Below are 144,179 nucleotides of genomic sequence, written 5' to 3'. Positions count from 1 at the left end.
GCTGCTCATATATGCTCTCTCCTGTTTCTTCTGCAGGCACTCAGAGCTATGAGTGTTCCTCTGAGCACAGCTTTCACTGTGTTCCATAAGTTTGGATATGTTGTACCTTCATTTTCATTAAATTCTAAGAAGTCTTTAATTTCTTTCTTTATTTCTTCCTTGACCAAGTTATTGAATAGAGCATTGTTTATCTTCCATGTATATGTGGGCATTCTTTCCTTATTGTTATTGAAGATCAGCTTTAGTCCGTGATGGCCAGATAGGACACACAGTATTATTTCTATCTTTCTGTATCTGTTGAGGCCTATTTTGTGCCAGATTACATGGTCAATTTGGAGAAAGTACCATGAAGTGGTGAGAAGAAGCTATATCCTTTTGTTTTAGGATAGAATGTTATGTAAATGTCTGTTAGGTCCATTTGGTTCATAACTTCTTTTAGTCTGTCTGTGCTCTGTTTAATTTCTGTTTCCATGATCTGTCCATTGATGAGAGGGGAGTGTTGAAATCTCTTACTATTATTGTGTGGGGTGCAATGTGTGCTTTGAGCTTTAGTAAGGTTTCTTCTATATATGTAGGTGCACTTGTATTTGGAGCATAGATATTTAGGATTGAGAGTTCATCTTGGTGGATTTTTCCTTTGAGGAATATGAAGTGTCCTTCCTTATCTTTTTTGATGACTTTTGGTTGAAAATCGATTTTATTCGATATTAGAATGGCTACTCCAGTTTGCTTCTTCAGACCATTTGCTTGGAAAGTTGTTTTCCAGCTTTTTCCTCTGAGGTAGTGTCTGTCTTTGTCTCTGAGGTGTGTTCCCTCAAAATGCTGGGTCCTCATTATATATCCAGTTTGTTAATCTGTATCTTTTTATTGGGGAATTGAGTCCATTGATGTTGAGAGAGATGTTAAGGAATAGTGACTGTTGCTTCCTGTTGTTATCTTCGTATTTTGAGGTGAGATCATGTTTGTGTGCTAGTCTTCTCTTTGTTTTGTTACAAAACAATTACTTTCTTGCTTTTTCTAGGGTGTAGCTTGCCTCTTTGTGTTAGGCTTTACCATTTATTATCCTTTGTAGAACTGGATTTGTAGAAATATATTTTGCAAATTTTGTTTTATTATGGAATATCTTGGTTTCTCCATCTATGTTAATTGAGAGTTTTGCTGGATACAGTAACCTCTGCTGGCATTTGTGTTCTCTTAGGGTCTGGAAGACATCTGTCCAGGATCTTCTGGGTTTCATAGTCTCTGGGGAGAAGTCTGGTGTAGTTCTGATAGGTCTGCCTTTATATGTTCTTTACCTTTTTCCCTTATTGCTTTTAACATTCTTTCTTTGTTTTGTGCATTTGGTGTTTTGATTATTATGTGATGGGAGGAGTTTGTTTTCTGGCCCAATCTATTTGGAGTTCTGTAGGCTTCTTTTATATTTCATGGGCATCTCTTTCTTTAGGTTAGGGAAGTTTTCTTTTATAATTTTGTTGAATACATTTACTGGCCCTTTAAGTTGGGAGTCTTCACTTTCTTCTATACCTATTATCCTTAGGTTTGATCTTCTCATTCTGTCCTGGATTTCCTGTATGTTTTGGGCCAGTATCTTTTTCTGTTTAACATTATCTTTGACAGTTGTGTTGATGATTTCTATGGAATCTTCTGTTCCGGAGATTCTCTCTTCTATCTCTTGTATTCTGTTTGTGATGCTTGTATCTATGGATTCTTGTCTCTTCCTTTGGTTTTCTATATCCAGGGTTGTCTCCCTTTTTGCTTTCTTTATTGTTTCTATTTCCATTTCAATTCCTTCATTTGTTTGATTTTGTATTCCTGTAATTCTTTCAGGGATTTTTGTGTTTCCTCTCTTAGGACTTCTGTTTGTTTACTTGTGTTTTCCTGCGTTTCTCTAGAAGAGTTTTTATGTCTTTCTTAAAGTCTTCCATCATTGAGATCAAATTTGATTTTTAAATCTAGATCTTGCTTTTCTGGTGTGTTTGGATATTCAGTGTTTGCTTTGGTGGGAGAGTTGGACTTTGATGATGCCATGTAGTCTTGGTTTCTGTTGCTTGGGTTCCTGGGCTTGCCTCTCACCATCAGGTTGTCTCTGGTGTTACCTTGTCCTGCTATTTCTGGCAGTGGCTTGACTGTCCTATAGATCTGTGTGTCAGGAGTGCTATAGACCTGTTTTCCTGTTTTCTTTTAGCCAATTTTGGGAACAGAGTGTTCTGCTTTTAGGCGTGTAGTTGTTCTTGTCCACTAGCTTTCAGCTGTTCTTATGGGCGTGTGTCCTCAGTCCACCAGGCAGGTCACTTGAAGCACAAAAGTTGGTCTTACCTCTGGTCCCAGGCCTGAAGTTGCTCCTTGGGGCTAGGTTTCAGCTCTCTTTGAGGGCAGCAACCAGAAGGGCCTGTGCCTACTTCTACTGGGTCCCTAGGCTCAGGGGGCTTTGATGGTGCTAGGTGTTTTCCTCTAGAGTCAGAAATGTGGGCAGAAGTATTCTCCTCTGATTTCCCAGGTATGTCTGCCCCTCTGAAGGTCTAGTTCTCCCTCCCATGAGATTTAGATGCAGGGAGCTGTTTGACCAGGTCCCTTCAGATCCAGGCACCGTCTGGACTGTAGGGCTTCTGCAGCTTGACTGCCCCTATCTTCCTGTTCCCAGAGGCCCTATACAGTTTCCTCTTGGGCCAGGGATGTGAGCAAAGGTGGGCATAAGTGTCAGTCTCTTCTGCCCTGCAGTCTCAGGATTGCCCTCATGTCTGGGAGATGAGCTCTCTCTCCCATGGGGTTTGGGATCAGGGAGCTGTGGGCCGGGATCAGCGAGGTACAGGCCCAGCTCAATTTTCTACTTCTTTAAAGATCGCTCTGTTCCCCTCTCAACATCACTTTTCTATTTTCATAACCTAAATACATACACATAAATAGACATGATACATATACAATAAACCATATATGTATAACTTTATGTATTCATCCATATATCATATACATATGCATACACATTTACACATACATATACCTACATACTCATATATTTATATACATGTACCTAACCTCTAAGATCTGCTTATAAAAGAAGATATATATTATTTGTCTTTGAGCATGATTTATTTCATTAAGCATGCTTCTTTGGTTCATCTATTTTCCTGCAAGCACCATGATTTTTTTCTTTTCATAAAATTCCATTGTGTACATGTACATTATCTGTACTAATTCATTTGTTGGTGGATGGCTAAATTGGTACTATTTTCTGCATAATGTGAATAATTCAGAATTTCTGCATTACAGATATGAGGCAGTTGAGAGCAACTGTTACTCATGGTTAAGATGGTGTACAATGCCTCATCACTTATTTTGGCTCCTGGGTATCCAGTCATCTTCACGTGGTTTTACCCCAGGCTGGTAATAGTAAAACTGTTATGATTAAGCATTTCTCATTGAAAACACTGTATTTTCGATTGTAATACTCTCTGAAACAGATAATAAAATTTAAAAACAAGTAAAACTTTATAATATACATGGAATTATAATTTACCCTGAAGGAATGAACTAGACCTGCATTATAAGACACATTATCACATGGACCATTCATAGTTGAAGGAAGAAAACATAGCTTGATAAATTAAGAATAATCATCCAAATATCTTCCAACACCCACAGTGAATAAAAATAATTGGAGATCATCAATATACATTGATAGAGTCATATTGGAATGTTGAGTTTAAAATGTTAATCAAAAAGGAATAGGCTTTTCATTCAAAACAGATAATTTATGACTCTCAATATCTTAAGAAAACTAAAATATTTTTCTTGTTCACAAGCCTTTGTAGACCAGAGAGGAATTTATTATATCTGGCCACATCAAAACTCAGGCTTAGATACAGGATCACCAATATAGTCAACCACTGGCCTCCATATCATGTAAGAGGACAATATGGAAAACCACAGCTCAGGTTTTACATTCTTTTAGTCAATACATGTATTTCATTCATCCAAGTAAAGTGAGCTGACCAGGAGTGAAATAAAATGAGTGAGAGAATCAAACATGACCATATGTGAGCACAGGACCAAACCAAATGATTATAAAGTTGTATACAATTAAAGTCCAACCAACCAATGCTTTTTACATCTAGCACTCACACCATTTATAGATTTATTTCACTAATAACAAGGATCATTCTATTGACTACTTACTAGTAATTTGACTATTTATTTAAGATCATTCATATTATTGATTCAAATTCTGTAGGAGGCATTAGAGCTAAACTGTTTCCATTCTTAGTTTTCCCAAACTTTTAGGTGAGCTCAAGGGTCTCTAGGAAAATACGACACACTCAACTCAACCTTGGAGGAAAGGTAATTTTGATGGGCATTCTTGTGCAATGAGTGTATACAGAATATGTAGGTGTTACATAGGCATCAGGAAAGGAAAATGACAGAAGTCTCTAGTTCAACTACATTTGCATTGTTCTGACAAAATACTTCAGGAAATCATCTTAAGAAAAAGAGAAGAACACTTTGCTGCATAGTTTCTGAAGTTTCAGTTTATGAGTAAGTTGAAAATGAAAGAGAGAGAGGAGAGAGAAGGAGAGAGAGAGAGAGAGAGAGAGAGAGAGAGAGAGAGAGAGAGAGAGAGAGAGAATTAGAGAAAGAATTGGATTGGAGAGCGAGAGAATTAATAGTTAATTTCAAACCTTAAGCCCCCCCACCCCCTTTAAGGTCTAACAACCTCACAATTTTGTCATAGGCTGCTGAACACAATTTTTAAGTGTAGCCTTTGAGGGATATTTGAGACCTGAATCATGACAATGTTCTATGTGTTTGCAGTAGGCTGAATCTTGGGATGTATTCATTAAAATTTCATGCTTTTGGTCTCAAGTAAAACTTGAAAAACATTGACAATTTGTAAAGCTGTATTTGCTGTTTTAAAGGTCAGAGATCTGGACTTGTTGTGAAGAGCAGAAGAGAACTACAGTTGGTAAACACTCACTGAGCTAGGGTCTGAAAGGGAAGTGGAGTCCTGCTGGGAGGTTTTGATGTGCAGCAAGATTCACTATGGGATGCAAATAAAATCCTGCTGGGGAATTCAGAGCTTGTCCTGAGGCCTGAAAAGAACTTTTTTCTATTTTCAGTATTTTCTGTTTTCCCTAGATTTGCTCTTAGAATGCTGAGAGCTCAGACTACACTTACAGAAAGAAGGACAGGTGCATCTAAGTATAAGGAAGGAAATTGTGCAAGAAAGTTTAATTTGATGTTTTTGCATTATGATTCTTTCTTGCAGAAATATATCTCTACTTCAAAAAAATGCACTCCTAAATGCAAACATGTTTTTCACTACCAAGGACACAACATGCTTAAGAAAAGAAAGAGTAGTCAAAGAAGCGTGACTTCCTGAGATAATCTAATCTTGAACCAAGGAAGCATGAGACATATTTATCTTCCCTGAATCTTTGTTTACTTGACCATACAGAGGACTTGGCAATGACTTCTGAAAGTTGTATATATTAAATTAGACTATTTGAAGTAAATTGCTTTACTTTGGTTACAGTTTCCTCTCCCCACATACTGTAAACCTTCTCTCTACCCTCCGAGGATAATGCTACCCATTCCCTTAATAATGCACATAATTGGAGCAAAAGTTACGCACTATAAGCTATAAATCAACAATTCAATGTATGTTGTCCCTCTGCCCTGAAAGGTTATGCTCAGTAGTCTACTATTAATTCTTACCATTTTGATGGTGTTGCTCTTGCTTACTTAATACAACTTCATGTGCCCGGTATAAAAATCCCCAAGAATTAAACAGTGACAAAATGAAAAGTATATTTCTATACAATATACACATTCGATATAGCTATATAAAACTATTAAATATGTATATAAATAAAAGAATTATTCTTGTGGAAATAATGTCATGTTAAACATATGATCATACCATATATTCATGATACAGATTGTACTAAGACATTACTCCTATATGTCTACTGTATGTTTGGATATAACTAACCTGGTATGCTAATAATATAAGCTGTATAGTTTATTTGTATCACGTGGGCATGTCACAGGAATTTTGACAATTTTATAATTGAACTGGACATAGGTTGTATATGAAGAAGTCTTCACATTCTCAGCACTGACACAAACAGGAGTAAATATTTACATGTAAGCCAATATTATCTAAATGAATAGAGGCTTTCTGGGGTGAATAGGACCAACACTCAGAGAGTTCTCATACTAGATAGCAGGTAATCTTGGTATTTTCTCCTACTGGGGCCTTTGCAGCTTTGGCTTCTATTAATGATAACCTAAGGTTCTGGTGATTCCTAGAATAATGCTTTCCCCTAAGTGTCTATGTTTTTATCCTGACCCCCTAGATATATTGCCCTATATGAGAAAGTATGTGATTAAGTATTTTGAGATGAGGATATCATCCTAGAATATCAGGATGAGTCATTTATAATCTCAGGTGTCCTAAAAAGTAAAAACTGGAGATCTGTGGCATAGAAGCCCAAGTCAGAGTGAATGAATGTGGACTAGTTTTCTACTAGAAGGTAGAAAACTCAAAGATCAGGTCTGTTCCAGAAAATCTAGATCATTCTTTTCCAGAGTAGCCTGCTGGCATCTGAATTTAACCCTGCCAGGCCCATTTCAGATGTCTAATCTTCCAAGCTGTGACTTCATCAATTTCTACTTTAAGAGACATGACAATTTGTGATACCAACAGGAATCATTTTAGCACTGCTTTCTGCCAGCATAAATGTTGTTTGAACAGAGTCTCAGGGTAACAAGAAAAGTATCTTTAGTATGCTTGAACAATATTCTAGTTTGTGCCAAATTATTTCAAACCATGCCTGGTCTTTTGTGCTATACAAAAGGCAGTGCTTTTTCCTATCAATATTTCAGGAATGGTGCATGCAAGCATCCCACTGTTTTCTTCTTATGCACTATCTCTGAGGATCCAGTAAGTCTGGATAATAGACTCCATATAGTTGACTTCTCCTCTCCCTTACCATCCAAGGTCGGATACTATGCCTGTTATATCCATCAGCTCTACAGCAATTTGTTCAAATTGAAACATTTACTCCAAGAAACGGAGGGAGACCAGTGAGATTCAGGAAGTAAACAACTCACTAGCATTAAAAAGTTTCTAAAACTAATAATACATACATGACCTTTCCCCAAAGTTATAGAAGCAGTAAATAACTCAGAAAAAGGAGACTTCAGAGAAACTAAGATGTCCAGAGAGCCTTTGACATGCGGAGCTGCTTGCAAGGAGAGAGCTTGCAGAGAGATGTGGGGTCACAGCCCTCATGAGTCATCATTAGTATTTGGAATGCTCTTTCTTCTGCTCCTCTTCCTACTCCTGTTCGCCCTCTTTCTTCCCCTCCTCATGTTTCTCCTGCTGCTATTGGTCCTTCTCCACATGTCCAAAGCTGTAAACATGTGCTATCTCCTTGCCTAGGTTGATATATCTCTTTACCATTCCCCAAATAAAAAACAAAAACACAAATATTTTCTTCCTCTTCCTCCACTCCTGCTCCTCTACCTCTCCTCCTGCTCCTTCCTTTCTCACCCTCTTCTTCCTCCTAAATATGTTCATGTCATTCAGAATCTCAAATGGAGGACGGTGGCCTACCTGTGGACCATAAAAGCTATGTTAAAATCTTAACCTCCAGCACCTGTGAGTGTGAACTTATATTCAATTAGTACTATACAGAAAAAACCACAAATGAGCTTAAATTGGTTGGAAGTAGGTCATAATCAAATAAGTGATGTCTTTATAAAAATGAGCACAGTGGAGAGGAGACTAAAAAAATGAATACATCTGTGTCTGGGCAGAGCAGGGAGGAATGGGAGCAATGCTACCACAAGCCAAAGTAGTATGACAAGTGAAGTTGGGGCTCACCAGAAGCAAGGACAAAACTATGGCCTGTAATCTCCTTCAGAGACTGCCGGAAGGGTCATACCTGCTCAATTTCAGATTTCTGACCTCTTGTTCTATAACATATCAAATTCTTTTGCATTAACTCCCATGCATGGTTGTATGTTGCCATGATGGCAGGATGTAAGTGCATATAGATAATCAAAGCCAGAAACTTGTTTTTTTTTTAAACTTAACTCTACCTCCTGTCACCTACACACATGCATCCATTCAAATGCACAAATCCACTCCAGGTTTTGATGATTTGGGATTGACAAAGATGAATCTATTTTTGCCACCCCAGCAGGAGGGGAACAGTGTGCATGCTTCCCTGCCTGTCAGAGGCCCCACTGGGCTAACCTGCATTATTGCCTCATCTGGTTCTAACGTGAGAGTTAATGCGTTAGCACAGCGGTATTCCTCTTAACTACTGATTTGTTTTCTCATTTGCGTAAATACAAACTGAACTATGTGAGAAGCCAAGGGAAGGAAGCCTCATCAGGGAGTTTTATAGGCCACATAAGCATTTCCGACACCTGGGACTCGTTGTAAGTACACAGTCCCATGTCTCATCTACTCGTTTTCTTTTGTAAATGAAAAGTCTAAAATTCTTAGCCCATGCTATTCATCACAGTCTCTAGGTACTATGCTTCACAAATAAAACCAAATGTCCCCACCTCAGAGAGAGGCCATGTGCGTGTGTGTGTGTGTGTGTGTGTGTGTGTGTGTGTGTGTGTATACATCATATATATATATATATATATATATATATATATATATATATCTTAGTCCTATGATGGAATGATAATGTACTGTGGTCACATGATCTAGGAAAGGGCAATACATCTAAATTGCTTCCAAGGCCCCAACAGATGGAATAACTACAACAATGTCCAATATTTTAGTTGGTGACAGTGAGTCTCTCTGTAAGCACAGGAGATAGTTTTCCCCATTTCTTTTTTCTTGCTTTTTTGGTTTTATACACTTATTGCATTTATTACTCTGTTACATAGAAACATTTTCACACATTTACACTATGTATTGAACAATTCTCTTATCCAAGTCCCTAACTCCCCTTACTTTACTACCTTTAGATAATGGCAAAATGACCAAGTAGCAGAAATTCTTTCTAAATAAGAGTAACTAGCCCTCAGAATACGCTTATGAAATTCAATCTCTTTCCAAAGGACACTCAAGATTTAGTAGCCAGTCTGTGGTATACTGTTGGAACCTTTGATGTATGTGCAAAATGTGCAAAGTGCTGGTAGAAAGAAGTTGAGGCTCCTGTGGACACACACTTGCTCCCTAGTTGGTAGTGCACTCTGTTGCAGGTATGGAACTATTTGGGCACAGACCATTGCTGTAGGAAGCCCATCATAATCGCTGGAGATTGATTTTTAAGAAGGTATAGCCAAAATACAATTCACAAACCATATAAAGGAAGAAAGAAGACCAAAATGTGACTGCTTCTTCAGTCCTTCTTAGAAGGGGGAACAAAATGCTCACAGGAGAAAATACAGGGACAAAGAGTGGATCAGAGACTGAAGGAAAGGCTATCCAGAGACTGCCCCACCTGTGGATTCGTCCCCATATACAGTCACCAAACCCAGTCACTATTGCTGATGCCAAGAAGTCCTTGCTGACAGGAGCCTGATATGGATGTCTTATGAAAGTATCTGCCAGAACCTTACCAATACAGATGAGGATGCTTTCAGCTAACCATCAAACTGGACATGGGGACCCCAGTGGAGGAGTTAAAGAAAGGACTAAAGGAGCTGAAAGGGTTTGCAACCCCATAGGTAGAACAACAATATCAACCAACCAGACCCTCCAGAGCTGCCAGGAACTAAATCACCAACCAAAGAGTAACATGGAGGAACCCATGGCCGCATATGGAGCACAGGACTGCATTGTCTGGCATTGATAGGAGGAGAAACCATGGTCCTATGAAGGCTCTATTCCCCAGTGTAGAGCAATGCCAGGGAATGGGTGGGAGGCAGGGACATCCTTATAGAAGCAAGGGAGAGGGGAGGGTGGGAGAGGAGGGAGAAACTGGAAAAAGGGGATAACATTTGAAATGTAAATACATAAAATATGCAGTAAAAATATAAATAAATAAGGTATATAGTCTTACACCACTGGAGTTCACACTTTCTTCTGTGTGCCATTGACAAATGGTCGCTGAGCTCCCTGCTTCTGCTGCTAGCTGCCGTGCCGGAATTGTAAGCTGAAAAAAAACTTGTTTTTTTCCTACAAGACATTTTAGGCCACAATATTTTATGACAGAAACAGAAAAGTAACTACTGAAGGGTAAGCCCTTTGTTCTTTACCATTGTTTCATGGGCATCATGAAGTTAAACATGGTTGTTCGGACGCATGTTTTTTCAATGAAATACTGGGATGGCACAAGTCCAATGACACAGTGCCACTGTGTCACTGAACTCTTTCAAGCCCTGAGCTAAAATACATCTTTTCTCTTTAAAATATAAATAGTTCGTGTATGTTATCACGATTAAAGATAGATGATGAACACAACACAAAGTTAAATCTATAGAAAGTGTGGAAGATAATATTTTGCTTGATTGAAACCAGTTTCTAAAAAAAAAAATAAATAAGGGAATCTTGGGAGGGGGGGCTGTGCTTGTGTTTGCAGGTACTAAAAGCCAACTTTGAATCTCATGAAATTGTTCATTCTGTCTCCCCCCCACCATGTAAGACAGAGATATTTTTAAGGTATTTGAGATGGAATTGCCTGAGACTTTTACAGGTGACACACATTCATTTCTAAAAACTCTAGAAGCTGGGAAGTTCAAAGTCAAGTTACAGGTAGAAGCAGTATGCAATGAGGATCTGCCTACCAGTTCATCTATGGCAACTTCCCCCTGAATTCACTGTTGAAGGGTGAGCTATTACTGTGAGGAAGTTTTATAAGAACTGGATTGCATAAAAGAGGATACACGACACAATTATTTCCTAAAGGCAGTTGTTCCAACAGCATTTACTTTAGGGGTACAGGCTTAAGCACACAGATTTTATCCTTATTCAAAAATTCGAGCCATTACAAAGACTGAGAGTATGGTCTATTTATTTTTATGTGTATTCCTGAGACAACATTTTCTTTCAGCATGATTGGTGTTAATTTCTGAAATAGTTTTTGGGCATCCTAATATAAAAATGGAGAAAAGTTCTGTTAATCAGATAAAGCCCATGAAGCTGTTCTGAAATTGAAATCATTTAGCAAATTTAATGTATGAACGCTATGAGTTTTGACAGAAAGTTTTTTTCCTTTCTTCCTTCTCTAAAGTATTGGGCAACGCTGAATTTTAAGTACTATAGAATTATTTTATATGACATTCTCTGTAGATTGGCTCTCCTTTGTGAATAGATACTTTTTGTACCACAATATAGGAAATGTAAAACTTGAAGAACTTCTGTATTAATGAGTAATTAATTATCCATATGCTATTAATAGGGATGAGAAAACATTCTCATCATAAACTACAAAGAAAGTCAATGGGAACAGGGGTTCAAAGATGGCTCAGTGGTTAAGAGAATTTGCTGTTCTCCTAATAAACCTGAGCTCAGTTTCCAGGATCCAACCCAGGCAGTGAAGTACTGCTTGTGATTCCAACTAAAAGGGATCTGAAACTTCCTTGTGCCTCTCTGCAGGCACCTGAAGATGCATAATACACACACACACACACACACACACACACACACACACACACGCACGCACATACACACACACACCACAGAACACAGAGAGAGAAAGAGAGAGAGACTTTTTAATCAAAAAATTAAAGAAATGATTATTATTGCATAACCCTATCCACAACTTTACATATATTAATTATATTATATATTATATTAATTATATTAAATGTATACATATATAATGATTAAGACTAGATTTGTATTGTCTGTGATGTTCTATTGTCCTGAAATCCATTTGTATTTACTTTTTACATTGATGGATATTAGAGAAATCTTTTTTTAGTTTGGTCTATGATGAATATGATGTTAGGAGTTTTGTTTGGGTGTATTATTGAAAAATGTATAAACCTGAAAAATCACTGTATATGATTGTAAATTTATGTTAGAAACTTTTGATCTCTTCTACCAAAGCCAAATGTAATCTTGTAGATGGTTGGGGCATGTTTTGCATACTGCATAATGAGATGTTAATATTTTTAAGAAAAATTAACCAGTAGATTCTATCAAAATTAATAAAAATCATATATGACTGAAAAGGACTCCCTGAAGATCTTGGATACAGACAAGAAAATGAAATTCAAGAAGACCAATGAAACAGGTACTTTGTAGTAGTGCTGATCCTTCTACATGGGAAGAGCACTGAGACTGTCAGAGACATGAAAATCTCTCCAGATGGGGTTGGGGATTTAGTTCAGCGGTAGAGCGCTTGCCTAGCGAGTGCAAGGCCCTGGGTTCGGTCCCCAGCTCCGGAAAAAAAAAAAGAAAAAAAGAAAAAAAAATCTCTCCAGCCAGGACTTCTGCTAAGTGTAGGCAAGAAATCTTGTTGGCTACACAATGTTCAGGATTTATCAAATAATCCTGCCAAAAGGCATATTACAAAATTTTATATTACAGTTTGGTCATACCATACACTAAGTAATAAAAAGAAAACAAAAAGAAGATGCCCTATATGCTCAAACACAGAGGAGAAAATCATATTTAGCTGGGGGCATCATCATCACTGACCTCAATTGTATTGTAGAGCAATAGTGATAAGAACTGTATAGTATTGGTACACAGACAGGCAGGTAGATCTATGAGATAGAATTACAGACTGGGAAATGAACACATATACTTACGATCACTTGATCTTTGAAAAAAGAGCAAAAACCATTCAGTGGGGGAAAAAAGACAGTATTTTCAACAAATAGTGCTGGTTCAACTGGAGGTCAGAATGTAGAAGAATGCAAATTGTTCAGTTCTAATTGCCTTGTACAAAGCTCAAGTCCAAGTGGATCAAGGACATCCACACAAAACCTGATACACTGAAACAATAGAATAGAAAATGGGAAAGAGCCTGGAACCCATGGTCACTGGGTAAAATTTCCTGAACAGAAAAGTAATGGCTTATGCCCTAAGATCAAAATTAAACAAATGTGACCTCATAAAATTGCAAAGATTCTGTAAGTTAAAGAACACTGTCAACAGGTCAAAACGACAACCAACACAACAGATTGGAAAAATCCTACGTTCTACATCTGATAGAGGGCTAATAGCCAATATATACAAAGAACTCAAGAAGTTAGACTCCAGAGAATCAAATAATCTTATTAAAAATGGGGTAGAGAACTAAACAAAGATTTCTCAACTGAAAAATACCAAATAGGCAAGAAACACCTAAAGAAATGTTCAACATCCTTAGTCATCAGCGAAATGCAAATCAAAACAACCCTGAGATTCCACCTCACACCAGTCAGAATGGCTGAGATAAAAAACTCAGGAAATGCTGGCAAGGATGTGGAGAAAGAGAAACATTTCTTCATTGTTTGTGGGAATGTAAGCTGGTACAACCACTCTGGAAATCCGTCTGGCGGGTCCTCAGAAAATTGGACATAGTACTACCTATGGACTCAGCTATATCACTCCTGGGCATATACCCAAAAGGTGCTCCAACATGTAATAATGATAAATGCTCCACTATGTTCATAGCAGCCTTATTTATAAAAGCCAGAAACTGGAAACAACCCAGAAGTTCCTCAACAAAGAATGGAAACAGAACATGTGGTACATTTACACGACTGAATACTACTCAACTATTAAAAACAACGACTTCATGAAATTTACAGGCACACAGATGGATCTAGAAAATAATCCTGAGTGAGAGAACACAGTCACAAAAGATGTACTCACAGTTAAGTGGATATTAGGCAAAGAGCTTGGAATACCCACGATACAACTCATAGACCACATAAAGCTCAAGAGGAAAGAAGGCCAAGGGGCAGATGCCTCAATCCTACTTAGAAGAGGGAACAAAATAATCAAGGGACGTAGAGGGAGAGAGGGACTTGGGAGGAAGAAAGGAGGTGGAGGAGAAAAAGAGGGGCAGAATCAGGTCGGGGAGGAGATGGAGATGTACTGAGGGTCAGGAAATTGAACAAAGGAGTATAGCAATGAGGGATGGGGAACTAGGGTAGCAACCAGAATGTCCCAGATGCCAGGAAAGCAAGAGCCTCCCAGTACCCCTCGGGGATAACATTAGCTTAAATACCCAACAGAGGGGAAGGAGAACCTGTGGAGACCATATCCACAGGTTAGGCATGGACCTCATTTGAGGGATGAGGCCACTCAACTATCTCCAAAATTCTAACCCAGAATGCTCCTGTCTAAAGGAAATACAGGGACAAAGTGTGGAGCAGAGACTGAAGGAAAGGCCATGCAGAGAATGCCCCACCTGGGGATGCATCCCACATGCAGACACCAAACCCAGATGCTATTGCTGATGCCAAAGAGTGCTTGCTGACAAGGAGCCTGATACAACTGTCTCCTGAGAGGCTGTGCCAGATCCTGACCAGTACAGGGACAGCTGGTAGCCAACCATTGGACTGAGCATGGAGATCCCAGTTAGGAGTTAGAGAAAGGACTGAAGGAACTGAAAGGGTTTACAACCCCATAGGGAGACCAACAATATCAACCAACCAGACACCCCAGAGCTCTCCTGGACTAAACCACCAACCAAAGAGTACACATGGAGCAACCCATGGCTGTATACGTAGCATAGGATGGCATTGCTGGGCATCAGTGGAGGAAAGGCCCTGTCAAGGCTCTATGCCCCAGTGTAGGGGAATGTCAGGGAGGGGAGGCGTGAAGGAGTGGGTGGGTGGATGAGGAAGCACCCTTATAAAGGTAGGGGGCGGGGGGATGGGATGGGGGTTTCCAGAGGGGAAACTGGGAAAGGGGATAACATTTGAAATGTAAATAAAAATATCCAATAAAAGAAAAGGAAAATAAACAAATCAAAATCTGGGATAATTTCAAAACAACCAGCTAGGTTGTCCTGCATCACAGACTGTTCCGGCCAGGTCTTTATTTAAGCCCCCACACTTTCATATCACAAAAAGTTTGGAAACAAATGTTAAAGCTAGCTTTCTTGCAACTAGCCAATGTTCCAAATTTCTTTGGGCCCACAAAATAAAACAATGTCCCCAGATATCAGGAAAAAATAAGGAAATAATACCCTATTTTTGTCATCCTTTAAGGGGAGTTGGTTACAAGTTGTTAATGGATTTTGTCAGGGAGAAAACAGAATAAGGGAAGTTAGATTCAGAGATTTCTTTTTCTCTATCTTTCTTTTCTCGATCCTTCTCTCCTATCTAATGGTAGCGGGGAGAAGGTATGATGAAAGGAAAAGGAGGGATTCTAGGAATGAGAAGATTAAAGGTATATTATTGGAGCTACTTTTAGATCAAAGAGCATTAATAAGTCAAATATTTTTACTTTTTATATTGACAAAAATTTAATGTTACATTTAGTTACAATATGTTGTGTATATATGTTTCAAATCCTGTTCAATGTACTGTACCTATTTCTTTAAGATGCAATCGATGTTCAATTCTAGTCCTTTTTAAAGCTGATATTACAAACGTTTTAGGATCAGTAGGAAATCAAGTTAATTGCTAGTCAATAAAACATAATCATTTTAGATAATATTTTAAAGACAGAAGTATGTTTAATAAGCTGAAAAAACAGCAAATAACTAAAAACAAAAATGTTTGCCTATTCAGATATATTATAGATAGATAGATGGTCTTCAAAAACCTGAGATATTTACAGAATTTGACATTTAAAGATTAATAAAAGACCTTTTTAACACTGAGACACAATTTTTCCTGGCAGGACCCCCCACAGCACTTCAGGGAGGATAATGAGTATCGAAGAGTCTCCTGATGGAATTTGATTCAAATGTGGCAATCTAGCCACTGGGCAAGAAACTGCCCTTGCTTCAGCTGCTAACAATATGTTGTCCAAACCGAAAAGCAAGATGCAGAAAAGTCTGCTGAGGATTGCATGAACAGAGTAGGCAAATCCTTCATAATTCCTACTTCACACACAAAAAAGTTTGTCAGATATTCAGTGCCAGAAAGTTGAAGATGTTGCTCTTGTAACTCAGAGAAATTGTGGGTGAGTGTCCAGATGCCTCAGTCATTTCAATAGTTTTGGGAGCGGCTTGCTCACACTTCCTGCATACTCAGTAACATTTATTCCTTCTCACTTCTCTGATGGGGGTGGAAGACTAGACAGGTAAAGAGTCACAATTAAGCTTTAGTTGTTTAGGATTTAAGAAAGTGTTTTTGGGTCTAAGTAGCTGTTTATTAGTTGGAAATAATAAAAAAAATGATTTGGTTACAGATCTCTTGTGCTCACTAAGATAGGATGGATAGTAGAATACTTTTTTTTAAAAGTTACCAAATACAAATAGGTTAGGCATTGTAAATAGCCCTTTAAATAAATCTTACTGTTCTGTGCAGTTTGTTAGTATAAAAGAAAGTTTACTCGGCTAAAAGGAGAAAATGTTGGGAATAGTTTTGCACACTGTACATTCAGATGCTGACTTCTATGCCCAGACATTTAGTTGCAGATAGATCATCACATGATTAAGCCAGTCTTAATGTTATGAAAAAATTATTTTCTAACATCTCTGATCAGTTAATACAATGCTTACGAGCAAATTAACAGGGTAGAATAGAATAGGGGAAGATTTTTGATCCAAATTAGGGATCCCAGAGAGAAGAGAGTAAGGAAGAACCATGAGAAAAGGAAGGGGTGGAGAGACTATGAGGAGTCACCCTGAGCACGTTACAGAGGGAGTCTCCATGGAGGACACAAATGAACCAGAGTGAGCCAAGGGAGACTCAGATTGAAAGCTAAGTTCTAAAGGTGACTGGTATATAAGCAGGTTTAAGGTGTTCGAACAGCTCAAAATCTGTTCAGCTTATGCTTGCAGCTTGTTAGTAAAAATATTGGGTCTCTGAGTCTTTATTTGGGAACAAAAATGGGCTACAACAGGTTTAGAAACATTCGATGATTATTTAAACACAAAGGGAGAACAGAGACCCCCCAACTCCAAGAATTAGGTTTATAGCATTTCTCTCAGTAATGTATGTTTTCAGTTTCTCTACCTCTTCACTAACCCCTGTCAGCATTTTGGCATTAGAGTGGCTCTGAAGTTGTATCTCACTGGTTTTTTCATATTTCTTTCATATAATTAAGCATCCTTTCATATAGTTAGTGGCTATTTGTAAGTGTATGTTAGCAAACAACTGAACATCATCTAACTATCTATCATTTTATTATAAGTTGTAAAAGATGTTATTTAATGTCTTCTCAGTGATAGTCAGATATATTACCTGTCTAAATTATTCTGGCAAATCCTTTTGCTTTACATTATGTAGTACCACACAGCCCTGCTTAGATAATTATACTGGCCAATTCTGTGTCAACTTAAGACAAGTTAAAGTCATCCTAGAGGAGGGAACCTTAATTAAGAAAATACTACCATAGATCTGGCTATATGGAGGCCTGCTGACATTTTCTTAATTAGTGATTAACAGGGACAGCTTAGCCCCTTGTGGGTGGTGCTATCACTGAACTGATAGTTTCTAAATGAAGGCAAGCTGAGCATGCCATGGGAAGCAAGTAAATGAGCAGAATCCCTCCATGACCTCTACATGAGCTCCTGCCTCCAGGTTCCTGTCTTATTTGAGTTCCTGTCTTGACTAATTTCAATGATTAAACAGTGTTAGTTTTGTAAATCACATAAACTCTTTCCTCCTAAATTTGCTTTGTGATCATGGTGTTTTTATCACCCCAATAGAAAATCTCAGGAAAACAACACTTTTCATATATATGTGTGGCGTGTGTGTGTGTGTGTGTGTGTGTGTGTGTGTGTGTGTGTGTGTGTGTTGTTCTGTATACCAAGTCATCATTAGTAGATTACGAGATCCACACTGGGGCTATGGGTTTCTTTTACGTCACTCAAAAACATTAAATATTTTCTTTTTGCCATTTACTTAGAATGTGTGAAGCCTCCCGTCTTCTATCATAGTTTAGGTTCAACATCGTTCATTACTGACATAATGAAGCAAGTACTTATCCATGATCTTCAAGGTTCCTAGGAATACAGACCATTCCAGGGTCAAAATAGTTTAAATTACTTGTTTTTTTTCCCTATGTTGACATTAGTCTTAGTGTATCTTGCTGATATCTTTGAGTTTGCCCACCATCTTGCAATGATTCTTCCCTGAGTCACTACAGCTTAACTCATGTAAATAAATCTCGGGAGTCCCAAGGTTGAAGCTAAGCTGAGAAAGCCCTAACTTAGTGATGTTCTTCCCTATCCACATTAACTTCTAGCTCATCTAGGATCCTAGACATGCAAGGAAAGCTAAGTATCATTTCTCAGGCAAACTTCTGAGAAACAGAAATATATGTTCTGTTCATAAACATATCTAGAAAATCCAAAAGAAACATCCTTAGCTCCAAATAATCGTATTTTTGAAAACAAAAGTATATATGCTGGGGGCAAAGGGTTGAAATGTAAGGTATTCTTTCCATGACACATCTTTAGTGATCAGAGATTGGACAGTGAAGGAAATAGGGAAAAGAATAGACAGGCTTGCAGAAGAACAAGTGAGATTTTTCACATGTGCTTGCTTTGCTTATGACTTAAGTGAATATAATCCTTTCAACGATGGTATTATAACTATATATATTGAGTATACACACTTATTGATAGATGTTAGACATATAACATCCATATCAATGTCTGAAACCTGTGCAATAGAACATAATGTGTCCCCCATTATATTATTGTGTGCTATTATCTGCATGTTGTTTGTTATTCTAATGTTTCTAGCTCTGAAAGCTTGCCCTATGGATTATCAGTATTGCGGAATTAGAAGAACCTTAAGAGACAGAGTTTAACAAAAGGACCCTGGGCAACTGAACTATTTTGGGTTAAAGTATTTTTTACGAGTCTACTGAAATCCTGTGAAATTTTTGAAAATCTCAGTCTAGTCACTGAGCCTCACTAGCATGTGCTGAACTGTGATCACTTACTTCTCTAACATACCTTTCACTTGTCCTTAGCCATGATTTAATAAATACAAAAGGGTCCTTGATGAAACCTGTATTATACATTGCATTTGCAACACTCAAAACTGAGAGCTGCATAAACACCATTTTCATTATTAGTAGACTACCTCCAGCGTTTCATTATAGCTTCTAAAACTTATTAATATACAGTATTTTTTGGGAAGCCACAGCTACTAAATAAGTTTCATATTTGCATTGCCCTATGCTTCCTTGACTGATATGTGAGATAATTTTCAAGTGATTAGAAGCAGATATCTCATACATTTAAAACTTCTTATCCATGTGGAATTATTAGTATACTCTCAGAAAGTTTCTATCCATAAGTAGTTTCCAAATAAAGTCTTTCAATTACATAGGTAAAGACAAATATACATGCCTTAGCGCTCATTCCATTATGCTTTTCTTCTTATCAAATGAGTTTCAAACACATCAGGCATTTTGGGGGTTCTACATGAAAATAAATAATTATTAGAGTTGCATCTATGTGAAAATTAGTTAGAGCCTGAGCTGGAAAGCTGAGTCAGTGATTAAGAGAACTTACTGCTCCTATAGAGGACCCGAGTTCAATTTTCAGCATGTTAGCTCACAACCGTGTGTAACTCCACTTTTAGGTAATCCGATATGATCTTTTGGCATGTGTTGGCATAAGTCATGAATGTACATAGCCATACATGTAAGACACTAAAACAAGTAAAATAAAAATAAATATTTGAAACAATTTAGCTAGCTAGAAAGATTTTGATATTGTGAACCTATTTGGCAACTAACAAATGTCCTTCAAGAATATTGATATTCAGGCTTAACGGCTCATATTTTAAATTCTGGCATTTGGGAGGTGGAGACAGAGGAACAGATCAAGGTCACCTTTAGGTACCTAAAGAAGACAGCGTGAACTGCATTTGAACTCATCACTAATAAACAGACAAGTTTTTTCACTGAAACGAGTAGACATTCTTCTGCCAACTCTCTGCCCACCTTCATTAGAACTGCAGATCCTGAAGCATTCATCTTAGATTCCCTTTCCCCAGCTATATTATCTGCTTGCTGAGTCCTCTGAAGCACCCCCTGGCTACTTCCCTGAGAAGTCTGCTATCCCCAGCAGACAGCCATACTCGCATTACCTCTCCAACCATCTTCATAAGACTGGCAGATCCCAGACCATGCAGACTTGCTGACACAGACTCCTACAGTCCAAGGATACCTATCAGAAGCCTGTAACACAAGGACAATTGAGGTTTAGCCCTCTTTAAATACCTACTACCACAGGAATATCCTGTGACCAAAGCATACAAATAGCTAAAGGACCTCAACAGAACACAGTCAACAAACCAAAGGAAATATGGTGCCTGCAGAACACAGCTACCTGATTTTAGCAAATCCTGGGTATCCTAACACAACTGAAGCACAAGGAAATGACTTTAAATCCAATGTTATAAACATGAGTGAATCTTAAAAGATTAAATAGGAAATGAACAAATCCCTTAAAGAAATGCAGGAAAATAAAATCAAACTAGTAGAGGTATTTAAAGAAGAAAGAAACAAATTCCTTAATAAAATACAGGAAATATAATTCAATGGCTGAAGGAAGCAAATAAAACTATTTAAGACCTGAAAATGGAAATAAAACAGTAAAGAAAACACAAACTGAGGAAATTCTGGATATAGAAAATCTAGGGAAGAGAGCAGGAACAACAGAATACAAGAGATGAAAGTCAGAATCTCAGAAAATACATTAGAAGAAATTGATATATTAATCAAAGAAAAAGTTAAATCTAAAAAAAATTTTAACACAGATCATTCAGGAAATTGGTGACACCATGAAAAGACCTATCCTAAGAATAATAGAAATTGAAAACAGTTAAGAATGCCAGCTTCAAGACTAGAAAATATTCTCAACAAAATCATACAAGAAATCTTTCCCAACCTAAGGAAAGAGATGCTGATAAATGTACAGGAAGATTACAGAATACCAATTTGATGTGACCAAAATAGAAAATCCACCTATCTTATAATAATCAATATATAAAATATACAAACAGAGAAAAATATTAAAACACACAATGAGAAAAGGCAAAGAATTGTACAATGACAGACCAATCAGAATTACATCCAATTTCTCAACAGATAGGCTAAAAGCTTGAAGGTACTGAATCAAAACCTTACAATCTCTAAGAAACCAGAGATGCCTACCTACACTACTATACCCAGCAAAACTCTCAACTACCATAGATGTAGAAAACAAAAAAATTTCAAGACAAATACAAATGTAAACAATATCTACCAAAAAAATCCAGCCCAGCAGAAAATACTAGAAGGAAAATTCCAACCTAAGGAGGATAACTACATCCAAGAAAACACAGGAAATAAGTAAATTCATATGAGCAAAAACAAAGGAAGCACACAAAATGCAAATAAGTATGTGAATGTACAAGCACACACACATCACTAACCTCAAAATAACAGGAACTAACAATCACTGGTAATTAATATCTCGCAACATCAATGGACTCAATTCCCCAATAAAGAAGACATGGGCTAACAGAAAGGACAGGAAAATAGGATCTATCATTCTGTTGCTTAGAAGAAACACACCTCAACATTAAAGACAGATATTATATAATAGTAAATCTCAGTTCTGAACATCTATGCCTCAAACAAAAGGGCAACCACATTTGTAAATGAAACATTGCTAAAACTTAAGTTGCACATGGAACCCCAACACGCATTAATAGTGGGAGATTTCAGCACCCCACTCTGACCAACTGACAGGATATCCAGTCAAAAATTAAACAGAAAAAATGAAACTGACAGACGATATGAATCAAATGGACCTAACAGACATCTACAGAGTATTTCACCCAAACACAGGGCATATACCTTCTTCTCAGCACCTCAGGGATCCTTCTCCAAAATTGACTACATAGTTGGTCACAAAGCAAGCCTCAGTGGATACAAGGAAATTGAAATAATACTTTGTTTCTTACCAGACCACCATAGAATTAAAGCTTGACTTCAACAACAACAGAAACACCAGAAAGCCTACACACTTATGCAAATGGAACAACTCTCTACTCTATGATCATTTGGTTAGGGAAGAAATAAAGAAATAAACACTTTCTAGAATTCAATGAAAATGAAGGTGCAAAATATCCAAATTTGTGGGAAATGGTGAAAACGGTGCTAATAGGAGAGTTTTAGCACTAAGTAACTTTATAAAAAAAATTAGAAAGTTTTTATACCAACAGTTAAAAAGTTCATCTGAAAGCTCTAGGAATAAAGAAGAAGGAAGAGGAGGAGAAAGAGGAGAAGGAGGAGGAGGAGGAGGAAGAGGAGGAAGAGGATGAGAAGGAGAAGAAGAAGGAGAAGGAAGCATACCAAAGAAGAGTAGAAGGCAGGAAATAATCAAAATCAAGGCAGAAATCAATCATTTAGGAAAACAATACAAAGAATTAATGAAACCAAGACCTGGTTCTTTGAGAAAATTAACAAGATAGCTAAACCCTCATCCAAACTAACCAAGAAACAGAGAAAAGTATTCAAATATACAAAATCAGAAATGAAAAGACATAATAACAGACACTGAAAAGATTCAAAGAATTATTAGATCTTACTTCAAATCCTGTAATTCACAAAATTGGAAAATCTAAAAAAAAAATTCGTGGATAATTTTCTAGTCAGATATCATTTACCTAAGTTAAATCAAGATCAGGTAAACTAATTAAAAGCCCTATAAATGTTAAGGAAATAGAAAAGGCCATTAAAATCTCCCAACCAAAAGAAGGCAGGGTCAGATGCTTTCATTGCAGAATTCAAGCAGACTTTGGAAAAAACCTAATAACAATATTCCTCAAACTATTCCAGAAAATAGAAACAACAGCAACACTGCCAAACACATTCTATGAGGCCATAGTCACATTGGTACCCAAACCACACAAAGACTCAACAAAGAAAGAGAACCTCTGACCAATTTCTCTTATGAACATTGATGGAAAAATATTCAATAAAGTATTTGCAAACTGAATCCAGAAACCCATCAAAAATGGTCAAGTAGGCTTCATCTGAGGGATGCAGAGATGATTCAATATATGAAAATCCATCAATATAATCCACCTTATGACCAAACTGAAAGAAGAAAATCACATGATCATCTCATTACATGAAGAAAAAGCCTTTGACAAAATTCAATACCCTTTCATATTAAACATCTTAGAGAGAACAGGGATAAAAAGTAAATGACTAAACATTATCAAAGCAAGCCAATATCCAACATCAAACTAAATGGAGAGAAACTTAAAGAAATTCTACTAAAATTAGGGACAAGACAAGGCTGCCCACTCTTTCCCTTTCTGTTCAATTAGTACTTAATGTTCTAGCCACAGCAATATAACAATGAAAGGAGATCAAGGTGATACCATCTGGGAAAGAAGAAAAGTATCTCTATTTGCAAATGACATGATAGTATATATAAATGACCCCAATTTTTTTAAGAAAGAACTCCAAAAGCTAATAAACATGGTCAGCAAAGTTCCTAGATGAAAATTAACTAAAAAAAAGAATCACTCTCCCTCCTTTATACACATGATAAAGGGGCCAAGAAAGAAATTAGGAAAGCAACACCTTTTATAATATTCATGAATAATATAAAATATCTAGACGTAACTCTAAACAAGCAACTGGAAGACCTACATGACAAGAACATCACGTCTTTGAAGAAATGAATTGAAAAAAATGTCAGAAAATGGAAAGATCTCCCACGAGTAACATAGTGAAAATGGCCATCTTACCAAAAGTAATCAGTAGATTCAATGTAATTCCCATCAAATTTCCAACACAAAACTTTACAGATACTGAAAGAGCAATTCTGAACTTTGTATAGAAAAAAAAACAAACAAACAAACAAAACACCACCGAAAGAACTTCTATAGGAATCACTACCCCTGACCTCAAGCTGTACTGCTGAGACAAAGCAGTGGAAAAAATCCAACCTGTATGATATTTTATGGGAACCGACAGGTTGATCAATGGTATAGAATAAAAACCCTGAAATAAACCCCTACACTTGAGTTTTGACAAGAAATGCAAAAACATAAAATAGAAAAAGATAACATCTTCAAACGATTCTGGTCTAACAGGATTTCTGCATATATAAGAATGCAAATACATCTGTATATATCACCCTGCACAAAATTCATTTCCAAATGGACCAACCACCTCAACATAAAACCAGATACACTAAATCTAATTAAACAGAAAAAGGAGAGTAGCCTTGAAAGCATTGGTATAGGAGACTATTTCTTAAACAGAATGCCAATGATTCAGGCTCTAAGATCAAAAACTGATAAACGGACCTTATGAAACTGAAAAGCTTCTGTATGGCAAATAACACTGTCAGTAGGAAAGAACAGCAGTGCAAAGATAGGGAAAGGATCTTCAGCAACCCTACATCTGACAGAGGACAAATATTCAAATTTTATAGAGAACTCAAGAAGTTAACACCAGCAATCCAAGTATTTCAATTTAGAAATGGGGTACAGAACTAAACAGAGAATGCTCAGCAGAGGACTCTTGAATGGCAGAGGAATACTTAAAGAAATGTTCAAAATTCTTAGTATCAAGGAGATGCACATCAAAACAAGGCCAAGATTCAACCTTATACCAGTCAGAATGGCTAAGATTATAAACTCAAGCAATAACACATGCTGGTAAGGATGCAGAGCAAGGAGAACACTCCTCAATTCCTGGCGGGAGTGCCAACTTGGACAAACACTTTGGAAATCATACCCAGACAGTCACAGTCCAAGGGGCCATTGGAGCTAACATTCATTTAACTCAGATTAGTATCTCTCCCGGTGGCTCTCTGCGTGGGAACCAGTTTTGCCAATTTTTTTTTATTAACTTGAGTATTTCTTATATACATTTCGAGTGTTATTCCCTTTCCCGGTTTCCGGGCAAACATCCCCCTCCCCCCTCCCCTTCCTTATGGGTATTCCCCTCCCAACCCTCCCCCCATTGCCGCCCTCCCCCCAACAGTCTAGTTCACTGGGGGTTCAGTCTTAGCAGGACCCAGAGCTTCCCCTTCCACTGGTGCTCTTACTAGGATATTCATTGCTACCTATGAGGTCAGAGTCCAGGGTCAGTCCATGTATAGTCTTTAGGTAGTGGCTTAGTCCCTGGAAGCTCTGGTTGCTTGGCATTGTTGTACATATGGGGTCTCGAGCCCCTTCAAGCTCTTCCAGTTCTTTCTCTGATTCCTTCAACGGGGGTCCTATTCTCAGTTCAGTGGTTTGCTGCTGGCATTCGCCTCTGTATTTGCTGTATTCTGGCTGTGTCTCTCAGGAGCGATCTACATCCGGCTCCTGTCGGTCTGCACTTCTTTGCTTCATCCACCTTGTCTAATTGGGTGGCTGTATATGTATGGGCCACATGAGCTCTGAATGGGTGTTCCTTCAGTCTCTGTTTTAATCTTTGCCTCTCTCTTCCCTGCCAAGGGTATTCTTGTTCCCCTTTTAAAGAAGGCGTGAAACATTCACATTTTGATCATCCATCTTGAGTTTCATTTGTTCTAGGCATCTAGGGTAATTCAAGCATTTGGGCTAATAGCCACTTATCAATGAGTGCATACCATGTATGTCTTTCTGTGATTGGGTTAGCTCACTCAGGATGATATTTTCCAGTTCCAACCATTTGCCTACGAATTTCATAAAGTCGTTGTTTTTTGATAGCTGAGTAATATTCCATTGTGTAGATGTACCACATTTTCTGTATCCATTCCTCTGTTGAAGGGCATCTGGATTCTTTCCAGCTTCTGGCTATTATAAATAAGGCTGCGATGAACATAGTGGAGCACATGTCTTTTTTATATGTTGGGGCATCTTTTGGGTATATGCCCAAGAGAGGTATAGCTGGATCCTCAGGCAGTTCAATGTCCAATTTTCTGAGGAACCTCCAGACTGATTTCCAGAATGGTTGTACCAGTCTGCAATCCCACCAACAATGGAGGAGTGTTCCTCTTTCTCCACATCCTCGCCAGCATCTGCTGTCACCTGAGTTTTTGATCTTAGCCATTCTCACTGGTGTGAGGTGAAATCTCAGGGTTGTTTTGATTTGCATTTCCCTTATGACTAAAGATGTTGAACATTTCTTTAGGTGTTTCTCAGCCATTCGGCATTCCTCAGCTGTGAATTCTTTGTTTAGCTCTGAACACCATTTTTTAATAGGGTTATTTGTCTCCCTGCGGTTTAACTTCTTGAGTTCTTTGTATATTTTGGATATAAGGCCTCTATCTGTTGTAGGATTGGTAAAGATCTTTTCCCAATCCGTTGTTTGCTGTTTTGTCCTAACCACAGTGTCCTTTGCGTTACAGAAGCTTTGCAGTTTTATGAGATCCCATTTGTCGATTCTTGATCTTAGAGCATAAGCCATTGGTGTTTTGTTCAGGAAATTTTTTCCAGTGCCCATGTGTTCCAGATGCTTCCCTAGTTTTTCTTCTATTAGTTTGAGTGTGTCTGGTTTGATGTGGAGGTCCTTGATCCACTTGGACTTAAGCTTTCTACAGGGTGATAAGGATGGATCGATCTGCATTCTTCTACATGTTGCCCTCCAGTTGAACCAGCACCATTTGCTGAAAATGCTATCTTTTTTCCATTGGATGGTTTTGGCTCCTTTGTCAAAAATCAAGTGACCATAGGTGTGTGGGTTCATTTCTGGGTCTTCAATTCTATTCCATTGGTCTATCTGTCTGTCTCTGTACTAATACCATGCAGTTTTTATCACTATTGCTCTGTAATACTGCTTGAGTTCAGGGATAGTGATTCCCCCTGAAGTCCTTTTATTGTTGAGGATAGTTTTAGCTATCCTGGGTTTTTTGTTATTCCAGATGAATTTGCAAATTGTTCTGTCTAACTCTTTGAAGAATTGGATTGGTATTTTGATGGGGATTGCATTGAATCTGTAGATTGCTTTTGGTAAAATGGCCATTTTTACTATATTAATCCTGCCAATCCATGAGCATGGGAGATCTTTCCATCTTCTGAGGTCTTCTTCAATTTCTTTCTTCAGTGTCTTGAAGTTCTTATTGTACAGATCGTTTACTTGCTTGGTTAAAGTCACACCGAGGTACTTTATATTATTTGGGTCTATTATGAAGGGTGTCGTTTCCCTAATTTCTTTCTCGGCTTGTTTCTCTTTTGTGTAGAGGAAGGCTACTGATTTATTTGAGTTAATTTTATACCCAGCCACTTTGCTGAAGTTGTTTATCAGCTTTAGTAGTTCTCTGGTGGAACTTTTGGGATCACTTAAATATACTATAATATCATCTGCAAATAGTGATATTTTGACTTCTTCTTTTCCGATCTGTATCCCTTTGATCTCCTTTTGTTGTCTGATTGCTCTGGCTAGAACTTCAAGAACTATATTGAATAAGTAGGGAGAGAGTGGGCAGCCTTGTCTAGTCCCTGATTTTAGTGGGATTGCTTCAAGTTTCTCTCCATTTAGTTTAATGTTAGCAACTGGTTTGCTGTATATGGCTTTTACTATGTTCAGGTATGGGCCTTGAATACCTATTCTTTCCAGGACTTTTATTATGAAGGGGTGTTGAATTTTGTCAAATGCTTTCTCTGCATCTAATGAAATGATCATGTGGTTCTGTTCTTTCAGTTTGTTTATATAATGGATCACGTTGATGGTTTTCCGTATATTAAACCATCCCTGCATGCCTGGGATGAAGCCTACTTGATCATGGTGGATGATTGTTTTGATGTTCTCTTGGATTCGGTTTGCCAGAATTTTATTGAGTATTTTTGCGTCGATATTCATAAGGGAAATTGGTCTGAAGTTCTCTTTCTTTGTTGTGTCTTTGTGTGGTTTAGGTATAAGAGTAATTGTGGCTTCATAGAAGAAATTCGGTAGTGATCCATCTGTTTCAATTTTGTGGAATAGTTTGGATAATATTGTTATGAGGTCTTCTATGAAGGTCTGATAGAATTCTGCACTAAACCCGTCTGGACCTGGGCTCTTTTTGGTTGGGAGACCTTTTTTTACTTTTATTGGCAAACCAATGTGTTAAGCAAAAATCCACTAAAAATTGAAGTTTTTCAACCTGAGAAAGCTTTATTTCCTAAGTGAAAGTGGCTGCACCATGTGATATCACATGATGACCCAAGTACCTTAAACAAAGGAACAGAGGGAGGAAGTTTGCTCCCAGACTCTAGGTCCCCTGCTGTGAAAAGTACAGCTGTTCAATGTCACAAAGCACTAAAAAATGGAAGCTGCCTGCTTCCTTAACAGAACTATAGAAGAAGGATATCATGCACTAATAAGTCTTACAGGATACTCAGATTCTTTCTAACATGGGCTCCACAGGAATTTGGGTTAAAATCCTGGTTTGATAAGTTGCCTGGTTCCTACTGACAGGTATTAATGGAAATGTGATGAAATTTGTTTTTGTAGTTAGAAGGAGAGAGTACAGAGTTTATCCGAATCACGTGGAGGTTTTCACCTGGGGTTCAGAACTTAGAAAGGGAAAATTAGTCACTGACTCCAAGCAGAGAGCAGAGATGAAAGTCTGATGCTCAGGGTAGAGAAGTATTTTGGGCTAAAATCTTAGTTTGACAAGTTGCTTACTTATTGGTATTGGTATTAATAAAAAGGTAATCAAATTGTTTTATGAACTACCCCGTGAAGGCCATATGGCTCGATGATGGTTGCTAGCAAGGGTCTGTGGTTATTTTGATATTTACCACAACAGGAAGCTCATGTTCTCTTAACATGAACTCCACAGGAATTTTGGGTTAATTTCCTAATATGACAGATTAGAAAAGCCTAAACAGTCTCATACACTATTGTTTAGCTTACTTTGTCTTTTAATAACTTTTATAACTGGCAAATATGTCACCAATCTCTACTTGGTTTGTTGTTGTTGTGTTGGGCTTGTTGTTGTTTTGTTTTGTTCTGTTTTTGTTTCTTGCTTGAACCACAATAAGTGAGCCAGGCTTGTGCCACCTAGAGCATGGACTACCTTTATAGTGCAAGAGATGCGCAAGAAATCTGGAACCAGAAGTCACCCATGAAAATTGTTCCAGTTACCATAAAGGTAAATTCATGAACAAATGATCCCATTTTCATTGGCGAGTTTTCAACACCCACTTTACCCTATGAAATATATATCCAACAGTACAGAATATATACATTAAAATACACATAACTTTGGAATATTTTTATAGGTTTAAAAAACATTTTACATATACATGTCATGAACTTGGAATATTTCTGAAAGCTATGAACTTTTCTAACAGATAATGAAACAAAGAAACTCGAAAGGAGTGCAGTCAAGTTCGACACATGTCCTCAGGGTGTATACAAGCAGTTCTTTGTGCGCTTAGCCCGATATATCTTTTTGTTCTTCCTATAGAAATTATAATACCATACTCAAAAAATAAATAACAGAATAATAGGAAACATGTCATGAAATTAGTTATTGAATAGTGTGTTCTTATCTAAGTCCGTTGAGGTTGCTATAACAAAAATAACATAAACGGTGTAATTGAAAACATCATAAAAGTATTTTCACCATTCTAGAGATGGGAGAGTATGAAGCCAACGTATTACCAGGCCTTATATCTGTTGAGGAGCTCCTTATTTCAATAGATTGGACCATCCCCATAAATATATATATATATATATATATATATATATATATATATATATATATATATATCCTCTTTTATGGTAGCACTAATTTAATTCCTGAAGCTGTTACACTTGGTAAGAATAGAGCAAGAAGAAAGCATCATGGGGACAATGGCAGTTTTTTCACAAACTCGAAAACACTCGTAGTGTTTGGAAACCTGCTCCAATGTAACGTGTGACTTTCTCTCCTTTTAACTAAATGCTTCTTTGTGTCTATTGTGTATTTATAATTTCTGAATTGTTCTTAAATAATTCTTGTTTTCTTTGTATTTCCTAGTCTCCTTAAACTCTGGCTCTCTTCCTTTATTGAGCTCCAAGCATCATGCACATTCTTTATTCTTATTCACAGCCAAATAAAAGCAGGGTCACAGAAAGATTGAGGGTAGACTAGAATAGTCCTTGACAAATATTTCCATGCTATGCAATTACCCAATGGATAGAGCAGAACTTCAGACTATGGATCTTATCTGGACTGATACTGGTTATACAGATTTTGAATGAGATTTACAGTATGCTTTTCTAGAAATTTCAAAGTGATGCTGCTACAACTGGGATAAGACACTCAGTGGCAATGATCTAGTGGAAGGAAAATTAATCTGTTAAAGCGTAGTCAGGGATGTAGGCAACAGGTGAGGAGTTTAAAGTTAATATTTATAGTAGAAGCATGAGCTGGCTCATTAGCAATAAAATAGTAAGATATGCCAAAACAGCAAATAACACAAGTACAAGTTTTTATTAATTGGCATGCAAGATAGAAGCCAAGATGTTTAAAAAAAAAGCACCACAATAAAAAGGGAGTTTAATTGAACTATGTAGAAGACTGTTATAATTTGCAGATAAAGAGGATGAGTTTAACGGGAAAGGGAATGAGATAGTTAACCAGGGTCTATACACCCCACAGCTAAATTCTGGGGAAAAGGATAGAGACTCTACAAGAGCAAGTGCCTCTGATATCCCATTCTATTTTGTGTTGCTATGTTACAAATCCACTCTGTAGCTTTACACATTCAGTAGAAATCACCCATGAGTGTATAATCAGTGTTGTGAAACAGAGACTGGAGGGACAGAGAATCTAGTAAGTGGAAATAAAATTTACAACTAAGTCTTGCCCTGCCATGATTGCTTAGGTGGAGATTATGGTTAAGAACGGTCTGAAATCTTGAAGTTTCAGTCATATCCAAGACCAGAGTTCATCATTGCTAAACCTATATAATTTGTTATTTCTGGAGGTACCCTGAAGAAATGAAAAGTTATTTTATTAGCAATTCTGCAAGGACAAAGCCTTGTAAACAAGGACTGTAATGGGTCCCTGGGTGAATTGCTGCTATTACCACAGTGGATTTGAATGCTTGAAAAATGAGGGTTTGTTACACATAGCATGCAGTTGATATAGGCAGATTTGAGGCACAAATCACTTATTTCCAAACTATTCCAGAATAAAAGTGACCATATTGGTTTCCTAGGTCCTCCTTGAATAATGAAGTTCTACCCATGTGGTTTAAGCACAAACAACCTCTCTTCTCATATCTTTATAAGCAAAACGTCTATCATCAATATCTCAAAAGGGTTATAATTCTCAGAGACATCTTTATTTATCTTTCAAATGGTAGTCTTTGTCCTGTACTCTCATGTGGCCTTTCCTCTATGGGTATCTTAGTCTGTTTCCCTTCCTGTTCTGGGAGATTAGCAGAAATTTGAGAATAGCACTTTCTCTCATGTTATGAAATAAATGTTTGTGACTGTCTAAAATTTGTAAATTTCTTGAGACAGGGTTGTATACACCTGCCTCTTTAGAGTGTTAGAATTAGAGGTATGAGCCAACATGCCTAGCTTATTCAGTGCTAAGGATAAAATCCTGGACTTCATGTATGTTAAGCCAGCACACTACCAGATGAAATATTTTACCCCTCAATATGGTAGTTCCTAGAGATACACAGCCAGAGATAAAATAACATGAAAAACAAGTCCAAAACAGCCTAGAAAGGGACAGTTCTTCACACCACTGACCAAAACTGCAAGCAATAAAGGATTCCTCATCTGATAATATATGACGGTGAAGGAAAAATGTCACAGCTAGAAGACTGTTACAGCTGCACTGACCCAGTGGTTAAGTACATTGCATTCCTATATATGTGATTGACTTTCCTTTATATATACTTTTTTTGGTTATTTTATTTACATTTCAAATGTTAACCCCTTCCCACTTCCCTCTTTGTAAATCCCCTATCCCATCTCCCATACTCTCTGCTTCTATGAGGGTGTTGCCCCACCCACCTACCCACTCTTGCCTCACCTCCCTAGGGGCCATCTAGTCTCCACAGGACTAAGGGCCACCCCTCCCATTGATGCCAGTTAAGGTAATCCTCTACTCCAAGTGTAGGTTGGTGGTTTAGTGCCTGCAAGGTCTAGGGGGGTCTGGTTTATTGATATTGTTGTTCTTCCTATGGGATTGCAAACCCCTTCATCTCCTTCAGTCCTAACTCCTCCATTAGGGTCCTGGTGATCAGTCTGATACTTGTCTTCAAGCATCCGCATCGGTATTGGACAGGTTCTGGCAGAACCTCTTAGGGTAGAGTCATACCAGGCTCCTGTCGGCAAACACTTTTTGGCATCAGCAATAGTGTCTGGGTTTGGTTTCAGCAGATGGAATTGATCCCCAGGTGGGGCAGTCTCTGGATGGCCTTTCCTTCAGTCTCTGCTCCACTCTTTGTCCTTGCATTTCCTTTAGAGAGGAACAATTCTGTGTCAATAGTTTTGAGATGGGTGGTGGTCCCATCCCTCAAACAGATATGGTATCTACAGGTTCTTTCTTCCATGTGTTGGGTATTTTGGGGCCTCTCTATTGGGTCCTGGGGGCTCCCTGCTTTCCTGGCCTCTGGGACTTTCTAGTGTCTGCTCCCAGTTCCCCATCCCCCACTACTACACATCTCAGTTCAATTTCCTGATGCTCTCTACTTCTCCTTCACCTGATCCTAATCCCCCTTTTTCCTCCCCCTTCCTCTCTGGTCCCTCCATCCCTCTACCTCCCATGACTATTTTGTTCCTCCTTCTAAGTAGTACTGAAGCATCCACACTTTGTTCTTCCTTCTTCTTAAGTTTCATATGGTCTGTGAATTGTTATCCTGGATATTCTGAGCTTTTATCCTAATATCCACGTATCTGTGAGTACATACCACGTGCGTTCTTTTCTCACTAAGTTACCTAACTGAAGATATTTTCTAGTTCCATCCATCGGCTTGTGAATTTCATGAAGTCATTGTTTTTAATAGCTGTGTAGTACTCCATTGTGTAAATGAATTCTTCAAGTTGTATTACAGAGCAATAGTGATAAACAAAACAAAACAAAACAAAACAAAACTGTATGGTATTGGTACAGAGACAGACAGGTAGATCAATGAAATAGAATTGAAGACCTAGAATTAAACTCACACACCTATGCTCACCCAAGCTTTGACAAACCAAAGGTCGTGGTGTCTGTTCACAGTGGCAAAACTAACACAGCACCTAAAGAAATGTTCACATCCTTAGTCAGCAGGGAAATGTACATCAAAACGTTCCTGAGATTTCACCTCACACCAATCAAAATGGCTAAAATCAAAAATTCAGGAGACAACAGATGCTGGTGAGGATGTGATTGACTTTCAAACAACTGTCAAGTCTTCCTTTTTTATCTTCTTCCATGATGAAAGAAAACTTGTAGAGACTACTAGAACCCAAATAACAGTTCTATTAGGCAAACTAAATGGAAACCAGTGTCCAAGCTGGTAGCAATACACACCAGATATCTATCATTGGCTGGTTCAGCCAGAAAGGTTCTGTTTTGCTCACAGTTGAGGCCATATCTAAAACATGCTACGTTACCAAAATAAAACACAGCCAAGCATAAACTAAAACTCATCATCAAATTAATGAATTTCAAAACAATGCTTAGTATTGAGTTCATTTTGGACAAATAGTTAATGCTGTGAAACAAAAGTAAAGCTGACAACAAAGACCACCTCTTAACCAGACAAAGGTTAAAAAAAAAGTTAAAAGGAGCCATAAATCCTCTACACACAAATGTGAGCATGAAATTAACAGACAAAGGTTACTAGGGAATATCCTTTCTCAAGCTAAGTATAATTGCAAAATGGTATAAGAAATGATAGTGCCAACAAACTAAAGGCAATGGGAAAATTATTTTTGAGAAAACACAATTTTTAAGATTTCCAAAATCTTAAAACTATTGTATATTATAACATTTCAAAGAGACAAAAGTAAGCTATACAAAATAGTATTAATTGACAAGTAGAAGCCAAGCAAAATTAAGGTAAAAATCTTTCAAAAATATATTATACAAAAAATCCCCTACATATTTGACTTTAAAGGGCATTAGATACTACTCAATAAAAACTTTTGTGTGAAAGAAGTATTGAATTACAAGGCTTTCCAGTGAGTTTCTCTCTCTCTCTCTCTCTCTCTCTCTCTCTCTCTCTCTCTCTCTCTCTCCTTTTACTTTTCTATTTTTATTATATTGAAAATAGATTTTTTATACAATATAATCTGATTCTTCCTCCCCCAATATCTTCAGGATCCTGTCCACATACCTTCCCATCTGGATACACACCCTTTTGGTCTTGCCTTACAAAACGAACATAAATCTAAAAAAATAACAATAAATGGAAACAAAACCAATCCAGAATAAGACAAAACAAACAGAAGAAAAGGAGCCAAAGAGGAAATATAAGAAACATATAAACACAGAGACACACATATCTGCACACAGACAAATGTGTAAAACTACAGCGCTGGAAGCCACGATATATATGCAAATGATCTGTAAGGTAAAAATATAAAAACAAAGTATTAAAATGCAAGCAAGCAAACAAATATGTATGTATACCTTGACCAAACATTGAGACAAAGAGCCTCCAAAGATGTCATTAAGTTCATTTTGTGATGGGTATGGACTCAGCTTTGGAGTGGTTTATATTCCTAGTGAGACTCTGTAAGAAAGAACTAATACTTTTATTTATGAGCTATTATTAAATGGAAATCACCTCTTGGCTAGGGATGGGGTATTTTGTCTTCTTTTCAGCACTAGGATGTCATCTGGCTTAGACTTCTGCAGGCCTGGTACTGCCGCCACGGTCTCTGGGAGTTCATGTGTGTGCTGATCATGCTAGCTTTGGGAACTCTCATTTCCTTTGTGATTTTATCCACTCTGACTCTTACAGTCTTTCAGCCTTCTCTTTCTCAGGGTTCTCTGCACTCTGATAAGAGGGATTTTATAAAGATATCCCATTTGGGACTGAGTGTTTCAAGATTTCTTATACTGTGCATATTTTCTAGATGTGGGTCGTTATTTATTCTCATCGTCCGAGGAGAAAGCTTCTTGGATGATGGCCGAGCAGGGCACTGATCTATGAGTTCAGCAGCGCATCATTAGGGGTTCTTTTATAATTATGTTCCTTTAGCAGAACTGTAGTATTTGGTTTTCCCCTCAGTCCCTAACATGTCCATCTCAAGTTCTTGGGCACCCAAGCAGTGTTATGTAGAGTTCCATGTCCGGGAGTGGGGCCTTCATACCATAATAGTGAGTACATGATTTTGTACTCTACACTACAACAGCACCATCCTTTGCATCTACAACAACACCATCCTTTGCATCACTGAGATTTGTAGCTAAATTGTTGTCTGCCGTGGACACTCGTCTCTAGGGGTGAAGGCTATAGGTAGGAACCAGTTTGACCTCTCTGTGTTTAATGAATCGTGCAGATATTGTCTTTAGTAATTTAGTAACAATTTAGTAACAATCAGTTTGCAAAGAGTCACCAATAGCCTTGGCAATAGCCTAGGCTGTCTGTGGGTTCCCATGGCACCACAACTCAGTCAGAGGCCACCCACTTGCTATACTGGAAGCTTCACTTGTTGAGATGAGATATCTAGTAGAGAATCCATCTACCCCATTATTTGGGAATTTCTTTTAAATTGCCTTCATACATGTAAATATTTTAGGAAACTTCTGACCGCTAAAATGGCCTTAGTTTTAGCTTTCCCTTCCCTAATTTCTTCCCTCTCTTTTGCAACCATTACCTAACCAGCTCGATCCTCCCTTTCCATTCCATGCTTTCATCTATCCATAACTGCTTTGCTCTGAATATTTTTAAAAATAGCTCATGCTATTCTCTTTTTAATGATGTTCTATCTTTACGAACAAATGTAAGGAACAGCAAGTTCTGGGTAACCAATATAAACTTAGGGGTGTTCGTTAGCCTGATTCCAAACATTAAAATAACCACAGTAAGCACACATATCATATTATTGAATAATTATACCTTTAAAATTTTAATTATTTATTTATTATATTTATGTATGGAGTCATTCATTCAATGATGTGTTACACACACACACACACACACACACACACACACAGTAGCATCTAGGCACTTTAGCCTATATGACCTTGTCTATGTAAGCCTACAATCAGAATGTCAAAATTGCTTTATATTATACATGACTATATTATAAAATGGCTATAAATTTTATTGTATTTGAGATTATTTGCACATAACTACTTAACAATAGAAACTTTAGATGTTTCTTGTACTCCAGTGTTATTATAAAAGCATTACTGAGATATAAAGTTTTCAATGAACCAAGAACTCTTAGCATGTAACTACCAAGAAAATGATCATACACACACATATACACATACACACACACACACACACACACACACACACGTGGGGGGTAGAGAAAAATAACACAATGTAACATACTAACAACGACCCCATTATGAATTCAGAAACAACATCTGTGGTTACTGTTCACTTACTTGTCTATAACAATGTCACCACAGATTAGATATAGACCTAAAGTAAGGATAAAGAAGACTGGAATGATAAACATTCTGTTAAGGGCAAAGCCACCAGAAGAAACATAAAAAGTGATGGCATAGCAAGAAGGCTATTATAGGCAGCACTGTTTCATCATGTGTAGGAAGTAAGCATTTCAGGAAGGCAGGTAATATAGACTTGAGGCAGAGATCTAGTTATAAGTCACAACTCTTGATAGAAAGATGAACTCATATCACAAGCAACAATCTCCCAGTATGCTGCAATCTTGGGCATCTAAAGGGAAAGTTATCACACTGCAGAGGGGCAGGGATTCTGAAACATCCTGGCAGGCACTAGGAGGCCAGGCAATAGAAGATGACTGGTGGGAAGAACAATATGGGAACTGAGCAAACAAATTCTAACTGGGGCAACACAAATAGTTTAATGACAATGCTTGCTTCTCACATTAAATCTGGAGCATGACTAAATATTGAGTCTTTGAGCCTGAGGTAAATCTGCACAATGATCTTTCTCATCAAAGTGAGGTTCTGAGCCCTATGGAATCATGACATCCCATCTCTGCAGGTTGGTTAATTGATCATGATTCCAAGAATCTAGCACCTGTGAGAGATGGAAATTTGAACCTCAGTTTTCGCTTCTCTAAACAGAGAACACAACAGCCTATATCCCAGAGCTATGGTAATTCAAAAGAAATTATTTTGCCAAGTAGTTGATCCCATTAAACTCAGAAATGATTCATTCATTGGGTGCATAAAATAATTAGTTAATATCTATGAAAAGGTATTTTCTATAATGTTTCTATCTTCTAACCCTAAAATGTATCCAAAAATCCTTGGTTGTGGAGACCCTTATCCTTATAGGCATACTAGAACACCTTCATTTTGTACATGAAAGAATTTCTCCTTCCACATGCTTCTAGCTTATATTTCTTTCACAAATCTCCTTGTTTTCTATTTTTCTAAGTTAACACACACACACACACACACACAGAGAGAGAGAGAGAGAGAGAGAGAGAGATTAAAATTACCAAAACATGGTATCTTCACCATAGAAGCAAGGTTGCAATATTCTTGTATTAAAAGACAGATGTTAGATGTTAGTTTTGTGGACATTATATTGTTATATTACACCAGATTCTATATGATTTATAACCTTTAAAATTATTACAAGTCATTTTCATCACATGGACCTTAAAAGAAGAAAATTTGATTTGATTCATATTTGGAAATCTGAGACATACTTTACTAACCAATAGACCCAGAAAATCATGATGCTTGTAGAGAAAAGTAGTAATAACAAAAAGTATTACTAAAAACACAGGACATACAATGACACCTGCCAGATACAATCCTATGGGCACAAGGGGTAGGGGGAGGAAAATAGCTCACAGAGTGCTCCTAACTGTCTGGCCTTATTATAAGTTTCCCTCTTTATAGACAGTAAAGGCCATTGATTTCTCCTTTTTGAAGATGAAGAGGTGGGACACAGAAATACTGTGGAACGTTATCAGGGTCACCAGCTGGTGAATGGAGTCCTTGTGTTTGAACCTAGGGAAGTATTATGTAATGTTGTTGCTTTTGTCCCTACCTATTGAGTCCTAAGCTACTTTCTTTTTTCCTCGTTTGTTTAAATATCTCTTACAGTAACATGTGCAAGTCTTGAACCTAGAGCCCATCCTTTTCCATCAGTAACAGTTTTCTGAAGTAATATTCTCTGAAGATTATCAGAAAGGAAGAGATTGGCCAAAAGTTTAAAGTATTTCAACATTCTGGACAATGAGTACTAAGGCCTCCATCTCATGCAGTACAAGCAGCAAGATTTGTAGATTTTCCATAACAGCCAGAAATGCTGGCCAGTGCATTTGTTTGTTTCCCATTGAGATGGCAGAGAAATCATTTGGCAGAAGTTGGATTAATGGAGGACTCTCAACCAAAAGTCCAAGAATACATATTTTATTCCCGATTTCTAGCATTTCATCTTTCATTCTTTTATTTCTCTCTAGTTTTTGTACTTTTTATCCAGAATATAAACCCCAAATAGAGATATTCATGGTCATAATAAACTGAAATCTTTCGATTTTTATGAAGTACTTAAAATGCATGAATGCATGTCTTGACTCTTTTTATTTGGAGATAATGTTAAGATTACAGAAATTGAGTAAATTGTGGAAAATTACATCACACAGCTGGCAAGCATCAGGGCCAAGTCTCAAACCTGTGCACAAGCAGTGAGCTCACCGCAGTCTCCGTGTGTGATATGCACATGTGTGTGACCTGTGGTGTAAACCGTGCTCTTACAGACCTGGAAATTCCACCAGACCTGACAATGAGTTCAGATTCCCCCACCTAAACATCTGACTGAAAAGTCACATCAGCTTCCTATACCGTAGATTTGCCACCTGCGATGTGAGATTATTTAAATAGACGTACAAATCTATGACAGAAGGGATATGCATCAGGTTCGCTTCAGTGAATGGCATTGAAAGTTTACCTCTTTCCTTCGTCTTAAAAAGTGATAAATCACAATTTATACACAAAGAGAATGAGGGTGTACAGGCTCTGTTTTGCCTGTTGCCAAGTTCTTGCTCTGCCCAGAAGGTGGCACTCCCTGCGCATTCCCGGGAATCTGAAGGTAAAAGCTGGTACTGGGCTGTTAAGACTGATAATGGCCTTGAGTCTGTGACCTTGCTGCATTATGTTTCTAAAGACGAAGTACTGGCCGACTATAGTTAGTTTGTAAATTTACCTAGATTTTGCTGCTTGGTTCGGGTATTTTCTGGAATGGTCACGAGTTATTCTGCATTATAGAATACCTTTTCTCTGTTGGTTTTGGTTTTGGTTTTGGTTTTTTGATGTTCCCTTGTTGCTTTGTTTGGTGTATTTTTAATGAATTCTTTTATTTTTTTACACTCCAAATGTTGCTCCCCCCCTCGGTCCCCTTCCCAGAGTTCTTCATCCCATTTCCCCTCCCCTTTGTCTCTGAGAGAGTGCCCCTGGGGGACTGGGGGTGCATCCCCTATGTACCCTCCCTCCCCGGACATCAAGTCTACTGGATTAGGCACATCCCCTTCCCCCTGAGGCCAGAGGAGATAGTCCTCTGCTATATACGTGCCTCCACATGTATGGTCTTTGGTTAGTGGTTTGGTCTTCCGGGAGCTCCCAGGGATCCTGCTTAATTGATTGTTTGTCTTCCTATTGAGTTGCTTTCCCCTGAGTTGCCATCCCCTTCAGCTCCCTTTCAAATTTAAAATGACGCCTGAGCCTGGAACTAGAAGGCTACTTTGCATACCTCACGATGAACTGAAGTGATTGGGAGGTAGTCAATGAGATCTGTACCCCACCACTTGCAATGTTTTCCTCGGATATAACATATGGGCAGACTTTCTCTTTATCACTATCCCTGATCACCTTACTTTGGAACTCTGAATAAGAGATACCAGACCTCTTTCTCCAAGAAATTCACAGAAGCCTCAAAATGGCTTGCCGACAGTCTTGTTCACCAAGAAGCAGTTATGTTGAGTTCAATCTCCATTTCTACCTTTATTTTTCCAGAGCAAGATTGTTAAAGATTTAATTATCAGTTCAATCTTAAAGCTTAGCCTTTGAGACGATGAGGAATACAATTTACTTGTCCAGAGTTGGGAGGGGGATATCGGATGTCCAATCACTCCCCAAAGGAAACTTGAGCAAAAACATCTGTTGTAAAGGACAAACAGATGTGTTAATTATGTGACCAAGGCAAATCATTTAAGCAAACATAGCTGAAGCTGCAAGGTAAATTATGCATTATTAGTAAACACATCTTTCAGAACCTCATCAGCAATGCCTGTTGTCTGAAAGGCATGGAACATGGCAACTAGACTCCAGTGGTGTGTAGATGAGTGATGTCTGTGGGTCAGCTTCCAGACAGACGGTCAGAAGGGGGTCATCAAGCTGGCTTCATTATTTCACAGAGATCAGAAGATAAATACTAAACAAAGGGTGGAGAACTAGAAAGCCAGTGGCGAGGATGTGTGTGCAGATGCTATCTGCTCACAGAGCAACAGGAAGGACTTGGAGACGCTGCCTTTAGTGAAGCTGTTCCCTGAAGTTTAAGATGATATTGATGTTTACTAGAAGACTCTAATAAAGACATGATTAGTGTGTGATTATCCAGCAGCCACATATTTTTCACTTTCTGGCCATTTTAATAACACACATAAATTGTGCGAAACTATCTGTTTCATCATGATACTTTCAAATAACATATGTACAATATAACTTGATCATGTTCACCCTAAACAACATCCCTCAGCTAAGCCATACATACATTTACTAAAACTATTTTTAAATTGAGGCTGAAGAGATTTCTCAGTGGTTACAAGCATTTATTCTCAGTTCCCAGCACCCACTTAGTACGTAGCACAAGATCCAGGAACTGCAACAACCTCTTCTGGATTCCACAGGCAGGTTTACTAACACATACGTTCATGCACATGTGCAGCTATACACACACTCATACACACACTCACACACTCACACACACACACACTCACACACTCACACACACGCACACACTCATACACACTCACACACACACTCACACACACACACGCACACACTCATACACACACTCACACACTCACACACTCACACACACACTCACACACACACTCACACACTCATACACTCACACACACACACACTCACACACACACACTCATACACACTCACACACACTCACACACACACTCACACACACACTCACACACACACACGCACACACTCATACACACTCATACACACACTCACACACTCACACACTCACACACACACACTCACACACACACACTCACACACTCATACACTCACACACACACACACACCCCTTACACAGGGTTGGGATTATAATTACAAAAAGAGTACAGCTACAAACAATGCTTAAGTTTCTCACTATACTTTAAGAACATTTTTATAAACATTGTCTTGCAATTTCATCTAGTTTTACACACAGCTCCCAAACGTCATAAATACGCACAAGCGTCCACTGTCTAGCTGGATTCTAAGGCACTTGCATCTAGTGAGTTACTTGTAAATTCTAAATCATTCTAGCTACCATTGCTGTGCTAATGACCCTCACCTGCCTTTGTGCTTTTTTGCCCAGCTTTATTCTCTTGACACATTTTTTAGGGATTTATGTTTATGTATGTGTAAATATCACCGTTCATGTTTGCCACATCACAATGCACAACATGTGCTGGTGTCCCAGAGGCCAGAGAGAGAATTGGATCCCCTCGAACTGGAATCACAGGCAGTTGTGAAGCACTTACTATGGAAAATTTGAAACTGAATCCAGGTCTTCTGCAACAGCGCCAAGTGCTCGTAACTACTGTGCCCTCACTGTAGCCCAAGACACGTACTTCATCAGAACACATTTCAAATATTTGAAAATTATCTTCTTTCTGCTTCAAAACTGAAATTTAGTTCAATCACTGGGAACTTTCTGTGTGATGAGGACATGAAATTAAAAAAGGGTATACTATTCACACCATACTCATTGGAAGTTTTGAAGGTAAGAGATTTTTTTTCCCCCATTTCAAAAGGCAAACAAACAAAGCCACACTCCCTAGAGGCTAACAATAAAGTCCTAATACCTTAATCATCCCAGGACCCCCTCCCTTATCCCAGAATACACGGATACAAAAGCCTATCTATAACTTTGCTAGTCACTTTAAATTCCCAACCCCTGCCCTTCTTCCACTGTTTTCTATCTGAGGTATATCATGGCTGCCTGTCTGGTGGGAGACCGCTCACCTTCTTTTACCCTTGAGCTTTCAGTCAGAGTTTTCCTGACCTTAATTGTGCTAGATAAACCTGATCTTCACTTCTGCCACATAATGAGAACACATTAAGGTATTTTTACAGGAAACAATGTAAAGATTCATTATAATTTGATTATGTGCCTGCTGTGTTATAACACAAACACTATGCTGTCTTCTATCCTGTTTTCTCTGATGAAATTGAGCATTCTCTCTGAGATTGGTGTTTAGGACCCCATGAACAGTGTCATTTGCAGCCCACACACTTGTGTATAAATATAATGAAACCTAATTGGAGGGCTATCATTCCTCTTTAAAGCATATTTATTCTTTCACAATTTCACATACATAATGGGCATGTATCAATATGTATATAAATATATAATGAACTTGAAAATAGTGATGAGCCTAGGTGAGCCCAGACTAGCCTTGAACTCTGGTTGTAGCCCATGCTGTTCTGGACTGATCTACCACCTTATCGTCTAGAATGCTAAGGACACATTTTGGAAATTGTTCTTCCACATGGTTTGTCATCTATTCTTCTCCTTTCCTGACATTATGTATGATTTCCCAATCTCTTCACAATATGCTAGTTTCCTGTGTCCCAGTATGTCCCTCTCCTTACATGCAGACTACTTTGTCAACCTGATACAACTATTTCACTAGGAAACGTGGAAGAGGGGGCACAATACAAAGTGACCTAGGATATTTTCCCTGAAAATTGACTTAGTGTCCTGAGATAGTTTTTCCATGTTTCTGGAATTAACACCAGGCCCAAAAGCAACTTGGGGAATAATATAAAAAGCTACTCAAATCACACCAGCAGCAGCAGAGCAAGTTCCTCACTATCCATTTCAATGCTTTTTGTTCCCAAGTGAAAGACACATACAGCTTTTTGTTTTAATATGCCTTAAACAGCTCGATGGCTGAGCCACTCCCAAACTTCAATGTTGCTATTGCCAACCCTTTGATACTCCTGAGTTATTACTTACTCAAATTTATATTCCATTTTTTACCATCCTAGACCTAATGATGAATGTCCCTGGGGCCACCGTTCCCCAGCTTTCTTACATGATTGGTATGTTCTGTCTTCTGCAGCTTCCAAGTTTGGATCTCATTCCTTTCCTGGCATGGTGATTCTCCTTTCTCCCCTGGTCTCCTAGCTTTTAAAGTTCTGTCTCCCTGCCTGTTGCTGTAAAATTATAAAAAAAAAAAAGTGCTGTCTTCTACCCCGCACTAGAGCCAGCACCACAGTGCCCCAAGATGTCTGGTAGACATCTTCATCTCCATCAGCAAAGCGTCTCACCCACTCTGCTCCATCCCATATTACACTGCCAGTGGCTTCTCTCTAAGCCTGTCTACAATCTCTCTACCCATCTAGTTCCCAAGGCAGGTTGCACCATTTCAGATATATACATCCCAATTCCATGGTGGCCCAGTGTCCTGCCACCACCACACACTCTCTTGAACTCAATTGAATTGCCACATGAAAGAACACACAACACAATGACCTCTGATCAAATTGATAATATATAAATGCTTACTTAGACATACAAAGTCCTATACACATCTATCCCTTAAGAATACTCATAACAACCTGTAAATATGCAGAGACAAATTTTAATTCATGACTCCATGTTCTCTCGGCTGCTTCTCCTCCCTCTAGTTCTAATCTCCTCCCCCTCTCTAAAACTTCTCTTCTACCCATCCTTCCTTCTCATCCAATGACCGGCTTTGTTCTATCTTGTTCCTGTCTTCACCTGTATAATGACATCATCCTATACCTGCCCAGCCTTTAGCCATCGGTAACTTTATTTACCAGCCAGAACTAACCAGGGGTAGGGACCCTCAATGTCCTACATGCTGATTCTCTTGCAGTTCTAAGAACACAGATAACATAATGCAAGCATTAGACCAAATTGACAAATTCAACTTAGAGGTTATATAAAATCCATTATCAAGGGACATCAGTCCAGGAACTGAAGGAAAAACTCTAGAAGCAGAAATTGAAGGAGAAATTATGGAGGATTATTCTTCCTGCCTCAACGGCTCTTTTGTTTGCTTAGCCTGCTTTCATATACAACCCAGGACCATCTGTATAAAGAAAAGGCCATGAACTATATCCCAGCCCTCACATATCAATCATTAATCAAAATGTTTTACCTAAAAGCCAGTCCAAATTAGGCAATACCCAACTAGGACTTTCTCAGATAACTCTTGGCTACCTAGAAGACATAGGGATGAACCATGGAATTCAGAAGAAAATTAAGTATGTAATAGTTGTATTTTCTACCCCAGAATAGTTTTGGGACAATGATGCCATATCTATAAGCTTCTATGAGCTGAGTGCTTGTGTCCCTTCAAGTAATTCATAGGAAACAACTCTATCACATTGTAATAGTATTTGAAGAAAGGCTTTTGGCAAGTAATTAGCTAGTATGCATAAAGTCCTTATGATGAGATTTTTTTCCCTTCTGAGAAGAGATGTAAAAGATGACCTCTCCTTTCTTTTTTCTTTCTATTCTACATGTAGGAATTTATAAAAAAATACAAGCTAAAAAGGTTTAGTTTCTAGTTCTTGAATTTTCCAGTTATCAGAGTTAAATATTTTACCGGGAAAGTGGACAAGCATTTCTCAAGTTCTACTCACTTTACAGTCTGTCTCAGTAGTGAGAATCTGAATATGCATCTTTCTGGTAAATATTACATGACTTAAGCAAAAATACTATCAAAAGTACTAAAAGCTCAGTGAGTTAGCACATACATGGGGAGAAACAGATACTGACATACTTTAGTGAACTCCTATGTAGAAAGTGGCACTATTGGCCTTGTTGGAGTAGGTATGGCCTTGTTGGTGGAAGTGTGTCACTGGATATGGGGTGGCGAATTGTGATACAGACCATACTAATGCTTGCTATGTTTTTATGTCTAACTCCTGAATTTAAACTTCTATGGATATGACTATTTTTAGCCTCTAAAAATAGTTAAGACTATTTATGTTAAGACAAAGTGGTACAGATGATACTTCGTTAAATATGAACAGTAATTTCACAGGATGCAGAAGCTACATAGAGACACATGTCAAACAGAGAATCAAAGAGAAATTACCCCTGATCTCTGCTTGGTTCATAATTGAGAAAAATTCTTGTTGCCTCCATCATCCAATCAATGAGCCTATGCTTCATAGACCTACTCAGGTAATAGAATAATCATAAGTTCAATAAGTACCCATTCAGGCATAGGTTTCTGAGGCATATTAGTTCTATATGTATACATGGTGTAATTAAAAATAAAAAATAATTTTAATATATGAAAAACTGCCTATAAATGACTGCTTGCCTATGAAGCTCTAGATAATATCTTTCTGAAATTAATTTCTTAAATTAGTCTTTCTATCTCTTTTCATTGAATATTTGTTTCAAATACTTTCAGGGTAATGGAACATATTTTACCTTTTCTTGTTTTGCTTTCTCAATGTTTGGTGAAATCTCTAAAGCCAAAAGCTAAAACCAGATTGAAGGAGAATACATAGCCAAGCTCCTTTCGGCAAAAGATGCCAGTGTGGCTGTCAACAGGAGTGATGGATAGAGCACCCAGGTTGGTGGAGACTGAAAAAGCTGTCCTGAGCAGATCCAATGGATCAACAGTGAAACACTGCCTTAGAAAATACTGTGTAGGAGACACAAGACATGGTCCTTGCTACTACCACACACTTGACTAACTATGCCTTCCTCACACCGAGCTCCCCACTTGATCTTAGACCTCAGGCAAACCTAGACTTATTTTTCATCATTCTAGATTGGTATCCAGTCTCAACTGGTTAAAAGTCTTGTCACATATTTCAAAATATGTTCTTTTCTGCACCCAGGAGTGATAAAATGCACCCATGGATCCCAGTGACAAATACATCCAAAACAAGAGACAGAACAGAGATTTAGAACCAAACTTTTTCATTCTAAATTTTCTTTTGAGGCAGATTGTTGTAATTCTAAATAGGTAACTTGGGCTCATAATATTTATATCTGGACTGTATCAGTTTTAAGCTAATACAAATAAGTTCACTATTAATGTACTTTTCTGAGATGCGAAAGAAAAGGCTCCTTTTTTTAACAATTGCCATTTTCATTTTCAAAAAACCATTATTGGCATTAAATAATTTTAGATGTGAAGAGTGTACTTTGTATTTTATTTGTATTTTAATTGAAGTTATTGTTGAATAGGAAACTGTGGGTATTAGAATCTTAAAATCTCTGCTCTCTCATTATTAGTATTAGTAGCTGTGGTCCATGGTCTTTAAATATCAGTTTCCTCTATTGTAAAATTAAATCAAGACATTGTGATATTTTAAGTAACTAAATATAAATAAAAAAATAGATAAATAAATGAATAAATAAATATGCAATGTCTTATTGCTTTAAAAGCTGATGCTTTTTATTGAGATTGTGTATCTGGGTTCTATTTTTGCAGAGGAAAATATCTATCCACATTATATTTCATGATTGTCTTTATCTTCTCTAGAGAAGGCTCAGGAATACCACAGTGATCACTACCATTTTTGGAAGGGATATTGGAAAATGCGAGCATCTACTTTATGGATTCAAAATTGTCCCCAAGAGACATTCCGGTATTTTGTTGTGTCATTTGGCTTCATCACATCCCAACTGCATTTCACGGCCTACCATGTTGGAAAGTGAAATGGAACAAGAAAAAAATAAACTCTGGTCCAAAGTATATACTGGAAAGTCTCAGTCACTCATTTTAGGTAGCCCAAGGCTTCATCACTTCTGTGCCAAAACAACCAGTCTCTTCAGACATGGCATCCCAAGCACTGTTCATTGGCATCGGGCATATACAATTAACCTGAGTCCATAAAGCATGGCTTGATTGTTTCATCTTCATGTGCTCCTGCATTTTTAATGTTGAGGGCAAGCTCTGTCGAGCCATTTAAAGAAAAAGCTTGACCAGAATTGTATTTCCGTTATCTGTATTTTTGCTTAGGTAGTTCATGAGAACCAATAATTTTAGTTGTGTGTATATTAAGAGTTTACTATGGACCTATAGTCTACTCATTTCCAAAAAGGATTTAGTTCTGATACAATAAATTATGAAACAAGTTTCATAAATTTCTCTATGATTAAAATAATGGTCACGTTCACAGGAGGGAGGGCATGAGCTGCAAATTAATGCAAGGTCTTAAATGTTTGGGGGATTAAAAATTTAAATTGCATAGCTCAATTTTGCTAATATTGAAATGCATAATTTGAAACACTGGCAGACTCAATAAAGAGGATTCAAATGCAATAGAAAGTTTTAAACTTTCCTCCAACTGATTGTGAATATAAATCACTCAGGAAGCTCATTTTAAATACAGAGTCTTGGTCTGTTTCCCAAGGATTCTGACTCAACAAATTTGATATAGAAATATTTTTGGAGAAAAATTCCAGATGTTGTTGATTATCTTAGCTGCAAATTAAGTTACAATGTGCTCCCTGCTCCATCCATTCCTGGTCTCCTCCTGCTGTTACTACCGTCTTAATCCTTCTGACGTAGATGTTGTTGCCCCAGAATCTTGTAACAATCCCTATCCTTGACCATATTCGAAGGTCCTAACATTAAATATATAATACCTGGGTGCTTGGTGATCAATGTTAACAATCATGACTTATATAAAGTGTTTGTTTTGCAAAGATTCATGCAAGAGAAGAAGACAAAAGGAAGACAAATAGTGGGTGAGATTTATTGGTTCATTCAAACTTTATGGAACCAGAAGGCTCCGATGAAGTACAGCATTTCCATTAGCTGAACTTTGCTGGACCTTGTAACCCCATTGACGGTTACTGATTACTATCATGCATCCAAATTTGTCATTGACTATGCATATAAAATGATATCTTCAAGATGATTGCAGTAGAGTCAAAGAGACAGATAATAATAAAAGTGAGTACAATAAATTATACTCCAAGAATGTGTAACTATTTTAAGTGCAGAAAGGAGTCAGGTTTCCTTTATTTTTATCTCTTGTCATGTTTTACAGGGAAAAATCATTTGTTCAGGATGCTAGTATCTTCATATATGGTTTTCTTGTAACAAATATGGCTAGGTTAAATGCTGAAAAGAAAGAATGTGGTAGAGTGACTACTGGAAATGTACCAAATTCTCTGTTTCTAATATTCTTGGTGAATACAAGAACCTATCAGAGAACATGGTCCTGATGGTCTGTATATGTTTGTCCCAGGGAGTGGCGCTATTAGGAGGTGCAGCCTTGTGGGAGTAAGTGTGCCACTGTGGTTTGTCCTAGCTGCCTGGAAGCCAGTCTTCTCCTGTCTGCCTTTGGATGAGGATATAGAACTCTCAGCTTATCCAGTCCCACATTTGCCTGGATGCTGCCAAATTCCCACCTTGATGATAGTAGACTAAACCTCTGAGCCTGAAGGCAGGCCAAATTCAATGTTGTCCTTATAAGAGTTGCCTTGGACATGTTGTCTGTTCATAGCAGTAAAACCCTAAGACAATGTTGATCAGCCACCATAACTTATAGATGAATTGGTTATTGTGCTTGACCACAGAGGTAGCATCAGAAAACAAGATCCATGACTAAGAAGTCCTCAATCCGGGCTGGGGATTTAGCTCAGTGGTAGAGCGCTTACCTAGGAAGCGCAAGGCCCTGGGTTCGGTCCCCAGCTCCGAAAAAAAAAAGAACCAAAAAAAAAAAAAAAAAGAAGTCCTCAATCCATTTATCATTTTCCTGAATCACTAATGTGGCATATATCTATTATTTGCTCTACAGTAAGGGTAAAATGCTGATTTATAGTGTTTGAAGTTTTCATTGATGGAAACTCATCCATCATGTCCAGATTCAAGTTACAAAACAAAACAAAAAAAAAACAAAACAACAACAACAACAAAAAAATGCTAATCATAGCATTGAACCAAGATACCACCTGGCACTACCTGCTCAGGAATCATTCCTTCTACAATGGACTGGGCTCTCCCATATCAATCAGTAATCAGGAAAGTAATCCATAGACTTGCCTAAAAACTAATCTAATGAAGGTGTTTTCTTAGCTCCTGATTCTTCTTTCTAGATGACTCTAGCTTGGGTCAGGTTAACAAAATACTTTTTTTCCCCAGAGCTGAGGACTGAATCCAGGGCCTTGTGCTTGCAAGGCAAGTGCTCTAACACTGAGCTAAATCCCCAACCCCAACAAAATACTAACCAGCACATATTTGCATGTCTTTATCTATCTATCTATCTATCTATCTATCTATCTATCTATCTATCTATCTATCTATCTGGGATCACTATACTGCTGAACTCTTTACAAGAGCAGACATTGCTTGATAATATCTAGGGAAATCAAGATTAGGGGTGAGTTGACATTGTTCTTCTATTCAGAACCCAAAATTGCCTCACAAGAGAATGAGAATAAAGACTATGCCAAGAACATAATAGCTTCCTGTACTTGAGAACCTATCAAAAGGTTATCACTGGTTCTGAACAGTTCATAAAATATAGAGGTTCTTATCTTTATCTGGAGAGCTGGAGAATTTAGTAGGCAACTGGTTATGTACATGTTTAATTCATTCCTCAGCTTCTGAGTGGTAGGAAACCATCAAATATTCTTTATATAAAAGACATATAATTTACATAATTTTACTTGTTAACAATAGCTATGATGGTGACCCACTTTAACTGAATTGGAAGATAGGTGGAATAGAGAGAACATACAGACATTTGCACACTCTCGTCTCAATAAAATCTTGGGAAAGTAGCTAGGTGACTGGAAGGAGGACTTCCCGCTTTACCTCTATCCCATATTGCAGTGAATCCTAGTATAGGGTTTCCTGTCTCAGAGAACTGTTGTTGTAGTACACAGAGAAATGATACACTTTCAGGAGACCTTTCAAGGAGGACAGATAAACTGGTGAATTCCTTTATCTAGATTATGACGTTCATGCGTGAGGGAAGTTGTACTTTTCACATTAAGAATTTGTCTAAAACTGAAAAACATTCAACCTCACCTCCTCATTAATTCTTTCATTTCCAGGTCATTCCTATGTGTAATGCTCTTGGTCATCTTAGAAGTGTGCATTGTGTGGAACATGTGCATCATTTAAAACTGCATGGACAGGTAGCCGGGCACCAAGACCTCTATTCTAGAGTAAGGTGGCTCTACTCATGTAGATTAATGTCAAGTACACCAATGACATCATCTAGTATGCTAAAATGGGCATCCCACATGTCTATTCCTTTGCTCCCACATTCAATACAACTTTTATAGTCTTTATGTTGTCTTTGAAGTACTGTTCATTTTGCTCTAGAAAAATTAGGAAACTTGGTGACCAATAAAGTTTTTTCACCATCACATTTCCTAGCTCTGATCTCAAGAAAAGTTGGGGAAGAAGTGTCAAGAAATTCCAACTATGTAATGTGAAATTCTCAAAGATTAAAAATATTACTAAAGTCATTGTTTTTAATAACTGAGTAGTACTTCACTGTGAAAATGTACCACATTTTCTGTATCCATTCTTCTGTTGAGAGACATCTGAGTTGTTTCCAGCTTCTGGCTATTATATATAATGCTTCTATGAAAATAGCAGATCATGTGCCCTTATTATATGTTTGAGTATCTTTTGAGGTTACTACTCAGCTATTAAAAACAATGACTTCAATTTTCAGGCAAATGGATGGAACTAGAGAATATCACCCTGAGTGAAGTAACCCAGACCTCACAAGGTATGTACAAGAACCCACATGGTATGTACTCACTGCTAAGTAGATATTAGCCATAAGCTCACAATGTCCACAATACAACCCATGGACCAAAGAGCTTAGGAAGAAGGAAGACCAGAGTGTGGATGCGTCAGTCCTGCATTGAGGGGTAACAGGATGATCACAGGAAGTGGGGGGAAAGGGGACCTGGGACAGAGAAAGGAGTATGAGGAAATAAGGGAGGCAGTATCAGGTAACGGAGGAGATGGGAGAGAGTACAGAGGATCAAGAAATCAAATAAAAATATGTAGCAGTGGGGGATAAGAAACAGGGATAGTCACTGGAGGGTCCCATAAGCCAGGGAAATGAGAGGCTACCAAGACCCAATGGGGGTGACTTTAACCTAAATGCACAATCTAGGGGAGATAGAACCTGCAGAGACCATCTCCAGTAGATAGGCATAGCCCTGGGTTGAAGGATGGTGACATCCATCCATCTCAAAGTTTTTAACCAAGAAATGTTCCTGTCCAAAGGAAAGATAGAAACAAAATAATGGAGCAGAGACTGAAGGAAGGGCCATTCAGGGACTACCCGACCTGGGGATCCATCCTGTCTGCAGACACCAAACTCAGATGTTGCTGCTGTTGTGAAGAGGCACTTGTTGACAGGAAGCTGGTGTGGCTGTTGCTTGTGAGGTCTAGTCAACAACTGATTAATGCAGACGTGGATGCTTGGAGCCAACCATCAGACTGAGATCAGGGGCCCCAGTTGGGGAGCTGGTGGAAGGACTGGAGAAACAGAAGAACAATGTTGCATGACTGGACCACCCAGTGTTCAAAGGGACTAGATAACCAACCAAGGAGTGTAACTGGAGGGGTTCATCACTCCAGATATATACGTAGCAGAGGATGGCCTTGTCTGACATCAATGGGATGGGAAGCCCTTGGTCCTGAGGAAGTTTGATTCCCCAGTGTAGAGGGAGCAGTGCTAGAGCAGCAGTGGGATGGGAGAAGATGAGTAGCTGGGGGAGCAACCTTCTAGACACAAAAGGGAGGGGGAAAAGGGCAGATGTGGGATGGAAAAGGCTGTGGAGTGGTAACTAGGAAGTGGGATATCATTTGATATGTAAACAAATGGAATGATTAATAAAAAAAAGAACAAAAAATACTAAAATGCTAAAATGTTGGGTTAGCTGTCAGTGATTTCTGTCTCTGGAGAAGAGAGGTTAAGGTTCATATCATTTTGCTCGTCTTAGATTTTTAATGATAGCACATGTGATTTTTCTGTTGATGATCTCTGCTTTCAAATATTGCCCTCAGAAGACTCTGAAGTTGAATCTAAAACTTTAAAGAGAAAAATTAATTAATTATTCTATACAAAAATCCTTTTGAATTCTGCTTATATTCTCAAATATATGCATTTCCCACGTTGTTAAGATAATTGTGCATACTGGAGGATCCTTTAATGTTTAGAAGTTTTACATTTCCTAATGAATTCAGAACACTTGGTATTTTAAGTAGTCGTTAATTATAATGGTTAGAGTATAAAAGAACTATATAAATAAACAGAAACAATGTCATGTGAATAACTAGTGAATTCCTCAGAGGCAATAGGGAAGTGCAAGTCTCTTCATGGCTTTAAATGAAATAGTTTATGTGAGAGAAACTGTTTTTAGTATGAGTATGAAATAGATCATGAAGTAGAATTTTTTCAAAGTTAATTATTTTATTCAGATTGTTCCAAATACTTTAAACAGATATTTCATGTTTGACTAATTATTAACAAACTGTATGCTTACTCTTTAGAACATAAAAAAACCTCATGAAATATAGGGAATATAGCAATCCCATATGACTACTTTGTCTTGCTATGAGGAAATAAGAGTCACATATTAGAATGACTAAAGGAGATTGTTCTGGCTGTTATAAACTACATTCGTATGCCTTGATATTAATGAATTCATTATCGTTTTGTGGTTTATTTTTTAGGGTTATGAGTGTTTTACCTGAAAGTATAAATGTGCACCTTGTTAGTGCAGCACCTGAGGAGCCTGGAAGACATCAACAGATCCCTTTGGAAGTGGAGTGAGAGATGAATGTGATTCGTCACAGAGGCACTAGGCCAAACCCTGGTCCTCTACAAGAGCAGAAAGTGCTCTTAATTCCTGAGCCATCTTTGTGACTTCTAAAATTTCATTACTTTAAATGTGCAACTTACTGTTTTTACTCCTGCTATTTGATCCTCTCTGCTTAATAATGGCCTTTAATTTCTACATGTCTATTTTCACATCTTACATAAAATTATTACTGTAATTTTAACCTAATCTGGTGTTCACTTGAGAATAAATATCACTTAAATTTTATTTTTAGTTGTGATGTGAATTTACAAGTTATTTGAATAGTTTAATAATATTATATATATATAAACCTCATATCTTATTATGACCATTTCCATTTAAAAATTCTATCAATAAACATTTCAAAATTCCAATGGTGTATTTATTGTTTTCTCTATTTTGGGTTATTTTAAAACAATTTCTTAATTCAAAAATATCTTTTTCTTCAATATGTTTTGGTTTATCTTGAAGACAATAAAATGATACTGAGCACTTATTTGTGTATAATAGCTTATATCATTTTTTTCTTAATTTGGAAGGTCTGCATTTAATTCCTGAAGACCACTATATAAGAGTATCTTGTTTACTCCTATACAGTCAAGCAAACTCCTGAGAATCAGATTCTCCTATCAAAAATAAACTATACTTGTATGCATAATGCAAAATCACTATTGTGATGAGACACTTCAAATTGAACAGGCTGGGAATTGGCCTTAACTGCATTGGTACAGAAGACAACTTCCTGAACACAAAATCAAAGGCTGTAACATCAACAATTGATAAATGGGATCCCATGAAACTGAACAGTTTCTGTAAGGCAAAGGATACTATCAATAGAACAATATAGCAGCCTACAGATTAGAAGATCTTCACCAACTCTACATCTGACAGAGGCCTAATATCCAAAATATATAAAGAACTCAAGATGTTAGACATGAACAAACCAAATAACCCATTATTTAAAAATGGGATACAGAGCTAAGCAGAATTCTCAACAGATCGATGTTGGGTGGCCAAAAATTGAAAAATGTCCAACACCTTTCATAATCAGGGAAATGCAAATCAAATTGCTCTGAGATTACAGCTTATAGCCATCAGAATGACTAACATAAGAAACTCAAGTGACATCACATACTGGCAAGAATGTGGAGCAAGGGTAACACTCCTCCATTGCTAGTGTGAGTACAAACTTCTATGTACAACCATGCAGGAAATTAATTCGGCTTCTCAGAAATTTGTGAATAGCTCTAACTTAAGGCCAAACTATACCAGTGCTGAGCATATATACAAAAGATATTTTACCGTATCACAAGGACAGTGGCTCAACTGTGTTCATAGCAGCTTAATTTGTAATAAGTAGAAATTGGGAACAACTCAGACGCCTGTTAACCAAAGAATGGATACCAAAAATGTGGTTCATTTATACAATGGAACATTACTCAGTTATTAACAACAAGACATGATCAAATTTTCAGCAGATAAATGGAACTTGAAAATATCATCCTGAGTGAAGTAACCCAGATGCAAAAGGACTTATAAGTAGATATTAACCATAAAGCAAAGGATACCCACACCACAATCGACAGACCCAAAAAAACTAAATAACAAGACAGGACTAAGGGAGGATGCTTGAATCTCACTCAGAAAGGGAAATAAAATAATCATTGGAGGTGAATGGAGGAAGGAATTGGGTGGGAGGGGGGGAGGGAAGGAGAACCAAGTGTGTTTGTTGGGCAAAGATCAGATGTAGAGAGAGCAGGGGAGAGGGAGCAAGGAGAGTAAGTGGACATTGGAGGGGGACATCTTTAGAAATTGCCATAGACCTGGGACGGGGGAGGTTCCAGGGAGTCTATGAGGGTGACTCTGACTGAGACTCCTAGCAATGGAGGATGTGGATCCTGAAGTGACCATCTCCTGTCCAGGTAGGACTCTTAGTGGAGGAATAAGAACACTAAGCCACCACAAAACTTCTTGTGTCAAAATTTGTTCTGCCTACCAGAAGTGCAGGGACAAAGATGGAGGAGGGGAATGGCCAACCGATGACTGGCCCAACTTGAGACCCATCCCATAGGCAAAAACCAATCCCTGACACTATTGATAATATTCTGTTATGCTTACAGACAGGAGCCAAGCATAACTGTCCTCTGAGAGGCTCTACCCAGCAGCGGGCTGAAACTGACACAGAGACCCACAGCCAAACATTAGATGGAGCCCGGGAAGTCTTGTGGAAGAGTTGAGGGAAGGATTGAGGATATCCTTACATGAAGGTTTTTGAGTGTAGAGCCTAGGTTTTTTTTCTATTTGCTAACTAGGAATCTGAAATAAAAAACCATCTCAGTAACAGTTTGCCAGTTGGCTTTTTAACCATGGAATCAATATGATACATTTTAATTATCTAAAGAAATGCATTTTAATGAATTTTGGGAGAGTAGTATTTTTAAAAGATTTGCTTAACTTTTTCCTCCCATCCAATTAATATTCTTGATTAATAAATGCAGGAATTGGGAGTTTGGTTTGACCAATATCATGGCTCCTATTCCTTGCCATGTGCTCTTTTCATGTCTTCTCTCTTATGGATTACTAGGTAGGTAGGTAGGTAGATAGACAGACAGACGACAGACATATAGATATATAGATATAGATAGATATAGATATAGATATAGATATAGATATAGATATAGATATAGATATAGATATAGATATAGATATAGATAGATATAGATATGACAGCAATGTAGTGATGTGGATCAGACTAGATAAAGCTTCTGCGTTAAAGTATTGGTTTTGTCTTGCTTTGTCGTGTCCTCTCTCCCCCTCCTTCTTTCTTAGTTTTCATTTTTTTCCTCAGATGAATAACTTTGGACAGGTTGGCCTTTCCTCTCTGACTTTGCTTTTTCATATGTGAAGTTAGACTAATAGTCATTCTATCCACCTCAAAAGACACTGCTTTAGTAAGTTTGCAAGGTAACATTTTATAGTGACATGAATAGCTCTGGTCAATATGCAGTTGTTACTCCTCTGAAATCTCTTCCCAAAATAGACATAAGCAGGATGAATAAAAAGCAGAAATGTGTGAAGTGGAAAAGCAGCTTTGATCAATAATAACATGTTGACTACTTGGCATGCACTTTCCCACTTGGTGTGGAAATTAGGAAAGAAGACTGAATTCTGTCCAAGGAAATTGTTAAAATCTTTGTAGTGTATGCATCAAACTTTTATCAAGCACTTGCTCCCCCATGGTGGAAACCATGCTAATTACTTTATCTCCTGCATACCTCACTATCCTGGCATGAAGTTTATAGTATTTCCAAACACAAAGCAGAGGGAAACATTCTATGCCTAGTTTAAAAAATCTTGACTTGTAGAGAAGTCTTTTGGTGAAACTGTTACACATACAATTTCGTAAATCATGTTTCTAAGGACTGTGACTCAGCAATTCTTCAATTCATCTTAATAATTTTTCATGTTGTAAAATTCTTTTGGTTAGCAGAATCAGGTAATATATGAGCCATCTGGTATTCTAGGTGCACAGGGATCCTAGATGCCCAGATTTTCAAATATATCAGATTATAAATACCATCTGAAACATAGGTTAAGAAAAAAGGATCCCTGGCTTTCTTTGTGATTATTCTGACTCAGTAATTTGAATTGAACTCAAGAATCTATAGTCTCTTTTTCTTAGGTAATTCTGAAAGTTGGGTAGGTGAGTGGTTTAAGGTAATTAACTAGAATTACCTAGTAGCAACAAAAAGATAAATGAAGGCCAATTCCTTAGATTCTCAAGCCAGAGTTCATCAGACCATTATGGTCCTAGAAGAGCTACCCATGGAGTATGCAGTGGGGGTTATTAGCCTGCCCTGTCTGACAATGTTTTCTTCCTACATGCAGGGATTTCTGATTTCCTTGGCTCAGCCTCACAACTCCTACCGTCGAGCTCATCAGAAAGCCCTTGCAGCAGGGAAATTGTAAACCACGACAACTCCATGTCAAGTCTAGTGAGGAGTAAAAAGAAATCCATGGAAACTGTTGTCACAGCCACAGGAACTGCTTAGCCAGCTGCAGGAAGCAAACAAATCCACTGTAACATTAGCTCAGGCAGAAGGTTCCAGCTCATTGAGAGCAAGCTCATTTGTTTTCGCATTAAGGCTCATCCAAGCCTACCTGGGCTGTGCTCACTGGGTTATAGTAGTGCCAGGGCAGAGCTGGGGAGAGGTGATAGATTTATGACGCACTGCCTTGATGACATATTTACCAGGCCTTGCCTGCAGGAGCCAGAGTCCAGGAGCTGGAAGATGAGAGTCCTGACTGGAAACTGAGCCCACTGGGAAAACACGGGTAAGAGAAAAGCAGTGAGAGAAGCCCCTCGCGGAATGTGTGCTTTAGAAAGAGCAGCGAGTTCTACGGATAGAGATTGCAGAGATGGGAGGCAGGGGGAAGAAGTAGAAAGGGATCAACTCTGACTGCTAAGCATGGACTGCATAGACGTTGAGGAAGTGACAACTTATTAAGCTTCATATTTCACATTTAAGAAATATGATTAAATTTATTCCACCTCACAGGGCTGGTAGACATGAAACATCAGAGAAATGCAAGAATGCATCATCACACAGCCCCGTATTAATAACATTCATATATCCTGAAAGTCGAGGTGAGCCTGTCCTTAATTCTGGCTGTGTCCTACTTAAAGGATAGGAGCTCCACATTATAAAGCAGGCTAAGGGCAGTTCTGTTTGAACATTGCTTATTGATAGAGAAACAAGAAAGCAGTGAAATACAAATTGTTATGCAAATCATACATCGAGATAGATTTTTCTCATGGTTTGTTAATGAAACCTTGTGTTAGAAGTTATTAAGGGGTTGGGGATTTAGCTCAGTGGTAGAGCGCTTGCCTAGGAAGTGCAAGGCCCTGGGTTCGGTCCCCAGCTCAGAAAAAAAGAACCAAAAAAAAAAAAAGAAGTTACTATATTAGAAACTACTATCTTTATGGTTAGGTACTATCTGTATGGTAACTAAGAACTGAAAATTTAAGTTACGTGTCCCAGTGTCACAGCATATTTGAGCCATGCTGGAGATAGATTATATATATTCAACAAATATATTTTCCAATGTTCCCGAACTAGAACTCCATTTTCCTGTAATGATCCACATTTCTACGGTAGCCTTTCTTTCTTCTGAACATTTACTCATGTGTGTATCTTCAATAAGCATTTTCTCTATTAACCACTGCTGTGTGAAAATCTCCTGGGAATATAAAATTAAGTCAGATAAATTTTATGGTAGTTAGATAGTATGTGTTAAGCTATATGTGTTGTCCTTTTTCCTTGTCAAAATTACACACTAACCAAGAGTCTTTCGGGAACAGAGATTCTCATTTGAAGGATGGCTCACATCAATGTGCCCATGCCTGTGGAGAAATGTCTTGATTGTTGATTAGTGTGTGTGGGTCCATGCATGGAAATTTCTGCGACAGATGTGTGGGTATGATAAGAACAATCAACTTTCCAGAGGGATGAGTACATGCAACTTTCCATAATATGGGTTGCTGTGTGTGTGCATGTTTGAAGGGAAGATGTCTACCTCAGCTGTTGTCGTCTAAGAGGCACGCATATTCTCTTTGACAGTGTAACTCAGTGTGATCACAGATTCAGATGAGGTAGACAGCCCCATGGTTCTTTCTTTCTCCATCTCCCCTGGTTTGAACTACATGTCACAATACTTTTTACATGATGTCTGAGCATTGAATTTAGGTCCTCATGTTTGGATGGGAAGCAGTTCCTTGTTTGAATTCTCTCCCACCCTAGCTGTCTGAGGTCTTTTCTAGTTTGCATTCTACTGTGGCGATAAACATGATGACCAAAACCAACACGGAAGGTAAATAGCTTATTTCAGCTTACACGTCCACGTAAAGGTCTAATGCTGAGGGAAACTGTGGTTGAAACTCATCTTATACATGGATTGTAGAGGAAAGAGCTTGCTAGCTCACTTCCTCTGCCTTGTAATCACCCATCTTTCACACTTCCTAGGACCATTTGCCCAATAGGTGAAATCACTCACAAGGAGCTGGACCATCCTCATTAATTAACAATCAAGAAAATTCCTCACAGTCATGCTATAGGCTAATCTAACCTGGAAAATTCTTCGATTGACTTTCTGTTGCCCAAAGACCCTTGGTGGTATCAAGTTGACAGGGAAAACTAACCAGAACGGAGTTTTTAAGTTCAGGGCAAAAAAGGATAATATAGGCATCAAGAACTTTCTGAACTCCAGGAAATTGAATGCTTAAGGGGAAAACGCATCATAACTTCACTAAGCTACAATGATGGTTCTGCTAGTTTCAGTGTGTATTTGTATGGTGGCAGAAGCTTCTGTCCAGCACTCCTGAAAAGCCACATAAAGGCCTTTTTCCTGTTAAGGAAAATTCAGGTCTGAAAAGACTTCACCCTTTCACATGACCAGGGTATTCTTTGACCCCAGTATAATCCATTTTTCTCTACTGGTTGAGCTTCATAAGCTGGCCATGCTGCTTTCCTGGTTGGCTACAGTGGCATAAACATTGAGAACATTCTAGTAAGAATATTAAAGCATAAAATTTGGTATGCTGCTGCAACTTCAGGTTGACTCTCAACCTCCATTTTACTACAGAGATGTACAAGAAAGGGGGGTGGATACAGCAGTGACAGCGGCTCATGTGGAGAAGCCAAAATTTAAATTCATTTCTAGAAATGTATCCATTCCCTGCCTCATATGTGTGCAAATATTAATCAGAAGACCACCACATTAGGAGTGAGTGTGATTAGCATAATGCTGCCTTGTGGATTAATTCTTTCTGAGCCACCAAAGGTAAAACTGTTTTCCTTTCTCCTTAATCCTCTCTAATAGATGCACAGTTGCCAATAGAAGTTACGATTTTTTTCTACATCATAATGAATTTATATGGTGAATTCTCCCCTTAAACATAGATGTGACGATAGATACTTTACCTAATTACTCCCTGTGCTAACATGGAGCTTCATTTCCAGAACCAGATAAAACAAACATTACTTAGCCAGGTTTTATTTCTCAGAAAACCTATGGTCAAATTATGTCCATCTGTTGCTGTGATGCTTGTGACCCAGCCAAATGACTTTTTCTTTATTTTGCCTTCATGGGTCTAGGAAAATGGGCAAAATAAATATCACTCAAAGTGCAATGTTTTAGAATTCAGTCTGTCAATGTACGTAAAAACTTAGGAGTTTTTTTACTGTTCTTTCAGCATAGGTAATTTAAGTCTAGAATTTATCTTAGAGAAAGTTAATTGTTCTATATATGAAAACCACAATGTATTCATTAGGTACTAAATAATCTGAAATTATAAGAGTAATCAGGAAAATTTGGACGGACTGTAGAACTCATGGTGTTATTGTTTAATAATATGATGCATAGACTTTCAAATCCTATTTGCAAAAGTAACAAAATGCCGTGTTGGCATGGAAATGTTCATGGAATAGAAATAACAATGGTAACACCAATATCTCTTGAACATCATAACTAGTCTAATGGTAAATATATATATTCGATATATTTTGTTTTGTTTTTGCTTTTCTTTAATTGAAAATATATACTTTGATCCTGACCACAGTTCCCCTCCCCTCCACTCTTCCAGCTAACCTCTACCAGTTCTTTCCTAGATATATACTCCTCCATTTCCTCTTCAGAAAAGAGCTGACCTCCAAGAGGTTACAGTCAAACAGGACAAAACAAGATACAGTAAGATATGGCAAAAGCCCTCATATCGAAGCTGGACAAGGCAGTATAACAAGAGGAAAAAAGCCCCAAGAACAGGCAAAGAATCAGAGATACACACACTCCCACTGTTTGAAGTGTTACAAAATCACCAAGCCAATAATTATAGCAGACAAACAGGAGACCCCATGCAAATGGACTAAGAAAGAAATCAGGGAATCAACACTTTTCATAATAATAGCAAGCATCGAACATATATGCAATATTGAGTCCTTATCAGATCCCAGTGAGGTATACTCTATTGCTATTAATGTCTCCATATATCATGTGTAAAATCAAAGCCTGCCTTAGGCTATTGTGGTTTATTGGTGGTCACAGATTCAGGTGCATTGCTTTATCTGGAGACCACCTTCAAGTCATCACATGACTGAAAAATTATAAACTCAGAAAACTATTTTCTACAAGGTTAGGTGTAGGTTTGAAATGTCAGCTACATTTATTTAGAATTGAAGGCTAGCCTGAACGACTTAGACACTGTCTTAAAATTTAAATAAAGAGATGCTTTGTGATATAGTTTACTGATAAAGTCTTTGCCTAGCATGCAGGAGTCCCTGAATATTACAAAAGAATGAACTCAGAAACATCAAGACATAAAACATGCAGGGGACAGCATGTATGACCTTCCAATTGTCTTCCCTTGGTGAAGGGGTACAGGCCGAGCTCAGTTCTCCCAGCCCTAATGTACACTGTCATGTGCAATATTGTTATCCAGGGAAGTTCACCTGAGACCTGGTGTGAAGTTTTTAATGTGGATCATGGGGATTTACTTAGATTGGCCTAATCACCCAGTTGCAGCCATTGTAGATGCCAGAATGCTAGCGCTTGTCCCAAAGCCCCTACTATAAGTAATATTGTTAGTAAAGCCTGTGTAGGATGGCCCAACACTGAGATAAACAATAATACTCTTTCCAAATGGCTTTGTCCAAGGGATTAGTGCTTACTTCCAGGCTGTGATATTGGTGCAATTGTTTTTATTATATGAGCAGAATATGAATACATGAGACTTGCTGATTTAATTTCTTACTCAAATGATTACACAAGTAGACAAAAACCCAGAGCCTAAATACTCAGCTGTTGTAGATCTTAGAAAGAAGAGAGCCACTGTCTTCTGCTGAATATCTATGATGACCAAGACCAGAGCCAGATACATGGTCATGAGATGAAAAAGAGAAGTTGCTTCTGTTTAAGCAAAAGAGATTCCCAGCAAGTCCATGCTGCAGGTGAGGATGAATACAAAGACTCAGTGAGTATGGTAAGGAGAGAAACACTAAGATATAAGAGTTGAAACAGGTATTAAATGACGACAGGAGTTAGCATAGTCCCTAGAACACGTAGAGGAGTCAGAAGCATGCTAGACTTTAGGTACCTGAAGTGGTCAGCAGATCAGATCTGACAACTGCATGGGTATCTACAATTCTTCCAAACTAGTCGAAATGAAAAGAGAAGAAAGTCAAAAGATTCTGCCAAGGAGCAGAAAGGAAGAGGAGAAGTGGAGGGGAAGCGGGAGGAGAACACAATAGGACTGGAGAGTTGGCTCAGCAGTTAAGAGCATTGGCTGCCCTTCCATAGTTCAATTCCCAGAACCCACAGGATAACTTACAATAATCTGTACTTTCTAGGTATTAAGTCCTGTCTTCTAGCTTCTATGGGTACCATGCAAGCAAGTGGTACACATGCAGACAAAATATTGATACACATAAGGAAAAAGTTAAGAGGACAGAAAATACTTTTAAAAAGAAGGGGTAAGAGGAGGAAAAGTTAGGGAGAGAATGAAGGCAATTATACTAAAAATGTATTATGTACATTATGAAATTCTCAAATATATTATAGTTTTAAAAGTCATGAACAGATCATTAAGCAAACTTCGTGTTTCATAAAGAAAATTACTTAGGCTACAAGGCACAAGAGTTTTACAGAGCATTTAAATCCTTAGAGTGAGATATTTATATTTCTACTTTATTGAAGAAAGGCTAGAAGCTGAAAGCAGCTTAGACTAAGGTTTTCCTACCATGTGTGCATGTGTTTGTGTGTGTGCACATATAGTATATGTGTGTATAGTACTACGTTCTCATGAGAGTGCAGGGATGCAATTCCAAGTATGTGAATGAATGGAGAAGACACAGACAGCTTCTCGGTAGTTTTGGATCACTCTCCACCTTATCATCTTTAGAAAATAATCTCTCACTGAACATGAAGGCTGCTTTTGCAGTTCTCCTGACTGTCCAGAAAGCTCTTAGAATTCACCTGTATCTTCCTAGTAATAGTAAGGTTACATATATGTGTAACTATAACAAGGTTTTTATACATGGGTACTGGGGATTCAAATACATATCCTCTTGATTACAGAGCAAACACTCTTATCTAGAATGCCATCTAGCTATCCAGAATGCTGTTTCATTAATATATCTTTATTGTACAAAATATTGCACTTGATTATAATATTTTCATTCTTGTTCATAATACATTGTCACATTCACACTATTGCCTACACTTCCCCTATAGTCTCCTTCCCTTTCTCTCATTGGTATGTGGGCGTTCATGTGTGCATGCATATGTATGATCTTACAGTGTCATGATCATTCTCACAGAGATAAATGTTCCCTACTTGCCGTCAAAATCATGAGATTTTCTTGGCTTCAGGAATGAATGGGACTACATACATGCATAGGCTGTAATAGTGAGATTTAAAATCATATATTACTATACCTACTAGCAGAAGTAGCTGTAGCAGTAGCAGTATTTGGCTATAAACTTTGATGACTGCTTGATCCCTTTGGAATTTTGATAATGATTGTACTGAATTTGGGTAAGATGGTCATTTTCACAGTGTGCACTCTACTGATTTGTGGACATGGGAAATCATCCTTTCTTTCAGTGCCATCTTCAGTTTTATTTTTCGCGTTCCCTGTTTTCATTAAGTAGATGGCTCATCTCTTTAGTTAGGATTAATTCCGTATTTTAAGCAATTTTAAAAAGAGATTTCCTACCTTATTTTTCCAACATATTAATAATTGGTATATAGAAAAGTTCCAGATTTTTATATTAATTTTGAATCTTAATACTTGATTTTATATACTTTTAGATGTAAAAGTTTTGGGGTGGAATCCGTTAGGCCTTTCAAGTATTGGTGTAGATCACCTGAAAATCAAGATAATTTGGTTTCTTCCTTCCATATTTGTGACTCATATCTTTTTTGTCTCATTGATCTAAGACTTCAAATACATTATTGAGTGTAAGTGGAGAGAATGGACAGTCTTTTACTCCTGGTTTAAGGGAAAATACTTCATTTCCTTTACTGAGTAAACTGTTGGATATAAGTTTTTGGTGTCCAAATTTTATGATGTTGTTGCATGATCTTATATGTCTCGCTATTTCAGGGCTTTTTACCATGAATTTATATTGAACTTTATTAGAGGCTTTGTCTGTATGTGTTGAGATGAGCATGTACATCTTAATCCTTGACTTTACTTTTGCATTTTATTGTGTTTATTGATTTGCAAGTTAAGTCACCCATGCATTCGACACTGATCTGGCAAATACACATCAGCACGGAAAGGTAAACATTGAGAGAAGTCTATAGGAAATTACAGGCTTCTGTGTCAGAGATGCACTTTGATCATCTGTAGTACATATAACTGCTGGGATGGAGGATACTGTTCATAGGAGAGTGGGGCAGAGGAAAATAATAATACACCGCAGTACTAAAGTTTAATTGCCAATGGCCTACTATGTAGGCCAAGCTGGCCACTAGCTTGAAACTTCCTGTGTCAGATTCCCCAAATGCTAGAATTAAAAGTATGTGGCATTATGGGTAGTTTTTAAACACAAAGTGGAAGTAGCTCAATAATCTGAAAAAGAATTGAAAATTAAAAATACCTCACCCTATCAACACGCATGACACCAAAATGTCAATAAAAATAAGCCTTTGCAATGCTGGAGTATTTAGATCCAGTATTATTCCTCAAAGACTTAACTGACCTGAAAAGAATTGAATTGGATGCCTGGAAGATGGATGCTATTAAAGACACCGTAAAACATGATGGAAAAGGAAGCAAAACAAACCAGCTTGAACTAGGTGTCCATCGCTTTGTAGTATGTAGATGAAGTATACGACAAGCAGCAGTTAAGAGCTAGTTGCATAGGCAGAGATCCACTCCACACAGCATGACGTTTGGGAAAATCATGATGCATTTGGAAATGGGGCCATGTTTCTTATGAGCTGAAAAGAAGTTATAAACAGATTTTTATTAGTGTCTGTTTGCCTTTTGTATGTGTTTGGCAAGTAATAAATAAAAAGAAAAAAGTCCTTGGGAAAGAACTAGCTCATTGGCAAGCAGTAGAGAATGAAATGTCCAGATCCAGGGACTCAGAGCTGTAGTGAACTGCAAAAGCTAAAAGCAAGCCATTCCTATGCCTAGGAATACAAAAGATACCATTTTATTAATTTTAAACTATTAGTGTTTATTTTATGGTATGTGTGTTTTTTGTAGCATGTATATCTGTGCACTACATGTGTGTATGGTGCCTGTAGAGGCTAGAAGAGAGCATCAGTCCCACTATAACTACAGTTACAAATAGTTGTGAACCACTGTGTGGATGCTGGGAATAGAGCCCCAGTCATTCAGGAAAGCAGCCAGTCCCACAGATACACTGTTAAATGGCTTTTTGTAAAAGACCCTCTAACACTTCTGAGTTGCACAAAAATCTCATCTCGGTGAAGATCAAAATATAGTTGAGACCTTTTCCTATATTATTGCAGAAAGTCTTAAATGTCTACTACCCTTCAAGGAAGAAAGACATAACAAAGAAGCAAGAAACATATCTAAGTGTAGAACTATGACATGTGAAAAACTCCCGGTAACATGAGAGGCTACATGGGAAAAAATTAAGTAGGAGCCAGTCAAATATTTAAGAAAATCATTTTGTCAAATTTCCCAGTAAATTACAATAAATTAATAGAATATAGAAAACAAATTAAACATAAGACTGCACCCAGCAGTGTTCCATCAATGATGCTTATTTTTTCCACAAGGAGCCGAATCATAGGTCACACTGACAATGAGCTACAAGGCGCTAAGAGTTCCGGACCCTTGGGTAGTCTTGATGTTTGCAGAAGAATTCCTATAAAACTCGTCTCTAAACAAGCCAACAACATTAAACCTGCACCTCAAACTCAAAGGACTATTAGCAGGATGCCTGAGGCCCACAAGGTGATGAAGAAGGATTCTAATGAAGAACCATGGTATGATTGTAAAGGGGGCGAATTCCTTCAAATCAGCAAAGATATCCAAGACACCTTTTTTTTGTGATTTTCAGACAAACATCTTAGGAGAAAAGGACGATCTAGCAGTTCATTTCTGTCACAAATGTGGATTGTCTATTAAAGTCTATGGGGAAATGATTTGAAGTAAGCATGTCTTTTGATATGACATGTCCTTTTTACATGAAAAGGGGAGATAAGAAGTGCCCAAGATGTAGTGATCCTGTGCAGTGAATTGAACAGTGCACGCAAGGTTCTCTCTTCATGTGTTGCACTGTTCAAGGTTGCAAGAGAATATATCTGTCTCAGAAAGACTTCCAAGCTCATATCAACCATAGCTCTATGAGAGCTGGAAAGCCTGTTACCTGTGCTTCGCGTGAGAATGTTCATCCTCCTATTGCCTCATCACCAACTCCAATCCCCGATCATTTCATAACGTCACCAGACAAGCATCATAAGCGCCATATTCCTCCAAAGCAGCACACAATGCCGCAACCGCCTCCTTTGTAGCACGAGCACAATAATCAGCCACGTGAGAATATCTGTGCTTCTTCATGGTCCCACCTCCACCTCGTTCAGTCAGTAAGGAAACCTTTCGTATTTCAACAAGAAAACACAGCCTTTTAAGAACTGTCCCTATTCAGGATGACTCAAGTTCAGGTGCTAGAGAACCACCACCTCCTGCCCCAGCACCTGCTCATCATCATCCTGAATATTAGAGTCAACCAGTGGTATCTCACCCTCATCCTATCATGACTCCACAGTAACATTATGCATCACCCCCACCTCCTCCACCATCAATAAGTCATTCAATGCCACATCCTCCCCAGGCTGCAGGTACTCCTCACTTGGTACATAGCCAAGCTCCACCTCCACCAATGACCTCTGCTCTACTACCAATAACCCCTCCCCCTGGACATACTATTGCTCAGATGTTACCTTACAGGAATCATTCTCCTCCAGGACCTCCTCCTCCTTAGCATGATGGTCCACCTCTAACTGCACCCCCTCCTCACCATTACAATCCTAACTCTCGACCCCAGTTTACTGAAGATCAAGGAACTCTGAGCCCTCCATTTATACAACCAGGAGGAACGAGTGCTAGTATCTGGCCTGCACCAAGAGGGTGACCTCCTCCTCCACGAATGCAGACCCTGCCTTCTCAAACCCCACTACCTGGACTACATTATTCAGATCAAACAAGATGCAGATCATATTACTAGTTATCATAGTGTTTTGAACTGAAGATATAACAAGATTAATAAAAGACTAAATTAGTCAATCTTAATTGAGCTTTGACTATGAAAAGAAAACTACCTCTTTTGGGTAGCTATAAAACACAAAGGATTGTCTCTAAAAATGGTTTTAATATGACTTTAGGATTGCTTTCAAGTACTATTCTGTAGTGCAGATAAATAGCTTGGTTGAGCACAAATATATTTTAACAACTGTTACATTGGTCTGATAAATTTTTCCAAAGGCAACCATTTGTCTAAAAATATTGAAAACAATTCACTGTTCCACTTTGAGAAATATTGCTTTTATTAAACCCAATGTTTAGTGTTCTTTTTTTAAGTTTTTCAAAAGGAAATGTTCCTTTCTCTTTATCTGCATTGTATGTGGCTAAGGATGGCTTTAGATAATAAGGCATACTTTCAGCTACAAGACTAGTAGCCTTAGAGGTAAGTAAACAGGAAACTGCCTTCCTGACAGCAGAAAGGATAGTTTGCTAGGAACTAGTATCCTATCTTATGGTAGAAAACTTAAAAAAAAAGTATCAATCCAATAAGAATTTGAGTTGACTTAGCGTAGACTAGGAGCCAATATTTGTTTCTTAAAAATTATGCACATTCTTCGTCAACCTGATGGATGCAGGGTCTCCTTGAAAAGGAGCCTTTAATTCAGGAACACTGACCAATAAATAATAGTATCTGATTTCATGGAGAGATGGTGAACCCCAACCCAATTGATCCTCTAATGTTTTTAGACCTTGCAGTTAAATTGTACCTCTTGAGAAGAAGAAAAATCGTCATTTGTAATCTAAATTCTCCAGTTTGGCCTTTTCCCCTTCCTACTAACCATAAAATAGAACTGTAAGTTTTAAAGACTCCTTTAAAACACATTATAAATAGCTCTGAAAGACAGGGTACCCAGATACATGCCTGGACCAGGACTAACCCACTATGGCCACCTTCAACTTAAGATAAGAGAAGGAAACCACTTTTCAATATGTATGTGCTATAGAAATGGTAGGACTTATTCTGATTAATACAAAGGGACAAGATAAGATAAAGAGGCCAATGTCTCATTACTGCTGAAAGCTTAATAAGCCAATTGTGTCTATGTCTAATAGTAGAAAAGAAGTCTAAGATAATCACTAATTCTTTATTACTATTTCCTTTGAAAAGTACATGCTAATTCATTTAAATCTAAGCTACATAGGGACTTGTTTGACCTATGAACTCATCAAGTGAATGTAATCATAAAAGCTTGGCAACTTCTGCCTTAACTCTAGGAGTAGTTTCTCCCAAAGCTCTATGAGATTATATCTGAGCTCTGACTGCCCTGAGATGATCGTGCAGAAAGGCCATGTGCCCATGCTGTGATAGACAATGTTTCTGAGCCTTCTAGCCATCCCCTGTGAGGTATCAACTTCATGAGTGAAGCCTTCATGGCTCCTCCAGGCCAGTGAGTCTGCCAGCTGGATACCCCAGAGTGTCTACTGTCAAGAATATGCTGGGTAGAAGCAGAAGCATTCTGGCAAGCCGGCCCTCTGGGGAAAAGTTAAAAAACAGATTTTCTTGTTTACTCATCTCAGTGATGCAAATGTCTCTCTACCGGATCTAGTCTCAAGCATCAGAAGGTTTACTGTAGTACATACATACTTTCTGAATATTTAAAAATGGATTCTCCTGAGCTGAGGCAGGCCAGCTCCAGCATGCATAGAAAGGTCTGCAACTGAGCTTTGCCCAAATTCCAGAACCCCAGAAATCATTCAATGTAACAAATCATTACTGTTTTCAGCTACTACATTTAGAGTAAATTTTTATGCAGGAACAGATCATCAAATCTAAAGAGCAGTTTGAATCAATATTATCCTATTATTTTCAAAGCAGGGATTAGACTCCAGAGAACAATGGTATATAAAATACTTACTCGTCCAAGGAAATCTGCAAACTTTTGGAAGATAAACCAACCTCTTCATAGTCATCACTCCCAAGCACTGTCCTTGCAAGAGTTTAGTGAGGGCAAAGAAAAACTCGTAAAGTTTCATGAGTGAGAATTTATCAACATGTCTCAAATTCCAGACACGAACTGCCATAACAAAAAGACAGATGGAAGTGATTACCTGTGCCCTTCATTGGATATTAGTTTCTATAGGACAGACCTGTGGATCTGTTCTGCTCCTACCATTACATGAGAAAGAGAATTAGAATGGGATAGGAATAAAGTTCCCTCCATTTGCTTTGCTCTGTGGAGATTAACTTGTAATTTCAGATACAGCAGGAGAACAGAAGAGTGAGAGACCATGTTACAATGTATGAAGATCAGAGGCTTAAGGATGAAGATTGATCAATCTCTTTGATTGAGAATAATAGAAAGGATCAAAGCTTTGTTCTGTGTTTTGGATTATGGGTCCAAAAGAAAAGTCAGAGAAGACCCCAATAGTAACTAAAGCAATCCAATGCAAGTTTGCGAAGCTGTGAGCAGAGTTAAAATGAGCCCGGTCCACAGGAGAAAGCACCAAGGGCTAGCATCAGCAAGAGAGGGAGGAAGTAGCCTTGAGAGCCCAGATACAAGTTGTGCTCTGAAAGGAAAACATGCTACTATCCTGAAGTTAAGGAGAAGGAATATTGTGCTCTATGCAAGAGTCTCTGGGAAGGTCCTCAAGAATAACTGTGCAGTGATCTCCGCTCTCCACATGCTAGGCAAGCACTAAGGCTCCATTTTCCTATCCACCCTGTTGTGGATGGGTGAGCCTCTTGTTACTTCCACACGAAGGAGTCTAACTATGCGTGTGGACCTCCAGACTTCACTCCACTGACTGATGTCTCTGGAAGAAGAGATTTCAGCACTTTCCCCCTCTTTATAGGGAAAAGATACCTTCTAGGTCCCTACGTCACCAATCATGGCTCTGAGCTGCCCAGGAGTAGGCATGGTATATGGGCAAAAGTAAACCACGTGACCTTATGCCACTGAGGTTCCTGTGAACCATAGGGCAAGCTGACCTGTCATGACTGTTTTTGTTTTGCTTTGTGTCCTTTACTTAAAAGGATAGGAACTATCTATGGGGCAGAGGTTACTGAGCTAAAATCATTTTGTGTGATTGTGTCTAGATTGAGAACTGCACAGGAAGTGGGTTTGATAAATGATCGAAACTTGCTAGAATTGCAGAATTGGAATGCCCCTGTCCCTGATGTTTCTTTGCTGCATACTGACTGACTCCAGGCATAACACATAGCTTGTTTGGTTTAGTTAGATCATGTATCATGTGAAATAATTTCAGTAAATAAAGAATAAATATTTGTAAGTATTACCATCTTGGCCCTGAACTGAAATACCTCTGAGGTCAAACCCCAGCTCTGGTGTTCACTAGTTTGCAATGATCAGAATATATAAGTGCTTTGGCATCTTCTTCTAATGCCCTAGAATGTTACGAAAGGACTGTGTTTGGTGGCGATGATGTGTCTGTGTTCTACAGCTGAGTACCATGCTTTATAGTTTTCATGTTCACTCAATAACCATTAGCTTCCATTATCAGCAATTTTACCACGACCATCAAAACACCCCACCATTCTAAAATTATAATTTAATTAATCCAGGAATTATTATGTGCATATTGATTTTTAACGGTTTTATTTACTAATGCAATCATTAAAGATAACCAAAGGTTTCATACTTGAAAATGTGCTTAGTTTGTATCTTTCTACTTAGGAATGTTCATCTTCACTTTTTCACGTGTGTGTGTGTGTGTGTGTGTGTGTGTGTGTGTGTGTGTGTTGTGGCAGCACACATGTAGAGGTCAGAGGATAACTTACAGAAGCTTGGTTTCTCCTTTCACCCTGTAGGCCCTGGGGATTGAACTCAGGTCTGCAGGTGCAGTAGAGCATGGCTTTTCCTGGATCTCATTCAAATGTTCAGGTTTTTTTCTTTTTTTTTTTAAATTCTCAGAAATAACCTCTTGAAGTAGGGAAGAGGCTTTCCAGAAACAGCAGAAGTGCTTGGCCTCAGATTATACTTGTATAATAGCCATTTTTGTAATTTTATTGTTGCGTTGAAACCAGAGTCTCAATAATGATAATCTTTGAATTCATGAAATAAGAAGATTATTTCTAAGTATTCAGCATTTGTATCCTAACTGGTTATAGGTGGGAGTAGTAAGTCTGTGAGTCTGCCTGAGTCTCTTTGACTCATCTACCTATCTGATGACTATAGGAAAAAACTCAACATACAGATTCTATCTAGTCCTACATATGTAGGCATGGCATTCCAGTTCAATTAAGTGGAAGGAGTCCTACTATGTGCTCCCACTGAACTTTGTATTTATTGACTCTTTGATATGACTTACTGTATTAAATATCAACAAAGACATCAAGAGAAATTAAATGCCTTGAAATATATTCAAAGTCAACGTTCCTGATTTGGTATATTGAGAAATCACTTCCTCCAGTAAGATAGTTGTTACCACTCTGTTAAAGACAGAGTATCACAGAATCCAGATCCCAGATTGATTCTGTCCAGCTTTAATTATATGCATCTTGAAAAGTAACACATAGCACCAACTCTGAGCATGCTCTGGAAAGGTAAAGATTTAAAAAACAAAATTCAGAAATGAAAAAAAAATTACCTGTGTTCTCTAAAACCTTATGTTTCTACAGAGAAGAGTTATTATACCAAGCACAAGTGCAGAAGGAAGTGATGCTGTGACATCCATTCCAGGAAAGGGACTGGGTCTCACTGAGGCAGTTTTAATATGAATAGTGAGAATCAGAACAAAGTTGGAACCTCCTGACTTTCTGAATCGGGTAGCACTCCATCTTGTAGAGAACATGTGCATCTTCTACAAGAAGGAAGGAGGATTCAATAGAGATTAAAATTATTTCAAAAGTGCCAACTCAAAGTGAAAAAACATGAGGTAGGAACATGTCACCCTCATGTCTATAGAGAATCTCACTCACTATACACAGAGGTGCAGATGGATTAGCAGGCACCTTTTGACAAGCACCCTCTGAAATATGTTACCACTCTTATCCTGGGAGATGAGACCCAGAATTATCTATTCGAGAAAAGAGATTTTTCTTGTCTCCCTGAAGAAAAACAGTATTTTTGGAGTAAGGAAAGATTATCAAGAGGCCAATTAAAAAGAGTTATCCAGCACAGGGCACGAATCCAAGAGCTGAGTAGTCAGAATCTGGGAAGATGCTCTGCCTGCAGTGTCTTCATCGATACAAACAGGCTGTCAACCTCTTGGAAGGTTGAACAGGTTCTTTAAGGAATGAAGAGCAACAGAGGACTCTTGTTTCTGCAGTCATTTGCATATAAAAAGATGATTTAATATCACCTCCAAAACCAAAGTTCGTTCCCACTTCCAAAAATAAAAAAATCAATGAGGTTTAAATTAGGTCACATTAGCTGGAATTGAGCTTCTCTTCTCCTGGTGCCGGCTGTTGCTCCATGGGGAGGCTATTCATGTATTGATGGTCACGCGATAGACCCATTTCTGTGCTAGACTTTCTAGAGACGAGAGATACACAGTAATGGTGCTTTAGCAGGTAGATCAGGAGGTAGAGGAAAAAATAGCAAGGAGTTCTAATGTGACAGGAGGAGAATAACAGAAACACACACAAAATGTTGGGGCTGTAGAGGAGAGAGCAAAAGAAGCAATTCATCCAGAAGACAGGATGGGACCTCCCAAGAAGGGTACTCTGAAGGAAGAAGGCAGAGAAGAAAGACGGTGGCTAAGAAAAAATTAGGAAAAGACAGAGTAGTGAAGGGAGGGAGACACACTTTCGAACATTCAGGGACAAAATTAGCAGAATTGAGAAGGCAGCAATCACCCTGACTAAATGCTGTCTGGGAAGAAAGAATTCTTAAAGTATAGAATACTTAACCTGGACACTGCAAACAGCAAGGTAGAAGAAATTAGTGTGTGTGTGTGTGTGTGTGTGTGTGTGTGTGTGTGTGTGTGTGCATGTGTGTGGGGGGGGATATTCTTGGTAAAAGCGCTTGTAGCACCAACTTGAAGACCTAATTTCAGATCCCTGCGATTCAGGGAGAAAGCCATGTGGGGTAGTGAGAATCTGTAATCCAAACAGAGATGTGAAGCATAGACAAGAGAAAAACCCAGATGCTAGTAGGCCAGCAAGCTTGGAACACCAGATGAAGTGTCAGAAACAAGTTGGAAGAGCTAATAAGACAATACAGTAAGTAATGATGCTCATAAGCAAGCAAGCATCAGGACTAGAGTTTGATCCCAAGGACAGTCTTGGTGGAAGGGGAGAACTGAAAGCTATCTTTTCATATCATTGCATGTAGGGGCTGGGGAATGTATGCACACGTGTGACCATGTATGTACACACACACACACACACACACACACCACACCACACACACGCACCACACACACACACACACACCACACACACACCCCACACACACACACCACACACACACACACCACACACGCACCACACACACACACCACACACACACACACACCACACACACACCACAAACACACACACACCACACACACACACACCACACACACACACCACACACACACACCACACACACACACACCACACACGCACCACACACACACCACACACACACACACCACACACACACACCACAAACACACACACACCACACACACACACACCACACACACACACCACATACACACACCACACACACACACACACCACACACACACACAGCACACACACACACACAGACACACACACACACAGACACACACACCCCACTGGCTTGGGGATGTATAAAGGGTCCAAAGCAAAGTGACCCAGAACAACTATCCATAAAGGTTATTGAAAGTGAGGCTGATGCAAGCACAGCGGTTTGAGGTGGTTATAGAAGCACGTGATGGAGAAACATTTGGTAGGATAATTATTAAGGTCAGTCAGTGTTTCTTAGGAGGTGGATAAAGGGCAGTTTCCAAAGGATGAGAAACCTGGGCTGGTGGTTGGCCACCTGAGCAGTTAGAGCAGAGACTGTGCAGGGTTGCACATGGGTGCTCCTGTCACAGCAACATCAGTCAGACTGGCCTAGATGCCACAAGTGATGTGGTTTAAGCTAAATATGAATACCTGCACTTCGCCCATGTTTTCCCTTCAAGAAACACTTCAAGTGTTAGCTGTTCATAGATTCACATTGACAACGCATGTGTTATTTTATACGAGTTGGTCTCTCCAGGACTTAGAAACCGAAAAGAAAAAAAAACATCCAAAAACATAACCATGTGAATGTACATAATTATATGTATATAATTATATATGCTTATATATTATATCATAATTATTATGTATCATTATATGATATAATTTCACAGAGTAAGTATTGTTATGGATGATAATGGCAGGGGAATTGGAGATTTTTCAGAAAAGCAGTACCTGAGATAAATCGGAGTAGCAGGGTCAGGAGCACAGGTTGGGGATTGGCCTGAAAAATGTGCCAGGGTCTGTGACCTGAGCAACAACAAAGCAGCAGTGAGCCTCCCAAAGAGGCTACAGAAAGGGAGGTATCAGAAATATAGTCATTGTGGGTACAGCTTCATGTTCCTAGGAGACTCAATTCCACCAACATGAACATCCACACATGCACTGAACAAGGATGGCACCAATGTATATGCCAAACTCAATGAGGAAAAGTTCAGGAGGCCTCAATCCTATACAAATTACCACAGGAGACTGAGTAAATCTGGCAGGGAGAGGGGCGGTCCTCCCCAAGGAAGAGCATCACAACTATTGTCCAGTGCTAAAGGGTCAGTCATGGAAACAAATATACAAGTAACGCTATATGGACTCAATGTTATATTTAACATGACACTAAATAACATATGCTTGCAAAAACACGGGAAAATGAGGCCATGGATTTCTAGGAGAGTAGGGAGGGAAATATGGAGGGTCCAGAGGAATGTTGCAATTAAATTATAATCTCAAAAATAAACAAAAAATAGCATCTGCTTTTAGAAATGGGCATGATTGCTGAGCACTTTGGAGAGGAGGAAAGGAGACCTGCTGTCAAAGGTGCCAAAAATTGCTCATAAACCAGGGTCAGTTATGGCCAAGTAACTTTGATTTGAAGGTAAGTGGGGGTTCTGGTCACAATTCCCAGAGCTCCACATCTCACTTGGTTTCTGAGGTCATGATTAAACATTCATACCAACAAAATTTCACCTTGATGGGGAGACATATATATATATATATATATATATATATACATATATATACATACATATATATACATATACATACATATACAAGTATAAAACTTTAAATATCTTGATGTGATTTTTTTAAAAATGAGGATTTCTTTCAACTCTTCACAAAGCAAAGAAATATATAGAAAGCACTAAGTTACAGAGAAAGAAAACAATGAGAACCCTAGGTCTGATACAAGGGCCAGACCTTTCAAGATTCAAGGTGTTAACAGAAAGTGAAACAGAGGCCGGGCGATGCTGGATGTTTTGCTTGAAGAGGACACTATAAGGGGAGAGTTCTGAGGGACTAAGAGAAAGGATCTCTGAAGTAACCCTGGAAATAGATATAAGAGATAACGATATAGGTCTCTTCTTAGTTCCTCGGCTTCCTAGGAAAGAGGGCAGCTCTTCTCCCAGCCATGTGGATATCAACCGTCACAGAGAAAGCCCTCTGTGAATTACATTTAAATGTCATCTAGAAAGACAGTTTGAAATTAACTTTTTCTAGTCTGTGGCAATCAGACAATTCCTTGGACTAAAGGAATAAAAACATCTCCATTGTTTCTTAACAGTGAATAAGAATTATAAAGGGTTCACGCTAAAACTGTTTTAAGGGTTATAAGGAAACTCTTGAGAGCACAGCACAAGACTCCTAAGGTCATAACATTCAGATCTCATGACCATTTCAGAATATGCAGTTGGAGAATCACACTGGGAAATTGTGTTATGTACAACATTCAGAACTGACTGGTCTGGGAGAAGAAGAAGCTGACTCAATGGTGCCACCTTGTGGTCCTGTGTCCTGTGACCAAACTGGAGAGTTTGTTTTTCATTTCTTTAGCCCAGGCAAGGTTGTATCTGCCCTAACAGAAGTCATAGCACAAGTCTATTGAGAAAAAAAATCTTTATTTTTATGAATGAAGTGTCAAACTCCATCAGTTATTTTACCCCTTGGAATTTTGCAATGACCTAACAAAAAGTCCCCTCTTTTTTAGTTTGGGTATTTAAGGAATGGACTAAAGGAAGTGAGAACCCTGCAAAAACTTTGGCATCAGGGATTACTGATTTACTGAGATTTAGCTGGGGTTTATGACTTTACCGTCTATTCCTTTGCCCTGTGCCCCACTGCCTCAATATTTCAAGGCTATTGGTTTTATGGGGGAATAAATGGTAAACTGCCATTCTAAAGGGAAGGCAATATATTTCTTAAGAAAGATTCTCATTTTCTCATTTATGGATCAGTCCATATCTCTATTTTTATGAGATCAAGGTAGGGAAATACACAACTCCATGATGAGTTATTTGAGGTGTGACTACCTAGCAATGATGACCGCATCAGAACTAAAACACCCTAAATGTGGCAGAAGATAATTATTAGCATCATGGAGAACTCACTCTATCCCTTTATAAAATGGAATGTCTAAGTAATTGGGCAGTGATCCTGGATGTCTTGTGAGGCAGCCTGAGTTTGCCGGTGTGATGTGTGAAATAATGGGGAAAGTCATAGGTGCTTTTTATACCCAAACTATTTAATCATTTTTTTCCTTGTGGTGTTGTACAAAAGCTCGCAATTGCAGTAGAGACCCCCAGAAATCTCAATGATGTAATCATTGGTGACACAATTTGGTGTGTGTTCAAATGTTTTATTTTCTCTTTGTGCTCCACCTTGTTGTGGCACCAAGGAAAGGTAGAGGATGCTGGCTGGCTAAGCTGCAGAATCACTGGTTCTTTCAGTCCATTGGCCAGAGCTGGTCATGTGACCCCTTCCAACTAGAAATCATGCAGGAGTGTAAGCATAAACGAGAACAAAGAAACTATACAAGAGTCTAGAAATCTCGGTACACAAGTCACTGCATTTCTGTGGGTTTTCCCAGAGAGTTACAAAGACATTTAACTTACTGGAAGCCATTTGAGACATGCATTCTCTGTATACCCTGGGGCTGGAAACACAGTTAAGCAAGTAACTTAAACAAGTACTGCCCTTACAGAAGACCTGGGCTTCATTCCCGGTATGCTCATGGCTGCTTACAACAGCCTATAACCTTGTTTCAGGGAGTCCAATACTCTCTTCTGCTCTCCTTAAGCCCCTGCATGCACTTAGGCACTTACATACAATAAGTCAAATGAATTAGACAGATAGATGGTAGATAGATAGATAGATAGATAGATAGATAGATAGATAGATAGATGATAGATAGATATTGTAAAGCTTTCTCTGACTGCTTTGACAAAGAAATGTTGAATATGAACAAATAATAATAAATGGATGAAGTCTATCTTCTTTACTCTTCTATTACTATGAAGAGATCCCATAACCAAATTACCTCTTACAAAGAGAAAATACTTTACTGGGGACTTGCTTGCAGTTTTAGGGAGGATTCCATGGTATCCATGATAAAAGATGATAGGGCACGGGGTTGCAGCAGTAGCTGAGAGCCTATATGTTGAGACAGCAATCATGAGGCTGGTCTATACTCGCTTAAGGACATGCACTGTCCTGTAAACATGGGAATATGGTGGGGTGGTTTTCATTTCTCATCCTGTCATACAAGAATAAGAGAGAGAGAGAGACAGAAAGAGAGAGAGACAGAGACAGTCAGACATACAGACAGATAGACACAGAGATAGCAAGAGAATGTATATCATTCCAAATATTCATTTATTAACTTTATTTATTTATTTCCTCTCTCTCTCTCTCTCTCTCTCTCTCTCTCTCTCTGTGTGTGTGTGTGTGTGTGTGTGTGTGTGTGTGTGTGTGTGTGTGTGTGTATAGTCATGGACAGTTGTAAGCCACCTGATACTGTTGCCAGGTACACAACTCAAGTACTCTGGAAAGCAGTAAGTCCTCTTCATCCCTGAGCATCACATTCCAAAACGCCTTAACACTCTAAACAATATAATTATTTAATTACATAGATATTGCTTCCAGAGCCAAATCACTGGGCTTGTCTGCACTTTCTCACAGCCAATGAGAGTATGAGGTTCTTTCTCCCTCAAACCACAAGAAAACCTGTGTTATTAAATGAACATCCAGTCTAGGATGAAAAGGGACAGGGCTCCAGCAGTAAGAGGACTTACAAAACTAAGTGATAACTACGAGAAAGTAACATGGGCCTCAGCACAAAATATAATTTGCAAAGGACCGAGAGAGGGTACCTCATGAACAGACCGTTAAATGGCAGCAAGACCTACCATGTCTTGAGTATGCATTCCCCAGACACAACTGCATGGTATAAGCTCTTGTTTGCTTTGGTATTTAGGCAGTTTAGTAGAATTTCTAAGAATCGGAACATAGTAAGAGGCTTACATAAAACAGAGAAAAATAAATGACACTATGATGTGATAGTTCCTTCAAGATGGATAGTTGGATTGGAAAACTCAACAAAGAGCTTTAAGGGGAGCTGAAATAGGCCTGTTTTAGAGCCTGGTGTGGAACTCATTGGTAGGATGACCACCTACCATTATTAAGGGCCTGGGTTCCTTCACTAGTGTTATGGGATTAATAAAAAGTCTGATTTGATAGACATTGACAGTGGGTGTTAGGGAACTTGACTGGGTGAACAACTGATACTTCCTCACTTCCTTGCCATGATGGCTAAGCTGCTTCTGAAATATGTGGAAAACAGACTGACGTTTAAATCAGCCACTGGGATTTGAGAAAGCATTTGTCATTATTTTAATCTCTACCTTCAAAAAATGTATTAACTGCTAAGGGGAAAGCACCATGGTAGATTGGCCAAGAAACTGTTTCCATTCACTTGATGGATCGTTACAAAGCTATGAAATCATGAATATACATAAGGAATTATAATATATGAGAATGTTATGGTAACTGAAAAAAATCAGGGTACAGTTACACAGTCGAATATGTTAACTATAAATATGTAGAATACACAATGAAAAATAAACCAGGACTAAAATTCAACACTCCTATTAAAATGGTGAGATTGAGAAAGCTGTCTATTTTTCTTTCCTTTTCAAGATTCCTGTAAAACTATGGCCTCAATACTTAGAATAATAACATTACTACCATGCTAATTTGTCACCAAGGCCTTGTACTGATCACTCTTTTCATTGCTGCAGCCATAGGCCCAGCAAGAGGCAATTTAAGGGAACAAGTTTATGTTGGCTCCCAGTTTGAGATATGGATGGTGAAGGTAAGAAAGCATAGTGACAGGAGTGGCTTCCATTTACAAGGGTGGGGACATTCTCAGCCCTGCATACTATAGAAGCAGAGCTGGCTTTCTCCATTCTCTTTTCTTGCTATACTCAGTTCCTAGCCCATGGTGTTAAACATTTTTAAGATGGATCCTCTCTCTTCAGCTAAACCTTTTTAGAAATATGCTCACAGAATCAGCCAGGTATGTTTCTCCTCCTTGATTGGAAGTCTAGTTGACTGACTATGAAGATGAACCATTACAAGTGCAGCAACATAAATAGCATAGAAAATCATAAATATACTACCTATATTTAAATATATGTTATATATGCTACGTGTATATAGTATTCTACATGCAATGCTTTATACTAAGTTATTAAGAGTTTACAATTGCCTGAATATGAAGTTCCCAACTTACATTTTGCCATGGCTGCTCAAAAGGATCAGCCACATTGGACTAATTGTGGAAATGGTCAACTCATATGTCATCACTATCAAGTGTGATTTAAAGAAATTAGTCAGTAGGTTTTAACTAAGCCACCATTAAAAACACACATGTGTATATGTATAATAAACATATATTACCATGTGGATATTTTACACTGAGTTCAATTTATAACACATGTCTGTCTCTGTCTCTTTCTCTATTTCTGTCTCTGTCTCTGCCTCTCTCGGTATCTCTGTCTCTGTCTCTCTTTCTCTCTCTCTCTCTCTCTCTCTCTCTCACACACACACACACACACACACACACACACACACACACACACACACACACACCTGTATTCTTCAGTATTCTTCAATAAAATTTAATTTTAGGGAAAGTAATTTCACTATGTCATTGAAATATTTTCCTAACTTCTTAGCTACTTTTTGTTTAATATCCAAATGCTGTGAAACAATCTCAAAAATTCAGCTGGGCAGTTGCCTTGGCTCCTGGCAATGCCCGTGTTCCCTTCCTCCAGCACTTTCCAGCTGTCTCCAGAGGAGATGGAGCACTGAGTCTAAGGTAATGCTCCGCTGAGCTTTGGGATGATCTCATCAGTTACAAGCCATGTGTAGTAAAGTGCTAACCAGGCAGGCTGGGGAGCACTGGCTGGAGGGTGATAAAATACTCATTAAGTCAGCTCACCTGCATGGCCTCATACATTTGTGGATCCTGGGATGAATGCATATTTACTAGCCTGAAATAGTGGGAGAGTCAGTACTGCAGTGGGGAGGATGTCAGAATCCCTTCTAAATTCACCCCTTAATCTTTGGGGTGTTCCTGGGATAAGGTGGAGGGGAGGTATGTTGTATGTCACATACAGCCAGCTGCCCTGAGGAGAGTGGATATTCTCAAGCTGACAGAGACAGAAAGCAGGAGAGGATGGGAGTCACAGCAACCCAGGACTGTCTCGTGTCTTCTGTGAAAAATTAAGAAAGGCAAAGGGGGAAAGGAAGTACAATAGTGAGAAAAGTATGCATCTAGAAAAGTTCAATTTTTCAGTAGCATTCAAATCTTGACCCAATAGAGCACTCCTCTCAGCATGCTGGATGTACTTATAAATGAGAAGAGGAAGATAAAAGGTCACAACTTAACTATTTAGGGGGGAGATAAGAAGTGCTGTTGTTCAGAGCTTCCAGGGACTAAGCCACTACCTAAAGACTATACATGGACTGACCCTGGACTCTGACCTCATAGGTAGCAATGAATATCCTAGTAAGATCACCAGTGTAAGGGGAAGCCCTGGGTCCTGCTAAGACTGAACCCCCAGTGAACGTGATTGTTGGGGGGAGGGCGGCAAGGGGGGGAGGAGGAGGAGGGGAACACCCATAAAGAAGGGGAGGGGTTAGGGGGATGTTGGCCCGTAAACCGGGAAAGGGAATAACACTCGAAATGTAAATAAGAAATACTCAAGTTAATAAAAAAAAAAAAAAGAAGTGCTGTTGTTTGCTAACTAAACCTACTTTAGGCTCAACAGAAGTTATAGATTGCCATCTCATAATTTGATTATAATGTCATACAAATAATCAGTGTTGGATCATTATCACCATTCATTTATTCATGCATTCATGTATGCACGTATGCATCATGACACATCAGCACCAGCACTTAAGCAGAAACCGTTCTATGCACTTAGGGGCAATTTAGACTTTTGTTACTAAACTGTGTTCTATGAACTGGAAGAAGCACCTTCATTTCTCATCATACTAAATACAACATTGTGTTTTCACAAAATTTTTCATAAGTTGTAGAAGACAACAGAGTCAGCCTCCACCTGTTTTGACTTCTGCCTCTGAGCAGAGTCCCTTGAGCTCTCAGCTCTTGGCACAAAGGTAACCATCAAAGCTTGAGTTTACAAGCTTCCTTTTGATTCTCAGTTTTCCTTCCTCTGAAGACATTGGAGAAAACTCTATACCCAGAGGTTTCCTGGAGGCATGTATGGAATGATATTTATATGCCAAATCTAAGACTACCAGGTTCACATTAAATATCTCATGGTTTCAATGCCTTTCGAAAACGTTCACATTGAAAATTCAGTCTTCATGGAAATAAGACTAAGAAAGGGGAGTCATAAAGTTCTGTGCTCATGAATGCACGTATGCCATTATCGTAAGAACTGGTGAGTTATGGGAGAAGGTAATTCCAATGCAATGTTAAGTTCAGTCCTCTTCCCTACTCTTTTGTGTGCACTCACTCTTCAGAGGGTACAGAAAGAAAGCACTCTAGAGGTCAGATGCAAAAACAACAGTAATAAATGTGTTCTTTTTCATTCATTCACTCATTCACTCACTCATTCACTTATTCACCCATTCACTCTTCAGTCTGATACACCCTCCCTACCCTCCCAGTCCTCCCCTCACACACCCCTCTGCCATCCTGACTCCCTTCTCTTATAAGGGGGAGGTGACCCCTGGGTACCAACCCATCCTGGCACTGAAGTCACTATAGTACTAGGCAATCTTCTCCAGCTGAGGTCAGGTGAAGCAGCACTGTTAGAATAATAGGATCCACAGGCAGCCAACAGAGTCAGGGACAGACCCTGCTCCAATTGTTAGGGGTCTCACATGAAGACCAAGCTGAACATCGATTACATATGTGTTGGTCTCCTTGGTCCAGACTACATATGTTCTTAGGTTGTTGGTCAGCCTCTGAGAGCCCCCAAAGTGTCTAGGTTAGTTGACTTTGTTTGTCTTCTTGTGGAGTCCTTAGGCCCTTCATATCCTCCAATTCTTCCCCCAACTCTTTTACAAGATTCCCTGAGTTGCATCTAGTGTTTGGCTGTGGGTCTCTACATCTGTTTCAGTATAACAGTATCATTAATAGTGACATAGATTGGTTTTTACAATAACCGTGGAATGGTCTCAAGTTGGTCATCCCAGACTCTGTTCCATGGTTGTCCCTGCACTTGTAGGCAGGACAAACTCTGGGTTGAAGGTTTTGTGGGTGAGTTGATGTCCTTATCCCTCCACTGGGAGTCCTGCCTGGCTACAAGGGGTGGGTCTATATCCTCTACTGCTGGGAATCTAAGCTAGAGTCACCCTCACAGATTTCCTGAAGACTCTTCCAGCACAGATCTCTGACAAGTTTTAGAGATTCCTCTCTGAGTCCTCTGCCTATCCCCTCCAATTTCTGTTCACTTTCCCAGTTGTCTCTCCTTGGCTATCCCTACTTCTGATCCTTTCCCCAATCACTTCCCCATCCCCTCTTCCAACAAGTTGATTCCCTTCATCTGCCACCAATGGCTATTTTATTTCCTGTTCTTAGTGAGATGCAAACATTCTCACCTGGGCCCTCATTGCTATTTAGCTTATTTGGATCTGTGGGTCAGAGATTGCGTATCCTGTACTTTATGGCATATATCCACTTATAAGTGACTATGTGCCATGCATGTCCTTTTGTATCTGGGTTACCTCGCTGGGGATGATATTTTCTCTTTTTTAAATTTTTTATTGGATATGTCCTTTTCTACATTTCAAATATTATCCTCCTTCCTACTTTCCCCTCCAGAAAACCCCTATCCCATTCCCCCACTCCTGCCTCCATGAGGGTGCGCCCTCACCCCCCCCCACCTGCTCCCTTCAGCCTTCCACCCTGGCATCCCCCTATACGGGGGCATCAAGCCTCTACAGGACCAGTTCTACTCGTTTGCCTGCATGTTTCATGCTGGCGAGGATGTGAAACCACAGGAACACTCTTCCACTGCTCGTGAGAGTGCAAACTTGTACAACCACTCTGCAAATCAATATCAGAAAATTGGGAATAGTTCTACCTCAAGACCCAGCCATACCACTCCTGGGCATATACTCAGAAGATGTCCACCATACCACAAGGATACTTGCTCAACTAGGGTCATAGCAGCTTTATTCATAATAGCCAGAAACTGGAAACAAACCTAATAATGATCTTCAACCGAAGAATGGATAAAGAGAAATATGGTTCATTTACACAATGTAACACTATGTATCTGTTAAAACCAAGGATATGACATTTTCTATCATAACTCCCCATCGTACAGTTACTGAAGTAGCTCAAAGAAAATCCAAAGTTATTCTGTCCCTGACTGTGCAATCAAGTTGGAGAAAATCTCTGACATCAAAAAGATTCAATCTGTGACATTTCCTCAGCATCTTGAAAGGCACGGTCCTGTACAATGGTACTTAAACAGCAGGACACAAAACGATCTACACAGTAACTGTTTACTTCTGTTCTCCTCTTATGTGTGTACTTACAGTAAATAGCCCATTTGTTCACTGTTTACTCACTGCCTGCATGTGATAGACATTGTGTTGGACATTACAGCTTTTGTGAACCACATATAAACAACCATGCTCACCGACACGCACACATATGTGTGTACACATAATCATCTATGAAATAGTGACAAATAGTCATATGTTTATAAATAAATTACATGTAAAGTATTTTCTTTTGAAATGATTTAGTTACCACTAAAGAAACCTAAATTTGAAAGTCTAGAATCAGCAGTTTAAATGCTTGGATAGAGAAACATTAAAATTTACCAGCAGAGGGCAGAAGATCCCAACGAAATGAGCCATGTAACCCTTGAAGGTCTCCTTTAATGTGATTTTCTCTGATTTGCTACTTGAGAATTTGGGAAAATCTTGAGAGACCTCCAGATCTGTTTCATCATCAAAGTCTCCCACCTATCCGTGTCCAGGGAAAAAATATATGCAGTTGGGAACTCATCTTCAACACAGTCAGGTATGAATCCTATTCTTTCTGCTCACTGCACCGTGCCTAAGGTGACTTACTCAACATCCGAAGCATTCCTTTTTCTCTGTTTAAAGTGAGGGTAGCATTGATGTAATTTTGTTCCATTAATTACAAATAAACATTTGGGAGGATGAACTGGCAATGACTCTACTTGTAGATCAACCCAATTTTCCCAGTGCCCCAAATCGAGTCATTGCTGTTGTAACTCATTTGCTGTCCCTTTCCTCCTATCAATGAGCCTGTACATGAACTGACTATCTACAGAAGTAGCCAGCTGATTAATTCTTAGAAGGACACAAAAGAATGTGGCATTTACAGAAATCCTTTGGTATGCCTGGCTCTGCCCTAATCATCCGTGGATAGGTATGATTAGGTACTTGGAGGGGAAACAAAAACAAAAACAAACAAACAAACAAAAACTAACCTTTTGAGAATACAACCAAGTTGGTCAAAGATGGAAATTTAGTCAGCAACACAAAACTGGATTCAACACAAAATAGGAACCAATGACCGACTTGAGAAAGATGTTTCTCCTTTCCTATCTCTGGGATGATGGCAGAGGCAGAAACAGCCTTTTTAGCAGGATGAGCTACTCCAAATACTTAAAAGTTGCCTTCAAAACTTTCCACTGACAAATTAATGAAATGTTCCACTTAATTATCCCTTTGGTAATTACTGAATAGCTGTCTGCTTCGTTACATGTTGAGTTTTCAAAAATGATAAACACATACATGCCCTTTTTTCTCAGATGCTAAATATACTGGAATAAACGTATCAACAATTAGCATGCAGATGTGTGAGCAGGCAAAATACATTCATCTATGAGTGCAGAATAGAATCTACATATGAGCTACTGTTCATTCATGTGAAATAGACTCAGTATGATTTAAAAAAAAAAGCTGCCACAGGAAGTCTGAACCGATATTCTCATGCTTGGACACATTTATATCCACTGTGGTAAGTCCACCACTACGTCATGCTGTCTTTGCAATTGCCTCACCCAGCAACTATTGATACAGACCTCCTCTAAAAGACAAGCTCTGGAAGGGATTCCCTATGGCCTGACTCATAGTGTCATGGAGCTACACTGGTCTCTAAAGATCCATTCTCCCCTTTCTCCTTTCCTAGCTTTAAGGCTCAGACTCTGACTTAAATCCCCATCTCTTCTTCCTTCTATTTCCACTGCCCTTTCTGCCTCATCTGCATGTCTTCCACTCTTAGCCTCCAAATAAAGCCCTTCATAGTATCCCTCCTCAATGGACCTGGCCTACCATAGAGACAAGTTGGCCTGACTCCTTGGTAAAATCGGATAAACTGCTACAGATCATGTATGAACTTAAATCAAAGAAAGTTAGCACTGATATAAACCCTACTTCTGTCCCATAGCATGTTCTGTTCTGTACATGGCAAGTTCCTTTTATTTCTTTCTTTCAGCTCTAGAAATATGGGCATCTGTGAATATATCCTTGGAAATATACTGCTGCTCAGAATATGCTCCTGGGTAGAGAAATGGTCAATCATAATATTTGGCACAGCAGCAGCTGTTGAGCCAGCATGAATTTTGTATGTCCCCTTCAACTAATTTGTCTTCCTTATCGTCAAGACCCTTGTTATGGCTCTTATGGGTCCATGGATTCAGAACGTTCTTCTGTTTAGTCTTCTGTTTAGTCTGCGATTGGATCGGATCTGCAACATATTTCAGACCTGCTACAATGGACTTCCCAGTACACAATCAACACCAGTGTCTATTTCCAAAGAAAATAGCCCTGCACTAAGTTCCAACTGGGAGAAGTAGTGAGAGGCAGTGTCTGTGATGAACAGCCTTCAGTTGACAAAGAACTAGACCTACTATAGCAGGCTGGGTCTTGAACAGATATGACCTGTAAATCCTGTTCTAATGGGGTGGGTGCTGGCCAATCCATTCTTTCAATCAGAAATCTAAAACAGGAAAGAGACCATTAGCAAGTTGGAAGCAGTTACCAAAATATAAAATTGTAAAGTAACTCATAAGGGCCACAGGTGCACTGGAGTTGTAAGAGGGCTGCATTTACTAGTAAGAAGAAACCATGGACAAACAAAGGGACTGCTTAGGCAGAAATTTTAAGATGGCTAAGTGGTTAATAAGGTGGACCAGAAATCATGTGCCAAGGTTCAGATTCCAGACTCATTCCCACTAGCTTTGTGACCTTGGCAAGCCATAAACCTCTCTGCACCAATTTCCTCCTCTATAAAAAGAAGAAAAAGCTAACTTTCCCTCAATATATTCTGATTGGTTCAGGCCAATCAACAAGTTCCAGTGCATCATAATCAGAGACGGAATGGCCAAATCTATTTCTATCTGAAGAAAGACAGGTAGACTTTTTGAGAGAGAAACTTCTCTTCTTCCCCCAACTATGGGTTGTGTCACAGATGGTTGTGAGCCGTGGGTGCTAAGACTCAAATCTGTGCCTTTTGGAAGAACAGCTAGTGCTCCTAACCCCCAACTCATCTCTCTAATCAGAGACTGTTTTTTCTCTTTTCTTTTCTTTTCTGTTCTTTTATATTCTCTTTGTTTTGTTTCTCCTCCTCCTCCTCCTCCTCCTCCTCCTCCTCCTCCTCCTCCTCCTCCTCCTCCTCCTCCTCCTCCTCCTCCTCCTTCTTCTTCTTCTTCTTCTTCTTCTTCTTCTTCTTCTTCTTCTTCTTCTTCTTCTTCTTCTTCTTCTTCCAGTGCCTTAAAGGGTAGCTACTATATGACCTGGGTTGAAGACTACTGCACTAGATTAATATGCTCATCAACAGTAATTAATATGGAAAACAAGTAGCAACTTCATTGAGGTAACAATTAAACAACCTAGAAAGCTGGACAGATAGCACTGAGGACTATGGACATACAACACTGAAGACTGTAGACAGATGGGATAGAAAACTATGAACAGGGAGCAATGAAGACTAGAGACTTACAGCACTGAAGACTGTGGTTCATGAGCAAGTGGTAGACCTGGAAGCCAACCAGAGTTTTCTGTTCCCTTACCTCCAGATGTCTGGGATCACAAGGGATCAGAACAGGCAGCGTGTCCACTTTGATGGAGACTGCTGTCCTCACCCAATGAGTTTGGTAAATACTGGTGACTAATTGCACTCTGCTTGCCACTCTCACTCTAAGGAAACTGCTCGAACAAAATTACTTCCTCTCATCAGACATTAAGATATGTGATATTTTAAATGACACATTACAGCCAAAGCAAGAAATGCATTAATGACTCTAAGTGTCGTAAAAAATAAAGCATGCAGAGAGAAGGCTGCAAGGCACAAAGACGCCCCTGAGACCCTCTCTCAATAAACACAGCTGAACTGGGCCCCTGAGCACACCAATGTCTGTTCCCCTAGACTTGGATTTAGCCTCAAGGTAGGTTGTGAAAGGTTAGGGTAAGTCAGTTCAGTTTCTCCAGTGGCCAAAGTTAGTCATGAAGAGCTTTGAGGTCACAGGTGCAGCACTGAAGAGAAGACAAAGCAAACAAACTAGAGGATCAGATTCTTTGTGTTTTAGCCTTGATGCTATGAATTCACAGCAAGCCATAAGAGGATGAGGCAAGGAATAGAGTTTCTTTCCTTCTGAGTTTTTCTCAGTTATGAGTAATCTATAACTATTATAAAAACTTGGTTATAATTATTCTTCGAGATTCCTCCTATCCTCACCAAAGACTTAAAAACCTACCAGGTCAAAACACTCTTGCTATCTGATATCATGAATAAAACTTGGAAGGAACTCTCAATGCTTATTGAATCAAAATGCACACATGGATTCATACAAGGATATTACTTTTATGTATATTATGTAATAATATAAAATACTATTTTCACTTTGTCAGTTAATTTTAATTTTTCAGGGAAATATGCTTTCACAGAAATATTAAGTGGAGAGTGTAGAAAGGTCTTTGTGTCTGTTTGCCCCACACAAGACCAGCCTTATTCTTCAGACACCCTCCACTACCATGGCACATTTAGTTCAATCAATCAACCTTCACTGTGAATTCTTTATCACCCAAATAAACCACACTCTCCATCAAAAAAAAAAAACCACTTATGATGTTTTTCCTTTTATGAGTATGGAAAGCTATACATTTTTGTGGCATGTGACAACCATTACACTCTCACACTCAATAGTCTTGTGATCTTAACCAATCCTTTGTGATCTGCCTTTTAATTTCCTCTTCCATTCAAACTCAATGTGTTCACTCATATTTTACTGCCTATACAGATTTTCCCCTCTTCTAGTTGGACTTGTATACTATGTAACCTGGATTATTCTGCAAAACAATTTTCTGATGTCTTATCACAATTTGATTATTCTGTTTCTTTACTCCTAGTGTTGAATATTACTCCTTGTATACCACCCACAAGACACTTTTCCAGAGAAGAATATCTTGACTGTATACAAGTTTTAGCAGTCGTGATTAAAGCTGCTGTGATGAATGTATTTGTGCAGGTTTTGTGTGAACATTCAGGTTCCAAATTATTTAAATAGATACAAAATAGTGAGATTGGTGATGGGAAATAGTGAGAGCATATTTTATCCACAGAGTACGGCTGAACTGTCTTCCAAAATGGCGGTCTCAATTTTCCTTCCAACCAGAATGAGTCAGAGAAGTTGCAATTCACATCCCTCCCTGCCAACACAGACAATTCCCTTTGCTATTAATCAAATGCATTTACTCAGTGCTAGAGTTTAAATTGGCTTGGAAGTTTGAAATGCACATATCATTTGGCTGAGTGTTTTACCTTGTACAGGTGTATCTTTCACAAGCACTTAAAATTCTGGACAAGGAACATACATGACCGGTCATTAAGGTAATTGTAATATACAATATTAAACTATTGAATCTGGTATGTCAATATTATCCTAGGAGAAGAAATCCCAACACCTATATATTGTAGACAGCTAGATATCTTTGAGGAAATAAGGAAAGACATATAATTATGCAAGAGGAAGATTAAAAACAGTGCTACATGGAGACAGCAAATTGCAAAAAATAGAGAAAAATTATGCCACCATATCTGCTAAAAATATTAAAAAACAAGAATTGTGGGTAACAATTTTTTGTTGTTGTGTGATTACTTTTTACCAACTTCATTTTTATTTTATTTAACTTTCATGAATTTTTTGCTTTTAATTATTTTATAGTTGCATACATTCATTTTTATTTCTATTTTTTCAGATTATAGTATGATTACACTATATCTTCCTTCCCTTTTATCACTGAAAATCTTCTCAGAGCACTCTTGCTCTCTTTCAAATTCATGAAGTTTTTTTTGTCATTAATTGTTGTTATATACTACTATCTTTTACATGTGTAATGACAAGCAAAAAAAAGTTAACATTAAAGTAAACTTGCGTACATTTCTAACTTGTTTCCCTAAAATAGTTAAAAAAAACATGTATCTTTCTTACTCTTAAATTCTAAGGGAAATAACTACAGCTTTTAAAGTCAAGATGCTAATACATATTTATTTTTATTAGAGTTTAAATTAGTGTGCAAAATAGTTTCACCAGTGATTTTCATGCATGTTCACTTTCATTGATTAGCTCCCCAATGTCTACCCTGCCCAACCCTCCTGCTACTAATCTATCCTCCCCCAAGTAACTAATTTTGATATTTCTAAGAGGCTATTTTTTTTTACTTTTTAACATTTGTAATTGGGTTTTTAAATTTACATTTCAAATGTTATACTTTTTCCAGGTTTCCGGTCCATAACCCCCCTATCCAAAGCTCCCTCCCCATTCTTCTACGAGGATGTTTCCCCCAACCATCCACCCACCACTTCCCACCTCCCTTCACTGATATTCCCCTATACTGAGGGGTTGAGCTTTGGCAGGACCAAGAGTTTCTTCTCGCATCGGTGCCCAACAAGGGCATCCTCAATTACATATGAGATTGAACCATGGGTCTGTCCATGTGTACTATTCGGATAGCGGTTTAGTTCCTGGGAGTTTTGGTTGGTTGGTTGGTATTGTTACTCTAATGAGGTTGCAAGTCTCTTCAGCTCCTTCAATCCTTTCTCTAACTCCTGCAATGGGGACCCCTTTCTCAATTCAATGGTTTGCTGAAGGCATTTTTGTCATGCTCCGGCAAAGCCTCTCAAAAGACAGCTACATCACACTCCTGTCAGCATGTACTTCATAGCATCAGCAATATTGTCTGAGTTTAGTGGTTGTATGTATATGGGCTGGATCCCCAGATGGCACAAGCTCTGAATGGCCATTCCTTCAGTTTCTGCTCCAAACTTTGTCTCCATACCTCATCCTATTAACAGTTGTGTTCCCCCTCTTAAGAGGGACTGAAGCATCCACACTTTAATCATCCTTCTTCTTGAGACTCATGTGGTCTGTGGGTTGTATCTTGGATAGTTGAGCTTTTGGTCTAATATCCACTTAACAGTGAGTGCATATCATGTGTGGTTTTTTTTTTTTTTGTTGTTGTTGTTTTGTTTGCTTGTTTTGTAACTGGGTTACCACACTCAGAATACTTTCTAGTTCCATCCATTTGCCTAAGAATTTCATGAAATGATTGTTTTTAATAACTGAGTAGTATGCCATTGTGTAAATGTACCACATAGTCTGTATTCATTACTCTGTTGAAGGACATCCGGGTTCTTTCCATCTTCTGGCTATTATAAATAAGGCTGCTATGAACACAGTAGAACATGGGTCCTTGCTATATGTTGGAGCATCTTTTGGGTATATGCCAAGGAGTGGTATAGCTGAGTCCTCAGGTAGTACTATGTCCAATTTTCTGAGGAGCCTCCAGACTGATTTCCAGAGTGGTTGTACCAGCTTGTAATCCCACTGAAAATGGAGGAGTGTTCTTCTTACTCCACATCTTCCCCAGCATTTGTTGTCACCTGAGATTTTGATCTTAGCCATACTGACTGGTGTGAGGTAGAATCTCAGGGTTGTTTTGATTTCCATTTCCCTGATAACTAAAGATTTTGGACACTTCTTTAGGTACTTATCATCTATTTGATATTCCCCAGTGAGAATTATTTGTTTAGCTTTGAAGCCCATTTTTTTTCCAGAAATAGGTAGAAGTTTATTTAGTTATTTTCCTCTTTTATCTCTTTCATCATCTTTTACCCCAATGCCAGGCTTTCTTTTTTTTCCCTCCATCTTTATTAAATTGGGTATTTCTTATTTACATCTCAAATGTTATTCCCTTTCCTGGTTTCCAGGCCAACATCCCCCTAACCTCTCGCCCTCCCCTTCTATGTGGGTGTTCCCCTCCCCATCCTTATTTTTTAATAAGGTTATTTGATTCTCTTGAGTCTACCTTCTTGAGTTCTTTGTATGTATTGCATATTAGCCCTCTATCGGACATAGGATTGGTAAAGATCTTTTCCCAATCTGTTGGTTGCCATTTTGTCCTAATGAAAGCATCCTTTGTCTTATAGAAGCTTTGAAATTTTATGAGGTCCCATTTGTTGATTTTAGAACATAAGTCATTGGTGTTCTGTTCAGAAAAATTTCCCCAGTGCCCATGTGTTCAAGGCTCTTACCCACTTTTTCCCCTTTTAGTTTCAGTGTATCTGGTTTTATGTGGAGGTCCTTGAATCACTTGGACTTGAGCTTTGTACAGGGTGATAAGAGTGGCTCCATTTGCATTCTTCCATATGCTGACCGCCAGTTGATCCAGCGCCATTAGTTGAAAATGCTATCTTTTTTCTAGTGGATGGCTTTAGCTCATTTGTCAAATATCAATTGACTATTGGTGTGTGTGGGTTCATTTCTGGGTCTGCAATTATATTCCCTGGATCTACCTGCCTGTCTCTGTACCAAAACCATACAGTTTTTATCACTATTGCTCTGTAATAGAACTTGAAGTCAGGGATAGCGATTCCCCAGAAGTTCTTTCATTGTTGAGGATAATGTTTGCTATTCTGGGTTTTTGTTATTTCAAATGAATGTACAAGTTGATTTTTCTAACTCCATGAAGAATTGAGTAGGAATTTTAATGGGGATTGCATTGAATCCCTAGATTTCTTTTGGCAAGATGGCCATTTTTACAATATTAATCCTTCCAATCCATGAGCATGGGAGATCTTTATATATTCTGAGATCTTCAGTTTCTTTCTTCAGAGACTTGAAGTTCTTGTCATACAGGTCTTTCACTTGCTTGGTTAGAGTCACACTGATGTATTTTATATTGTTATGACTATTGTGAAGAGTGTCATTTCCCTAATTTCTTTCTCAGCCTGTTTATCCTTTGAGTAGAGGAAGGCTACTGATTTGATTGAGTTAATTTTATATCCAGCCACTTTGCTGAAGTTGTTTAAATGTCTTAGAGTTCTCTGGTGGAACTTTTGGGGTCACTTAAGTATACTATCATGTCATCTGGAAAAGGTGATAGTTTTGCTTCTTCCTTTCCAATTTGTATCCCTTTGACCTCCTTTTGTCGTTTGATGGCTCTGACTGACTAGGACTTCGAGTACTATATTGAATAGGTAGGCTGAGATTGGACAGCCTTGCCTAGTCTCTGATTTTAGTGGGATTGCTTCAAGTTTCTCTCCATTTAGTTTAATGTTGGTTACTGGTTTGCTGTATATTGCTTTTACTATGTTTAGGTATGGGCCTTGAATTCCTGATCTTTCCAAGACTTTTAATATGAAGGAGTGTTGAATTTTGTGAAATGCTTTGTCAGCATGTAATGAGATTATCATGTGATTTTTTTCTTTGAGTTTTTTTATATAGTGGATTACATTGATTCATTTTCATATGGTGAAACATCCCTGCATCCCTGGGATGAAGCCTACTTGATCATGATCAATAACCATTTTGATGTTCTTGGATTTGGTTTGTAAGAATTTTATTAGGTATGTTTGTGCTGATATTCATAAGGGAAATTGGTCTGAAATTCTCTTTCTTTGTTGGGTCCTTTTGGTGGTTAGGTATAAGCATAATTGTGACTTAATAGAAGGAATTGGGTAGTGCTCCTTCTGTTTCCATTTTGTGGAATAGTTTGGACAGTGTGGGTATTAGGGTTTCTATGCAGGTCTAATAGAATTCTGCACTAAACCTATCTGGTTTTGAGCTGTTTTTGGTTGGGAGACTTTTAGTAACTTCTCTTTCTTTAGGAGTTGTGATACTATTTAGATGGTTTATCTCATCCTGATTTTAACTTTGGTACCTGGTATCTTTCTAGACAATTGTCCATTTCATGTAGATTTTCCAGTTTTGTTGAATATAGGTTGTTGTAGTAGCATCTGATGTTTTTTTTAATTTTCTGCAAATTCTGTTGTTATGTCTCCTTTTATATTTAGGATTTTGTTAATTTAAATACTGTCTCTGCGCCCTCTGCTTAGTCTAGTTAAGGGTTTATCTATCTTGTTGATTTAATCAAAGCATCAGCTCCTGGTTTTGTTGATCCTTTGTATAGTTCTTTTTGTTTCTACTTGGTTGATTTCAGCTCTGAGTTTGACTATTTCCTGCCTTCTACTCCTCTTGGGTGTATTTGCTTCTTTTTGTTCTAGAAGTTTTAGGTGTTCTATCAAGCTGCTAGTGCATGCTCTCTCTGGTTTCTTTCTGCAGGCACTCAGAGCTATGAGTTTTATTCTTAGCACAGCTTTCATTGTGTCCCATAAGTTTGGGTATGTTGTACCTTCATTTTCATTAAATTATTAGAAGTCTTTCATTTCTTTATTTCTTTCTTGACAAAGTTATTATTCAGTAGAGCATTGTTCAGCTCCCATGTTGCGTGAGTGCTTTCTGTCGTTTTTTTGATACTGATGACCAGCCTTAGTCCGTGATGATCTGATGGGACATGGGATTATTTCAATCTTCTTATATCTTTGAAGACCTGTTTTGTGACCAATCATATTCTCAGTTTTAGAGAATGTACCATGAAGTGCTGAGCAAAAGGTATATTCTTCTGTTTTAGGATGAAATGTTTTATAGATTTCTGTTAAATGCATTTGGCTCATAACTTCTGCTAGTTTCTCTGTGTCTCTGTTTAGTTTCTGTTTCCATGATCTGTCCATTGATGAGAGTGGGGCATTGAAGTCTCCCACAATTATCATGTGAGGCACAATGTATACTTTGAGCTTTAGTGATGTTTCTTTTATGAATGTAGGTGCCCTTGCATTTGGAGCATAGATATTTAAGATTGAGAGTTCATCTTGGTGGATTTTTTTCCTTTGGTAGTATGAGTGTCCTTACTTATCTTTTTTTTTGATATTTTGGTTGAAAGTCAATTTTATTCAATATTAAAACGGCTACTCCAGCTTCTTTTTGAGACCATTTGCTTGGAAAATTGCTTTTCAGCCTTTCACCCTGAGGTAGTGTCTGTCTTTGTCACTGAGGTTGTGTTTCCTGTGTGCCTCAAAATGCTGGGTCCTCTTTATGTATCCAGTCTGTTAGTCTATGTCTTTTTATTGAGGAATTGAGTCCATTGATGTTAAGAGATAGTAAGAAATAGTGATTGTTGTTTACTGCTATTTTGTTGTTAGAAGTGGAATTATTTTTGTGTAGCTCTCTTCTTTTGGATTTGTTGGAAAAAGATTACTTTCTTGCTTTTTCTAGAGTGTAGTTTCCTTCCTTGTGTTAGAATTTTACATCTATTGTCTTTTTGGGGCTGGATTTGTGGAATGATATTGTTTAAATTCGGTTTTGTCATGGAATATCTTAGTTTCTTCATCTACATTAATTAAGAGCTTTGCTGGATATAGTATCCTGTTCTCATATTCCTGTTCTCTTAGGATCTGTATGACCTCCACCCAGTCTCTGGTGAAAATTCGTGTAATTCTGGTAGGTCTGCCTGTATATGTTACTTGACTTTTTTTTCCCCTATTGCTTTTAATATTCTTTCTTTTTTGTAGATTTGGTGTTTTGACCATTATGTGACAGGAGAAATTTCTTTTCTGGTCCAATCTATTTGGAGTTCTGTAGGCTCCTTGTATATTTATGGGCATCTCCTTCTTTAAGTTAGGAAAGTTTTCCTCTAAGATTTTGTTAAAGATATTTACAAGCCATTTAATTTGTGAATCTTCACTCTCTTCTATACCCATTACTCTTAGGTTTGACTTTCTCATTGTGTCCTGGACTTTCTGGATGTTTTGGGTTAGTAGCTTTTTGCGTTTTACACTGTCTTTGACAGTTGTGTCAGTGTTTTCTATGCTATCTTCTGCCCCTGAGATTCTTCTATCTCTTGTATTCTGTTGGTGATGCTTGCGTCTATGACTCCTGATCTCTTCCCTAGGTTTTCTATCTCCAGGACTGTCTCCCTTTGTGCTTTCTTTGTTGTTTCTCTTTCCATTTTTTAAATGTTGTATGGTTTTGTTCAATCCCTTCATCTCTTTGTTTGTGTTTTCCTGTGATTCCTTTAAGGATTTTTGTGTTTCCTCTTTAAAGGTTTCTACTTGTTCATCTATGTTGTCCTGTGTTTCTTTAAGGGAGTTATTTATGTCCTCCTTAAAGTCCTTTATCATCATCACCATAAATTGTGATTTTTAAATCCAGACCTTACTTTTCTGGTGTGTTTGGATATCCAGTATTTGCTTTGGTGGAAGAAATGGGCTCTGCTGATGCCAAGTAGTCTTGGTACCTGTTGCTTTGGTTCTTGTGCTTGCCTCTCACCATCTGATTATCTCTGGTGTCAGCTGGCCTTGCTGTCTCTGACAGTGTCTTGAACTTCCTGTAAGCCTGTGTGTCTGCATTCCTGGGGACCAGCTTTCTCCTAGTGGGATCTGGGAACAGAGAACTATGTCACAGGGTCAGCACTGAGTACAGACAGATACCATAAGGATCCTGTCCCAGATTGCTTCTGGGTTCCTGGGTCCAGAGGGCTCCAGGTGGGTTCCTCTTGAGTCAGGAATGTGAACAGAAGTGGTAGTCACCCGGTGTTCTCAGGGTTATCTGCACTTCTCAGAGCCCAGCTCTCCCCACCCCCCTGATCTGGGTAAGGAGAACTGTGAGACCTGGTCCCCTCCAGGTGCAGGCCATTGTGTATTTATTTTAAATTTGCCTAGAGCACCGAGACTTGAATAGCTCATAACTTCCAGTTATTCCACATCACCAAATCATACACTGTCATTCTGTAGTGTGTGTGTGTGTGTGTAATATATATTTATTTATTACTTTTCTCATTTTATTTAGAGAGTAATGAGCATTGCAAAACAGTCACCTAAAACAGAAAGATTATAAATAACATATTGAGGACATATAAAATTCTAATTATGATCTTTAACTACTTGTTAACTATATCATTTGGACTCAGGAGCATGCCCATTGTGTTGGATAGGTTTATGTCAACTTGACACAAACTAAAGTTATCTGGGATAAGAAAATAACTCTATAATATCAGGCTGTTGGCAAACCTTAGAGACATTTTTTAAAACCAGAAATTGATGTAGAAGTACTCAGCTCATTGTGTGTAGGGCCATCCATGGAATGGTGGTCATGGGTTCTATAAGAACGTAGGCTGAGCAAGCCAGTAAGCAGTATTCCTCCATGGCCTTTGTACCAGTCCCTGCCTTCAAGTTCCTGTGTCATTTGAGTTCCTATCCTGACTTCCTTCAGTGATTAATTACAATGTGGAAGTGTAAGCCAAATAAACCCTTTCTTGCCCAATTTGTTGTTGGTCATGAAGTTTTATCATGGCAATAATAACCCTAACTAAGATGTCATGCATTGCATAGCAGAATTAATGAATAGCTATGAACATAACACAACCATTATAAATAACATAAAATATGAAACCCACAGTAAGGAAAAAATGGGTTGCTTTCCATTTCCAACTAATACTTGCAGTAATAAATTTATGTTTATTAAATAAAATAATTCCCTTTATTGTATTTTAGTTTCTTTAAGTATGAATATCCTTTTAAAAATAGGTAGCAATGAATAGCCTAGTAAGAGCACCAGTGGAAGGGGAAGCTCTTGGTCCTGCCAAGACTGAACCCCCAGTGAATGTGATTTTTGGGGGGAGGGCAGTAATGGGGGGAGGATAGGGAGGGGCACACCCACATAGAAGGGGAAGGGGTTGGGTTATGGGGATTTTGGACCAGAAACCGGGAAAGGGAATAACAATTGAAGTGCAAATAAGAAATACCTAAGTTAATAAAGATGGGGAAAAATATTTCTTCAAGGTACTGAAGAGATGGCTCAGTGCATAAAATGCTTGCAGCACAAGTTTGTAGACTGGAGATAAGATTGCAGGTTCTGAGAAAGCTGCTGGATGTGTATGATGGCCTATCTACAATCTTACTACACATGAGGTGGACACAGGACAAGGTGGTTAATTGGGTAACTATTTGAGCCAAATTGGCAAGCTCTGGATTCATCAAGAGGCCCTGCTCAGTAAAAATAATGGATGTCTAGCAAAGATAACACCTTGGGTTAACTTCTGGTTTCCACACTCCATATGTACATTTATAAACATGCAAACATGAATATACACAAAATGCATATGACACAGGTATGCACATGTAAAAATATTTCTGCAAAATTTAGTTAAAAAATTATTCCCCCCCTGTATATATGCATTTGTGTTTGTGTGTGCGTGTGTGTGCCTGTGTGCATAATTGGTAATCCAAAACCTTTTTATTCCTGAAACCACCACATACATATGTTGAGAATGCACTGCAATTATATTTTGAATGTAAATAACTGTGACTGTAATGGAACAAGTTTATGGTGAATGGAATACCTATCCTCTAGGAATTAAACATACAAAACTGAATGAGAAAATAAAAGATATAACACCAGGTAATGCCAAGTATCATGAAGAAAAATAAAGTTGCAAAAGATGAGAGAAAGCATTGAGATTCTGTGGTATGCATTCTTCAAACCAACAGGAGATTATACGGTGGGGGGATAACCAAAGAGAAATGTGACTAAATATAAATATCTCAAAGATTCAAATAGGAAATACTAATTGCAAGACACTTATTCAGAAGTACATGAGAGGTAGGCGTTCCCTACAAGCTCCTGCATTGAGTACATTGTCTCCAGTTGGTGGCACTATTTTGGGAGATGGCAAAAGCTTTATGATTTCCTGCTTTGCTCAAGGAAGTATCCCAGAGACTCTGCCTTGGAATATTAATGCATGATCATTGGTAGTGCTCTCTCTCTCTCTTTCTCTCTCTCTCTCTCTCTCTCTCTCTCTCTCTCTCTCTCTCTCTCTCTCTCCCTCTCTCTCTCCCCTCACCCTCTCTTTCTGTTGTATGCCATATAGTAAAACACCTACACCCCTAACTCACCCCATGCTCTCACTTACATGATGTTCCACCCAAGTGCACATACCAAATAAACCTGTCCGTGACCTCTCTAAAACAGTGAGCCAAAATCTAGAGGTCTTAGGTAATGCATTTTAGTTATAACTACAACAATCTTATAATATCAGCCAGAAGGAGAATGAAGATAGTGAGAAACAATGAGTAAGAGGCTCACAGTGGGAGTGAAGAAATGGACACATGGAGAAATAGGCAAGAGGAGAGAAATCAGACATGAAAATCTGAGCAAGATATTTATGATACGACATGCATACTGAAACAACCTCTCTCTCTATTGAGAGCAGAAGTGTACTTCGCTAGTATGCAGTAAGAAGAAATGTCAATCTACAAGGAGACTGTAAACATAAGAGTTGAGATGGACTTTAGGGGTATTCTGGGTATATGGATGTGCACTTATATGGGGGAGGTTGGGAGACTGAACCCAGAACTCCATCCAGTTTAAGCATGTGCTCTGTCACATCACCAGTACATATTAGATAGATAGATTGTAGAGATGACAGATAGATAGATAGATAGATAGATAGATAGATAATTTGATAGATAGATCAAAATCAATATATGTGTGTGTGTGTGTGTGTGTGTGTGTGTGTGTGTATGCTTATATGTGTATATGTCATTATCCCTGAATGCAAACAGTGGAAGGAGAAATGACTCCTGTAAGATTTCCTCTGCTCACTACACACCCACTATGTTGTACACAAACCCTCCAACCCACAAAGTAAATAAATACAATGTAGTAAATATTTAAAATGACACTGAGCTATCAGAATGATGGTTAGTTATTGAGTCTAGAGGCTAGAAGGTAAAAGTAGATGGAAATTGATTTTAGAGTTCTAATTTTACAATAAATTCACTATAGATAACTTATCCATTATATCTCGTTGGAAACTACATTATAATTTGCACAGTGCCTTTGACAAAAAGGAAAAAAAAAGTCTTTGTCTCTCCCCACAGCAGTTTAGTTTGACCACACTTTATATGCTTCTTAATAATAAACCTAAGGCTCAAAATACAAGAATCATACATATCACCAATAAATAATTAATTTTACATTCACTGGGCATATATGTCCTACAGTAAGACAAGTATAATGCTAAAACCAGGCTCTCTGGATGCCTGAAGTCGAACAAACATGTTAGACAATGGAAACAAATCATTGCACTAAGCCCATTCTTGTAAGTGGGCTGACACCCAGCCTACGCGTTCTCATCTCAGCATTCATATGTTATTTAACTAAAAGCTAATAGAAGGCACTGGGGTAGAATTGTTAGCTCTTTCTTTCGACACTGAATCTCTGCCTCTTGAGCAGCTGTCCTTAGAGGAGGCCACCACACAGTCACATTGAAGGCAGCTGGCCTATGCCCCCTTTGATGTGACTGCATATGCACTTTGCCTATTGGACAGAAACCCACTCATCACTTAAAGGTTCGATGACCTGCAGTGTGTATAGCTCTGTGAGGCTCTACAAATATGCTTGGCATTATTTTCCACCACGGAGTTCTACTCCTGAAACATTTCCTCAGCAAAGGAGAATCCATGAGGAATACCCTTGTCTTCAGTGTACCCTGCTGTCCTGAGAGTTATCTTGACTAAAAATCTGGGCAAGAAATGAAGGGAAAGGCATGAGGAAAGCTTCAGGGTACAACAGCTTTATGGTTCGAGTCCTGACTACTAAATCTCAAGAACAATGCTTTAGCAAACTTATTTTCCCAACTCTGTTAAATGAGAATAACTTACATATAATTATGTATATGCAAATTATATATCTGCTACTGCATTCTATGAAATTGCACAGAAAGCTATCTTTCTTGACATAATACCCAGCATCCTGGTTCCCCAGGCATGTCTGGACATTACTCTTACGTTTCAACTCAAGAGCTCCGATTGACCACTGAGCTGGCCATAGGCGGCAGCACTTCACAGATGGTCCTAGCTTGCAGAGAAAATAAACCTGGTGAGAAGTTGTCTCCAAGGCAGTTTTATAAATCAGATTCTGGCTAGCAGAGACAGAGGAAAATATCAACTCTGTCTCCTCCTTCTTAAACTCTGCAATATAGTATATTTTCTGAAGTCAAGTGTTCACGGTCCGCTATTGCCCTAAGAAGCAGGAGGCCAGGAGAGAAGGAGCCTTGGGGGAGGGGTGGAGAGGAGAGATCTATGACACATTGTTCTTCGGAGAAAGTGGAAGAGGGACAGAGGTGTGTGGTCCTGCAAGGCAGAGGCCAGGCCGGTGCCTCCCACTCCCAGTAAGTCATTTATCACCTTGATGGTTTCAGCTCATTTGCAGCCAAGTTATTGTCACCCTTAAAATAATGTGGCTTGACAAGGAAAAAATGAAATCCTTGTGAAAAGTTACCTAGTCATCACACTCTGGAGTCAAAATATAGACTGCAGTATCCAAACACCAGGCTGGGCATGGTGGGGGTGGTATTTCCTCTCTCCAGCAGGCTTTGGTTTTAGAACAGGACATTAACATTTATGTCATGTTAACGTGCACCTAGGCATGGCGTGTGGCCTCCTGCCACAGACACAGAGAAACACATGCCACAGCACTGCCTCTGCCTGAGCGCCAAGACCTTCAGTATAAATGGAGACGCGTGTTTCCTTGCCCAGAGAGTTAATAGCGGGCGACGACTTAAATGTTTGGTCATCCCCCAGTGCACAGACTCCATTTCAGATGTCAAGAAAGTACTAAATCTTGCTGCACTGTGAGTTACAACTAATTTTCACCCCCAGAACCAATTAAGCCAAAACATTCCCAGCCTGGAACCCCCAAACATCCTGGCCACCCCATTGAGCTTGCTGTGTGATCTCGGTCAACTGCTGGTAGCTCCTGAGTCTCTATTTGTAAAACAGGGAAAAACCGAGCGTTCCCAAGTATTTGCTGCCAAATGTATGGGAAGATAATAAACGCAAATGTTTTGTCTTTGGGTCATTTTCATACCTTCTAGCTTCTTTCCAGTATTACTTCCCATGCATATCATGAGACCTGAATTCTCAATCCGTCAGTCTCACCATCATCTGCTAGCCAGAGCCTTCGAATTGCACTATGTTCCCACGTTCTGTTATGTGCAGCATGAAGGACAGCCTTTTTGGAAAGCAAGACTGTCTAAAACGTGGCAAGTACTTGAAGAGGGTCCCTTACCTCTCTGTGTAGACCCTCGGATTTCCTCTCTCCTTTAAACAGGTCTTGAAGTGCCACCTTCCTTCAGCCTTTTTGTCGGTGGCCATTTTATTTTTCCCTTTCAAACTGTTGCCAAATCAACCCAAACTGTATCCTTCATGAAGAATTTTAGAACTCATCTTGATCCTTAGGGAGACCTGCTGTCCTCCTCTTTGACTCTTTGTCTTTCCTAAATACCGTGTTCCTGGTGCATACTGGGTGTCTGACCCTGAAGGAAGGTTTCTCATCACTTCAAAAGGGAAAGGCCTCATGTTTATTTCACTGACATCCTAAGTATCTTTTTCAGTCATCAAGGAGCTCATGAACTCTTTAGGAAATAAAGCATAAAATACAGGTAACAATATAACATTATAGTTGTTGTAGTTGGGTCCCTATATTGTATGTGTGCATTGTTTGTGTGTAGTACCCAATTAATCATATGTCAATACATTTTCAGGAGTATTCTGAAATATGATTGTTTCAGTGAGCCTTGCAATTACTAGTAAATATTTCTGATAATATGTTGAAGATTTCACCATATCTATATGTTTCTATTACAAATAATAAAGAAAAATAGAAGAAAACAAGAAACTCTGAGCTTAATCCAGGGAACAAGTATTTATTGAAAAACAAATCGGAGTCCGTATGGGTATCACAATGGATGACAGAGATCCACAAGGCATGCAAACTTTCATGCTAGAGTGACATAGCCATTAGTGGGTAGGAGCTGGAACTGAACATGCAACATGACAAGAATACCACAAATCAGTATATGAGAAGCCACATAAATGTAAAACATATTTTTAGGATCACTAATGAGTAAGACTAGATTTGCTTTCTGCCATTAAATATATTGGCTTCATTTTACACTTACAGGGATGCTAGATACTTGAAAAGGCAGACCTGTATATATCTATAAAATAGTAGCTTTTAAAGGTAAATATCACACACAGAATATGAATTCCATATGCATGCTACACATATCGGGAGCATGAAAAATTAAAGTCTCTTGCACACCAGGAAAATAAAACTCACCCCTTAATAAAACTTCTTTAATTAAGATTTCCCTTTGAGTACAAATATTATTGCTGCAAAACTTTTCAAAACAGCCCACTGGTTATAGTTAGAAGACTGATGCTTCGTAAAATATAACAATTTGTTTCACTGATTCACACTGTTCCATAGGAAGATAATTGGGCTTGAAAATGCATTTGGAGCCAAAGGAGAATAAGTACCGGATCAACTAGATACATTTATCACCTAAAACTTTAACGTTCTGTTATTGTAGCTATCTTAAGGCAATTTCTGTTATCATTTTTTTCAAAAATGGCTGGCAGGCATACAGATTTATCCAAATGCAGTCAATGACTGAGTACTCAGAGAGTTGAAAGAGAAGCAGAAAGGAACAGAACCTGTATGTTATGTTAGCTCAGATCTCTGTAGATTTAATAACGTGAGAAGTAAAATTTCAACCATGGTCTGTTATTATCTGAAATATTAACATGTCACACACGTCTCTAAGAAAATGAACAATGACTGATAATGTAGAGTCTAGGTCTCTAGTATGCAGGTTAAAACTTCATCAACTGAGCACTTTTTACACTGTGTTCTTTATAATTTAGTACCTCTATTCTCTTCATATAAAATATTTATTCTTATATATTGCCATCTTAATCATTATAATTAGACAAGTTAAAACATGTTTTCTTTTATTTTGGAATTTTGCTTATTTTTATAAGGGAATAGATACTGTATATTTTATCTTGCCAATATAGTTGACACTGCACAATTCTAATAGGATTAAAGTGAGGCCTCAAAGCACTCATAATACTACATATAATATAATATGCATTGGTCATAAGAGGTCTACTTTTTAAATATATTCTCTAAAAGGGGAGGTGAAATTAAGATTTTTGAAGAAGTTTCCATTTCTTTTTGTGTATACTGCCAAAAACTTTACAACTAGATTTGAGAAGCAAACAAAAGAAAGAAATAGAACCGATCCTAGCCAGACCTTGCCATGAATGATGACAGGACACTTGTGACCAAGGACACAAAGAGATAGTGCAGATGGCTGGTTAGCCCCACTCCTTCACTTTGGGTCCCACTGAAGGCTGCTTACAGGGAGCAGTGACTTCCTCCTGCAGTAGAGAAAAGGAAAATATGCCTTTGTGTCATGGATGCCTTTTGTATGTAACACATACCTCCACCTCCGTGTCTCATCATTTCTCCAGATGTTTATCTCCTGCTATAGCAGGAGACCCACCCTTTTTCCTGTGAATTTGGTTGTGGGTTATTCCTTAGTACCTTTGAGACTATGATAAGGTTGACTTTATACCAGACAGTCTGTACTCAATGGAGCCTAAAATATTCAGTATCTAACTCTTCAGAAATAAAATTGCCTTTACCTAGTGTATAGAATGTATCAGCTTCAGATTAGAGCACCCAGCCTCAGGAAAGAAGTTTCTCTTGAATTGTAGATCAATAAATGTGTACATTCACTCTCTCTCTCTCTCTCTCTTTCTCTCTCTCTCTCTCTTTCTCTCTCTCTCTTTCTCTCTCTCTCTCTCAGGTTGTGTGTGTAAAATCACGAATCTGAGTAGCAGTCTACTTGCATGATACCACAAGAAGATGGGACTGCAAACGGATGGACTTTAATTTTCTGAAGGGAAATGGATTTTTATCACTGAGATTTTGTGTTCCTTAAAAAAAGACAGCTAAGTGTCCAAGTGGCTTGAAGATATTCCCACAGCAACATTCCTCAGAGCAAAGTCTAAAGCACACATCCCAAGTGAAAAACCTGATACATGATGCCCTCAGCAGAGCAAGGATAGAGTGTGGTTCCAAGAACAACAGAACAGCCAACAGGTAAGCAGAACATAGGACAGCCAGCAGAGGCACCAGCTGGGGAAGACACAGTCCAGATTACTGTGTGCAGAGAACACTGGGGCATGAATATGAAACTGATAGAATAGATAATGCATCTGAATGTCACAAAAGGGAATTTTGATTCCTGAAAGTCTTTAGATTATATTAAGAAGTAGCAAATTTAATGTTTTTCAATACAAGGAAAATAACAATTTCAGTGAAAAAAAATAAAAATTTGCAAGACATAATTTTATCATGGTTTACTACAGAGATCAGCTGTGAACAGTGGCTTAGTTGTAATTTTACAAACACTGGATATCCATCTAATCAAACATTGTCTGTCCTATATTGAAACAATGGTGGTGAATGAAACATATGCTTCATGGAAAAGGATAGACTCTTATTTACCTGATAGGATTAAATGGTAACACATAATGCTGGGGGAGGAAAAAGTATCAATAAACACATAAGCATGTGTCACTTATAGAAAATATACAATAATCTCTCAAAGGGGCAGAAAGGGTAGAATCAGGGTGGAGGTGTCCAGAGATTACCATTAAAATAAACAAACAAATTTATCATCAGGAGTCACTAATCTTTTAAACAAACATTCTAATTTAAATATATTATGCATAGAGGAAGTTCCTGGTACCCTTGCTACAGTCGATGAACCCTACAGCAACCACCAGCCTCAGATCAAAGAACAGTTTATCACATTTACCCCTGTCCTATACCGTCTTGCTAAGGATGAATTACCTCTTAATTATTCTTCCTTAATTTTCTCCCTTTGTGACAGTTTGAAGACCATGGTCTCTTAGTAATTTGGAGGATCTACTTTATGAAATACCTCAAAACAAATTTAATATTTACCTGTATCTTGTCTTCCAATAGTAATAATAATAGAATTAACCTATATATTAATTTAAATCCTCTCATCACCTTAAAAATTACATGATTGTTTAACACATGATATAACTTTATTTTGTATATTCTTATGAGTCAGACTTAAGTAGTTTATGCAGTTAATAATTGTTATAATAATTGTTAATAATTACCTTAAAATAATTAAGTATATTTTCTTGCTTTTGATCTGGGCATTTCTCTGTCTAAAATTTAAATTGTAGTAAGTAAATTCTCACCATTATGATACTGACTGTTTTGTTTATGTATAGTTTATGTATGCAAGTCTAGATAAATTAAAAATTATTTCCTCAGGATGCTTAAAACTATTTCTAATGTTTTCTGACATTAATCATTCATATTAATAAGTATACTGCTAGTCTCTTAGATATTCTGTTCTGTCTGGTCTTTTTGTTTTCTTTACTACTCTATAAAATTTATTTATTTTTATTTCATATGTATAAATGTAGGCCTGTGTGTCTTTGTGCACCAGATGCACACAGTACCCAAAGAGGTGTGTTACAAGCCATCATGTAGTGTTCTGCCTTTAACTGAGGAGTCATGGTTCCATCCCCTCAATTGAGAATTTTAAGAGCTCTGTTTTATGATTAAACCTCAGGATAAAGGTTTTCTTCCAGTTTTCCTGGTGGCTCTTTTTGTGATTTAGATTTAAAGATGTAAGGAGTGGCATTATTCATTAATTCAGTAAAGCTGTTAATCTCAACTATTAGATTATTGTCTTTCCCTATTTTCTCTCTGGTGAGAAAATAGTTGCCTTGATAAGAACCTTTTAGAGCTTCCCATATTGTATTGCAGTGCTTAGTAATATTGTTAAATTCAGTTTAAAAAAAGCTTCCTGAAAATATGCATTAAGCTCACCTACAAAGTTAATAACACCATGAGATTATTCATATTAATTTATCCCAGGTAACGTTACTATGTTTTAGTTTTTGCTTTATTTGAATATAGCAAGCAGGCCTGAAGAGGTTTCTCAGTGGTTAAGAGCAGTTGCTTCTCTTGCAGAAGACATAGGATTGGTTGCTCGACCCCACAAGTCAGCTCATAGTAGTCTGTACTCCAGTTTCAGGGATCCAACACCCTCTTCTGACCTCCACAGATACCAGCCATGTACATCATACACAGACGTATATTTAGACAAAACACTCATAGACGTAGAATAAAAATAAATATGGTAACTCTTCATTACATTCCTTATTAAATATATAACACATTATTAAACAGATACAGGGTACATCTGTTTATGTGTTAAAGTAATCAGTGATTACATATAATCATTTCCAAGAATCTGAGAGTTCTCTTTATGTGGACTGATAGCATTGAAAGCAAAGGCCATTCAGTGTAATATGCTGATTTCTTTTCTGTGCTTATCTTCTATTTGTTCCAGCAAAGCTCAGAAAGAGGAAAAATGGATAAACCAATAATCCAACAGGTTAACTGTAATGACTTTATAATAAAACTCTGTTACTGTTTTGATATAGTCATTAATTTTCAAATTTTCTATCATGAACACAACATTGAAATCCTACAGAAAATGTTAGCATGGTTATTATTATCATTAAATATTTACAAGATCTTGACAATTTGTCGAATGAAGGGAAGGAAGTTAAAGACAAAAAGATAGAAGCGAGGGAGGTCTAAGCAAGGCATGCTGTGTCTTGACACATTTCATTTCATTTCTCAATATCTAAAGTAAATGCAAACTGAAGGGTCTGGTGTTGGTCACTGTGGGCACTTAAAACTCATCAGCCCCAAGTCTGCAAACATTTAGAAAAGCAAACAGACAGCCAGGGGTTCCAAATAAAAGCATAGGGCAGAAGTCAGCAAAGATCATTATGGCAATCTTCAAAGGCCTGCTTAGACCACACATTTGGATGGTAGCTCACATGCTCACCATTCAAGAATTCACAGGAGGAGGAAGAGGGGCTTATACTGGGTTTGGAGGAGGGCTAGAAAGTCTGGGTCCTGTACTAAACCCCTGTGAACTTAGGAAGTAACTGGGTGACATAATATTAGACAGGGACTAAGTGACACCAATCTAGCTCTGATTTTGGGAACACATTCTTTTTTGTCTGTCTGTCTTAGAGTTTATATTGCAGTGATTTAAAAAAAAAACCACGTCGTAAATTTGAAAGAGAATAAGGAAAGGTATATGGGGCTGCTTGGAATGAGTAAAACAGGGAGATAGGATTTAAAAAAACACAACAACAAAACAGTCTAATGAAATTATAATCAATAAGTATATTTTAAAACTATAAAATAAAAAAGCCTTAACCAAAAGCTACATGGGGATCAAAGTGTTTGCTCTGCCTTATAACTTATAGTCAGTCTGTCATCCAGGGTTTGGGACAGGAAGTCAAGGCTGAACCTAGTGGCAGGAACTGAGGCAGAGGCCATGGAGGATTGAAGCTTTTGAGCTTGCTTTTTGCGGTTTGCTCAGCCTGCTTTTTTTTTTTCTTTTGTAGCTCTCAGAATTACCAGACTAGGAATGAAACTTCCTACAGTGAGCTGGGTCCTTTTGAAGAAATTATCAGTCAAGAAAATGTACACACCCACCATTCTGGGGAGGAGCAGTAACAAGACATTCTTGAAAAACCACAGAATGTATTGATGGTCACCTGACCCTCTGGTCCCAGTGGTCCCAGATAAGAGTTCAAATACATGTCATATACTTGCTAGCCAATAGATTCAAAGGTCAGTATGCTTAGCCAATAAGTTTAAACTGTAACCTTGCTAATGTAACCTGTACCTCTATAAAGTATAAAAATTGTTTGCTATAGCCATTCGGGGTCACCTTCTAGTCACTGGCCACGAGGGGCTGATTGAAGATTGACCCCAACAAGTAGGAAAATAAACCTCTTGCATTTGCATCAACAAAAGAAAGAAAGAAAGAGAGAGAGGACGAGAAAGAGAGAGAGAGACAAAGAAAAGACAAAAAGAAAAGAAAGGAAAGGAAAGGAAAAGAAAAAAGAAAGGAAAAGAAAAGAGAAGAAAAAAGAAAAGAAAAGGTACACATTGCCTACAGGCCAATCTAGTGGGAACATTATTCAATTGAAGTTGCCACTTTCCATGACTTCAGCATCTCTCAAGTAGACAGATAGAACTATCCAGGACTCTTCCTTTCTCTCTTCCTTTGCTATTGGAGCCTTACCTGCACCCCTCGCCATCATCTCTACTCATAGCTTTGTGGTTACCAGGAAAGGAATCTACTCTGGTTCATCTCTGTGAAGTACATGACTATATCTTTTTACACATTGAAGCCAATATCAGACCTCTAAGGACCACAATATTACCTGCTGTTCTATTTTCTCCATGCTCCAGCTTCTCTCTGTAACTTCATTTTTTGGTTTTATTAAAAGCTTTCCTTCTCTTTCAATATAGTTCCTGAGCTTTGGCTTCTGATCCTGCCAACACTGGACCTAACTCAGTTTTCCCATTACTACTATTTTACCTCACTTCTGTACTTGGCTCTGTTTTTCTCTCTCTTTCATACATGATCCCACATCCCATGGACCAGGCTTGGCTGGAGTGGCCCATGATGCAATCAGTGATTGCGTAAGTTATATGAATAGAGTGATCTCTTGTAAGAATTGTGGATGAAGTCATCTTTCTCCCAGTGATTTCTGACTGAGAAGAATACTTTACATACTTCTTTGAGAAAGAATTATGATTACTTCACCAGAGTGACTATAAAGTATCAGGTCCTAAAAGAGGATTAAACAGGAAAATATAGTTTTATCCCAACATATATGGCAGTACACTAAGTACATAATGTATTAATCTTGCCACAGACTTTTGTGACCATTCTGCATTTACCAGTAGGCAGCAAGTGCTTGGTTGATTGTTATGTTATCTTCAGCTTCATAGAAAATTTTCAGAGTTGACATCAGTGTGATATTTTATAGATGAAAGCATGACTAGGATTTGGGGTAATTTCCTCACAGATATATAATGGAAAAGAAATTCGGGGCAAGAATGCATGACTATCTGACTGGCTTATATAATGCTTTCAGAAAATGTTAGCTTAGCATCTAACCCATTACTGACTGTACTGTGTGGTCTGATGTGAGTCTCACATATTCTAGCCTCTGTTTCTCACTCAGAAAGCAAAGCTGTTCATTAGAATATTGCTATGGTCCCTCCTAGCTTCAACGTTTATGAAACTTTGATAAGCTTTTCTTATTATACACTATCCTATGCATAATTCACATCACTATTTATTTGGTGTTTTTAGTAGTAACTATTAGAATGTGCACTACAGGCAAATAATGATAATGACCCTCACTGAAATGACAAGCTGTCATTGTACATTCAGCACTAGAATTTTCCAGAGAATGTATTAGATGCATCTTGCTGTCACCCAATATCAGATGACTTCCATTGACACAATGTATCAAGTGTGAACCAAAGGATCCTATCCACATATAAGCCACACAATAAACACAAGGAAGAAATGGGGGGGGATCAAGCAAGTGCTTTATAAATGTAAAAAAAATTAAAGGAAGAGATGGGATGTATGAATGAACAAACAATGAGACCACTCAGTTTGTTGAATTTTAGAGGCCTGATGGGAATAGCCTTGGAGATGTGGACTGATATTGTCAAAAATAATTATTCATGAGAATTCATAGTAATCCCTGTCCACTTTAAACAAAACTAACTGAGCCTTTTAAGTTGACTTGAAATGATTTGGTTTTCATTTCTTTTATGAGTCAGTGTTTCTTAGGACACCTGAGTATTTGAAGAGAACAGGAAGGAGAGAGACAACTTCCACGATTTTAATTCAGAGAGCCAAACCAATCTAGTGCCTTGGGGAAGAGTGCTCTGAGCAGAGTGCAGCTGTGAGGCTGTTTCTTGTGACTTGTGTGGCACAGAGCTGAGAGAGTGTAAGGGACGGGAAGTGATGTGGAACCGGAATTCAGAGAGCTCCAAGTCCCACTGCAGTAAAAGTCTGCCCAAGAAGCAGCTGAGTACATAAAAGCTCATAACTAAAACCAAAACAGTGATATTCCCCATTGTGACTGTTTAGTCTTTCTGTAGAGACCCATGGGGTCCTGGCTATTATCTATTTTTAATATCACTTGACCTGAAAATTTATGCTACCATCTGGAAAAAGAGGAAAGCCTTCCTCTAATGTGAATAAATGAGTAAGAAGTCAAGAAAAATGGGGACGGGAGACTCATAGGGTGTTTAATGATTTTAAATCTGTTGATGCTGCTTATGTTTTAAGCTTTTTCCAAAAGTTGAAAAAAATTAGACATTCTAAACAATTGATCGATAAATTCACATTTACACATTGTAGTGTTTACCTAGTGTCCCTGTGTTCTAAATAGAGTGGGTTAAAACCTATTTATATGCATTCTTTTTATATTTAAACTAGAAAAAGACACTGCTCTTTGAGAGGTGTTATGGACTGTTTACTAATTTTTCTTATACCCTCACTTTTCTCTCACCTCTGCTGAAAAAAATCAACCATTTTCTACTGTTTCTTTCAGACTGAGTTAATGAAATAATTTATGGGATTAGACTCACTCTTCATGCAGTCAAAGAGGTTATGTGGAACCTGATAGGTTTTGGTAACTTAGATAGAAACCTGGAATATAGATACATATAAACCTTTATCAGTGCCATCACCTATACCCAAGTGATTTAAAAGACAGAACATACAGATACAAAGGAAGAACTCGTCCTACAGTGACCAGTGGCAGGAGATGTGTACTGAGTCAAAGAAAGCTGTTACTGGATAGGGGATGAGCATGGTAAATCACCTTGGAGAAAATAATATTTGCTCAGGAATCATTTATATGGATGAGAAAATTGCTAATTTAACAAGAAAGGTCATGACAACTTTAATGACAAAAATTGATGTTTCTTTCATTTTGATTATGTTAGCCATTTAGACTTCACAACAGAGGTCACAGTGGAAAAAGTCACTGTATACCTGTTCAGACAATGATGATTTATAGACTGATGCTTGGATACTGCTTGTACTGATCAGTCCCTAAGATGGGGTGGCACAAAGCAGCTATACTTCTATAGTCATTACCTTTTTGAGAAAAGGGCTACCTCACCATAATCAACTTCTTTATCCTTCAGTAAAGAGAGTAACTAACTGATGATATAACAGCTATATGATCCAGCAGTTCCTCTTCTCTGGATGTATATTTTGCATCCATAGAGTTTGAGATAAGGCTCCCAAAAATTATGTCCAGACTTTTGTGCCTACTGTGGCATCGTTCCCAATTGCAAGGACTGGGAAAAAATCACCATCAGAAGATGAAAGGGCAAAGAAAGTACAGGAAATGCAGGCAATGGAATATTACTTAGCTTTTGTGAGATGCTTGTTTTGTCGTTTTAATGATATGGAAGAACCCAAGTAAAAATAAGCAAGAGGACACAACCATAAGTAAAATAAGCAAGATGCAAACATAAAAAATGCGTGACACCAACTATAAAATGAGTCTAAACTAGTTATGCTTAAAAAGAAAAATAAAGGATGCTTTCTAGGTGTTAAGAGTAGGGAAAGTCAGAAGATAAACACACAAACATAGCAGAGAGAGAGAGAGAGAGAGAGAGAGAGAGAGAGAGAGAGAGAGAGAGAGAGAATCATTTGAGGAGTTGCTTCCACCAGATAGCCCTAAGTGGTCATCTCTAACACATTTTATTAATTGCTGATTGATGTAGAAGTTCATTGTGGACTGTTCCAATCCTTGGTAGGGTCAGAGTTATACGAGGAGAGTAGCTGACTAAGTCAGGGGAAGAAAGAGAATAAACAGTGTTCTTTTATGGACATTATCCTTGCTGTATTTAGTCCCTGTCTTCAGGTTCCTGCTATGGCTTTCCTCAATAAATGGATTGTAACCCGCAAAATGGAAGGAACCCTTTCCTACACAAGAAGCATTTGGTTACATTTGACCATTGTTTTATTATAAAAATAGAAAACAAACTGGTACAGACACCTAAACATAACCTTAAGAATTATGTGAGAAAAACTCAGGAAAGGTATAGTGGCGCACACCTGTCTTAGCACGAGGTCATCATAAGCAAGAGGATCACATGCTTGAGGCCAGTCTTGTTTATTTAGTGAGATGCTGTCTTAAAAGAACAAATAAAAATCGAAGATAATGATGTTACATTGATAAGTAGAGACATAGGACTATTGAATGGTTAATTGATGAACTGAAATTCAGCAAAGATGCTTGACCTGGGGAAAATCCTAGAATTTATGCCAACACTGCAAAACACTGAATGAAAGACAGGAGAAATGACTCATCAAAGAGCATTGGCTGCTCTTGAAGAGGACAAAAGTTCAGTTGCTAGGATCCACAAAGTCTACACCCATACACAGCTCCAGTTCTGGGTGATCTCATCCCCTTCACACCTCTGTACCAGAAACAAGAGGAAAATGAAGCCTATGAGAGCAATTTCATATTCAAACCGTAATCTTTAGCCTCAGGCTCCCAAAGACCATAGTCATCTCATAATGAAAAACACATTGAGTTCAACTTTAAGAGTCTCTCACAATGAGCAGTTCTAACACTACTCCAACTTCCGAAGTTCCAAGTCTCTTTCTAATATACAGCGAGATAACAACTTAACATTAGCCACTGTACAATCATAAAGAAAATTATTAAGTTTGCAGTGTCACAGAGTAGACATTACTATCCCCAAAAAGAGGAATAGAAGAACATCAATGAAAAAATCAGGTTAAACCAAGACTAAAGACTGTTTACCCCAGTCCTGTAGCTCCATGTCTAGCATTGGGGTTCATTGTACTATGAGGTAAGCTGCAATAGGCCTGGCTTATTCTACTTCATGTCTTCTGCTTGCAGAAGTCATAGGCTTTCTCTAGGAGCAGTTATACTTGGTGACTAGAGATCTCCTCTGCAAGTACTCCCTAATCCTGGTTTTGGCAGCATCCTGGGATTCCCACTGACTTCATCAGCAAAGCTCCTTGCACAGCTCACTCCCAGTCTGGTAACAGAGAATGTGAACCTCTTACCCATTGCCTGGCCTTCCCAGCTATTCTAGTTCTTAATTCAATGCTCCATGACCCCATCTCTCTTGCAGCCTTGATGTCTGCAAAACCAGCATCCCATAGGTGATGCCAACATTTACTGTCAATTAAGAATGTAGCTAGCCCCCTTAGGACCAAAGCTGCTGTAGCCTCTCAGTGCCTACATTAGGGAGGCTAAATGTTAGAAAGCATTTTCCTAGGCAGCCCTTTACCATCAGCACACTGCTTCATTTTTCTCTTTCTAATAAAACTGCCTTCTGAATATTTACTTTTATATTTGTAGATTTATGCTACTCCCAAACTTTAGTCAGAGAAGCTTGTTATTTATGTTGGGTAGTGGTTAATATAGCGATGTCTTATTGTGCAAAGTGCTGTAAATAAGATGAGGCATCTCTAGGAAATGTCTGTAGGGCTCAAGGAACATCAAGGAAGAGGAACCAGAAAAAAAATAATTTAAAAGCTGGGGAGGAGTACTGTGAAATATTTTCTTTTAGATATAACAAGGCTGTTACTCACATTGGCTTGCACTAGTTGTAGTTTCCTACACAAAATCTATACGCAAGTAATACTAATTGCACTTAATGTGTTAAATAGATAAGTAAATAAATAAATATAGGAAAAGGGGACATGACATGAAATTGGAAAGTAGGCATGATGGGAAGTCCTGAGAAGGCTTGGGCAAAGAAGTAAGGCATGGATCTAATCAAATACATTGTATACATACAAAAAAATCTGCAAAAATTAAGTTAAAACACTTTTAAAGATCAAAAATATTAAACATAAAATGAGTAGTAAGTCCCACACTCAAAAGTTTTCAAAGGAGTTTGAATTTTAAACCTTCGTGTCTTCAACACATAGATGGGACTTCACTAAACTTATTGTCTCAGGGCAAAGTTCAGTCTCTTCTTCTGCTTTGTCCTGTGCACTTCCTTTGTCCATAACTTTAAACACATTCATATTCTTAAGCTGCTTCTTGTAAAAATTCCTGATCTCTTTTGACTCTTGATTCTCACTGTAAACTAGATGTACACAGTGGGCAATAATCATGCTATAGTTTCAATTATTGGGGTTTTGAAATATCTCATGTCAAGCACATTATATTTTCATAATCATTCAAATTCTCATCACCTGGATAGAAAAAAAAAGTATGGACTACTGGTTTCTCACAAACGTGTCTTTACTGCCCACATTCCTATTGACATCTTTCATCTTCTAAAGTCCCATCAAAATGGAACCAGTGGGTGGAACAGCATTCAAAGGCCTAACCTTAGTGAAGCACTTCTCCAGCTAGCGCCTACTTCTTAAAGATATGCAGACTCGGGGCTGGGGATTTAGCTCAGTGGTAGAGCGCTTACCTAGGAAGCGCAAGGCCCTGGGTTCGGTCCCCAGCTCCGAAAAAAAAAAAAAAGAACCAAAAAAAAAAAAGATATGCAGACTCCAAATAAGCAATTCAAGCTGGAATATGAGTGCTCAGTTCAGGGCACTGGGGAACATTTCAGACTCAAACCACAGAAACACTACCAATATGTCATTTACCATTCATTCATCTGCCTAGTCTATCTACCATATATATGTGCTCCCTTTGGACCCGTAAACTCTCAGTCAAAATCCCAGCACCATGTGTGAGAAGCCTCCCTTTAAGTTCAAGTGATTCTAAGAGCCTTTTAAAACAATACAAAACTACTTCTGTTGTGCATGGTTGCTTCCCAGAGGTTTGAGGTGAATTCTTTTTGCTGATGACACCATGCAAAGGACAGACAATTTCAAGCTAAATCTGAACTAAAAGCCTCCTCTTTCAGGACTAGATTTTGTTTTCTTGGAAGTTGCTAAGCAAGCAAACAAAAGAGAAAATCAACTATTAATTCTACCCAACTCTGATACCTATGAACACAAAAATGACAAGCTTAGCACTATATTTCTAAAGTTGCCAAGAGTGGAATTCATATCTTTTTGCAAACTAACAACTCTCTAGTTTGTCCACTAGATATAATGAAAACTACCAGAATGACAGGTAACAACACATATTGGTGAGGACTTGGAGAAAGAGGAACACTCCTCCATTGCTGATGAGACTGCAAACTGTTACAATCACTCTGGAAATCAATTTAGAGGTTCCTTAGAATACTGGAAATAGATCAACCTGAAGACTCACCATTACCACTCTTGAGAAAATATCCAAAAGATGCCCCACCATGCCAAAGGATCATGTGTTCCTTACCAGCCTTATTTGTGATAGCCAGAAGCTGGAAACAACCCAGATGACCCATAATAGAAGAATGGATTAAAAAAATGGTTCATTTACACAATGGAATATTACTCAGCTATTAAGAATGAGGGCATCCTGACTTTTGCAGGCAAATGGATGGAACTAGAAAATATAATCCTGAGTGAGGTAACTTAGACACAAACAGACATGCATGGAGTGTACTCAGTAATGAGTGGATATTAGCTAAAAAAAAAAGGAGTACAGACTACCCAAGATACAGTTTATAGAACTCAAAAAGCTCAAGAAGCTGAAGGGCCCAAGTGAGGACACCTCAGTCCTGCTTGGGAAGGAGAAGAAAGCAACCACAAGTGGCAAGAAGGAAAAGAGGGGAACATGACCTGGTATTGGGTGGAGAAAGGGATTGAAGTCCCAGGGAACAGTATAAAGAATGGTAACAGGAAACCTCAAGAGGTGAGAGGTTGGGAGGACCCTCCACAAAGTACCAGAGACACGGGAGGTAAGAGACTCTCAGGACTCAAAGGGAGGGACCCTAGACGAAAACCCCTACAATGAAGAGAGGGAACTTATAGAGCCCATGTCCAGGAGAAAGATGGGGTATCAACTGAGGGAATGGGGTTGCTGATCCACAGTCAAAACTGTGACTCAGAATTTTTCCTGTCTGAAAGAACTGCAGAGATAGAAATGGAGGAAAGCCTGAGGAAAAGAAGATTCAGTGACAGGCCCAAAGTGGGATCGAGCTCAAGGGAAGGTCCCAAGGCCTGACACTATTATGCAGGCTATGGAGCATTCACAAAAGGGGACCTATCATGACTGCCCTCTGAAAGAGCCATCAGCAGTTGAAAGAGTCAGGTGCAAATATGTGCACCCCACCAATGACCAGAAGCTGCTGACCCCTATAGCTGAATTAGAGAAAAGCTGGAAGAAGCTAAAGAGGAAGGAGACCCTGTAGGAGGACCCGCAGTCACAATTAACCTAGATCACTGAGTTCTCTCAAACACTGGATCATCAACCAGGCATCATACACCCTCAAGAGACCGCAGGCCAGCATGTATAGAGGTCTGGTGGGGTGGGTGTGGTGGGAACTTCCTCATGGAGACAGGGGATGTGAGGAAGAGGTATGGGATGTGGAACAGCCGGGAAGTGGACCAGGAGTGGAATAAAATCTGGAGTATAAAAAAAAGAAATTCATAATGATGACAAAAAATGCTAATTTGAGCCAAATAAAAGGTGACTAGTAACTAATGCCAATAAAACGAAAAAGAAAACAAAAAAGAAAAAAGAAAAGAAAACTATGCCTGATACTGGAAACCCACCCAACCATCTGGGTTTAATGAATTTTTGGGGTCTTACAGAAGAACCTATTATCCCTTTATTAGACCAGCTCAATTCTTAATTGCATTCTAATATTTATGCTTATTAACATTTACAGTTAAATGTTGTCTTGCCCTCCTTAAAGAAGTTTCTCTTTGCACCAGAGGAAGATTATTATAAAAACCACGAGTGCCCAAAACTCAATTGAACAACTGAACTTGAGGTCCTTGTACTTGGTGGATACATCTACAATATAAGCCCTGCACTGTAGGCTCAGGGAACAACACAGAAGAGGCTATAGAAAGATTGTAAGAACCAGAAGACCAGCATGTCTGCTGTGAGATCCTGTCTCCCAGAATCAACAGGGAAGCTATAAGCATGATACACAACAATAAGGCTGTCTAAGCCAGAAATGAACAGTGACAAAATCAATAGACAGGATAACCCAAATGGTAGAAATCTAATGTCTCCCCCAGATGAAAACCACAGGAAACTGATGACTATCACTGAGAAAGTAATATATAACCTTTGCCAAGGATAAGCCCCTTAATTGGTTATCTAATAGTACTCTTTCACTTTTGAAATCACACATACACATAAACATGTATATATAACATGTACGTATTACTTACTACACACAGGTAATATATACATATTACATATAATATACATATTACATATGGTACATGTCTATATATATATATATATATATATATATATATATATATATATATATATATATATATGTAGTGAGCCATATTGGATTTGGGCTTGGCCGTTTTGTGACTGCATAGCTCAAGGTGGCTACGTGACTCTGGGCTGCATGGCCACAGAGGTTCAACCTTGAAATGACTGCCATACAGACATGAGATTGTTGAACTAAAGCCTCTCCCAGGAAGACCCTAGGAGCAATGACAGGATGTTTCAGCCTGAGGAAAACACCGGATGTCCCTGAGCAGATTCCTGAGAAGGGTTCCACCTTTTCAAAGAACATGTCCCCGGAAGACTGTTGCCTCTTTGTTATAGGAGGATATCTTGTAGTGTAGTGATTCACCTTATATCCTTGGGCACTTCCCAAACTCCCCCACCCTAAGCTTCAGTTCCCGCTTCTATTCCTGCCTCAGAGCTTTAAATGCTGTACATTTCTCTCAATAAACAAGACCTTGACAACAGAACTTTGCTTGGTCTCCTTCTTCTCTCGCCCCCCATTTAGGCCCAAGGGTAGCGCCCCTTCAGGGCCCTGAGTAACCGGACATGTACACACACACATGTATATTTGCCCCGACTTCTATAACATCACAAAATATACTTCTTTAGAAATTTACCCAGCCTTAGATATTTTATTATAGCAAAGGAAAATGAACTTCTGACAAAGTTTTGGTGGTTTGTCTCTCTTCGTCACCTGAAGCATAAAGCGTTGATATTTTTCTGGCCTTTAATCTTATATATAAATATTACTACAAAGGCAGTCTCTCGCCTCATAATTGTATTCTGTGTTCAGTATATTATTTTTGTTCAGGCCTATGTATGCCTGTAATTAAACTCATCATGTTGATTTGGGCTTTGCTTTGAGGTCAAAAGGTCACCCTCATGAGAAAATTAGTTCCCTAGGTAGTGTTCTCATAGTACCATACCTTCCTCTTCTATATTTGACTCTATGCTTCATTTGCTCACATACTGTGCAGGATTTCTTTCACCACTTTCACCCCTGTGCCTATGCTATTGCCTAACATTTACGTTTTGCTCAAATACATGCATATTTTTCACTAAATAAATGAAGAAAGGAAGGAAGGGCAGAACTCTGCATGTCTCATTTTTAACACTCGGAAACTGTCATGTAACTAGGGCATACGCATCAAGCTGAAGGAACTCGTTGCAGAAATGAAGTCTGTATGCCTAGCTGAGGAAAGTTCTTCTGGCAACCCCTTCGTCTCTCTTGCTCTGGTGGTCCACTTGGCCTGCAGCCACTGGAATCCCCAGTGCCAATTTGTCTCACATTATGATCTGATGTGCTCCATAAACTGCCCATAATGTGCCGAAGTACACTTCCCGGCTTTCATGTTCACCACGAGAAGTGGCTCCTGCTTACATAGCATCTTTGTTATTTACTTGGCAGAGTGGAGACCCAGGTCAGAGAAAGTCAGTAACGTGCTCTTTGGAGCCAGACATTTGACTCCATGGCTGCTCATATACACCTCTTCTCATTAAGGAACCCATTTTAGAACTCTCAGAGGTATTTTATCTAGAAGCATCAGAAGAGTATTTCCCATAAGTTCATTCAGTAATATTTACTTATTGCCATACATACAGACCTGAAGTTCGGTGAGTCTAAGAAGATTGTATCCTCAAATTTCTTATTTTATAGGAACAAAAGCGATTCTTGGTGCAAACACAGAATTCCTTATATCCAATCTATTAAACAATTTTCTATGTATGTGAAGAATACAAAAACTTGGACTGTGATTTCCTCTGTTCTAAGACTTACATCTTAGCATTCTAGCTCATTTAACTCAAAATGAGTTTAACTTCTAGCTTTCCAGAGACAGGATACATCTATTAGACTACCCATTCTTTAGTTATACATGAAAAATTAAAATCTACATACTTCCCCTTTGTTCCCACTCTGTATGTGCCTCTTGAATTTCCCCAATCCCATTATAGTTTTCAGCCATATCTTTTCTTCATCCTTCCTAGAAATTTCAGTCAGCTTTCACATCCACTCAGTGAATATGCTTGGCCAAGGCTCACATGCAGATATACAGAGAGGGAGGAGTCTGGACCAATTTTTATGATATAACAACATTGCAAAAAGTTTCAAAGAAGATTTGATAAGCATAAACAACAATGAGGTGATTCATATAGATCTAAATACAAAACAAAAAGATCTGGTTAAAAGGACATGAAAGAAAGAGACATAAGGACAGGTTTTAAGAAGTATGGGGGAGGGCTAATATCCAGTATATATAAAGAACTCAAGAAATTAGACTCCAGAGAACCAGATAACCCTATTTAAAATGAGCAACAGAGCTAAACTGAGAATTCTCAACTGAAGTAACTCCTATGGCCCAGAAGCACTTAAAGAAATGTACAACATCCTTAGTCACCAGGGAAATGCAAATCAAAATGACCCTGAGATTCCACCTCACACCACTCAGAAAGGCTAAGATCAAAAACTCAATTTACAATTCACATGAAGCTCAAGAAGAAGGAAGATCAAAGTGTGGATGCTTCAGAACTACTTCAGGGAGAACAAATGTACTCACAGAAGGAAATTTGGAGACAAAGTGTGAGCAGAGACTGAAAGGTCATTCAGAGACTGCCCCACATGGAGATGCATCCCATATATAACCATCAAACCCAGGAAATATTGTGGATGCCAAGAAGTGCATGCTGACAGGAGCCTGATTTAGCTGTCTGCTGAGGTCTCTGCCAGAGGCTTTCAAATACAGAGGCAGATGCTCCCAGACAACCATTGAGCTGAGAATGGAGTCCCCAATGCAGGAGTTAGGGAAAAGACTGAAGGAGCTGCAATCCCATAAGAGAAACACAGTATCAACCAACCAGACAGCCCCCCTGCCCAGAGCTCCCATGGATGAAATCACCATCCCAAGAGAACACAGGAATGGACCTATGGTTCTACGTACATATGTAACAGAGGTCTTGTCAGGCAGCAATGGGAGGAGAAGCCCTTGGTCCTGTCAAGGCTCAATATCCCAGTGTAGGAGAATGTCAGGGCAGAGAGGTAGGAGTGAGTGGATGGGTGGGTAAAAGGGTACTCTCATAGAAGCAGGAGGATGGGATAGTGGGTTTCTGGAGAGGAAACCAGGAAATTGGATAACATTTAAAATGTAAATAAAAGTGCAATTAAAAAAAACCTCAGGTGACAGCAGATGCTGGTGAAGATGTGGAGAAAGAGGAACACTCCTCCTTTGCTGGTGGGATTGCAAGCTGGTACAATCACTCTGGAAATCAGCCTGGTGATTCCTCAGAAAATTGGACATAGTACTACCTGAGGACCCAGCTATACCACTCTGAGCATATACCCAAAAGATGCTCCAGCATGTAATAAGGACACATGCTCCACTATGTTCATAGCAGCCTTATTTATAATAGCCAGAAATTGGAAACAACCAAGATGTCCTTCAACAGAGGAATGAATACAGAAAATGTGTTACATTTACACAATGGAATACTACTTAGCTATTAAAAACAATGACTTCATGAAATTCACAGGCAAATGGATGGATCTAGAAAATATCATCCTGAGTGAGGTAACTCAGTCACAAAAGAACACACATGGTATGTACTCACTGATAAGTGAATATTAGGCACAGAGCTTGGAATACCCACAATACAACTGATGAACCACATAAAGCTCAAGAGGAAGGAAGACCAAAGAGTGGATGCTTCAGTCCTACTTAGAAGGGTGAACAAAATAATTGAGGGAAGTAGAGGATGGGAGGAAGTTGGGAGGAAGAGAAGATTGGGAAGAGAAAATGAGGAGCAGAATCAGGTATGGAAGGAGATGGGGGCGATGTACAGTGGGTAAGGAAATTGAAGAGAGGTGTGTAGCAATGGGGGATGGAAAACTGGGGATAGCAACCAGAAAGTTCCAGATGCCAGGAAAGCAAGAGCCTCCCAGGAGCCCACAGAGATGACATTAGCTAAAATAACCCACAATGGGAGGGTGAGCCTTTCGAGAGCATATCCAGAGGTTAGGCATGTCCCTCCCCTCTGGTTGAAGGATGGGACCACCCACCCATCTCTAAAAATTTAACCCAGAATTGCACCTGTCTAAAGGAAATAAAGGGTCAAAGAGTGGAGCAGAGACTGAAGGAAAGGCTATTCAGAGACTGTCCCACCTGGGGATCCATCTCACATGCAGACACCAAACCCAGACACTATTGCTGTTGCCTAAAAGTGCATGATGACAGGAGCCTGATACAGCTGTCTCCAGAGAGGCCCTGCCATATCCTGACCAGATGTGGATGCTCAGAGCCAACCATCAAACTGATCACAGGGACCCCAATGGAGGAAAGACTGAGGAGCTGAAGGGACCTTATCTAGCATGAATGGGAGGGGAGGCCCTTGCCCTGTGAAGGCTCAGTTTCCCAATGTAGAGGAATGCTAGGGTGGTGAGGCAGAAGTGAGTGGTTGGGTGGGGGAGCACCCTCATCAAGTAGGGTAAGGGGAGATGGGATGGGGATTGCAGGGGAAAATGTTATCACCAGGTAAAGGTGATAACATTTGAAACGTAAAGAAATAAAATATCCAATTAAAAAAAAAGAAAGCTGGGAGTAGGTACATAGCAATCAACTGATAATGCTGAGATGAAAATCTAAATGAGGTAAATTTAAGAAGCTGCATATTTGGAATTGAAGCTCAAAATGAGAAAGAATGGATGTTCAGCAGTGCCTCTATGGTAGAGCAAGACGAATGGCTATGCAAAGCAGTAGGAAGAAACTGGTAGAAGCAATTTAGCATTCAGGATAGGGAGACACCAAGTGGGGTACAAGTTGACTCACTCAGACCTCAAAGGCTCATTTGGGAATTTAGATTTTGTAGGAACAAAAGCAGAATTCTGGTGTAAAATTAGCATTCCTGATCTCCAACCTCTTCAGTAATTTTCTATGTGTACAAAAAATACTGAAATCTGCACTGTGCTTTCCTGTATTCAATGGGCTTGCATTTTAGCCTTTGCTGTCAGGTACATTTTTTGGTCTTCCTAAGCTCCTTTCCAAGGCCTTGATCTAAATTAGCTTTTAGTCTTTTAGTGCTAGCTCAGGATTATCCATTTATTTAAACCTCTCAGACTGTTTCTAACTTTGACAGTATAAAAATGATCCATTGTCAAACTCTGCACTTTTCTTCCTGAAAGTGTGGTTAAAGGACTAGACTTACATACAACATCAACTGGATTTGCAGGATAGAAGGTGAGGTATGTGCCCAGGCTGTCCCTGTCCTTTGCATCACACTGATTGCATGTCCACTGTGGAAGTGTCCCTGGGCATCTCAGCCACTCATACTGACCCTCACATTATTGCCTATAACAACAGAGCTTGAGGATCTATTTATTTTAAATTTGAGCAGTGAGTTTTTTTGGAACCGCAACCAGGATAATGTGGGAGACTTGCCCCGCTAAAGATATTCTGGCCAAGACACCACATGCTGAGCTTTCAATATTGTGTTTTTACTTGATCAAGTTACTCTACCAGATTAGCACTGAAGCCTCTCTCTCTCTCTCTCTCTCTCTCTCTCTCTCTCTCTCTCTCTCTCTCTCTCTCTCTCTCTCTCATCCTGGGTCTTGAGGGAAGTTTTTAGTTTCTCTACAGTTTTTATACAGTGGCAATTTATATGGTGATATTCCTGAATGATAAGTTTTAGGTTTAAGGACACTTCTAGTTTGACTCACAAATGAGTAAAAAACTAAGATAGTCAGACCATTGTGGTTCATTGTTTCAGAAGCCAAGCTTACAAAGTTCAATTCCAGTTGTGAACTCTCAGCCTGTGCAGGTGAAGGTCCTGAGGAAAGAACCTCGATCTCTTTGCAGCTCTTGACCTTTTCAGCATTTGTATATTCTGTGGCTTGAAAGCTAAACTTATTACTACATAGTTAAGTTTTATTATCACTTATCCTGCCTACTTGGTGGTGGAGTGACTGAATAGCTCACATACAGATGAAAATTAGCCTTCAGAGTTCTCTGTGCTCAAAAGCAAAGCTCTTATAGTCTGTCTCATTTTTACTTTTACTCATAGCTCTGGCTACCTTTCTGTCATTATCACAAGATGCCTGAGATCTTCAACATATAGGGTGTATATATATATATATATATATATATATATATATGTTGTTTTATAGTTCTATGGCAATAGTCTATACTCAGTTGATTTTATTACTTTTGCACTTGTGTCTAGGCATATTCAATGGAGAAGCATGTGGCAGAAAAATGAATCCTGTCACCAGAAAGTGAGAAAAAGTTGACAAGGAAAAGATCAGGATCACATAATCCTTTTAAATGATGCACTCCAATGACATGATGTCCTCTTACCAGGCACTATCTCCTAAAATTTCCATTCTTTCCAAATTTCCTGTTTAAGAAAAAATCCTTTAATATATGGACATATTACATACAAACTGTAAGATATAATTTGGTATTCTAGATGTTGCCTCATTAATCAGCTTTGAACAAATATACCCACTGAGTCTTCCATGTGTCACACTGTGTTTATCCAATATCTCAAAACCTCTGCAGCTTGGAAAGCCTTGAAATACAAATTCAAAACAACCTCATGATGTTCATTTGTCAGATTTTTAAAATTACCATACCGAAGAGTATTTTACAATAAAGGGTAAGCCTGACAGCACAGAGAAGTACTCCCTCCTTTCTAAATGGAACAAAACTTTTTGCTTAGAGGCACATAATTACTTAGAGTTCAAAAGGCATGCTTAGTAGTCATCATTTCATTTTACAAACCATAAGAATAACACAGGGTGAGATTTTCCACCTTTGTTTGGTAGAGATTTTCTCTTGAACGTCAGCGATTACAATTTTTCTCGTTAGAAAGTCATTCTATGTCTGCATTGTGTACATTGCATACATTTTAACTGATAATGGAAAAGTGTGTCTGCTCAAGTCATAGACCTGTGCTGAAAATCTCCACAGTGTGATGCGGGAAATAGATGTGCAGGGAGATAACCTAAAATCCTAGTACTGTGATAGTACAGTCATGAGATCTTTAGATATAACTCTACAGTGGAGTAGGGTGAGTAAGGACATCTTCATAAACGAATGACTCTTGCTCTACTTTGGAAGCTAGGACTTTTTACACGGATAAAGTCTACTTTTTAATGGATAAAGACATGTACTCTGTGGATTCACTTATAAGGGGACATAAGCCATAAAGTACAGGATAACTTTGTTATAATCTACAGTCCTTAAGGAGGAAAGTAATGGGGAAGGCCCAAGGTATGGTACTTGAATCTCACTCAGAACGGGATGTAAACTAGACACTGCAGGTAGAAGTGAAGCAGGGAGGAACCTTGGGTGGGGAAGGGAACTGGGGTGAGGATCAGGTGTGGGGAGAGGGGAATGGTGTTGGGAAAGAGAAGAGAAATCAGTGGCAGGTGGCATCTCTGAGATAAGTCAAAGACCTGGAGCAGGGGAGTCTCCTAGTACTCTATTGGAATGACTTTAGCTGAGACTCCTAGTAGCTGGGGGATATAAAGAGTGAAATGGCCACTTCCTGTAGCCAGGTAGGACTTCTAGTGGAGGGGGACATTAACCCACCTACAAACCTTTTACCCAAAATTTGTTCTTCCTACAAGATTTGCAAGAATAAAAATAGAGCAGATCCTGAGGGAACAGCCAACCAATGACTAGTCCAATTTGAGACCCAACTCGTGGGAAAGAGCCAGTCCATGACACTTTTAAAGATACTTTGCTAGGCTTGCAAAGAGGAAATGGCGTAACTGTCTCCTGAGAGGCTTCATCTGCAGCTGATGGAAACAGATGCACAAACCCACAGATTCCAAACACTAGGTGCAGCACATGGTGAAGTATGGAAAACTTTTGGGAAGGATTGAGATAGCCTGAGTTGTCAATGTCACCATAAGAGTCCCTACAGAGTCAATCTGCACCCAGGGATGGTCTCAGAGACTAAACCATCATCCAAAGAACATGATTGGTCTAGACATAGCTTCACTACTGATTTGTAGCAGATATTTCCCTTGGTCTTCATGTGAGTCCCCTAACAATTGGCTATCTCTGACTCTCCTGGCTGCCTTTGGATCCCCTTCCCCTAACTGGGAGGCCTTGTCTGGCCTCAGTGAGAGGGGACACATTTAGTTGTACTGAGACGTGGTATGCCAGGAGTGATTGGTATTTATGGGGGTCTTTCTTCTCTGAGGAAGGGAGAAAGGGGAAATGGGAGGAGCTGTGTGTGTGGGTGGGACAGGAAGGAAACATGGTGGGGGGCCTGTGATTGGGATGTAAAATGAATAAACAAATAAACAAATAAGGGCATAATACTATTGGGGAACTAAAAGAACTAGATATATCTGAATCATAATATACATGGGTAGAAAGAAAGTCACAGGGTTTAGGAGAGAAATTTCAGATGGACAGACAGGCACTTTGTGGTGGCTAAGTTTTGAAATAGTCATTATTCTGGAAAACATGCTAATCTGGTTTTCCTTTCTCAAATATTTTTCTGGCTACAGTAGGACAGATGAGTGTTTTGGAAGGGGTTTGGTATCAACTTTACTAGAAAGGAATATATTTCCACAAAAAAGATAAAAAATGTTGAATTACAGTAGTACAAGGAGATAGTAACTGTGTGGCATTAAGAAGAGGAAATTCTTGGAGGTCTACCATTAATTATTCATTTGAACGACCCAGCATGATGTTCACTTTCATGGCATGGTTTGCTGCTGCATAGTGGTGTTATTAATGCTGGGATGCTAAAAAGACAATCTGAAGTATCAAAGTATGGAACATTTTGATCTGGACCATTCCAGAAAGATATTGTTAATCTATCTTACTAGCTGCTCTTCAGTTCTGACAAAGTTAAAGGTTAGACCAACAGTCCAATTAGGTGCTTTGTCAAAAAATAAACAGTTATCCAAGTATCAGGTAAGATGGACTTAATTTTTAAAAAGTATACCTGGTTTTCACAAAAAGAAAAGATAAAGAAGGCTAGATCTCTGTCATCCAAATGTATAAGTCCAGAAAAAGCATAGCAAGCCAGAAAATGCCCAAGAAAAATCAGGTTAGAAATGAGAGTTTGGTCCTAAGAAAAGATGGTCTATCAGAAGGCAAGATTCTTGTATGTGTCCCTTGTGACACATCTTGCAACATGGCACTGTAAGACAGAAAGGAACACCGAGATAAGTGTGTTCATAGAGTTTGGAAATGTATTCCTTTTCTAGAATGATTTCAATGTACATAAGGACAGACCATGGCTTTTGGCAGTTGAAGAGGAAGTTAGCAAGATGTAGCAGGGCAAGAGAAGAGAACTCTTTAATCTATACAGAGGTCATTGTAGCTGCTGCTTTAACTATGGGAGTCCCCAGCACTTATGTTGACTATTTGGAAGACTCCTTTACAAAGGGAAATACTAACTCGAGGTCTAGTTTTATAAATCAGAATAAATCTTAAAAAATAAAGTAAAGGTCAAAAGGTCCATCGACACAAGGCAATGCAAGGCCATTTACAGAACTTCCAATATTTACCCAACTGTATTTTGGTACCATATAATGTTATTCCTGCAAGATCTATATCAGCAGCTTCAACCTGTGAGTTACAACCCATTTGGAAGTTAAATAACCCTTTCACTATGGTCACATATTAGATATTCTACATATCAGATATTTACATGACAATCCATAACAGTAGCAAAATAAAAGTTAGGAAGTGGCAACAAAATTATTTTATGATTGGAGGTCACCACATCATGAAAAATTGTGTCAAAAGATAATAACATTAGGAGGGTTGAGAACCACTACCCTAGAAGTTAAGTATAGAGAACATTAGTAGAGCAATGTTACACTAGAAGGCTGAGGAGAAGAGCCCTCACTTACTTCTTTCCAGTTCCTGGTGGTTAGTCCTTAACTGGTAACTATACTTCTCTAATTTCTCCATTCACCTTCCGGAGCGTGATTTTCTCCTATGAATGTTCTTCTCTACCTTTCTCTCTTCTTATAAGGCCATAGTTGTATTAGTCAGCATCCTACAACCTTAACTATATGAGATGTCTAACTTTGAAATAAAGAAGATCATTTTGCTTATATCTTTAATGATTTTTAGTCCATTTATAATTTTTCCCATTGTTCGTGTCCCATGCTCATCACGGCAGAAGGCTTTATGGCCAGGAAACAAGAAAGAAAGTGAGGAGTCCATGATATCTCAGTCCCATTCAAGGGACTTTAATGATGTGAAGACCTTGTGTTAGAGACCAACTTACAGTTTTTACCAAATTCCCCCTAAAACATTTACTTTTGGGAGTCACACGTGCTCTAATTTAGAGCCTGGAAATATAGCTCAGTGTAGAACACTTACTTCACATATTCAATCTACTGGGTTATATCTCCCATACTGAAGAGTAAAAGTACACAATCACTCTCTGGATTCAGTTGCCATTATACATTATCAAGACAAGGTATGTTGGTTATAATAACCAGGATTCTATGCCTGAGAAATGTCAGATCCATTAATATTGGGTAGTTATTATTTTAGTATAAATAGACCCTCTTAACGTATAATATCCAAAAACAAAATAAATGAGTACAATGGTGGATCTAACAATAAAATCGAGACTCTGGAAATAAATGAGACATTGTCTTTCAGCCTAAATCATCTCGGCAGTAGAAAAACATGTTTATCTATGTAGAAACTTGAGCCCAGTGCAGACATAGGAATTCTAATGAAGGGGAAACACTTTAACATTAGTTTCTTCACAGCATGGGGACACTGAGCATGGAAATAACTCAGCATGCATTGAAGATAAAAATGTATCTCCTTTGAGGCAAGCATGTTGGCTTATACTAGAAAGATCAGCAGGTATCTGCCAAAAGAAAGTATGCATGGTTGAAGAATATTCTGGGCAGATGAACCATAGTAGGCAAAGGTATAAGGCTGTATGAAGGCAAGGAAACTTCATCAATTGTCAATGATGGTAAACTCAGCCATAATGGACCTGCCATACTCCAAATTCCATTTTCCTCCCAGCCTGCTTCTGTAGAGAAGGAAAGAGTGAGTGGAAACCATGGCCCCGAGTGTTTATTTTCTGATTAGGTATCTCCTTACCTGTTGTTTCTTTATTGATCCCTAAAGGCCTTGGAGTTTACTGAAATGCAAAAGGTGGAAGCAATGATTAATGCCTCCCAGACCAAGGAGCTCACAGTGAGGATGCCTGCCTCCTCACAGAGATGCCATTGTTCCTGTAGAAGACTGTGCCTCGCCCTCTCACACCCCAGCCAGGGCTTCCCTAAGCAGAGTGTTTATGTGTTGAGTGCAACACTCCATGGACTCCAGGGTCTAATGGGGTGTGAGAGGGAACCTGGGGTTTTTCATCTTGTTCTCAGCTGTACAAACACCCTACACCTTCCCCATCTACTCAGGGTCTAGGCTCAAGCCTGCTAATGTCCCAGGCTGTAAGGCATCAGCAGGGACTCCACAAGTGGAAAAGGGGGGACCCAGTGCCTTCCACCCTAATGGCAAACACATTCACAGTGTTTATTTTCTTAACTCCCACCTAAGCTCTCAGATAAACGTGTGGATGCTGGCTGATACTTTAAGGACTCTCCAGTTGCTTTATTCAAAGGGAGCAGGCTGAGTCCAGAACTGTCCACTCAAGCAGGATCTGCAACTCAAGTAGGATCTGCAGCCACACACACACACACACACACACGCACGCACGCACGCACGCACGCACGCACACAGAGAGAGAGATTTCATCAAGTCTATCACAATGCAAAATTGTTTACTCCCACTCATCATAGATTTGATTTTTTTCTTCTCTTTTGTAATTATATTATTATTTCAGATTTTCAGATTTTTTTAATTAGTCAATTGCTTTCAGCATTCTTTTTATTGACTAAAATGTCCCCTTTTCTGGAATAAAAGTAAATTGAGAAGAAAAGAGACACTGTAAAAAGAAAGGAGCATATTTAGGACTCCATTCAGCTGCTATCCTCTGTGATACGGTGTTCCCTTAATTCCCATGTCATTGGAGATAAGTGTTACTATCCTCTTGGCAAAGAAAACACACACACACACATACACACACACACACTTACATACACACACACATGAGAAAGAGATTATACTATGCTTTTTTTCTTTGCTCTTTTTTATCCTGAAGCCTCTACTTTCCTTCCTCCCTTCCTTCCTTCCTTTGTTCATTCATTCATTCATTCATTCATTCATTCATTCCTTCCTTCTTTCTCTTACCTTTCTTACTTTTCTTTCTTTTCTTTCTCTCTTCCTTTCTTTCGATCTTTATTTCTCTTAACTAAACTGCTTTGTTACGAGTATTTAGACAGGAGAAATGGAAAGAGATGAGAAGAAAAGAAAAGGGAGAAAAGAAGATTAAAAAGGAGAAGAGAGGGAAAGATACACTTGGGAAATTTCCCAATATTGCATGTGCATACATTCTCAGTAGACCCCTCCGCCCCTGCTATGATTGCTAAGCAACAACTTTGTCAGCTTCTGCTGTCCTGTATTACCAAATTATGTTTTCACTTCATTGCCTAATATTCTAAGCTGTGTCACAAACTACATTTGCTGAACTGCCCAATTTTTTTGATGAGGTTTATACTAGTTGATTTATAATTTAGGTATAGTGTCCCACGTTAGGACAATAATGTCCTTTCTATTCTCATCATCAAGCTCCCTCCTAAGAAATCATTCACTTCCCATATGTCTCTCTGAGACTGAAAATGGGCTAATACAGGAACATCAATGTAGTGACAAAGTCCTCGCAACTTCTTCACAGATGATTTTCAGTTTGGGGATCTTAGTTGAAAAGCAGTGTTGAGCAATCCTGTTGTCTTACTATTTTCTTTCCCTACTATGCATTTTGTTAGAGAGTGCTTTTCCTGTCAATGTTGGTCACATCAGCTACACAATGGGCATGATAGCCATGTGCCTGTCTGTGCCTTTAAGAGAGTAGTTGAGAAAATTATCCTAACAACGGCAAATGTTGTAACAATTCCTTCAGCCCCAGATGATAGGTCTCACCCTTGACTTGATATAGCACATGGGGTCAAAGCTTAGATGCAAAAAGCAGACAGTCCTGAGGTCAAATCTTAATTCTGTCATTTCCCAAATTTGCAATTTTGTGCAATTCATAGTGTGCACTATGGTTTTCTCATCTGTAAGATGGAGATGATAATGGTTCTGCTGTGGCCATGTTACTGTGGTTTTTAACGAAGAAAATACACGCAACAGCTTAGCTAGTGCCTGCCAAATACAAACCCCTTGGCAGCAATAACTTCTATTAATGTGAACATGACAGGTATTGTTCCATGGATAAAACAATGTTCTAGGATGTTTTTGTATAGAATACAAAACATCCTCCTTCTCTATGATTCTCCTTCTCTATGAAAAATAATGATTTAATGACAAAGATTTTCATGAAAAAAAAACTGTTCATCCTAAAAACAATTTAGCTAGTTTGAGGCATTATCTCCATAACTTTGAGGGAATCAGAGAAACGGAGTAGTCATTATAGAACCACTGATGAAACCATCAGGTTCAATGAGATAGCAAGGAAAATGGGCTTGTTAGTAAAAGTACTAACCATTATACCCTGACACATGTAGAAATCCCTGACTCATATGCAATCCCTAACACCTGTTGAAAGGCAGGTTTGTTTGTGCTCATCTGTACGCCTAGCACTCTTATTTGATGATGGGAAAGAAAGGCAGGAAATTCACCCAGAATCCTTCAGGCTAACTAGACTGCAGTATGAAGCCCAGCAACACAGACGGGGACATAGCAAAGGGGAAGGTGAGAACTGACCTAAAAAGTTGGCCTCAGACTTCCTCAAACTTGCCATATTCCCACTTGTGCGCACGCACACACACACACACACACACACACACACACACACACACACACACACATAAACGGGGGAGGGATTAATTGTATTTTAGGGGAAAAGCAAGCTAGTGGGTAGAAAAATAAATTAAAAAAACAAAGCACGTGTTGATTTGTCAGAAACAGAAAGATTGTCCATTTTATTCTCAATTATATCGTTGAATGTAACAATGTGTAAATTTAATTGTTTCAACATATGACAATAGTTTTTGTCTTCACTTTAGAAAAGTCAAGATTGATACCAGGGGAAGAAGACACTAAGCTGAACCCTGATCAATATCAAGGAGATAAGACACACACACACACACATACACAAACACACACACACAAACACACACAGACACACACACAGACACACACACACACATAAAACCAACAAAACTTGCATTAGAGTTTCAACAAAAAATTCTCTGTCAAAATGCTACCTTCCAATGTCTGTGATTAGTCTGGTACCCATTCCTGAAAAATGCATACATCCAATAAAATTAAGCTCTCCAGAGCAGGCACAAAGAGAACTTACTAGAAGCTTCTGGGAGAAAAGCTTTCTGGTTGTTATGAATTCAATCCAGTTTTCACCCATTTACAAGTTACAGATGAGGCAAGCCAGCACATCTGGCCTTTGGCAGGTGAATTGCTATTCTTAAGGTGAAGCTAACGCTGACACTGATGATGTAATTATTGGCTTCTTCAAACTCGAAGTATGCCCTCCCTCTTATTCCTACAAACTTAACTCTTGTGTTTTCAACCTGTTGACATTCATTTTAACTTATTGCCTAAAGGCTCTCAAAAGATGTGTCTTCTTTTGCCTACATGTAATTATACATTGCATCATAAGGCATGAAAGACTATCAAGAGTATATATTCTCAGAAAAATGTGGAAGATACTTTCCCTTCTCTCCCTTCTCAGATTACTAATGAATTTCATTCCCACCCTATGTAAGTGACAGTCTTATAAGGTTCCACTCTTCTCTTGAATTGATGAGGTACTCCAAGGTGCTGCATGATGCTGTCCACATAAGTATGAGCTCTATCCTCAGAACTTTCATTTCTGCCAAAAATATCCATACCTATAAACAGCCACTCTTGTGCCTTTCTTCTGTATACTCTAGAAAGTACATTTAACAGCTTGTAGATTTGTTCATTCTGGGCCCTTAACAAAGGGAATCTCACAATTCATAGGTTTTTGTAGGTGAATTATAATATGATATATTCAAGATTTATGTTCATTGTAATATGAATGAATATGTCACATGGACCAATATGTCATCTTTCATATGGGCAAATAATGTTCCAGTCTATAGATATAACACATTCTGTTTGTTGAATTATTAGAAAAAAATTAACAGTCAAGTTTTTTCAGAAACTGAATTCTTTTCTATCATTATCAATTATGTTGCTTTTATTTATTTATAAGTGGAAAGACAAAAGTTATTGTTCCTTACTAAATAATAAAAAAATATGTTAACTAGTTCATATTATACATCATATTATACATCCTTTGTTGGTCTTTAATTGTTGTCACATATTTTGTATTTCTTTTTTCTATATTGTATAATTAATTACCTCTTACTTGACGTAGTTTCATTTTTGGCATAATTTTCTTTTAAATATGTTGATTGCTTGGGGCTTAAGATATTAGTCAATAGCCTGCATGCTATTAAAATATTCTTTCGATTTGAATTTTTGTCACCATTATTTTAGAAATAATTTTATCAGTATATTTTTAAATGGATACAAGCTACAGAAGTCCTATGGTCTCAGTATTATTGATTGTAGTTTATCTTTTCAGTATATTTTTAAATGGATACAAGCTATAGAAGTCCTATGGACTCAGTATTATTGATTACAGTTTATCTTTTCCTCTTACCCATCATGTTTGCCTTATACACGTATTGGAAAAAGGAAACCAATAGCTCACACCACCTTACAGAACAGAAAGACTGGAGTTTGGTGGGATTAGACTATAAATGGCCACTCAAACAGAAGTAGTAATTTAGAAATCTGAGTCTGCAAATCTCTTCTTATATCTCTGAAGCCATTAGTTCTTGTGCTAAGACTGTGTGTTGTTTGATATATTTACAGACACTCCAGTTTCACAGTGGAGTATCTTAATGATCATTTCATGATACATTTTTATTAATGAATTTCATTTGATGATAATTTTTCTAACTTGAATATTGGTGCCTTGATGTTCTCTTTTCACTGAAAATAAAAATGTATGTTTTATTTTTAGGCATTTTCAAAAATCATGTTTTCTGTTTATGATCTGTGCTGTCATTTTGTGCTCTGCTGTTTGTGTCCTTTGTCCTTTGTCATCACATAAATTATGAATAAAATTTTCATATGACTTTTAGTTTAATTTGTACCTTATTGTATACATAGAAATGGATTTAGAAAAATGAAATAAAAACTTTATTTCATTTTGTTTTAAATTTATAATCTCCTAAAAATTTATAGGCTGTGAAGACAGTTACTAGGGATACTCATCAAATAAATTTATTTCAAAGTACTAGCCATTTGGGAATGAAGGAAACACAATCAGAATTTCCCATGAAAGCACTAACTGATGCTCTTAAAAGAAGCATGTCCATGGCCATTTTCCACTGTGTCTGCCTCCTGGTGACTTGTTACCAGTCTGTCTACTTTACAAAGGTTTCTAGAAAGATCTTGGGTGGTCGCTTCACAATTCCTATCAGCAACTCAATTTTTGTTCTCAGCAAAGTTTGTCTGTGAGTTTGTACTTGCATAATAGGTTTTCCATGAGGTAAAAGGCAGTGACAGAAATAATCAGATGAACTATGAATGTTAAATAATCACAACTGCCTGGAACTCTATTCCAAGGGTATCTAATGCCCTGTTTGGGCTCCACCAGCACTTGCATGTACATAGCATGCATACAGACACCCTTATGAACACATACATAAAAATAAACCTTTTTAAAAAAATTGAAGAGAAAGAGTTGGTATAACTTCTCTGACCACAAAAACAACTCAGTTCATGGTATGATTGTCTACTCCAGAACAATAAAAAGAGAGCTTTTTAAACACCACCTAAAGACAGCTTTGACTGATAAGTAAATATGCCTTAGGACCACTAAGTACTGTCCCTTTTTAATCTGGTTTAAACTCTTTTTTCACTGTCTTTAGCCCTATTTCCCATACTGAGACTTCTTTGAGCAAGTTGTCTTATTTCTCTGTCTCCCATCATGAGATAGAACAGGTTCCTTATGTACCTTTTAATGGGAGGAGAGTGAGCAGGTTATATAGTGTCCTAGGGCAAAAGATGACCCCATTGTCCAGGAAATAGAACTAGGGCTTGATCAGATGGCGTATGTAGTCATTAAGTGCATGACCTAGGCAGCTGTCCCTACTCCTGCATCCCAATTTGCAGACTCTGCCCAGTACTGTGTGTCTGAAATTCTAGGACAGGAAGAACAGGTTTTTCCCCACTTTTTGTAGACAGTGCTGAAGGATGGAAGTAGGGGACAAAATTGTAATTGGTGACAATGACAGTCAGTTGTTGGGAGGCAAGCGTAAAGCCCAGGAACTGACACCCCCGTCTACAGAGGCAGGCACATGCTTTTCCTGGCACACCCTGACTCTGAATGTAAGCACACATCCTAACGTATTTCATTACTTTAAGTATTTGTATTAGAGTGTGTTGTGCATGTCAGTGGTGTGTGTGTGTGTGGGAGGGGGAAAGATTAAAAAGAAATTTCTTGTTATAACATGTTTTGAAAAGTTCTACATTTCTACAGCATGGTTTATTTTTTGTTCCTCTCTCAGCATGCAACTCTGACAATTTGGAGGGAGAAAAATCTCTAATAGACAAGACTTCTTTAACACACACCCTTATATTCATAGCATATCTGACACAGGCTGATTAAACTGAAATCTTGGCTTCTCTTCTTTGCAGCCATATGACTTTGTCAACTATAATAACATTTGGGGTCCATTATCTTATCTGCAACTGAACTGTTGAAAACTTTAAGGACAACAATGGTACCTCCTTCATCAGAGTGTCAATGTAGTAAAAATTGTCAAGCAACGTAATGTACATGAAAGCCTATCTTACTCTGTATCCTTTAGCTGTTTGAAACAAATCTACCCCAAAACTCTTGAGAGAGAGAGAGAAAGAGAGAGAGAGAGAGACACACACACACACACACACACACACATACACACGTCCACGCACAAGCGTGCACACACACACACATATACACACACACATGTATACACAGACACACAGACACACACACACAGACACACAGACACACACGCACACATATATATATCATATACACAGTGTTCTGCCTGCATGTATGCCTACATACCAGAAAGAGGGCACCAGACCTCATTATAAATGGTTGTGAGCCACTTTGTGGTTGCTTGGATTTGAACTCAGGGCCTCTGGAGCAGCCAGTGCTCTCAATGTCTGAGCCATAGTCTGGCCCCCAAAACTCAGTATTTTAAAAGAGGACAATCTAATAGTTTATCTCTAAAGAAAATGATAATCATAAAGAGCTGGAGGATTGGAGAAGATCAAAGATGATGACTAAAGGACACAAAATTTCAGTTCAGTAGTAGCAGTAAGTGTAGGAGGTCCATTCTACAATGCAGTATATAGAGTTAACTACATAGGAAATATTAGAAAGTAGTGGGGAGGGGGTTGAAGACACAGCACTTGGATCTCTCACATACTCTTCCATACTAAGTTCAGTTCCTTGGTCCTGCCAAGGCTGGACCCCCCAGTGTAGGGGAATGTCAGGGTGGGGAGGCAGGAAGGGGTAGGCGGGTGAGGGAACACCCTCATAGAAGAAGGAAGAAGGGAGATGGGATAGGGAGTTTATGGATGGGAACCCAGGAAAGGGGATAATATTTGAAATGTAAATTTAAAAAAATCTAATAAAAATAGAAAGAAAGTTCAATTCCTAGGACTCACATGGGACAGCTGATAATCATCTGTAATTCTAGTTTCAAGAGATCTCTTCTGCCCTTGACTGGTGCCTGCATACATATGGAGTTCACACATAGAGATACCCACATAAACACACAGGCAATGAATGACCTTTAAAAAGAAAAAAATTAGAAAGTAGATGTAAACTGCTCTTACAACAAAATGATAACTCTATTCTTTTTACTTCTTGTGAATTTGACACCAATTTGTGTCCTCTCAGAAGAAGAAAATTCAACTGAGAAAAAATACCTTTATCAGATTGGCTGGCAAGCAATCCCTGGGATATTTTCTTGATTAACCATTGATGTGGTGCCACTCACAGGTGATTCCACGTGGTACAAGAAAGAATGTTGAGCAAGTAATAGAAATCATGCCAGCAAACAGAATCCCCAAACCCTCTGATTCAGCTCCTGCCTTCTGCTTCCTGTCTTCAGTTTCTGCCCTCACTTCCTTCCATGATAAATTTTACCAATAAAATAAAACAAACCCTTTACCCTCTAAGATGCTTTTGATCCTGGTCTTTACCACAATAGAAGCAACTTAGGAAACTATTTGAAGAAAAGAATATGTTAGCTACCTAGAGTTGTTTCTTGTGAAAAATAGATATATAGAGATATAGATAAATATATATTTTGAAGCATCATCCTATGCAACAAATCCATGAAATTATATTTTTCAATTTTAAAATAAGTTAATAAATATCCATTTAAAATTTAAAACTAGTTTATAATTTCATAATTTGTAAATTTGTAATTTACATGTGTGGAGTATGTAGGATACTGCTCAGTATTGATCTTGACTCAACTTAGTAACTATTAACTTTGACTGGATACACAAATTCCTTTTGTTCTAGTTAGGATTTCTGTTGACTCAACAAAACAAGGAGACCAATGGCAATTTGGGAGGAGTTTGTTTCACCTTACAACTTGTAATTCATCATCCAAAAAAGTCTTGAAGAGGACTCAAGGCAAGAACCTAGAGGCAGAAGCTGATTCAAAGACTGTGAGAGAATGCTGCTTACTGGTTTGCTCCCCATGGTTTGTTCAGCCTGCTTTCTTATACCCCCCAAGACCACTTGCCAAAGCACCACTTCCAGTGAAGTGTGTCCATCTGCAAAAATCATTAATCAAGAAAATGAAATGCAGATTGGCCTACAGGCAGCTCTTAGAGGGATATTTTCTCAACTGGGAAAATGACTTGAGTTTGGGTTAAGTTGACATAATGTCATGTCTGCAGTGTATTTGAAATGTGGGGTTGGATTTATCTACTGAAGGTTGATGGGTCCCCTTCATCGAGGGGGGTCTTTCCTCCCCTCAGTATTGTCCAACCCAGCAAGTTCACCTCAAGAGAATGATAGAGGTCAAGACATAAGTAAGCCCCAGAGGCAGGCATTTTACACAACTTTTCCTGATTCATTTCTCCAAATCCTTATCTAGCCAAAGAAATCCTTTGTAAAGCAAGGGAAAGAAGCATGTTCTGAAATATACTTCCTTTAGAATTTTGTATTATGTAGAACAGGAAATGTGACAGTGTGGAACCAATAATACCATATACTCCTACTTGCTTGGTATACCATCACTTCATTTCCAAGTTGTTACTCTTAAATATTGTGTAAGCTCACAGGCTATGGCATGGTACTGCTTCTAAAGTGAGTATGCTAATATTTATTGTTAGCTTCTCCACTTCAGTTTCTTGAATTGAATAATTTTTCTCTTATGTCTAAGCTCACAGAACATTGTTCTATAATCTCTAGCCACAGAGTTTCTACTTTTATAGACATTTTCCTTAAGTTTTTTTTATAAGTTCTGCTTCTTCACTGAAATGTACTTATTTACTCAAGAAAATAATTTTCCTTGTTTGAGCATTCCTTTTTCATTATTTTTGAGATTACTTTTTTATGTGTGTGTAGCTGTGCATGTGTGTGTTTTTGTGTATATGTCTTGTGTGTGTGTGTGTGTGTGTGTGTGTGTGTGTGTGTGTGTGTGTGAGCGCACTGTGAATCTATATGTTTCTGAGGAGGTCAGAATATATCATGGATCATGTGGAGCTGGATTTTAAATAGTTGTAATCTGCCCCACTTTAATGCTAGAAACCACACTCTGATCCCCTGGAAGAGCAGCAAGCCCCTTTAATTGCTTAGTCATATGCCAGACATTTCCTTTTCATTTTACGAACATATTGGAGATTAGGTAGATGGCTCAGTAGTCAAAGCATTTGTCTCATGGGTATGAGGTCCAGAGATTAGATCTTCTGAAGCCAAGAAAAGGCTTTGCAAGCTTGGTGGTGTGCACATATGTGAATACCCAAATTTGACAATAAGAATCCTTCTTATTTGCTTTCCACTGTATATATTGAGGCATGATCTCTCAATTAAAACCAGAGTAGACATAGGTCACTAGTCCAGCTATCTAGTTTGCTCTAGAGACCTCCTGTCTTCCATGTACACCAAGTATATACAGCATTTACATGGTCTATGAGGAACACAGATGTACACATACATGTAAAAGAAAATAAAAACACATCTATACTATTTTCTTTGTCTTCTAGATTAAAACATATATATGTCTAATGTTTTCTTTGGCTATCCGTTTTCTTGCATAAGAATTACAAGTTATTGCTTCTATATGACTTCATTTTCCTCTTTTAATTTTCTGTTTTAACTGCTTAGGACACTAGGTTTCAAGCTTGTCAGAGAGATGCTCCTGATTCCAATTCTCTCCAAGGAATCTTTATCTATGAGGGTGATGCTAGCTAAGACTCTTAGTATTGGAGACGACAGATCCAAAACTGGACATCTCCTATAACCAGTGGAGGCAATGGGACACCAATCTGGCCACAAAACCTTCAACTTACAAGATGTACCAAGGTAAAGGTGGCACAGAAATTGTGGGAGTGGCCAACCAATGACTTGTACAGCTTGAGACCATGCCATGAGATGGAGCTCATCCCTGACATTTCCTGGAGGGCCAGGACACAGAAATATATAGAGCAGACACCTAGGGTAGAAGCAAACAAGACTGGCAAAAAATGTAAATTAAATGATTCCTGATGATATCCCCCTCTACTTATTAGATTGGTGCACAGCCCAATTGCCATCAAAAATGCTTCACCCCACATCTTATGGAAACACATACAGAGAATAGCCAAACATTGGGCAGAACTTGGGAAATCTTACAGTAGAGAAAGACTGTAGAAACCAGAGGGGCCAAGTACACCACAAGAAAACCCACAAAATCAACTAACCTAGGCTCATAAGGGTTCACAGAGACTGGACAATCAGCCAGGGAGCTTGCATAGGACTGACCTGGGATCTCTGCACATATATTGCAGTTTTACAGCATGATTTTTTTATGGTACTCCTAACAGTGTGGCAGGGGATATCTCTATGTTGCCTGCATTTGGGACCCTTTCCCCCTACTGGGTTTCCTCATCCAGCTGTAATAGGAGAGGACGTGCCCAATTCTATTGCAACTTGATATGCCATGGCTGTTTGATATCATGGGAGGAATTCCCTTTTCTGAAGAGAAAAAGTGGATGGAGGGGGAGAAGACAAGTGAAAGAGAGGAACAGGAACTGGGAGGAGAGGAGGGATGGGGAACTGCAGTCAGGCTTAAATAGAGAGATGATAGACAGACAGACAGATAGATACCATTTAGATACTATGATGCTACATCTACTTTCTATTATTTATTAATTTAATTTTAGTAGCTTTTTATTTTCTTTGTACTTTTCTTTTATTGGATATTTTCTTTATTTATATTTCAAATGTTATCCCCTTTTCCAGGATCACACCTCCCAGAACAAAGCCACGGACCTGCACTCATCAGAATTTTCTATGGGAATTTTCTTCTACTTTTTGTTGTTTCTGTGTGGAATATGGATGCGGTATGCATGTTTGTATGAGTATGCACATACATGTGGCAATGCATGCATTTGTGCAACTTTTCTGTAGAAGCCAAAGCCTGACATCAGTAGGCTTCCCAGGTTTCCCTCCATCTTACTTTCTGAGGCAATGTCTCTCACTTAGTCTTGAGCTGATCTGTTCATCTAGGATGACTAGGCAACAATCATCAGAGATGTGACTGCCTCCATTTCTCAAGCATAAGATTGCAGGTGTATGCCACCAAATCTAGCTTTTCTATGGTGCTAAGGACCAAACTCCATCCTCAAGTTTACATGGCAAGCACTTTTCCAATTCAGTCATATCTCCAGCTCCTTCAGTTGAAGTTTTAAAAACTAAATTGCCTTCCATTTTCTTAAATCATTTGAATGGTACATAGTTGTTTTCATATACTGTGTTTAAAGATCATACAAGTCCTCTGCAGGAGAGGTTCTGTGAACAATGTATTCACTAAGCACTAGAAACCCTATACTTTGTGAGCACTGGCCAGTAATGACAGTATGGGCAAATTCCATGGTGTTCAGAAGAAGATACTACAGCCTAAACTAGAGAGAAAAAAAGGAGCACACACGCCGAAGGGAGTAGCTAATTGTGTCAAATGCTCAAGAAAGTGACAAAAGAAACCACAGTGGAACAGAAAAGTCTTTCTCCCCTCACAGAAACTGGGGTTTTTGTTTTGTTTTGTTCTTTTGTTCTCAGTATTTTATAAAAATCAAATGATAATCCCAGCAAACATCTCTCAACAAAGGGAAGACAAGAAGCCAACCTCCCAATCCTGGAGAAAACGAGTGACCATCACAGGTGGTGCTGAGAAAGTGTCTTTGTAATTGAGCTGGGCTTAACTCAGGAAGTATTAGAAATGTTAGAGGGGGAGAATGGGAATTTTGTGGACCCGTGACCTTAGGAGTCACTGAAGACAGTGTTAGCATAATGCTTAGCAGAGGATCCAGCTGCTTCAATCCCCAGTGTTCATATTCTGCCTCTAAGAACTATAAATGTGAGCAAGTTAATGTTGTCAGTCTCGTGAGTCAGATCTTACAAAAATTAAGTGGTGAGTACATAGTGTTACATACATAGGATGTAGGATTTCACAAGGCAGGGGGCAGGGTATGTGGAGACTTGGAAGGAGGTGATGGAATGAACCAGAGAATGTTACCTTGAATACAGGGACTGAGGAGAGTCAGATGAATACTTACGGTAGTACAACCCCAAATACTGGATAGTATACTGATATACTGATAATATATATATATATATATATATATATATATATATTATGTAAAAGTAGGAGATGATTTTTAATCTTCTTTAAAATGGTAGGAATACAATTGTAAAGTAACCGTAGCATGGTTACACCTCATCTGTCTTCTCACATTTTCTTAAGGAGATCACACTGGCCACCTCACCCAACAGGGCACATGGAGGAACACTATATCTAAATCCTCTCTTTTGGTTTCCACCTTAAAACCTTCCACTTAGGTGATAGACCATGGACTGGAGTACCTCTCTGTTTATGAACCCTGGAGCTTAAAGAGACTTCACAGTAGCACCTTGATACTTGGAGGAAAGCAGGAGCAATGAATTGCTCATGAGAGAGGATGGTTAGAACCCTGAATTCGGGGAGAAGGGATGAGACTCAAAAATCTATACACTGCCTCCCCTTCTGAACTGCAAAGCAAAAATAAAGGAAGGTATTTAAGAGATATATGAAGAGTGGGGAGCCAAAGTTTATTCTGGAATGATAAGTATTTATCTAATTATGAATATCATTAAACACATAAAATCTTTGGAATGTTAAGTGAATGTGTATATAGAAGACACAGTCAAAGTGGTTAGCAATAGCAGAGCATAGGTGGCCTCAAATGGCCATTTGTTTGCTAAGTAAATTATGTGAGACCTTTATAAAGTCCAATTACCCTAGGTTTGAATTCAAGCATTGTCATGAAATGACTATTCTAACTAGCACATATTACTTCAAATTGCATATATTCATCATAAACTTAAGATGATGGCAGCTAGAACTTAAAGATAGGAAGACTTGTAAGGAGGAGAAAGGTATACAATTCCAGAGAGTATTAAATGACATAGCGGATGTTACATAGTAGTCATAAGGAATTTGCATAATATTTTATATAAAAATAATAAAAATATAATGAATAATTACAAAATCAAGAGAATTCTGTGATGGGTATATCTTATTCAGTATCATAAAATCAGTTTGAGTGTGGTGGTCTTTCTCTGAGTCAGCTTTATCATTGACAGTCCACTACAACCTCTCATGGAGTAACAGTTTCTGATCACAATAGAGGGTCATGGGATTAGGGCTAGCTTCCATTTCTATCCGATTCACAGGGTTGACTTGAAGGTCATCATTAGATTATTAATTTTTAATATCTTTGCGAATTGTTAGGTCTTAGACAAAGGACAACATTATTGATAGGAGATAGCTTTGGTTATGCTTTTATTAAATGTATCTCTTTGTCTTCAAAGCTCCAGTACAAACCATCATGTCACGTGTCCTGGCAAGCACGGCACTTACTGCCATTTAATTTACTATTTGAAATTGTGTGCTCTGCTGTTTCCTATCTAATTCCAAAATATCAAAATCAGACAGCAGTTGGCTATCTTCAACTACCATGTTAAATCAGTCCTTGAACAGTGTAAAGTTTGGTCTTTGAACTTCATATTCGAGAAAATGCAACAATTCAAGCTCCATAGAAAACTTATGTGTAAATAGTAAATGGAAATTTAATTCAGCAAAACCACTTCTATCTATAGTATATGACTATGTCTTGGTATATATTATTCAGGCAGTAAGGGGTAATCTCATAGAAACTGTACAGGCGTGCTATTTTAATGCCTAACATAGAGTACATATTAGAATAAGTATGATTCTGCACTTGGTTTCATGTAAATACTT

At 38.5% G+C, this 144,179-nt stretch overlaps 1 long non-coding RNA gene and 1 pseudogene across 1 annotated transcript; both read left to right on the top strand.

The window, feature by feature from the left end:
* Positions 1 to 57,230: 57,230 nt before the first annotated feature.
* On the top strand, positions 57,231 to 112,615 carry LOC134481765 (uncharacterized). The gene is made up of 3 exons (XR_010057551.1): positions 57,231 to 57,510; positions 105,034 to 105,329; positions 108,713 to 112,615. It is a non-coding gene; the product is annotated as an uncharacterized LOC134481765 (long non-coding RNA).
* Positions 65,970 to 67,440, top strand: Cbll1-ps1 (Cbl proto-oncogene like 1, pseudogene 1; annotated as a pseudogene).
* Positions 112,616 to 144,179: the final 31,564 nt, after the last annotated feature.

The sequence above is a fragment of the Rattus norvegicus genome, chromosome 14 (genome assembly GCF_036323735.1).
Source record: "Rattus norvegicus strain BN/NHsdMcwi chromosome 14, GRCr8, whole genome shotgun sequence".
Lineage (NCBI taxonomy): Eukaryota > Metazoa > Chordata > Mammalia > Rodentia > Muridae > Rattus > Rattus norvegicus.
The sequence above is the reverse complement of the archived record's forward strand: the minus strand, read 5'-3'. Positions and strand labels throughout refer to the sequence as shown.